Here is a 144,179-nt window from a genome sequence, read left to right as displayed (position 1 = left end):
CGTATAGTGGGCATGCGGGAGGCCGGGTGGACGTACCGCCGAATTGCTCAACACGTGGGGTGTGAGGTCTCCACAGTACATCGATGTTGTCGCCAGTGGTCGGCGGAAGGTGCACGTGCCCATCGACCTGGGACCGGACCGCAGCGACGCACGGATGCACGCCAAGACCGTAGGATCCTACGCAGTGCCGTAGGGGACCGCACCGCCACTTCCCAGCAAATTAGGGACACTGTTGCTCCTGGGGTATCGGCGAGGACCATTCGCAACCGTCTCCATGAAGCTGGGCTACGGTCCCGCACACCGTTAGGCCGTCTTCCGCCCACACCCCAACATCGTGCAGCCCGCCTCCAGTGGTGTCGCGACAGGCGTGAGTGGAGGGACGAATGCAGACGTGTCGTCTTCAGCGATGAGAGTCGCTTCTGCCTTGGTGCCAATGATGGTCGTATGCGTGTTTGGCGCCGTGCAGGTAAGCGCCACAATCAGGACTGCATACGACCGAGGCACACAGGGCCAACACCCGGCATCATGGTGTGGGAAGCGATCTCCTACACTGGCCGTACACCTCTGGTAATCGTCGAGGGGACACTGAATAGTGCACGGTACATCCAAACCGTCATCGAACCCATTGTTCTACCATTCCTAGACCGGCAAGGGAACTTGCTGTTCTAACAGGACAATGCACGTCCGCATGTATCCCGTGCCACCCAACGTGCTCTAGAAGGTGTAAGTCAACTACCCTGGCCAGCAAGATCTCCGGATCTGTCCCCCATTGAGCATGTTTGGGACTAGATGAAGCGTCGTCTCACGCGGTCTGCACGTCCAGCACGAACGCTGGTCCAACTGAGGCGCCAGGTGGAAATGGCATGGCAAGCCGTTCCACAGGACTACATCCAGCATCTCTACGATCGTCTCCATGGGAGAATAGCAGCCTGCATTGCTGCGAAAGGTGGATATACACTGTACTAGTGCCGACATTGTGCATGCTCTGTTGCCTTTATCTATGTGCGTGTGGTTCTGTCAGTGTGATCATGTGATGTATCTGACCCCAGGAATGTGTCAATAAAGTTTCCCCTTCCTGGGACAATGAATTCACGGTGTTCTTATTTCAATTTCCAGGAGTGTATATACAAATGACTAAAAGAGTTAAGGAGGTGCTTTAATTTTGATCAAACCAATCTTCAAATTTGCTTACTCAGTTGATTAATACACAATACTCGTAGAACGATTACAACTAGAACTTGACCATATGACAATACACCTAAAATGAGGTTGCTTCGATACTGCGGGTGAATTAGCGACAGAGGCGAGCAGACCAAGGATTCAAATCAATACGAGAGATCCACGAGACAGGAAAAGATATAGAATGTACTCAACTTGCACTGCAATTGAACTTCAGATGCTATAATTCTCCACCGGAAAGATGGAATCAAGCAACAGTGACAATATAACCCAAGACGTAAAGTAGAGGACAGAGCCCTAAATATCTCTCTGCCCCCATGATGCTCTGCTCCCAGTATGCTCACGTCGACCGCTGCCAAATATCTGTAACACAACACACATCAACGGCAGACAATAATCTTACCTAGAGAACAAGTGATCAATACAAGTGAATAGAAACAAGTTAGCCTCCGTGAGTTACTTGGCCAGTGCCAGCCCTTATACTTTGATTAATAAGTTCGCTAAAAATCATGCCCTAAAGTTGATATGACAAGAATTATCTCGGCGCACATTTACACGCCAAACTACCAAATGAACTACACGGTAGAATAGGCCAAAGCTACTCGTAGAGCCAGACGTATTCACTATTCGCTGCCCTTCTAGCTAGGTCCTTAACCACGCTTCATGTCGGTTGGTTGAGAGTAGCCACACTTCCTCAATTGCCGTCAAGATAGTTAGTCACGACACCGAGTTAAGTGATAAACAACTAAAACAATTCCAAAGGATTTTTAGTACACTGGCATATTCAGTTAAGCCGCACTCAACCCACCGACGCAACTCGGCGACTCCAGTTCAATCGGTCGGCGTAGCTTATAACGGACTGGAAGGAGCTTGTACTTCCGACCTCTAGGAAAACTAAATCACCATGGGCGGTGGATCTGCCCTCACGACTCACTCCGTAGCCGCTGGCCCCGCTCCTTCGTTGTCCGATTCGTCCTCTTGCCGTCCTGCCTACGTACACAGTCCCACGTGACTCTCGCTGCGCCGGTCCCGACACACCTCCCCAGCAGAGCGCACGCGCTGCCGTTAAACCCGCTCCGCCAAAGATGAGCAGAAGACAAATAAGCATTGAAGTCGACTCAAAGATCAAAATGACGATCGATGGAAACTGGCACCAGAAACGCACCAGCTCAGTTCACTTGCTCCGTTTGTAAAGCAGGATAGACGGCGATCTGTGTCAGGTCTAACGATGTTGGCGCAGGCAAAATTGTTTAGGTGCACTCTGTCCAGCGCACATTATTGAACATGCGACTGTGTAGTCCTCTACGTGTTCCTATGTTGACCTTACGACGTCTTTAGTTGCGATGACTGTGGGAACTGGATCATAGCGATCGGTCCGTGATCAATGGTCGGATGAATGACATGTCGTGTTACATCAGGTCAGTGGTCGCGTCCCGATATGCTGTCATATAGGCGAACAGCTATATATGCACCATGCCACAGACGCAGCCATGACACTTGTGGAATATGCGAATTGAGACGCCCCGCTAAACACGCAAGAGAGGACAGATACTTGGAATTGTGGAAAGGGCCCAAAATCAGCGGCTGTCAGTTACACTCGAACACATATATCTTTATTATTTGACGAAACATTACAGCAAAAATTTTTGAACTTACTTATCAGCTAAATAGGCCACACTATCTTGTGCCTTAAGGACATAACCACTTAAATTTAAAAACGGCCAAAAGCCATTAACTTAAGATTCAGACCCAAAACAGAATATTTAGAAGCCAGAAGGCTTCGCGTAAGTAAGTTCTATAACTTGGTTGAAGATCCAGCAAATCAAACACTTTAAAAGCAAACACGTCTAATTTAAAGACGACTGTAGGGCCATGATTTAAGACTGAAAGTAAAATTAAATTAAAAAAAAACAAAGCAGAAAGCCTTAATTTCAATTAAGCTGAAGGCCCAAACAGTCTGATGCTCGAAAGACAAGAACTTTAATTTAAAAACGGCTGAAAGCCCCATGACTTGAAACTCAAAGTAAAATAAATTTAAACAACAAAGCCTTATCTTAAATTATTCTGAAGGCCCCAAACAGTCTAACACTTGACAAGCAAGAAGCTTTAATTTCAAAACGGCTCAAGGCCCATGACTTAAAACACAACTAAAATAATTTTTTTAGTAGGCAGAAAGCTGAAGGCTTTATCTTTAAACAATATTTTAATCAGGATGAAGGCCCAAACAGTCTAGCGCTTGACAAGTAACGAAATATAATTTTAAAGCGGCTCAAGCCTTATGACTCAAAACACAACTAAAAACAATTTAAATTTAATTCAAACATCGCCTATGAACCATACAAATACACACAACAGAAAATAAGAAAGGGCAGTGCAGCTAACGGCGCTCTGAAGTTTCGGGGGGTCGGCCAACTCTTGAAATACTAACGATCACTTAGGTGAGACAGGCAGTCGGCCCAAGCGTGCTCAATCCGACGTCAACCCAACTAACAGATCGTCAACACACCAATGCTGCACACATGCACCAATGTTCCGCTCCGCACTCTCACCAAAATTCCAACGATGCTGACAGCAGAGACTGTGGAACCAAACAAGAACGGATCCCAGACACTCTATAAGGGGTGGACGACCCGAAAATCCACGTCGTTTAATCAAACGACCAACTAACTCAGAAGCAGTACGCCGGCAACACTTAAATAAACTAGTCAGTGAAAATCACATAAGCTACACACAGCCCCACAAACATCTGCACGAAGACTAGACGATGCTCACGGCAGTGACTGTGCAATAACGAGGACGAACCGCAAGTCGGCGCACACAGCCAACCCATAAGCAATAGCCGGCGAAATACACGTCGTCTACCAAGACGACCGGCCGACGGTCAACCAAAGTCATCCCCAAGCGAAACATGTGTGTCGGCAATCGTTGGGCAAGTGATGGCTGTCACATCTTCCTGACGCTGCATGCCCCACTGGTGCTACGTCACGATTGCGCCAACCGACCAACTGCTACACATCAGCACGGAAACAGCACTAAAATAACTGGGCAGTCGACATCACAAGCTACACATAATATCATAAAAACATGGACAAAGAACGCGACCAATGGTGAAAGCAGTGACTATACAGTGACGAGTTGAGACACAAACATCGCCCACCCATAAACGATCGGCGAGCAATCACGTCGTCCGGTAAGACAACCAACCGACGATCAATCGAGACCGTCCCTATTGAAACCATGTGTGCAGGTAACGGTCGGGCGAGTCATGGCTATCCGAAATTCACTGCAGCTCCAACCCGACCGACTCCTGCCGGGTCCCAACTGTCCAACTGCCAGGTCGGAACTCCACTCCTTGCGCGTTGCAACTCACTGCCAGATACGAACTCCCTTCCCAACATACCACAACCAGGAAGTAATACGGCGGGGCATATATCGATAAGCACTGCTGCTGCCGCTCACGGGCAGGCAAGGCAGCAACTCAGTAACACCAGTAACTGAATTAACAAAACGAGGTGGTAGTACAGTGAAACAGAATGTAAAGAGAGAGAGATGGTCCGAACACGAGCCAAGCATGGCTCACGCATGTTACTGTGGACCATCTGTATCCTTTCATGGTTGATGCCATCTCCCGACGGCTATGGCATCTTCCAGAAGCACACCAGTAGTTTTCACAAGGGTAAGATCGTACTACAGTGAACATGTTCAACATCATTCTCCTCCGAATTTGGAAAGTTTTGTTGACTCCTCCGTACATAGGGAGAAACGACGATCTCAATAAAGAGAAATCAGGGCACGCACGGAACGATTTAGGTGTTCATGCGCTGTTTGAGAGTCGAACGGTACGGAAATACTCTGAAAGTGGTTCTGAGAGCCGCTACCAAACACTTGGGTGTGAACTGCAGAGAGTGATGTAGATCTAGAAACAAGAGCGACAAAGGGCGCGCTGCCTTAAGGCATTGTAGCTCTTATTTCATGTTTTGTTCTTCCAGAAACCAAATAGCAAAATAATAAAAAAAGAAAAAATAGACGTTGCAACTTTTATCAGGACTATATATTTCTTAGTAGCAGTAAGGAAATTACAGACTTTGACATCAGTTTAGTGCCTCCTATGCGTCATATCTATAGGGTGAATCATCTAGAACTGGCGCCGAAAGTATTTCGATAACGGAAGACGCTATTGATAGGCGGATTTCCCAGCTCACGTTGGTAGGCTGGGGGCCTGCATTTGCACCCCATGCACAGAGTGTTATGAGTTGCAAATGTTTTTTATTTATAAGAGGTACAAACATTTCATGGAACAATGCCTATTGACAGGACAACAATCAAAGCAGACTAAATTAGAACGACAGTGGTGTTTGTTGTAAGAATCTAGTGCAAGTACTTAATGAGATGTCATGGTTTGAACATTGTAGCACCCTCAGTTGTTTGTTCGATGTCATGGTACAAACGAATGCGAATTTCACATGCCTGCATATGTACAGCCCTGCGCAGATGTTAATACGCCTCCGGAGGCCTTGTGTTATTAAACGGGACGCTGCCTAGGAGAAAGAGAGACAAAGTAAGGTTAATATTATACGTCTGTGGGGTGTGACACGTAAAGAACCAGTCTACTCTGAAAGTCTGTGCTAGAAACGACCACCAACAGCGTCAGTTTCAGCTTGCAGTATGCCAAGAAACGATTGCTGCTTACGTTCTAGCATTTAAGCTGAAATTGCAGCGTAGGCAGCTGTAAAACTCCATTTCATATAATCTGTAATTGTTTGACGAGGTTGAAGAGGCTGACGTCTACTGTGATATCTCTCAGCGAACATCGTACATCGTACATTCGCCATAAACCATGAACATGTCCACCTCTTTTGCATTGGGAAATGCCATCTTTCAAGCACGTTCGTCCTACTGAGAAGGGAGCGCTTGACTGTGACGTTGTAAGTTCAGTTCTTATTAAGATTCATTAGAAGTGTAATGTCAAAAATTATGACAGAAAAAATATTAGTTGCTAATGACTCAGCATGTGCATCCAGAGGGCGACAGGAAATGAGTATCCGGGAGGTCTCATATGCGACATCTGTTTCCATCTACGAGATGCCTGTATTACACTTTACAAAATGGACATCGTTGAAATTCAAGAGATGTTCAAGACAAACCATCATTTTGCGCCATGAACACCGAATGAAAAATGGCGCGCCACAATAACCACGTTGACGCTGACGCTATACATACGGGCCTAGTCCTTGGCCCGAGGTTTTGGAGTCTAAGCTGTGGGTAGCTGTTCCTCGGGTTGGATTAGTTGTGCCTCTCGTTGTGCACTGTCCTCGCGTGGTATAGGTGATAAATCCTGGTTGCCAGCATGCAGGCATGCTGGCGGTGGAGTTGGCTGTTGACGTTGTATTAGTACTTCTTCCCCTCGCGCGCGATGTCATTTAGTGCAGACTCCAGCTCGGGTGAGAGCTTTCTCTCTCCACCTCGGTCCTCTTTCCTCAGCAGCGCGACCGCATCCTCCAAGATGAAGCCCAGTCACGCGGCGTGAACACTAGGTTCGAGTTGATAGCGTGAAGGTCCTTCTTCGCGAGGAATACTTGCATAATTGCCCTATATCCGCCACGAAGCTCGAACGGTCGGTGTGGAAGTGGTGGATTCCGTTTCCCTTCCGCTTGCGCTAAAAGGCAAGGGTTTCTGTGGACGTCGTAGCGCCCATCTCGCACCATGGTTGCGATGTTATTGAGTATCGCTGGTAGGTTCGTGATGTCCGGGAAAGGAATGACTTCAGAGTGCATCCCTCCTCCTTCTTGATCTCGTTTATCCTGCTGCGTCTTCTTCTCCCCGTCTAGAGGTGGCGGCGGTATAGGCTGCACCACGTCCATGGGCGTCTCCCCGGTTTCCTGTATTGCTACAGGTTCCGGGGGGACGTCCGTTTGCGTCGACACGTCCACCCCAGCTTCTCGTACCACTGTGGGGGTGGCATCGGGGGCGGGTGTCTTCTTTTGCAGCGTCCTGAGTTCTTCCCGCAACCCTAGCAGCTGCCGGTGGAGACCGACGATTTCCGTCTGCGTTGCTGCCCTCTCTGCCTCCATCGCGGCCTTCAGAGGGGCCACAGCGTCGTCGGTGGTGGCGCTGGGCGAGGTAGCGGCCTCCCGGTTTCCCCCTTTGCCTCTTCTCCAAGTACCGCTTTCTTGGCGGTTGATGTCCGTTGCTTCAAGTATGTGCAACTGCGAGCGTTTGCAGCTTGCGCGCCGCCGCAGTTAACGCACGTTGGCGCGACATGTGGTGGTTTGTCGCAATCGCGTGTGTGATGTGCCTTGGCACATTTCAGACAAGCGACTGCGTCCCTACACGTCCTGGCGACGGGTCCTGTCTTCTGGCAGCGGTAGCACTGCCTCTTGTGCTGCGGTTGGCTGAGCTTCTTCTGGTTGTTGCCACGAGCATCTCCTGCCAGCGTGAGCAGAAGCTTGGCCACAGCAGCAAGTTTGCCTCCCTTTCCGCGTCCCGACATGGCGTTGGGCTAGTGGCGTTGGCGTGCGCCAGCGACGGTAACGCGTCGTGTGGTGACAATAACCACGAACGTTCGCATCATCGAATTCGAATGCAAATTCCTTTGGAGTTAAAACCTTTCAGGACGTTCAGCTAGGTATCCACCCTTAAAGAATGCATATGGAATCGTACTGGTGCAACGGCTGATGAGAACTGATGGAATGCTATCCAATACGAAACAGTGCCGTGGAGCTTATCGTGAAACTGGTTCTCCTTTAAGGCGTAACTACAGATACTGCGATAATACGTTTTATAGGCACGGAAAAAAGGAACATCTTGAGGCTGAATTTGTTCATTGCTTCGAGAAGGTATGAATTGCAACGTCTCGCACTTTTCGGGATAGATAATGTACTCTAAAGGAGTGTGATTTTTATATGCAGACTAAGGATCTAGAGAAAGCCAGTTATTTTGACCAACTGTTGGCCAGAAGCAGTGCTCATACCTTGTGTTGTAGTTCTTTTGCGCCCATTTTCCCACTCTTGCCTGCTCTGACGTAAATATTCTCTACTGCCCTAGCAAGAGCATGCACACGAGTATCAATCGTAGGGTGCAACAAAGTAAATAACTTTCCAGCCAATTTTCCATCCAGATTAACAGTCGGCATAATTTGATTGATGTTAGTTAATACTGACAGACCTCTCTTGGGTATTCAAATTTTCATGATTCCTTTCATATGCATTTCCTCTTCAAATCCCAACTGGTCGAAGCTCAAAACAAATTCCTCACAGAACGATGAAATAATTTTGTTCATCTCGTCTGCAAATCTTCGGGATGATTCCGGAGTATTCTGTGGATCGTCAAGATGAGGCTTTGTTTAAAACTTCGTTATCTTACGTCTTCCGATTCTGTGGCACTGTTTAAAGTTATGCAACCATCCACTGCTTCCCTTGAAATCACTGTAATCTGTCTCACGCGCAGTTCGATGTGCTTAATTAAGTAGGTCACTATCATGCACATTCTGTTAATTGTATCAGACATTCTTGGAACGCGCAAACACCAGTTTTTGTAACAAGCGCGATTTGTCCTCCCTTGAATATCTGTAGTTCTTCTTATGGACAACTCGCGATCATATGCTGCAGGACTTATTCGAAATCTGTACACGATTTTTTTTATCATGCTGCAGATGATCTCCCAGGTACATAATTATGTTTAGTACACGCTCCTTGGACAAAGACTGTCATTTACTAGGTTTCACTGGTGACGGGATTTGTGGCGCCTTTCCGACACGAATGACGAACTACATGATTCGACACCTGTGCAATATCTCTTTCGCTTGTTGAGCACTTATCTTCGTCATTGTTCTCCTCATACACATTGTCCACACAGTCGAGAGTATAAGCCCGCACCTCGTGGTCGTGCGGTAGCGTTCTCGCTTCCCACGCCCGGGTTCCCGGGTTCGATTCCCGGCGGGTCAGGGATTTTCTCTGCCTCATGATGGCTGGGTGTTGTGTGATGTCCTTAGGTTAGCTAGGTTTAAGTAGTTCTAAGTTCTAGGGGACTGATGACCATAGATGTTAAGTCCCATAGTGCTCAGAGCCATTTGAACCATCGAGAGTATAGGATGCCACACATTCCACTGACTTATGTTGCAGAAAGCCTAATACTTTATCTGCCACTTCTTTCTCACTCGCCGTCTGGTGTGACCGAGCGGTTCTAGGCGCTTCAGTCCGGGACCGCGCTGCTGCTACGGTCGCAGGTTCGAATCCTGCCTCGATCATGGATATGTGTGATGCCCTTAGGTTAGTTAGGTTTCAGTAGTTTCCAAGTCTAGGGGACTGATGACCTCAGATGCTAAGTCCCATAGTGCTCAGGGCCTTTTGAACGATTTCTTTCTCACTCTGCGAAGTTCCTTGGGTTCCTTTTGACGAAACGTCAACTTCGGCAACAGTTGTAGATATCATGCAATGTTCGCTTTGTTTATCGTTGCCATTTCTCTACTTTGGATCAACACCACTAGGTCTGTAGCACTGTTGTGAGTTACTGGTCGACTAAGCAATTCAACTACTCTTCGTAGCCGCATTCTGCTCTCACCATTGGATACCTCCAGCCCTCTTGCCATTAGCAGGCAATATTGTGGTTGCATGGTACACAACGTGCACGGCGTCGAATACTTAAACATCACTAGCCCTTTGCGGCCCCGAACTGAAGATGATCCTCGTAAGTGCACTATCACACTGTAAGGGACAGGACCGTTGCAATGGAATTGTACTGTACACACAACACAATTGAAAGAAACGTAACGTTGTCTCCTAGCATCTAAACAACAGGATGGGGCAAACAGCTTTCGGTTTTTCCAGTGTTCGCAACACGATAACTGATAGACCACGTCCACTACCCTCGTGTAACGAACACCGTCGACATTCTGATTTTACTGTCAGTAGGCATTATCACGTTTAAAAATTTGTAACTGTTGTAAAAATACAGTCTCAAAATCTTTGTTTTATCTGTAAATACACGTCCTTGCCTAAAGTTCAAGTCTGTGAAAACCGCACGTTGACAATGCGTTCAAGTGAAAAGAGTGAAGCCGTTTCTCACAGCAGGCGTTATATTTTGTGTTTTACAAGCGCTCATGCGTTTTTACATGACCTTTGGAGATAAGAGAACCACTAGTATGAACATCAAGAGCTCAGATGGAAACCCAGTTCTACGCAAAGAGGGGAAAGCAGAAAGGTAGAAGGAGTATGTAGAGGGTCTATACAAGGGCGATGTACTTGAGGACAATATTAGGGAAATGGAAGAGGATGTAGATGAGGATGAAATGGGAGATGCGATATTGCGTGAAGAGTTTGACAGAGCACTGAAGGACCTGAATCGAAACAAGGCCCTCGGAGTAGACAACATTCCAATGGAACTACTGACGGCCTTGCGAGAGCCATTCCTGACAAAACTCTACCATCTGGTGAGCAAGATGTATGAGACAGGAGAAATACCCTCATACTTCACGAAGAACATAATAATTCCAATCCCAAAGAAAGCAGGTGTTGACAGATATGAAAATTACAGAACAATCAGTTGAATAAGCCATAGCTGCAAAATACTAACACGAATTCTTTACAGACGAATGGAAAAACTAGTAGAAGCCGACCTTGGGGAAGATAAGTTTGGATTCTGTAGAAATACTAGAAGACGACTGAGGGAATTAGATTAAGAAATGAGACACTTAAAGTAGTAAAGGAGTTTTGCTATTTGGGGAGCAAAATAACTGATGATGGTCGAAGTAGAGAGGATATAAAATGTAGACTGGCAATGTCAAGGAAAGCGTTTCTGAGGAAGAGAAATTTGTTAACATCGAGTATAGATTTAAGTGTCAGGAAGTCTTTTCTGAAAGTATTTGTATGGAGTGTAGCCATGTATAGAAGTGAAACATGGACGATAAATAGTTTAGACAAGAAGAGAATAGAAGCTTTCGAAATGTGGTGCTACAGAAGAATGCTGAAGATTAGGTGGGTAGATCACATAACTAATGAGGGAGTATTGAATAGGATTAGGGAGAAGAGACGTTTGTGGCACAACTTGACCAGAAGAAGGGATCGGTTGGTAGGAGATGTTCTGAGGCATCAAGGGATCACCAATTTAGTATTGGAGGGCAGCGTGGAGGGTAAAAATCGTAGAGGGAGACTAAGAGATGAATACACTAAGCAGATTCAGAAGGATGTAGGCCGCAGTAGGTACTGGGAGATGAAGAAGCTGGCACAGGATAGAGTAGCATGGAGAGCTGCATCAAACCAGTCTCGGGACTGAAGACCACAACAACAACAACATCTGTCAGTACTGCTATTTCACCAGCTCAAGACGGCATCATGTGAATGGTGTTGAGCCTAAGGCTTGGGCTTCGCTCCGAAATATCCATAGAAAAGAAAAATCTAAAAAGTTTTCGGTGATGCTGAGCCACAGTCATAGTCTGTTTTGAACGAATACACCGCCATTTGACTACATATTTCCTTCGTACCGCATATATTTCGTCTTTCATGTCATTCATTCAAATGGCTCTGAGCTCTATACGACTTGACTTATGAGGTCATCAGTCGCCTAGAACTTAGAACTAATTAAACTTAACTAACCTAAGGACATGACACACATCCATGCCCGAAGAAGGATTTGAACCTGCGACAGTAGCGGTCGCTGGGTTTCATGTCACTATCGGGTAAAATGATAATAGACCATCTCCGTAGTGCGGTGTACTGACGCAGGATGACATGTACGCAGTTCAACACATTTCCTTAACATGATGTTAAAATTAACGTTAATTTTGTTCAATTTATATCACGTTAAGCAAAACACTACTGACCATTGCTACACCACAAAGATGACGCGCTACAGACGCGAAATTCAAACGACAGGAAGAAGATGCTGTGATATGCAAATGATTAGCTTTTCACAGCATTCACACAGGATTGGCGCCGGTGGCGACACCTACAACGTGCTGACATGAGGAACGTCTCCAACCGTTTTCTCATACACAAACAGCAGTTGACCGGCATTGCCTGGTGAAACGTTGTTGTGATGCCTCGTGTAAGGAGGAGAAATGCGTACCATCACGTTTCCGACTTTGGTAAAGGTCGGATTGTAGCCTATCGCGATTGCCGTTTATCGGATCGCGACATTGCTGCTCGCGTTGGACGAGATCCAATGACTGTTAGCAGAATAGGGAATCTGTGGGTTCAGGAGGGTAATACGGAACGCCGTGCTGGATCCCAACGGCCTCGTATCACTAACAGACGAGATGACAGGCATGTTATCCGCATGGCTGAAACGGATCGTGCAGCCACGTCTCGATCCCTGAGTTAACAGATGGGGAAGTTTGCAAGATAACAACCATCTGCAGGAACAGTTCGACGACGTTTGCAGCAGCGTGGACTATCAGCTCGGAGCCCATGGCTGCGGTTACCCTTGACGCTGCATCACAGACAGGAGCGCCTGCGATGGTGTACTTAACGACGAACCTGGGTGCACAAATGGGAAAACGACTTTTTTCCGATGCATCTTGGTTCTGTTTACAGAATCATGATGGTCGCATCCGTGTTTGGTTACATGGCGGTGAACGCATATTGGAAGCGTGTGTTCGTCACCGCCATACTTGCGTATCACCCGTCGTTATGGTATGGGGTGCCATTGGTTACACGTCTCGGTCACCTGTTGTTCGCATTGACGGCACTTTCAACAGTGGACGTTACATTTCAGATGTGTTGCGACCCGTGGCTCTACCCTTCGTTCGATCCGTGCGAAACCATACATTTCAGCAGGATAATGCACGACCCCATGTTGCAGGTCCTGTACGGGCCTTTCTGGATACAGAAAATTTTCGATTGCTGCCCTGGCCAGCACATTCTCCAGACCTCTCACCAATTGAAAACATCTGGTCAATGGTGGCCGAGCAGCTAGCTCTTCACAATACGCCAGTCACTACTCTTGATGAACTGTGGTATCGTGTTACAGCTGCATGGGCAGCTGTACCTGTACACGCCATCCAAGCTCTGTTAGTCTCAATGCCCAGGCATGTAAAGTCAGTTATTATGGCCAGAGGTAGTTGTTCTGGGTACTGATTTATCAGAATCTATGCACCCAAATTGCGTGAAAATGTAATCACATGGCAGTTCTAGTATAATATAATTGTCCAATGAATACCCGTTTATCATCTGCATTTCTTCTTGGTGTAGCCTTTTTAATGGCCAGTAGTGTGTATTGTACTATGTAACAGGGTGAACATTGATAAACCTGTAGAACTATAGGGACGGATTCCTGACTGGAAATGGGGGAAAATGTCCTTGGCCATGTGTCGGGTAATAGACGGTGTGGGTGTTACGACAACATATCATACCGGATACACAGTACAGTGCTGCATCGCATCCGCGTCACAACAGATGCTGCTAGTGAGAAGGATAATAGCGTTTGTCATGCATGATGCACATATTGGCGGGCCATTTGCCTGGTGCTTGTAGAAGGGTTCGTCTAAATATTCTGTAGAATTCGGTCCTCCAAATCTAGTGTACTCTTAGTCCGCCTCTTCCTTTCACGTTCGTCTGTCTTGGAGAACCCATGACCTCAATACGCCCTAAAAGGGCTTGAAATGTTGTGTGATGTGTTTGCTATCTGTGAGTGTAATTGTTTTGGTATAACCGTGCTGCCTCTCGACCATTTCCGTCTATTTGTCAGTACACAAATACCATCTCGGTCTGTTCCCGAGATGAAGATCGGACGATTCTGTTGCTTCCAGCAAATTGCGTCCGTGACACAACGTGTTACACCAAAGTAACATATGGCACATGGTTAGAGGAACTTTCGTTCGTCGGCGCCATCTACCGCGGCTACGATGTATTTCTTGACGTATGTTCATACGATCTTTTTGCCTCCTTTTGCAACCATGAACCCGTCCCTGCAGTTTGTCAGATTTATTAATGTTCCCCCAGTATGTCATACTATACAGTAAGCATCAAAATATGTTAATGATCTAAGATCATTGTGCTCGATAATAGCGTGAAAGCGGAAATCTACGTTGTACACAGGAAATATACAGGGAGTTTCCATAAGAGTATGCAAAAATTCAAGAGAGCGTAGAGAATGATCCACTGGACAATTTGAGGTATGGAACCGGGGTCGGGAAGCCAGCTTAACGAGATAATAGGAATAAAATCACATTACTGTGTGCTTTTTTTATTTACATTAGTTAACTGGAAATACCATCACTGTCGGAATGAACGTACCACTTATACCGCATCTTACAAATGTGCTGAAACTGATGACCATTAACCTCAATGCAAGCATGACATCGGCGAACAAGATTTTGATGTTCTTGTGGTCTTCAGTCCAGAGATGGTTTGATTCAGCTCTCCATGCTACTCTGTCCAAGTAATTACTGCAACCTACATTCTTCTGAGTCTGCTTAGTGTATTCATATATTGGTCTCCCTCTACGATTTTTACCCTCCAATACTAAATTGGTGATCCCTTGATGCCTCAGAATGTTTCCTACCAACCTATCCCTTCTTCTAGTCAAGTTGTGCTACAAATTCCTCTTCCATCCAATTCTATTCAGTACCCGCTCATTGGTTACGTGATCTATGCATTTAATCTTCAGCGTTGTTCTGTAGCACCACATTTCGAAAGCTTCTATTCTGTTCCTGTCTAAACTATTTATCGTCCATGTTTCACTTCCATACATGGCTACACTCCATACAAATACTTTCACAAAAGACTTCCTGACACTTCAATTTATACTTGATGTTAAAAAAATTCTCTTCTTAAGAAACGCCTTCTTTCTCATTGCCAGTCTACTTTTTACATCTTCTCTACTTGGGCCATCATCGGTTATTTTGCTCCTCAATAGCAAAACTCATCTACTACTGTAAGTGTCTGATTTACTGATCTAACTTCCTCAGTATCACATGATTTAATTAGACTAAATAACGTTAGCCTTGTTTTGCTTTAGTTGATGTTCATCTTATATCCTCCTTTCAAGACATTTTCCATCCCGTTCAACTGCTCTTCCAGGTCCTTTCCTCTCTCTGACAGCAACACAATGTCGTCGGAAAACGTCAAAGTTTTAATTCCTTCCCCATGGATTTTAATTCCTGCTCTAAATTTTTCTTTTGTTTCCTTTACTGCTTGCTCAATATGCAGATTGAATAACATCGGGGATAGGCTGCAAAACCCTCTCACTCCCTTCTCAAGCACTGCTTCCCTTTCATGCCCCTCGACTGTTATAACTGCCATCTGGTTTCTGTACAAATTGTAAATAGCCTTTCGCTCCCTGTAATTTACCCCTGCCACCTTCACAATTTGAAGGAGAGTATTCCAGTCAACACCGTCAAAAGCTTTCTCTATGTCTACAAATGATAGAAACGTAGGTTTGCCTTTCTTTACTCTAAGATAAGTCGCAAGGTCAGTATTGCCTCACGTGTTGCAACATTTCTACGGAATCCAAACTGATCTTCTCCGAGTTCGGCTACTACCATTTTTTCCATTCCTCTGTACAGAATTCGTATTAGTATTTTTCAGCCGTGACTTACTAAAGTGATAGTTCGATCTTAAGATATCCGCACAGGAAATAATCAAGGGGATTCAGGTCAGTTGACGTCGCAAGCCATGCAATAGGACGTCTCCTGCCAATCCAGCGACCAGGAAATACTATAGCGGTAATGGTCCATCGTATTGTACTGTACGTCTCTGAATAGCACTAGTGAATGGGTCTGTTGTTGATTCATAGCAGTTCTTTCAGGGGGCAATGTAAACAGAGCCACCTTATGTATAAGTAAACAAAACCTGCATCATGACTTCTTGGAGATCAGGCTCGTCCTCTTTATTTCCTTGCAGGAAGTAAAGAATGTACATCAAATAAACACAGTACGTGTAAACTTTTACGCATGCTATTTGTAAACAAGTTGTAAAACAGTAATGCTGGAGAAAGTGGTAGACAAGTGTAATTCCGTTTGTCTCCGATCACAGGTTCCCCATCTCAAATTGTTCAGTGGGGCGTTTTCTATGTTATGTTACATTTTTGCACGCTCTTACGGAAACACTCTGTACAGAAATGTATTCCTGCAAAAATCTACAACTTTTATTCATAAAATATGCGGTTATTCTCTCTGTGTGTCGATTAATTTAATATACAGCCTGAATAAATCGCCTGTTCGCGCTCGCCCGCAGTACCACGCACTGTTTCCCACGACATCCCTCTGGTGCCGCATTCACGGAGCTAGGTGTCCAGGCGCAGCGTTTCATGTGCAGCCGCCGGATTCCTGGAGCTTTTATCTGCCGCTCGCTCGCGAAGCTCCAGGAAGTGCGTAAATCGGCGAGCGGACCGCCTTACGCCTCCCCCGTGTGAGTCGGCGCTATTGGCGGGCGCAGAGGCTACCAGCAGGGTTCCCAACGTCGCCATTGCTGACGAGAAGCGGGCGTGACAACGTGCTTCTGCTTGCAGTGTCCTTCGCGCTCTCCACGAGGCAGCACCTCTGGCGCCTGAGTGTACACCGTCGACGTAACGAGACTCAACAGCAGAGGTAGGTGGCGTTCACGTATTTCAGCATTACTATCCTACTGTAGTCTTCGCCGTCTATTTATACTGCTCAAGGTTGCGCATCACGATCACTGCGTTTGCACGGATACTCAGTTCCGATTTTTCGTAAGCTGATTTTCCAGTACCGATTCTGGTTTGTTACGTAGACTTTGCAATACTGATCCAGGAATTCCGGGTTTGGCTGTCCTATTTCAGCTACCAGAATTGGTTGTTGCCCCACGTAATTTCACTCGAGGTTCGGTTTTCAGGTTGCTAACTACTTTTTAAAGCGTTGGCTAATGTGGATACACTGACTTTGTGTGGAATGAATTTCATACTGGTCTGGCCAAGAAGTTATTAACTTCTTTTACGTAACTGAAGGGAAGCACATTTTATCTTTATAATAAGGGAAGAGGTAAACTTATGACAGAATTTAAAAAATGCAGTTACTGAGAAAAATCAACTTCAGGAATTCTATAAGACTTTTATTGAAAGGTATAAGCTTCCTTAAATTTCAAATAACCATTTTTGGCAGTAAATTCCATTATATTCTATACAACAGTAACATTAACTATTGTCTATTTAGCGAGAGGAGTGAGTAAATATAGGTTTGGTATACAATATCATACATACAGCATAAACATTAGAAATTACTTAAATTCCAGGTAAGTGGATTCACACACTAAACACGGTCCATAGATAATATCTTCTTATGCTGCAACCTTTGTGTCTGACTTGTAACTATATATCCGCTTCGCGCAAAAACCGGGCAATACTGACGTAGTCCATTGTGGTAAGCTGTCGAAACAGGTCCGTCACAGATGTAGGTTGGGGAATTCCTGCCCTGATCGAGGCTTTAAGAAACTTGGATCGTTGTCTGTCATAGTGTGAATACCCTAGTATCACATGGTTGAGGTCTACAATCTCAGTTGGATGGACTTCGCAGGTGGCTGAAGTTTTATACTATGAAGGTGTGAAGGGTAACAGCCATGACCCACCCGGATGCATGTTATAGTAGTGGTATGACGTCTATGTAGCTTTATTTGGGATAATCAGGTTTCTCTCGGAATACTAGGCTATATTTTGGCATAATTTCTTCCTTCGGACTATTTCGAGATCTCCCACGTCTGTGACCACTCCTGATGGACCTTTCTCTTTACACCAACAAAAAATCTTTATGTAGAAGGCAAGTGTAGTAAGACTGGTCAGAAAATGTAGTTCTGTTCTCGTCCAGCGGGAGGCTTTGTGAGGTAATTATTAATTACTTCTTTGAGTTGCATCAGGTCACTTGCTTTCCTAAGACATTTTTGTTTTTGTTATGGCTTCTCATGTTATACTTTTGTCATTTTTCCATCCCAAATAACATATCTTTTTTTACTTACTGTAATATAATACGACATTCGGAACACCCTCATGCAAATGAAAAACAAGTTGATATTGTTTTATTAGAAAAATGCAATATGCAACATTATAACCTACGAAAATAAATCAGTAACATCAATTAGACACAATTTAAAGAATAACATTTACTAAAACATAGAACCATGAATGAGCTTACATATTGTAACAGCACTTTTCGTCGGAAAAGAAATACAGTATTTGTAGTAGAAATTTCCATTTTTTTTGTACGCTGCAGCTCACAAAATTTCGTAATACGTAATCGTTAAAACAGTGTCTAGTCCTTCAGCCAAGCGAGAAAATTTGAAGGATTTTGTAATGTAAGACGTAGACACAGTAGGACACAGACACGTAAAAATCAATTACATTAAAAATTCCATTCAACTTACACATGAAGAGTGTCACAACTCAGGATGCGTCGCTCTTCTTGAATGATCCATGCACACCTGCCATCAGCAACGATGAAGCGACCCTGCTCTTCCCGTGACGAATCATGAGAGTAGCCTACAAGGAAACTAAGATAACCACCATGTCGTGGACAAATTGGGAGATAGAAATGTGACGATTTTCGTGCACGCTGGGGCACTTCACAGGTATTTTTCAGTGATAAACTCAAAACTTCCATTTTTTGACTTCTGTCACTTTTCTTGCCAGGTTGCAGTAAGCTGCTACTTCTAAATGACGAAATTTTCATTATTTGTCTGCAATTATGTGCGCTATTACAATTTCAGCTCTATCACAGTTTTGAAATGCAGTACATTATCTCTCAGTACGTATTCTGTTGCCATTAGTACGGAATATGACAGGAAGATATCAACCCGCTAGCATAGCCGTGAGCGCTAACGTGCTGCTTCCTGGAACCGAGTACGTGAGCCGGCCGCGGATCGAACCCGCCCGGCGGATTAACGACGACGGCCGGTGTGTCGGTCAGCCTGGATGTGGTTTTTAGGCGGTTTTCCACATCCTACTAGGTGAATACCGGGCTGGTCCCCACGTCCCGCCGCAGTTACACGACTCACAGACATTTGCAACACATTCACACCATTTCACGATTTACACTAGACGCAGACAGTTGATGTTCCATAATTTCGCCCTGAGGGGTACAGGGTGGCGGCAGGAAGGGCATCCTCCCACCCCTCCAAATTAATATGCCAAATCCAGTTAACCATGTCCGACCCTGCGTAACAGCGGGACAAGGCGCAAGCGATATATACACTAATGGCCATTAAAATTAGCACACCAAGAAGAAATGCAGATGATAAATGGGTATTCATTGGACAAATATATTATACTAGAACTGAGATGTCATTACATTTTCACGCAATTTGGATGCACAGATCCTGACAAATCAGTGCCCAGAACAACCACCTCTGGCCGTAATAACGGCCTTCATACGCCTGGGCATTGAGTCAAGCAGAGCTTGGATGACGTGTACAGGTACAGCTGCCCATGCAGTTTTTTTCAACATCATACTACAGTTCATCAAGAGTAGTGACTGGCGTATTGTGACCAGCCAGTTGCTCGGCCACCATTGACCAGACCTTTTCAATTGGTGAGAGATCTGGAGAACGTGCTGGTCAGGGCAGCAGGGGAACATTTTCTGTATCCAGAAAGGCCCGTGTAGGACCTGCAACATGCGTTCGTGCAATATCCTGCTGAAATGTATGTTTTCGCAGGGATCGAATGAAGGGTAGAGACACGGGTCGTAACACATCTGAAATATGACGTCCATTGTTCAAAGTGCCGTCAGTGTGAACAAGAAATGGCCGAGACGTGTAACCAATGGCACCCCTACCATCACGCCGGGTGATACGCCAGTATGGCGATGACGAATACACGCTTCCAGTGTGCGTTCGCCGCGGTGTCACCAAACACAGAAGCGACCATCACGATGCTGTAAACAGACCTGAATTCATCCGAAAAAATGACGTTTTCGCCATTCGTGCACGCAGGTTCGTCGTTGAGTACACCGTCGCAGGCGCTCCTGTCTGTGATGCAGCGTCAAGGGTAACCGCAGCCTGGTCTCCGAGCTTATAGTCCATGCTGCTGCAAACGTCGTCGAACTGTTCGTGCAGATGGTTGTTGTCTTGCAAACGTCCTCATCTGTTGACTCAGAGATTGAGACGTGGCTGCACGATCCGTTACAGCCATGCGGAAAAGATGCCTGTCATGTCGACTGCTAGTTATACGAGGCAGTTGACGCATTTCTCCTTCTTACACGAGGCATCACAACATTGTTTCACCAGGCAACGCCGGTCAACTGTTGTTTGCGTATGAGAAACCGGTTGGAAACTTTCCTCATGTCAGCACGTTGTAGCTGTCGCCACCGGCGCCAACCTTGTGTGAATGCTCTGAAAAGCTAATCATTTGCATATCACAGTATCTTCTTCCTGTCAGTTAAATTTCGCGACTGTAGCACCTTATTTTCGTGGTGTAGCAATTTTAATGGCCAGTAGTGTATAACCAGATCGTCGAATATGCAGCGAAATGGGGAAAATGCCGCCAACACCAGCATCAATACACTACAACGACTAAAGCACAGGGCCCTGTTGCAAACGTCGTCGAACTGTTCGTGCAGATGGTTGTTGTCTTGCAAATGTCCCCATCTGTTGACTCAGGCATCGAGACCTGGCTGCACGATCCGTTACAGCCATGTGGATAAGATGCCTTTCATCTCGACTGCTAGTGATACGAGGCCGTTGGGATCCAGCACGGCTTTCCGTATTAGCCTCCTGAAGTCACCGATTCCATATTGTGCTAACAGTCATTGGACCTCAACCAACGCGGGCAGCAATGTCGCGATACTATAAACCGCAATCACAATAGGCTACAGTCCGACCTTTGTCAAAGTCGGAAACGTGATGGTACGCATTTATCCTCCTTATACGAGACATAATAACAACGTGTCACCAGGCAACGCCGGTCAACTGCTGTTTTTGTAGGAGAAATCGGTTGGAAACTTTCCTTATGTCAGCACGTTGCAGATGTTGCCACCGGCGCCAACCTTGTGTGAATGCTCTGAAAAGCTAATGATTAGCTTATCACAGCATCTTCTTCCTGTCAGTTAAATTTCACGTCTGTAGCACGTCATCTTCGTGGTGTAGCAATTTTAATGACCAGTAGTGTATTTTCCCTAAGTGGCTCTATTTCTTCGGCAGGTTTTCAGTGTCGTAGACGGCTTCTGCTCGATGCACCAAGATATTCAGAACAGAAGGTTTCTGCGACTGGTAATGGTAGCTGGTAGCGTGCAGATATCTGTCCGTGTGTGCAGGCTTCCAGTAAACAAAATGGAGTATGTTTTGCCGGCCGTGGCTGTCTCGCGGTTCTAGGCGCGTAGTCCGGAACCGTGCGACTGCTACGGTCGCAGGTTCGAATCCTGCCTCGGGCGTGGATGTGTGTGATGTCCTTAGGTTAGTTAGGTTTAAGTAGTTCTAAGTTCTAGGGGACTGATGACCACAGCAGTTGAGTCCCATAGCGCTCAGAGGCATTTGGAGTATGTTTGACGACAACATGTGGGTGTTATTTCTTCGTGGCATATCCTGAGAGATGACGTACTGCTCTTGAAGATGTCTTCAAAGCCTAATTTGCAGCAGTTTACGCGATAAACATCATTACAGTCAAACGGCGAAAGTGTTATTGAGACTCTACTCGGAGACCGTGGTCCCCAGTAAAGAAAAGACAAAATGCCGGTATATTTGCTACATCAGCAAAATTAAAACGCTTTTTAATAATCACATATTTTATTAATTTATAAACTAGTGTATCTACCTTCTTTTGGAAGCAGAAACACAGGTACACAATCAATGGCGCTTGAAATAATATTCGATAATTATGTGCACACGAATAGGAGTAATTCTGTGTTTACTTCTTCAAACGTTTTCTAGTCATTTCGAATCTCCTAAAGCTTTGAGTACCATAATTAGCTACTGGTGTGAATCCACACTTTTGTCACACCATGCGTGAATTAGATGGGTGTAATGAAGCAGCTCTTCAATCGTTAATTGGCGTGTACGAGATTTTGTAAACATTAACATTAATGAAGCAGTGTTTTTCGAGTCATCAGTCTTGTGACTCGTTTGATGCGGTCTGACACCAATTCCTCTCCTGTGCCAACATCTCAGAGAACCACTTGCAACCTACGTCCTCTATAATCTGCTGGATGTATCCCAATCTCTGTCTTCCTCTACAGTTTTTGCCCTCTGCAGCTCCCTATTGTGCCATGGATGTCATTCCATGATCTCTTAACAGATGTCCTATCACCCTGTCCCATCTCCTTGTCAGTGTTTTCCACATATTCCTTTCCTCTCCGATTGTGCGTAGAACTTCCACATTCCTTACCTTATCACGCCCACCTAATTTTCAACATTCGTCTGTAGCACCACATTGCAAATACTTCGATTCTCTTCTGATCCGGTTTTCCACAGTCGATGTTTCACTACCATACGGTGCTGTACTCCAATCATACATTCTCAGAAATTTCTTCCTCAAATTAAGCCCTGTGTTTGATACTAGCAGACTTCTCTTGGTCAGGAATGCTTTTTTGCCAGTGCTAGTCTACTTTTGATGTCCTCCTTTTCCGTCCGTCGTTGGTTATTTTGCTGCCTAGGCCGCAGAATTCCTTAACTTCATCTACTTCATAACTATCAATCCTGATGTTAAGTTTTTCGCTTTCTCATTTCTGGTACTTCTGATTACTTTCGTCTTTCTTCGGGTTATTCTCAATCCCTATTCTGTACTCATTAGACTATTCATTTCATTCAGGAGATCATGTAATTCTTCTACACTTTCACTCAGGATAGCAATGTCATCAGCGTATCGTATCATTGATATCCTTTCACCTTGAAATTTAATTCCTCTCTGGTACCTTCCTATTATTTCCTTCATTGGTTCTTCGATGTACAGATTGAACAATAGGACGAAAGACTATATACCTGTCTCACAACGTTTTTTATTCCGAGCACTTCGTTCTTGGTCGTCCATTCTTATTATTCCCTCTTGGTTCTTGTACATGTCGTATAATACCCTTCTCTCCCTATAGCTTACTCCTATTTTTCTCAGAATTTCGAACGTCTTGCACCATTTTACGTTGTTGAACGCTTTTACCACCTCGACAAATCCTACGAACGTGTCTTTATTTTTCTTTAGCTGCGCTTCTATTATCAACCGCAACGTCAGAATTGCGTCTTTGGTGGGTTTACCTTTCCTAAAGCCAAACTGATAGTCATCTAAAAAATCCTCAATTTACTTTACGATTCTTCTGTATATTATTCTTGTAAGTAACTTTAATGCATGAGCTGTTAAGCTGATTGTGCGATAATTCTCGCTCAAGTCAGCTCTTGCAGTCTTCGGAACTGTGTGGATGATATTTTTCCGAAGTCAGATGGTATGTCTCCAGACTCATACATTCTGCACACCAACGTGAATAGTCGCTTCGTTGCCATTTTCCCCAATGATTTTAAAAATTCTGGTGGAATGTTATCTATCCCTTCTATCTTATTTGATGTCAAGTTCTTCAAAGCTCTCTTAAATTCTGACGCTAATACCGGATCCCCATCTCTTCCAAATCGATACCTGTTTCTTCTTCTATCACATCAGCCATATTTTCCGTCTCATAGAGGCCTTCAGTGTACTCCTTCCACCTACCTGCTCTTTCGTCTGCATTTGAGAGTGGATTCAAATTGTACTCTTGAGGTTCCCGCCCTAGATTTTAATTTCATTGAAGGTTGTTTTGACTTTCTTATATGCTGAGTCAGTCTACCGACAATCACTTCTTTTTCGATTTCTTCACATTTTGCATGCAGCCATTTCGTCCTGCCTTCCCTGCCCTAACTATTTATTTCATTCCTCAATGACTATTCTTTTCCTATTTCTGATCTTTATCCGACTACTATTTGTACTTCCTTCTTTCATCGATCAACTGAAGAATTTCTTCTGTTACCCACAGTAGGTATTAAAATCCATGGAGAAGAAATAAAAACTTTGAGGTTCGCCGATGACATAGTAATTCTGTCAGAGACAGCAAGGGACTTGGAAGAGCAGTTGAATGGAACGGACAGTGTCTTGAGAGGAGTATATAAGATGAACATCAGCAAAAGCAAAACGTGGATAACGGAATGTAGTCGAATTAAGTCGGGTGATGCTGAGGGAATTAGATTAGGAAATGAGACACTTAAAGTAGTAAAGGAGTTTTGCTATTTGGGGAGCAAAATAACTGATGATGGTCGAAGTAGAGAGGATATAAAATGTATACTGGCAATGGCAAGGAAAGCGTTTCTGAGGAAGAGAAATTTGTTAACATCGAGTATAGATTTAAGGGTCAGGAAGTCTTTTCTGAAAGTATTTGTATGGAGTGTAGCCATGTATAGAAGTGAAACATGGACGATAAATAGTTTAGACAAGAAGAGAATAGAAGCTTTCGAAATGTGGTGCTACAGAAGAATGCTGAAGATTAGATGGGTAGATCACATAACTAATGAGGAAGTATTGAATAGAATTGGGGGAGAAGAGAAGTTTGTGGCACAACTTGACCAGAAGAAGGGATCGGTTGGTTGCAGATGTTCTGAGGCATCAAGGGATCACCAATTTAGTATTGGAGGGCAGCGTGGAGGGTAAAAATCGTAGAGGGAGACCAAGAGACGAATACACTCAGGAGGATGTAGGTTGCAGTACGTACTCGGAGATGAAGAAGCTTGCACAGGATAGAGTAGCATGGAGTGCTGCATCAAACCAGTCTTAGGACTGAAGACCACAAAAACAGTAGGCAAAGTTTCTTCGCAGTTACCTTCTTTGTACCTACATCTTTCTGCCAAGCTTCTGCAGCTGGCGTTTCAGAGCTGTCGATTCCACTTGAAGTGAACTGCCTGCTGAGTTATTCCTTATTGCTGTATCTGTAGCCTCAGAGAACTTCCAGTGTCTTCCATCGTATCTTGTCGTTCCTTATTACTTCCGATCCCACTCGTTTGCTTATTGGTTCTTCCTGACTAATTTCTTAAACTTCAGGCTACTCGTCATCACTACGACGTTGTTATATGAGTCTGTATCTGCTCCTGGGTACGCCTTACCATCCAGTATCTGATTTGGGACTCTCTTCCTGACCATGAGGTAATCTAACTGAAATCTTCCCTTATCACCCGGCCTTTTCCAAGTATACCTACTTCTCTTGTGATCCTTGAACACAGTATTCACTATTTGTAGCTGAAATTTATTACAGAACTCAATTAGTCTTTCTCCTCTTTCATTCCTTGTCCCAAGCCCATATTCTCCTGTAACCTTTTCTTCTCTTCTTTCCCCTACAAGTGCATTCCTGTCACCCATGCCTGTTGCATTTTCATACGCATTTACGTACTTTATTACCCTTTCAATATCCTCGTATACTTTCTCTATGTCTTCATCTTCAGCTTGCGACCTCGGCATGTGTACATGAACTAGCGTTGTCGGTGTTGGTTTACTGCCGCTTCTGATAAGAAGAACCCTAACACTGAACTGTTCACAGTAACACCAGTCTCTGCCCCACTTTCCTACTCATAACGAATCCTACTCCCGAATACTACTTTCCGCTGCTGTTGATATCGTCCTATAGTCACCTGACCAGAAATACTTGCCTTCTTTCTATTTTACCTCAGTGACGCCCACTGTATCTAGATTGAGCCTTTGCATTTAAATTTTCAGATTTTGAAGGAATTGTCTCTGTTTATTAAAGCCCGCATCTCGTGGTCGTGCGGTAGCGTTCTCGCTTCCCACGCCCGGATTCCCGGGTTGGATTCCCGGCGGGGTCAGGGATTTTCTCTGCCTCGTGATGGCTGGCTATTGTGTGATGTCCTTAGGTTAGTTAGGTTTAAGTAGTTCTAAGTTCTAGGGGACTGATGACCATAGATGTTAAGTCCCATAGTGCTCAGAGCCATTTTGTTTATTAAAATACATTATGTTATAAAAGTGCTAAAAGTCTCACTTAAGTCTCACTTCACCTCCACCCCCCCCCCACCCCCTCAGTGATGGCAAAATCGATTCAGATTCATCATATAGAAGCGTTAGGGATATTCAATTTCAAATATTCGATTTTCGTCTTCCCGATGATGCATTAAAAATGTAAACGTGATACGTTAACTCCGCTTCTCCGCACTTTGCCTGTGAAATTTCACGTTATTCACTTGTTGCGCGTGGTTGACTTTCGTTTTCTTCCCGCTTTGTAGTTCTAGTTCAGTGCTAGTGACACTGAATAGCAACGGCCTATGCAATGCATAGAAGTATTCGTGAAGTCGCACTAGAATTACGTTTGTTCTTCACGTTTATTTTTCATCCTTCTGTAATTCTAAGATTTATCTGCATATTTTATTTCGGTGAATGGGGTGACTGGTACAAAGATGCGGTGTTCTTAAGAGCTGCAACTACAATATTTCTGGAGTTACGCGATATTCCCTCTCCTCTTTGAGACGAACAATCGAAAAAAGTTAGGTGTGCCGTGCGTGGAACACATCTCGAGAAAATCGTGTTTGCAGGTCGCACAAGAGGCTAACATTTATTTTATGTTACCAAAACAAATTTCATTATTTTATTTTCTCGACGGAAGGTCGGTGGTCCAATAGGACACAAATTTATGACCCAAATGTTCCTTCGTGACACAGCCAAAATAATTTTATGTGCCTTACAGTATTTTATTTCAGATCTTTAAAAATCTACATGCTTTTTGTAAACTTCAAGAATGTTCCTACATTTTTTTCATATTTCATAGCAAGAAAACATTTATAATCGAGTTTCAATAATTATGATTTTTAGGATTCAGTACGTCAATCGTTAAAAACGGAACCCTTATAGGACGACTGTGTTGTCCGTTTATCTGTCTGTCCAGCCGGCCGGAGTGGCCGAGCGGTTCTACGCGCTACAGTCTGGAAGCGTGCGACTGCTACGGTCGCAGGTTCGAATCCTGCCTCGGGCGTGGATGTGTGTGAAGTCCTTAGGTTAGTTAGGTTTAAGTAGTTCTAAGTTCTAGGGGACTTATGACCTCAGAAGTTAAGTCCCATAGTGCTCAGAGCCATTTTTTTCTGTCTGTCCGACTTTTAACAACACTTTTTCTCAGGTATGGGTAGACGTATCAAGTTGATATTTATGTGGTATACTAACGTAAATGCTCCCATGGGGGTGTAAAAAATGTGTTTCTATGTGAATGTGATCAAAAGACACCGCCATTTATACCACGTATTTTGACACCCACAAACTCATTCATCAAAACGAATGCTTTCCGTTGAACTACATTCGGAAAATTTGGCAAGAAGCAAGGTTTCACTGTACAAGTAAAGGGAAAAAATACGAAAAATTTTAGCCTGTAATTACATCATTCGAAAGAAACATTTTTTGTCATTTATTATCCGTGTGTCTGTCTGTCCATCTGTTAAGACACCTTTTTCTCAGGAACTACAATAGAAAGTACGAAAATACAAAAAAATTGAAATTAAAATTTGAAATTAATGCATTCTCGAAAGTGTTGGAATTCTAGAGATCGATATCTTGCCAGTATCGATATCGACAGCGATGTGAAACTGACTTCACTCTTTCCGTGATGTGCCGTACAGCTTGCCACTAATAACTGAACGACAAATATGCTACCCGTACGTGACTCTGGCATGTACCGATCGTACAGAAAGGCTTCCGGTGTCAACAGGGTTGGCGACAAGAAAGGCATCAGGCCGACCTCCACCACTAACGTTGCCAAATCCGAAAATTAACATGTCGACCCCTTGAAGACAAGGGTGAAGACGAGGAGAAAGAAGAAGAAGAAAGAAGAATTATTCTTTATATTATGCTCATGTTTTAGGTATACTAAGCAAGATGTAATTAAAATACTCCAACAAATGTGGCGGTTTTGTGGTCAGTGCCTTCACAAACAAACTGAGGACACATATCCACGTCCAGAAATTTCACCAATGACGTTACGAAGCGTCAAAAGTTATTTGCTTAGCGCCTGCCCTGTTCGGCAGCAAACGTGAGTCTGTACTAGGATATAATGTCTCGTCGACATCGACGTCTGTAGAGCAGAGCACAAGCTTGGAACGAAATCGGACGTGATCTTTGAAAGGGATCGTCCCGGCACTTGTCTGGAGCTATTTAAAGAAATCACGGGAAACCTAAATCTGGATGGAGGGAGCAGGATTTGAACCGTCGCCACCCAGAATGCGAGTCCAGTGTGCTGACAGCGGCGCCTCTCTCTCGGTAGTTTGTACGGTAGAGGCGCTCAAGTGGAGCTCCATCGCATGGGCTGGATGCCATTCACGACATGAGATGGCGTCGAACACGTCCATACCTGCCTAAAAACACTATAGACTCCACAATGTAGACTGTAGACGTTTAAACACGAATTTGTTATCGGAGGGGTGCCCTCTGGCATGTTTCCTACATAACTTTGACGCTCTGTAGTGTCATTGGTAATGTTTCTGGACATTCGTTCCCGTCCTGTTTGTTCCTCAAGGCACTGTATACAAATCCTCGACGTTTTTCGGTATATTTTTGTTACACTTTGTTTATTTCCATCAAAGGAAACGCTGGCTTTGTTTACAAAAAATGAACTTCAAAAAATGGTTCAAATGGCTCTGAGCACTATGGGACTCAACTGCTGTGGTCATCAGTCCCCTAGAACTTCTTAAACCTAACTAACCTAAGGACATCACACACATCCATGCCCGAGGCAGGATTAGAACCTGCGACCGTAGCAGTCGCACGGTTCCGGACTGCGCGTCTAGAACCGCGAGACCACCGCGGCCGGCTAATGAACTTCGGTGAGTAGGGTAACTGGCTTGCATCTCCTGCTAACAGCTGTTTCGTATCCGGTTTGAAGTTGCCAAAGCACGACACTTGTACAACGACTACATGTTCCACACGTTTTAATATAGTACGGTATTGGTGATACGTTAGTTTCATTTTTGCTTCTTGTCAGCGTTAAACTAATCGAACTCCGCTTCACACTAACTTTTCTCATAGTTAATTCTCCATATAAAATGAGCATCTATTTACCTTCAACTAAGTTTTACTGAAGGACGCGGCGCAGTGTTCAATCATAAGACAATGCTGGGACTTCCCTCATATGGCGAGAGGTGGAAACGCGTTATGCGCCCAAGAACATAGTCGAACAGGATCGTTTTGGTCGTCCATGTGTTATGGTGGGGAAGCCATACTGTTGCAAGGGCGTACTGAACTCTTTGAACACTGTACACTCTTTTAGGTCCGTGTTACTGTGACACTGTACTTCTTCCTCACGTGTGTCTTTTCAGGGTTCCATCTGACTCAGAGTTCATTTGAAGGGTTCCGTGCCTCATTCTGTAAAACCAGCTGTCTGTCTGTCCGAATGTTACGAACTCTTTCTCTCAGGAACGGGCAGACGTATCACGTTCACATTTACGTCACATATTAAGGTGCATGCGTACTTAGCAGTTGAGACATTTTAAGCTTCTAAGTCAGTGATATCAAAAGATACGGCCATTTATATCATATATTTTGATACTCGCAAACTCACTCACCAAAACCTATAGGGTACTTTCTTTTGGCCTAGAATTATGAAATTTGACAAGAAGTAAAGATTCAGAGTACAAATAAAAGAAAAAATTCTAAAACTGTAAATTCGTGATTATATGAAACGAAATTTTTTTTGTCACTTCTTGTCTGACTCTCTGTCTATTCGTCCACCCGTTAAGACACTTTTTTCTTAGGAACGGTAGGCGTATCAGGTTGAAATTTACGTCACGTACTAAGGTCTACGGTCCCATGGCGGTGTGAAAAGTTGAAGCTTCCAAGTCATTGCAGCCAAAAGGATTGGCCACTTACGTCACACATTCTGATACTCGAAAACTCACTTAACAAAATCTATAGTGTACTTCCCGTTGGTCTAGAATAATGAAATTTGGCAAAAAGGGAGGTTTCGTAGTTCAACGAAAGGGAAGAAACCAAAAATTGTAAATTTGTAATTATATGAGACGACAAATTTTTTTGCGATTTCTTATCTGACTCCCTTTTTTATTCGTCGTCTGTTAGGGCCCCATTTTTCTCAGGAACAGTAAAGTATTAGTTTGCAATTTATGTCACATACTATGGTATATGGTCCCTTGGCAGTACAATAAACGTTAGCTTCTAAATCAATGCAATTAAGAGGTACAGCCTTTTACGTCACATATTTTAATACTCGCAAATTTACTCATTAAAACCTATGAGGTACTTCCTGTTGATCTAAACTCTTGAAATTTGGGGAGAAGCAAGGTTTCACAGCACAAGTAATCTAAAAGAATCTGAAAGTTGTTAAATGGTCACTATATCACATAAAAATATGTTTTCGTATTTGAATATATATTACATACGTCATCTGTTAAAAGCATGGCAGCCGAACGATACTGTGTGAAAAAATAAAATGGAAGTTGTAGTCATGTTTTAGTAAGTAACTAAACTATTTCATTAAATCTTCTATATCTACATATATAAACTGAAGTTCCCTTCTCGCGTCTTTTTGTATGTCCGAGTTAGTCTGAGGAACTACTAAAGAGATATTGATATGGTCCTGTAAACGGTATGTCACTTGAGTGAAAACTTGTTGTCACATCGACGCTGCATAGGCGAGTGTTCGTATTTTCGTACTCGGAAGTTGCTGTTAGACGGGCATTTCCTACTACGTGCGAGGTTTTTAAGCTTCGGAATTGTGGCCTCGCCTGCAGAGATGTGGGCCAGCAGTGTAACACAATCTGCCAGTTGGTACCTGCGGCAATGGCCGCTTGCGAGCCATAACTTATGCACAGCAAGAAGTTTTTCGCAACGAGGGAATATTACGACCGTAGACCAGTGGAATGCGTACGGCGGGTAGTCTCCCCACTCGTTTTACGGGCGCGGTGGCGCCATTCCGCGAACTGCTCAAGGTCGCGAGCTAGCGCGACGGAAAACAGCCCGTACGTCGCTCATGAGGCACCGCGGCATTTGTTTCGCCGCAAATCTGCGGAACTTTACTGTAGAGCAGAAAATTAGTGCTACGCTATCGTTGTTCAGCCGAATCATTGATTTCGCTTTTCTGCACAGTGCAAGTATTTCGACGGCCTAGTAGATTTGCCAGGTCCAAAAATAGAACAGTTAGTCCCGGGATTGTATGAAACTGGACATTTTGCCGTAAAGGATGCCCTACCTGCTTTAAGTAGAAATAGTCAGTTTATTAACAGTCAGTTTTTTGTTTTTCGAGATCCAACTTACAAGTACACCGACCCAAGGGATACACTTCAATTTTCATCGGATTTGACTATGTTTTAGTGTAGTGCAAAATGAGTCACATAGATTTTTATTCGTGCCCATACATTCGTTAATGGGGTGAAACACTCCCTTGAAAAAGCCAAGTTTAATATATCTGAATGAATATCGTTAAAGCGGCAATACAAACAAACAAACAAAAAAAAGTTTCAATTCAACTTGAAGATCTATGGTTTTCAATGTACGTTACAACGACGCACCTAGATTTGTCGAAAAAGAAATTCTTTTCCATATCTCCTCGCACCCGCTGTTTTCTTATTTATTTTGACATTTGAATAGTGGCAAAAAGTATAGCATAATTAATATAAAATTCAAACATACCTCATGAAGTGATATTCCAAAAACGCATATTCCATAAATAAGCTAAAAATATCTCTGCATCACCGTACATGCGCACGATATCTGTACACTTCAGTCCTATTTCACATATTCGATACTTTAATTAGTCTTCCCTGATAATGTAGTCTAGACGTTTATTCTACATATATTGTTAATATATACATTTTCTTTTAATTTTATGAAATATAAGTTATCTTGTGTTCTATTTGTCTTTTCTTTTTCATTTTTTCTTATGTTACATTTGAAATTGTTCGTACATTATGGTTTAACATTTTTGTAAATCTGCACAATAATGAGGAAGCGCAGAACTGTTTGTGTCGGAAAATTGCTAAATGCACTTTGATTCTGCGCGCAGAACACACCGGACAGTTACAGTTTCATGATAGTAAATGGAAGGAAGAGACCAGTCCCCCTGTCTTTCCCTCGGGCAACGTTACTGATGTGCATGGGCAGCGTAGCATGGACAGCGGGTGTCAGGGAGACTCTAAATGCTGGGACGCCCAGTTCGCCGGCCGCTGTGGCCGAGCGGTTCCAAGCGCTTCAGTCTGGAACCGCGCGGCCGCTATGGTCGCAGGTTCGAATCCTGTCTCGGGCATGGATGTGTGTGATGTCCTTAGGTTAGTTAGGTTTAAGTAGTTCTAAGTTCTAGGGGACAATGACCTCAGTTGTTGAGTCCCATAGTGCTCAGAGACATTTGAACCATTTTTCCCTCCAGCACTAAATCACCCGTGTGTCGAGTCTATATGACATCATGTTGCGGCATTTCTGCGTGCTTGTGGGGTCTTGTACGATATTAGGCAAGTGTACCAATTTCAGTGTATTTCAAACTGTTTGTACCTCATTGTACATCTGTCGAATAACATGGAAGCGCAGAATTGTTGGTGTCGAAAAAAAAAAAACAAAAAGAAAAAAAAAACAACGCTGAATGCACTTTGATTTTGCCCACCAAGCACATCAGACAATTGTAATTTCATGACAGGAGTTACAAACAGGATCACAGTTTTTAAAGCAAAAGTGCACAAATCTCCCACATTTAGGTGGTTTATGTTCAATGTAAATACTCTCGTACCATCTATACTTAAAACGACTGACCAGACTGGGAGAAGAAATCTGATTCTGAATGAGGGAATGAATTTTTAGAATAGTATTTCTTAAATTCAATCTGATTGAATCATCCCGGTGGATTAACGTCGAAGGCCAGTGTGCCAGCCACCCTCGATGTGGTTTTTAGGCGGTTTTCCACATCCCGAAAGGTGAATACCGGGCTGCTCCCCACGTCCCGTCTCAGTTACACGACTCGCAGACATCTGAAAACGTTCGCACTATTTCATGGCTTACACTACACAGCTGGCATACACTAATTCCGCCCTGGGGGCTTCGGGGTGGCAACAGGAAGGGCACCCCGCCACCCTCTGACACTAACATCGCCAATCCCGCAGTAACAAGCCCTACCCCGCTTTGAAGTGGGACAAAGGCCCAAAGATAATGATGATGACTTTTTTAAATTCAAATTAACATAGTAAGTATACGACATAATTGCGTGTGAAAAATGTCGATTTGAGCCGAGAGAAACAATAGACTGCGCGACCAACACTCGGCGTATCGGCACCACAATCGGTGATGCGAATTAGTGTATTCTTACACACATTGTTTGTGTACAAATGAGCAATGAAGGAGCAGTGTAGCTGCAATCGCAAACGGATATTCTTTTGCATGGAATTGCATTAAAACGTTGTATCTACTTCGTCATCATTAGTTTCATTAGTAATTACAACAAAAACAATTTTCTAGACGTTTATTAGGCCTACTGAAAAGTTATTATATTGAAGATCCGTTTCTTTTTCTATGTAATTTTGATCAGCCCATCTGTTTAGTAACTGTTACATAGCTTTCTTTCAGTCAGTTCACATATTGCAACACCTTCTAAGCTTTTCACAACGATTAAGGCTATACTAGCACTGTCTTTCCCGAAAGTACGTCTGAGCAAATAGCGATTCTGACTCATCTGCAGTAACAATTTAGTACGTACCGTACTACTGCTTCAGGTGCGCTAGCGGATATCACATCAATACAGCAAAAAAAAAAAAAAAAAAAAAAAAAAAAAAAAAAAAAAAAAAAAAAAAAGAGGGCAGCATGGAATGGGAATTTAGGCACACTAATTCACCGCTAGCAGCATATACACTATGTGATCAAAAGTATCCGGACACATGGCTAGAATGACTTACAAGTTCGTGGCGCTCTCCTTCGGTAATGCTGGAATTCAATATGGTGGTGGATCACCCTTAGCCTTGATGACAGCTTCTACTCTCGCAGACATACGATCAAGCAAGTGCTGGAAGGGTTATGGGGAATGGCAGTCCGTTCTTCACGAAATGCTGCACTGAGGAGAGGTATCGATGTCGCTCGGTGAGGGCTGGCACGAAGTCGGCGTTCCAAAACATTCCAAAGGTGTTCTATAGGATTCATGTCAGGACTCTGTGCAGGCCAGTCCATTACAGGGATGTTATTGTCGTGTAACCACTCCGACACAGGCCGTGCGTTATGAACAGGTGCTCGAACGTGTTGAAACATGCAATCGCTATCGCCGAACAGTGGGAAGCAAGAAAGTACTTACAACACCATTGTAGGGCTGTGGTGTGATAGTGCTACGCAAAACAAGGGATGCAAGCCTACTCCATGAAAAACACGACCACATCACAGCACCACCACCTCCGAATTTTACTGTTGGCACTACACACGCTGGCAGCTGACGTTCACCGGCCATTCACCATACCCATACCCTCCCATCGGATCGCCACATAGTGTACTGTGATTCATCACTCCACGCAACATTTTTCCACTGTTCAATCGTCGAATGTTTACGCTCCTTACACCAAGCGAGGCGTCGTTTAGCATTTACTGGCATTACGTGTGGATTATGAGCAGCTGCTCGACCATGAAATCCAAGCTGTCTCACCTCCCACCTAACTGTCATATACTTGGAGTGGATCCAGATGCAGTCTGGAATTCTTGTGTGATGGTCGGGATAGATATCCGCCTATTACACATTATGACCCTCTTCAACTGACGGCGGTCAACAGACGAGGTCAGCTTGTACGCTTTTGTGCTGCAAGTGTCCCTTTTCATTTCCATGTCACTATCACGTCGGAAACAATGGATCCAGGGATGTTTATGAGTGTGCAAATCTCGCGTACAGACGTATGACACAAGTGACACCCAATCACCTGACTACTTTCAAAGTCCGTGAGTTCCTCGGAGCGCCCCATTCTGCTCTTTCGCGATGTCTGGTGACTACTGAGGTCGCTGATATGGAATAACTGACAGTAAGTGGCAGCGCAATGCACCTAATGTGAAAAACGTATGTTTTGGGGGGTGTCCGGATGCTTTTGATCACACAGTGTATATAAGGATTTCGTAGTCCACAACCTCTGCATTTCATTGGAAGTAAATTGTAGCCCAGCATCAATGTTCATGAACTAGACAAGACGATATAGAAATAAAAATATTCTAAGTCAATAAGTGATATAAAACTACACATTAAGAAGGAAAGAAAGGGCAGGCAACAGGTACATAAAAGAAAACAACATACTTCGTACAATGAGTATATACATCAAAAAGCCATCCAGTAGAAAAAAAAATGTTTTAATATAATACACTAGCAAACCTGGCAACGCTTTGCAACTGCTAAATGCGTATGGCAACTGCATACACGTCCTAATCTCCATTTACCCCCCCCCCCCCCTCTCTCTGTCCATCTCCGCCATCCTCTATCTTTCTCTACCCCTTCGTTCCCCTCTTACTGCCCATCTCCCCCTTATCCCCTTTTTACGTCCATTTTATCTCCCCCCCCCCCCCCTCTCTGTTCATCTCTCCATCTCCTCACCCCCCTCTCTCTGCCCTTGAGCCTTGTTTACTGTTACTGCCAATGAAAGCTTCTTTGAGAATTAAAGCAGGCTGCGGTGGCCGAGCGGTTCTAGGCGCTACAGTCCGGAACCGCGCGACTGCTCCGGTCGCAGGTTCGAATCCTGCCTCGGGGATGTATATGTGTGATGTCCTTAGGTTAGTTAGGTTTAAGTAGTCCTAAGTTCTAGGGGACTGATGACCTCAGATGTTAAGTCCCATAGTGCTCAGAGCCATTTGAACCATTTTTTGAGAAATAAAATGGATAGGTAAATCAGTTGGGATCATTGGTATGCACGATATAACAGAACTCACGGTTCAGGTTCCAGAGTAGTCCTCTATACAACGTTTCTTCTTTCTGTGAAAACAGACTGCGAAGAAGAAAACAAGGTAGTATATAGTTGTGTGCAATATTTTTGTTTAACATTGTATGGAAGGAGAAGGAATATGTATTGAAGAAACAATTTGTCCTATGTTTAAATGTGCTGTTACTGAAGTGAAGACTGAGTGCGAGAAAGAGAACGAAACAACATTATGTAAATATTTTAAGTAAATCGGTCAAGAGTTTGAAACAAATTGGTCAAGAACTTTTCAAGATTTATACTAACAACTGTAGTATGTATATATTTAAATACCTCACACATTAAAAAAATAAGTAGCATATGTCTGTCCGAACGCTTATTAGAATAACGTTTAAACATATGAAGTACGAGTAAATCACACAAGAATTTTTAAGAAGTTTGTTGACAACGTTTCTCCTTTCGCAAAATTTATTAGAGAATCTTGTAAACATCTGAAGTAAGTTGGTTGAGAACTTTTCGAGATAATTAGTAAGAACGTTAAACAACGACTTATCTTTACATAGTAGTATAGATCAACCATAGAAAACGTCGACAAGGACGCAAGAAGTGCAACATAATATTAAAAAATCTAAGGGTGACGTAGTTCAAAGTCTAAATATGTGGGGTGATTTTTTTCCACAATGTACAAACTCTAGGGTTTGATCGATGAGAGGATACGGAACAAAAAAGGTATAATGAACTTATGTCCGGAAATGCATGGTTTCCATGCTACAGACCATTTATTCAATCATACTTTGTTACAAGAGTGCGGTCAAATAAAGCGCTGTGCCATGCAGACACAGCTACAGTTTGCACGGTTCCCTCGCAGAGGGTGGTGCTGTTCCTCATTGTCATGCCCTAGCGCCCTCTCTTGCCATAGTAATTGGTAATGTTGGGTCTGAGTCACTTCTCTTGCTGACTCATCTTGTAGCGGTTGTGATACAGCGTTGTACACAAGGGTTCAGTATTCTAATCGAGAACTTGCCACCATGGTGTTTATTTATGGAAAGGCAAATGGCAACGGGTAACGGGCAGCAAGGTTGTATGAGGAGTACTGTCACAGCCGACAACAACCACAGCATTTAATGTTTGCAGCAGTGTTTCCCCGTTATTCTGAGCCAAGGCCGTTTCAGGAAGCAGACAATCTTGAAGGACGTACCCGGAATGTTCGGATACCAGACTTGGAGGAAAATGTGATTAACAGTGTGGAAGGTGACCACCGTGTCAGTACCAGGCACCCTGGCCTGCTAGTACAGGCTGAGCCAGACGACCATGTGGAGCATTCTCTATGAGAACTGCTACTACGCTTATCACTTTCATCACTTACAGCGTGTGCAGGGCTTACTAGCGACAGACTTTTCACATCGAGAGCAGTTTGGTCTCTGGTTTCTTCATCAGGCGATCACGATTCCAGGATTTGGTCGTCCATTTTATTCAAAGATGAGACCAACGTTACGCGAAGTGGTATCTTCAGCTTTCATAACAGTCACCAGTGGGATGGTATGCATAACCCCCATAATATGGTGACTGCGAATCATCAAATGGCTCTGAGCACTATGAGACTTAACATCTGAGGTCATCAGTCCCCTAGAACTTAGAACTACTTATACCTAACTAACCTAAGGACATCACACACATCCATGCCCGAGGCAGGATTCGAACCTGCGATCGTATCGGTCGTGCGGTTCCAGACTGAAGCGCCTTAGAACCGCTCGGCGACACCGGCAGGCACTGCGAATCATCAGCATCGGTGCAGCCAGAATGTGTGGGCCAGGATAATTGGCGATCGTATTTTGGGACCAAACGTCCTTAAACGTCGCCTGACAGTCCGACACTATCGCAGTTTCTTGCGGGTGACTTTGCCTCCCCTGCTGGAAGAAGTGCCATTGATGATTAGAAGGGTTATGTGGTTGCTACATAATTGTGCTCCAGACCACTTCGCCGTTAACGTCCGGACGCATCTCAATCCTGTCTTCCCTGGTCGATGGATCGGACGAGGGGGTCCAGTTGCATGGTTTGCTCGTTCACCGGATGTCAACCCTTGCGATTTCTGGTTATGGGGCCATCTCATAAGTATATGTTGTAAATTAAGTACAAAGACTGTATTCCAACAAACGGAGTTTCGTGTCCACGTAGAAGATGTTTAGAGCTTACTGGTGTAATGAGACTGTCTAGAGAGTATTATGTAGTAATGTGTTTTTGTAAAAAAGGTTTATTCCTCATGTACTTACCCTAGACTATTGGCATTTTCTGTTAGTTTCGAATTCTTTGACTGCTTATTAATTTATTTAAGGTTTACTTACATAATGTTTCATTGTAATGTTACATGCCAGTTATACACTACTGGCCATTAAAATTGCTACACCACGAAGATGACGTGCTACAGGCGCGACATTTAACCGAAAGGAAGAAGATGCTGTGATATGCAAATGATTAGCTTTTCAGAGCAATCACACAAGGTTGGCGCCAGTGGCGACACCTACAACGTGCTGACATGAGGAAAGTTTCCAACCGATTTCTCATACACAAACAGCAGTTGGCGGGCGTTACCTGGTGAAACGTTGATGTGATGCCTCGTGTAAGGAGGAGAAATGCGTACCATCACGTTTCCGGCTTCGATAAAGGTTGGATTGTAGCTTATCGCGATTGCGGTTTATCGTATCGGGGCATTGCTGCTCGCGTTGGTCGAGATCCAATGATTGTTAGCAGTATACGGAATCTGTGGGTTCAGGAGCGTAATACGGAAAGCCGTGCTGGATCCAAACAGCCTTGTATCACTAGCAGCCGAGATGACAGACATCTTATTCGCATGGCTGTAACGGATCGTGCAGCCACGTCTCGATCCCTGAGTCAACTGATGGGGACGTGTGTAAGACAACAACCATCTGCAGGAACAGTTCGACGACGTTTGCAGCAGCATGGACTATCAGCTCAGAGACCATGGCTGCGGTTACCCTTGACGCTACATCACAAACAGTAGCGCCTGCGATGGTGTACTCAACGACGAACCTGGGTGCACGAATGGCAAAACGTCATTTTTTCGGATGAATTCAGGATCTGTTTACAGCATCATGATGGTCGCTTCCGTGTTTGGCGACATGGCGGTGAACGCACATTGGAGGCGTGTATTCGTCATTGCCATACTGGCGTATCACCCGGCGTGATGGTATGGGGTGCCATTGGTTACAGGTCTCGGTCACCTCCTGTTCGCATTGACGGACACTTTGAACAGTGGACGTTACATTTCAGAGGTGTTACGACCTGTGGATCTCCCTGGGAAACCCTACATTTCAGCAGGATAATGCACGACCGCATGTAGTATGTCCTGTACGGGCCTTTCTGGATACAGAAAATGTTCGACTGCTGACCTGGCCTGTACATTCTCCAGATCTCTCCCCAACTGAAAACGTCTGGTCAATGGTGGCCGAGCAACTTGCTCGTCACAATACGCCAGTCACTACTCTTGATGAACTGTGGTATCGTGTAGAAGCTGCATGGGCAGTTGTACCTGTACACACCATCCAAGCTCTGTTTGACTCAATGCCCAGGCGTATCAATACCGTTATTACGGCCAGAGGTGGTTGTTCTGGGTACTAATTTCTCAGGATCTATGAGTGAAAATGTAATCACATGTCAGTTCTAGTATAATATATTTGTCCAATGAATACCCGTTTATCATCTGTATTTATTCTTGGTGTAGCAATTTTAATGGCCAGTAGTGTATATTGTGTTCAGTCTTACATACTAGCTGTTGCTATGTTGTCAACAATTTGTCTTTTTCTAGGTGATGAGTCACTGCGCTGGAGTTGATAACTGGCGTGTACTGGACTCATTTATATATTTTTTTGCGTTTTTAATTAATTCTCCACCGTTCTTCCTCCATAAGTGTGATTTTTTGCTCACATTTCAGATCTGAAGAAAGCTGAATACTCAGCAAAAATTAATAATCGCTGCATGGCATACAACTGCGACCTGGCAATTGAAAAAGTGTAACTTCATTAAAGTTCTTATATCGCCTGTCTCCTCGCTACTTATGTCAGGAAATAACACAGTCAAAGCTATTTCTGGATATGAATTTATTATGATGGTTCCAATGCAGAGTGTGGTGCTGTTGTGGTAAGGCTGGCGCTGACACTCAAGCACTGCTTGGTTCAGCCGATGTTGACACTAGCAGCGCAGATACTGAGAGTGGTGCTGATGCTGCTGATCCTGGTGTCTCTGAGGTTGGTGCTGTCAGTGGGGTGTAGGGACTCTGTGTGCATGTTGATGTCGATGATGGTAGCGGCGCTCCTGGTGATGGTGGCACTGAAGGAGCTGTTCATCAGGCTAGTGCTGGTGCTGAGGTTGATTATGCTGTTGCAGATGCCAGGTCCGGTGGTGATCGCAATGGAGCAGAGGGTGGTGCAGCGAATAGAGTGAAGAGTCTCTGTGTGCCTGAGGCTGTTGGTGCTGCAGGCGTCGATCTTGGTGGTGGTGGTGATGAAGACGCTGTTCATCAAACTAGCGCTGGTGTTAAGGCTGGTCATGCTGATTCAACTGCAGGGCCTGGTGCGGACTTTGGTGACGCTGAAATCAGTGCTGCCAGCGGAGTGGAGAGAGTGTGTGTTCATGAGGGATTGGGTGATTCTTTTGTTGCTCCTGGTGGCTGTGGTGAAGCCAAAGCTGCTCCTTCCACTCTTCACGCTTTTGATAATGCTACAAATGCTGGAGTTTGTTGAGACTCCAGGGCACATGGTGTTCTCAGAACTGTTTTTTACACTGCGGCCACAGTGGTTCTTGTTGATTCTGCTGCTGTTGGTAGTACTTTTGATGCCTTTGGTGCGACGCTAAAATGTTCAGCTTCTGATAATGGATGTCTTAAAATTGCCTAGTGTGCATTGCAGTCAGAAGAGGAACAAATGCGCTGCTGTGGTCTGCATTATGCCACAACATAGATCCTTGCTGTTAAACTCACTATGTTTTTCTGAGTAATAAACTCCGTTTGATTAATGTAGAGCTCTCTCTCTGTCTCTTCACCTTTTTTTTACCTGTTATATGGCCTATATGACATTCTGCAGTACAGCACAAATTTTTTCTCTTCTTCTGCATCTTTCATTGATCTACTAACTATTCCTGGATGCTCAGTATGAAGTGTGCTATGTATGTGGAGTGGTGTCCGAGCAGGGTCTGTGCAGACATGGGGCTCAGTTTTACAGCATTTGAACATTAAAAATCTTTAAGTAACAAAACAAAAACCATTTCCAGTAGAATTATATGCAGTCTAAATGACTTAAGAAGGACTAGGATACTCAAACAAAAAATTTCTTTATCAAAAACAGAACAAGGTAAAGTGTAGAACAATTCACTCAACCCTACCATGGGTGGATAGGTGGCTAGGTAACAATGTACCAATTTAAAACATTGGGCACGCTGTCTCCATTAAACAAGATAACCAAAAAGGTATGAAGACAGACGATATTGTACTTACTTATGATTAAAGGTATAACTTCTAACTATATCTTGACCTAGTGTAACTACCAATGCCAACAGCTATGATACCATCTACCAACAACACTAACAAGTTTCCCATTCTTACATATACATAGTTATGCAATGGCATACATGACAGTTCGTTTGTATATCGCAATACAAAAGACGTGTTAGTGCCAATGAGTGACATGCTGGTTTACTCACAAGAAATTAATGCAAAATTAATTCCGAAAACTACTGACACTATCTGATTCATTGTCACAGCGAGAAGCAATAAACCTTCGATTAGCCAATGCAGAATCAATTCTTAAAATAATTGAAAGTAACAGACTGACAGTTGTCCAAAAAAAAATGCATCTTTATATATTTTGGTTAATCACACGCAGTATGTACTGACCAACCAGGCCTTCTCTCTCACACATAACACTAATAGTCACACTCCCGTGTGCCATAAACACAGACAAGCCGTTTCCGAGCGCTCGCAAGGTTCCGTTCAGGTGCCATTAACTCATTCCTTCTACTGGATACAGATTTGAATAACTTCTCTCTTGTCTAATCTTTTTAGGATATTTTGATTGTCCAATAAGGGCTTCTGTAGAATAGCATTTCAGTCGCTGCCGTTTCTCACTCGCTTACTCTTCTGTCTACATTTAACGCCCTACTAACGCTCACTTTTTTTCCTACTCTGGTTGAAGTTAATCTTTGTTGTCAGTACATGGGAAAAGATTACTCTCCATGATCAATCGGCTTGTGGTGTTGCCCTCGTTTCGATAACTTACTATAACTTTGTTTCTTAGATGTCTGAATTCTTACACTAAGTTCCTTCCAATTCGGATGAGAAGGAAATATCTAGTCTCCTTTTACCTGTCGATCACAGTTTTCGTATTCGCTATTTTTTACACTTGAACAAATAGTGTGCATAGTGGCACTAAACATGCTTCACTGCTTTCAGCCAGAAAAAGCTCCATAACACTTGTACATCTTCTATTTTCGGGAACTATGAAGGCAGATAGCAGGAAAGTGAAAAGTATAATCACTGCAAAATTATCTGATGCGACCATTTCAGATGATTAGTACGCCATTTAAGAAAGGCCCGGAAGCTGCTATGCCTCTAACGAATAAAACATATGAGACACTACCATAATGTGGCCGAAAGCGTTAGAGAAGAGAGGAAAGGAAGCAAATGTTGGCATTTATTAGCAGCAAAGAAGATATAACTAATAGTACACGTATATTACCATCCAGTTAACATTTGTTGTTAATCGGAAAGTTTTTTGAGCACCCATGATAGCATTATAACTAGAGCCCAGATTTGAAGGTTTTTACCCAATAGAGCCAAAAACAGATAAATCGTAAATTGGCGAAATATGACGTGGATAGAAAATAGTAAGGTCTAAACCAGATTTATGCTAAAGAACACGCTTATTAAACATATTTTCTGGATAAATAGCAAGGAGAATAAATAATTTGAATTTGCGTCTTTTAAGAAAAGACATAATAAATAAATTGATACACTGCACTTGTGATGTTCCCCTGTTTTATTTCTTCGTTGATAGGCCTGAGTGTCGACGTACTGTATAGTTCCACTGGCTGAAAAATGGGCGTGGAAGTTCAACACTGACTACCGTAAATTATGTAGCCGACAGTTACAAAGTTGCGTTTCACAATTCTTTACTTTCACTGTTCATAACCCACAACCCCCTCCCCCCTCCCCCTCCTCCCTCACCCAATGTTACACAATTATATGGTCAGTTCACTATTGGTAGATGATAAGCCTCATTAATAGCTTGCAGGCAAACATCAGCATACTACTTCAATAATTTGCTGTTGAACAACTATGAGCAGTAAATATCTAACCACACAGTTCACAGTTCTTGCAGAATAATAAGGTACGTGTGGCACTATTTCTCAAATAAATTGAACACACACTGTCATTGTTTTAACACACGGCCCATTTGTCACGAATTCCACTGTTAAGCTAATGCATCATTGTTATTCTAACTGATAAAGACTTCCCGTCTGAAAATCGGCCGTGGACTGACTGTGTCAGGATCAAAAATGCGTCCTTTATATATCCTCACAATAATAGGCACTGATATTTAAGTTACAGAAATTACAATTAAAACATAACTCATTCAGTTAACTTAATACATCGAAAGCATTCCTCCTTTTCAGCAGTTTCTTCTACCACAAAGGTTAGACCGAATTATTTGTTTAAATAATGAAATTCACAGTTACAGTTATGCAAACAATGCTCTTGACAAACCTGGTAATTATCTTGGAATTAATTAAGGGCTGGCTTTGCTAATATGTTTCTGAATGGAGCCAAATAAATACCTTAAGAATCCTAGTAGTTCTTCTTCCAAATGTTTGCAATTAGTACAGAATTTATATTTGTTTATAAGTCAACAACAGAATCTAAGACACGAAACAATTACTGATTTCACCCTAAAGCAAAGGTATTACCTAGGAATGGTCAAAATAAATTATGAAACTGATTAAATACACAAAACTAAACACAAAATTAGATCTGGTGCTATATTTCTTAAGACTGAGGGCTAACCTTCCTCTTTTATGAGAAGGCAGATTATACTCATGTATGTTAATGGTAATTAATAGTGAAAAATAAAATGAATTTTAAGGAGGCAGATGGCAAAACGAGAGAGGAAGTAAGAAGATTCCAGCCTGCTTCGTCACACACTGAAATAAAAAAGACGCATGCTGCAATATCCGTTTTATAGCTTGGTAACATGCCAGAATGTTGCTGCATTGATTGGCTTGAGTCTTATTTTTGTAGTTCTGAAGGTATAAGAAATGTAGGTCACACTGACTTCAACACTGTGTATGGCTCATTGTCGTTGCATTGTTGCTTTGAGAGTACGTACACAGGCCGATGTTTCAGGACAGATGCAGCCAGTCTTGACTTAAATACTATCGGTAAGAAACAGGTATATTAATGGAACAAATAGTTGACACTTGACTGTATTTCTTTTTCTAGTTACGAAATAGAGTAGCGTACTTTTACGTGTAATCCTATCGTGTATAAACAGAAATCGCCGAAAACTGTTTTTTTTTTCGGCGTTGTGTTCGCGAAGACTCCAATTTTTGCGACTGATGGCGGAGTAAATTTTCGTCAACACCGTCAAAAGCAGATAAGTAATCACAGGTACTTTTTATCATTCATTTTATCTTCTAGTTTTCTTGCTATCTTCTTCCCTCGGGTTTCCAAATCGAAATTTAAGATTACTTAACTGACATGCCTGTGCGACTCAAATTGACGTGATATATGATCTCGTTTTTATTCTTTTAGTTATTACCATCTTAGGAGTGTTCATTTGTTTTAATTTTGGATATGCGATGCTAAAACGTCACAACAGGAATATTCTGTAGCTCACATTTAGAGCGTCACTAGGAAGAAAAACAAACAACAAAATCAACCATTTATTTCCTGTTAAATAACCGTACTAAAGACAGTTATTTTTAAGGGCTTAGTGGGGAGTATTGGCAGCCGCAGTATACGAGTGGACAATGCATCAAAATTATTTGAAACAGGTATATGAAAAGTCTATTGATGATGTTAAAACAGACGTTGGGGACCACTATATTTGGCTTTCAGTCGACGAGACCACCGACAGTTTTGACAGATTTGTAGCTAACGTAGTGGTGAAGAAATTAAATTCTGTGGCTCCAGGAAAACCCCATATAAAATTTATTCAAGTAGTTGTGGCACGGTGGTACATCAGCCTTCCATTGCCTAGGGGCTTATCTTTTTTTTAACTCTTTCGGTTGTTTCCCTACGCTAGTAACGTTTATTATTATGTAGTCCATACTGGAGTCTATTAGATGTTCAAACGACGATAATTTTGTACGATTCTCCAGCGTGAACGATTTTTTAAACGAAAAATTTAAAACTGCGACTTTCGTTTTGCTGTCTTCAGAATGATTCACGAATAACTGGATGGTAGCCTTAGATCCTTTTAGCGACTTTACATAGAAGTAGTGTATTCTCCGATTATCTGCCAAAGCTTTTGATAAGGTATGACGTTGGTAGTTGTGTGCTTTACGCAAAGATTTTTTGACAGAATTACGAATCTCTAATAACATCTGTTCTTCGTCATTTGCGCGTTCTCTTTTGAACAGAGAGTGCAACAACCTCTCCTTCCTCAGTATATTTCCGAATTTCCTTGTTAAACATTGGTGAGTCTTTTCCATCCTTAATCCAAGTACCAGGCACATAATTCTTCAGACCATGGTTTATGATCTGCTTAAAATTTACCCGTGATTCTTCTACGTCCATCTTACTGGAACTAAGTGATGTCAGTTCATCGTCTGAGATGCTAACAACTGCTTGTCTTCTCTATCTAGCAGAAACACTCTCCAACCCCTCTTGACTGATTTTTTAATTCTTCGTAACCATCGTTGCTATAATGACATCATGATCACTAATCCTCGTCTCTATAGTGACGCTCTCGATAAAGTCCAGCCTCTTTGTAGCTACAAGATCTAAGATATTTTCATTGCGTCAGAGCTGCCTAAATACGTAGCTGCTCAAGACAGGTTTCAAGAAACGTGCTGAAAAGTACCTTGCACGACTGTCTGTCTGTGGTTCACGCTGTGAATCCATATATATCCCAATCTATACTCGGTAGATTAATCGCCTCCAGCTAGTTTGAATGATCTGGGGTTATCTACTCTCCGTAGACTTTCTTTGAATGACGAAGCGGAAACGGACTGCTGGTGAAAACATCCAAAAATCAATTTTGTTTCACCTAGACCTGTTGTACGCGAACAGATATGTTAACTACCATACTCAGCTTCTACCTCAATAGAGACAATATTTTTGTCAACTGCAATGAATACTCGCCCTCCTATGGCGTCTAATCTGTCTATGCGACATACGTTCCATGGATTGCTAAATAGCTCAGAGCTCTCCACTTCGGCTTTCTGCCAGCTCTCAGTTCCAATAATAATTTGAGCGCGAAAACATTCCTAGAGGGCAGTAAATTCGAGAACTTTGTTACGAATACTTTGTCAATTTACTGCTAAAATTATGTATTTACTCTGAACGAGATCTGACTTCCCGATCTGCGTATTGACTCGTGAGTGTTCATCACAGTACTTCAAACTACCTCCTAGCTTAAAGTGTTCTCAACTGCATTTCACAAGTACTTTGCTACCGGAGTAGCTACTTCCTTTACATAGCGCGCACCTGATCTATCAAGGGTAGTCCCACAAACCTCTACCCGATAATATAGGTCTAGAAATCTGCAGCCAAGACTGTCACTTAGTGTACGAAGACTTTGGGTGGGACCCTCCATTCGTCTCCAAAGGACCTCCAACAACTCTGGGACCAGTGGTGGAGATTTAGAGATCTGCGTGCACCCTGTACTTGAGGTCAGTAGCATTCACCATCTCCGCCAGCCGCCTGTATGTTCTGAGGAAAGCCTCAGAACCCATGCGACAGGCATCGTTGGTGCAGACGTGAGCCACAATGTACGACTGTATCCTGCATGATCGGTAGCCGCAGGCAAGGCTGTCTCTACATCTCGGGAGAGGCCCCCCAACAGACACATCGGGCACACACTGGCTTTCTTTCCAGCCCTGAACGCTATCGTCCTAAGGTGCTCCATAACACGCCTAACGTTGGAACTCCCGATAATCAGCAAACGCCTACCAACATATGCTTGTTCCGACCCTGCTGAAGGAATGGCCACCTTTTCACTCATAGGGCGAACAGGCGAAGCCAGGCAGGCAACCTCCAGTTTGGCCATTTGCCACGAACGACGTGAAAGCGTTTCTACCCGTCATTCACCTTCCTGTGAGGTCGGATCCACCGCGTCGAGTACACTAGGAGCTACCTCGGCAGCAGAGGCCGTGGGTGAAACAAGCGACACCTGAGGTGTCTCATGCAACACGCCAGATTCTCGACCACATGTACACCCCGAAGCAGCAACCTGAAGATGACGGTTCATAGTCAAAAGAGCATTCAGCTGTTTGCGAACTCCAGCCTACTCCCCCTGTGTCCACACACAGCTTCCTGGCAAGGCTAAGTGAAGAAGTAAACAATAAAAGCAGACAGAAACATAGATATACAGCTTGCTATTTTCCTGATGTGCCTCCAGTGGATGCTGATATCTAAATGAGCTATGTAGCTGGCTTTTCAGAAGAAATGACCATTTTGCTACAGATTGCCTGAATTTAAACTTTCAAAACGTGAGCTTAAACCTCATTGTTCTGATGAAAAAGTGCATCATCCTCCTGCCGAACAAATGGCAACAAGTTGCGGATAATAGACTGTGCAGTGTAGTGGGCACTGTTTATCTTACCTTGTAAGAAATGTACCCGCGAGTAGTAACTCATGGTCCCACCACGCCATGAAGCATGGAATAAGAGCTGTGAGTCATGGACGAAAGCACTATAAAACAGGCAGCTCACCGGGTGTGCACCATACACGTATACGTCAATCATTCATTGCCTTTCCGCCATATCAGCAGTATTGTAGATGTCCTTGTAAAAATTTTACTATCTCTTGCGAAAACAAGCTATGGTGTCAGAACGACGCACTGTTTTCCCGCTGAGGTCCGGTTGCTGAGTTTACAATTCAGGCATTTCGGTCTTCTAGGTGGGGCCATATCTTCCAGGTTTGCACCGCTTTTTGCAATGTCGGCTTTCTTCCCGCTCGTCATTCTTACTGTGAGGTGAAACACTGGCCTGGCTTCTCTTGGCTTGGTGCTGCCTGGAGAGGACTTTGAGAAAATCTGTCCATAATACATTTCCGGCGTGTAAATTCTGTTCTCTATTTTTTTTAAAATCGTCCAGAATTTTTCTTAGCTTGCCGTTGAAACTATCTCATGACATGGATGTTGCATAGGTAATTACACAGTGTGCAATTTTCTATTATTGAAATTTTAGAAAATCTTATCCACAAGGCTTTTTTAAAATCTTTTCTTAATCCAATATTGTCTCTGCTGAGTCCTTATTCTCTACAATCTTACTTTACGGTACACCCTTTTACTGCTATTTAGTCTCTTGACAAATGATTATAGTCGTGATGCTAGACTGTTGTTTATCTCTATAGTTCTGAATACACTGGAACATTTGTTCTGCTGAAATTCTTCTTTCATGTGGCGCTATCGATTCGTCAAGTGATTGTAGCAGGTCGGGGGTGTTGTTGAGGAATGTTAATTTTTGTGCGGGTAACAATTATAACCGTTTTCCCTACCAATGCAACGTCCGCTGTGAGAACTGGATCGCGGTCGTTCTCATGATAGGAGCTGGAACATGAAAGTCAGCTCCTGCTATATCACAAGTTGTACCATTCATTAATATGCCACTGTTTCTTAGTGATGGTTTCCCTCGGTTAGAGTTATTACACGTTCTATGGGTAAATCTTTTGTGCCTGGCGTAATCCTGTTAAGAACTGTGTTGGAGGGAGCAATGCATAATTCACGCATCCGTAAATTGCGTAGTAGACTGCTTCTTGCAGTATTGCTGCTTCTAGACTTACGTCATTCAAGTCATCTGCTAATGCTTGCAACAGACTGGCTACTATCATTCTACCATCTAATTTAACGGAGTCTGAATTCTTTACAAGTTGTTTTTCTTCGTCCACACCGTACTTTTTCTATCCTTCACCAATTCCATAGTCAATTCTCTTGTTATTATGCACATTCTGTAGCTGAACGAAGCGAAAATGAGCGTAAGGAGAACAATGAGAGAAGCGTTTAATGATTTTGAATGTAAGAAATTGTCAACCGACCTAAGGAAAACTCTAAGAGATTTTGGTCGTATGTAAAATCAGTAAGTGGCTCAAAATGATCTATTCTGTCAGCGACCACACCGGCACCGAAATGGAAGATAACAGAGAGAAGGCCGAAATACTGAATGAAGTTTTCCGAAGTTGTTTAACAGCGGAAGATAGTAACACTGTCCCTTCTTTCAATCGTCGTACGAACGTCGAAATGGCAGATGTTGAGATAACCGATCGCGGAACTGAAAAGCAGTTACAATCGCTTAGTAGTGGAAAGGCGTCAGGACCACATGAGATACCTATAAGATTCTCTAGAGATTATGCCAAAGAACTTGCTCCCCTTCTAGCAGCAATTTATCGAGGACCGCTTGAGCAACGAAAAGTATCTAAAGACAAGAAAAAGCAGAGGTCATTCCCGCTTTTAAAAAAGACCGTAAGACAGATCCACACAATTATATACCTATATCGTTGACGTCAGTCTGCTGGAGAATTATGGAACATGCATTATGCTCAAGAATTAGTCTCGGTAAATGAACATCTTCTCTATAAAAATCAACGTGGATTTCGCAAACAGGGATCCTGCGAAACTCAGCTCGCTCTGTTCCTCCACTGGATCCACGGTTCAGTAGACAACGGCGCTCAGGTTGATGCAGTGTTCCTTGATTTCAGAACGGCATTTTACGCCGTCCCGCATTGCCTTTTAATAATAACAAAATACGAGCTTACGGAGTATCGGAGCAGACTTGCGAATGAATTCAAGACTTTCTTGCAGACATAACTCTTAACGGAACGAAATAAACAGATGTAAAGGTAATATCCGGAGTACCACAAGGAAGTGTGGTAGGACCTTGCTGTTTACAATGTACATAAATGATGTAGTAGAGAGCGTCGGAACTCTTTAAGGCTATTCGCAGATGATGCAGTTGTCTACACCAAAGTGGCAATGTCCGAAGGTAGTAAGAATTTGCGGAACGACCTGCATAGAACTGATGATTGGTGCAGGCCCTGGCAGTTGACCATATACGTAAGTCAATGTAACATATTGCGCATACTTAGGAAACTAAATCCACTACTGCACAGCTACACTGTTGATGACAAACAGCTGGAGACAGCGTCTGCCGTAAAAAATCTAGGAGTGACTATCCAGAGCTACCTTAAGTGGAATGAAACGTAGCCGAAGCACGCAAGCGTTTCCCGCAGACGGTGCCCGCTGCGGCACTGCATTGTACGCACCCTAGGAAGAAGGTCTCGCATGTTTGCATTGTGCTAGTGACAGCGGGTTCTCGCACGGTTCTACGCAGCATGCTGCAGGAAATTGCGGCAGCTAGGAAAACGTAGCTTCACTTTAAATGCTTTATTACAACACCCCGCAGTAGCTCCGTGCAGGAAGTGGTAGCTTGGCAGCGGCAGCGAGCGGCCCCTGCGTGTTGTCAACCCGCAATACAGATAATGTGCAGCGTCGGCAGGGGAGTGCCTCGCAACGCAAACTTGTTAACAACGACTCCAGCGGTGGGTGGCCACGGCTAGCCATGGTCAGTGTGCTTTGTTACGGCTCAAGCACACGCCTGTCCAGAAGGTGGCAGCCTGGTGACGTAATGGCGGTGACCTACTACACCCGAGTTGATGGCCGGCGTTCTGTTTCTCAGGGCCGATGGCGGTTCATTGTGGCAGCGGTTCCACATCACAAGATATCAGGACAGATTGTCTTGATGCAGGGTTGAACTTTAGTCCCCGAACAGCACTCTAGATGGCGGCCAAGCGACACAGTCCAATGGTGTTAGAGCTGCGATACTACCAGAACTTACTTCACTATAAAATGGCTAGGTATTTATACTCTAACATTCTGCGTGGTGTCTCTTTGTTCTATATCGTGTCTCCCTACCACTTTCGCGCAACGACGCTCTGGGATCTGTTGCTGGTAAGGAGACGCCAGACCACACATGACATGTAGAGTTCAGAAGAGTTCAGTGAGACTAGCGATGATGTAACCAAATACTTAATGATTTCAGCGTTAGCTCCACTGCACTCCCTGTAAAAGAATCTTAATACTAACTAAATTTAGTGGAAGGGATTCAAGGCTTTCCTATTTTTAGTTAGCTTGTAAAATAACGTCGAAAAAGCAGTTATGTTTACCATTGGAAATTTTATTCTACTCACAAAACATTGTTTATAAATTGCACTATTGATAAAAGGGAATGTTTTAATACAGGATGATAAAAACCAACTGCGTTCAACAAAAATGTGAACGAATATTCCCTGAGTGGGTTTTCAAGTTCTACAATGGATCGAAGGATGACCTATGCCATATCACATCTATAATCTAGGTTTAAATTAAGTTTCACAAGAGAGAAAACTATCGAAATGGTCTACAGTGACCCTCAGTTATCTTTAATTACTTATCTAACTTGCCGTAAATTACAGTGGATGAAGTGGCTCCTCAATAACTATATAACAGAAAAATCATCGCGTTTCAGATTTTTACTTCAAGTGGCAAATGTGAACACCATGAGCTTTAATTGACGATCGACACTAGTATTACGTAAAAAGGGGGTGTAACAGATGAGACTTCTGCAGTTCTGAGTGAAGCTTTATGCGCTGCTATGCGGCATCACGTGCGTTCATTACCTTGTCGGTGTTCATCAGCTGGCGGCGGGCAGCACAGCTCCGCTCACCTCGCCGTTTCGCAAGCAACTCTCCCCTAACTTCTCCTTACTACGATTTACCGAAGTTGGTTTAAAAACTATCTGGCTGTGTTTTCATCTGACCAATCAGGGTCTCAATGTTAACCTTAAGCTCCGCCTACAAAAATTCTGTCTATCCAATGAGAAACGTTATAGTTTTCGTGGTGGGGAAATGTTTTTAAAGTTTACAAAGTAAAAGAGGCTCGAAAAAGTCTCACGCTAAAACTTGCAGCTGGTGTGGTCCTTTTAGTGTTATCGTAAGATCTATACTGTTCTTCTGGAGGGCTCTATCTTTTAACATGGGCTGGGGGGTGGTCCTGATGTAACAGAGACGCTAAAAAGTCTCACGCTAAAACTTGCGGCTGGGGTGGCCCTTTTAGTGTTATCGTAAGATCTATACTGTTCTTCTGGAGGGATCTAGCTTTTAGCGTTGGTCTCCGTCCCTTATCGTAGGGCCTTCTAGCTTAACACGGTTCTGCTCTCGGCTTCTGTTCTCGTTTCTCCCCTCGGAACTGCGTCTGTCTCATGGTGGGAAGGTATGACATGCAATAAGGCATTCTTTTGTTAGTCTGTGGTATTCCATTTGCTCACTCGTTACTCGTATTACTTTGGTTAATTTAATGTCACAATTTATTCGGAGCTATGTGACATACTACTGGATTTGCTTATCATGTCAGGGTTTTCATGGAAGGTGTTGGATTTGCCTGACATCTTACAATACACTTTCGAGCAATGGTTATTTCGGTTTTGCGTTGTCTTGCAGCATTCATACAAACCATTTCCGGAGCTACCGGTGTGGGAAGGCTCTGGGCGCCCACCACTTGTGTACTGCTTTCCACACTCTTCCAGCCCAAATCGCCGCAAACATTGCGAAGGCTGTGTTATATTTTGTAAAGCATAGCACTAGCTCTTACGTGCCGCTGGCACTGCTGCAATTCATTTTGAAACGTCACCTTAGAAAAATTATAAATGACTGTGCTTAAATTGACACACAATATTTTTAGAGCAACGCAATCTGACTTTCGAAAATCCCTACAAAAGCATGGCCCTGACTAACAATAACCTGTACCTTTGATAAATCACTTACCTTACAAAACAAAAATCTTCTTTACTCGAACTACTGCAATACAGCGTGCGCCAATAGTGCCAGCTGGATAAAAGATTCTAACTACTGAAGTCACTAACTACTGATAGGCATAGTTAGCAACTGAAAGATTTTGACAAAGAACAAACAATGTATTGCCCTTAATAATGTTCAAAAGTGATCATATATATGTATCAGTTCATGATATCCAATAATACAAATTTATCCTTCCTGGCGGACACACGTCCAGATCATCCGCTCTCAAAACTCCGCCATCTCACCCCCACATCCACCACTGCTGGCGGCTCACCTCCAACTGGACAACGCTACGCGCTGTTAACAGCCAACTGCCCAACACTGCAATAGCAAATTCCAGCAATGCAAACCAGCCCCAGACTGCACACAGCGCAGTCAGTGTTTTTCATATAGAGCTCTACATGGCGTTACCAACATAAAAACCTAAACAGCCTACTTACATAGCCCCCATGCTCCCCACAAAAAATTTTACAAATTGTTTTGGGCAGTGCCCAATACAGATTTGAAATTTTTTTCATAATTACAATAACAAAGAAATCAAATGCACACACTTATTGATATAATGTTGGTCAAAAGCTAAAATTTTCTCACAGTCCATAAAGACAGTTCTGATCATTCATCACAGTAAAATTGCAGTGTTTTTTTCTCAAAGTCTGAGCAGTAAACGAAAATGCACACGGAAGTAGTGAAATTCCATGCAGTCTTGAAGAAGTTGTGTTGTCCTTCCTATAGAAAGACAGTGCCGACTCTTGACATCCAAACAGGTAACGGGCCACAACAGAGCAAACCCACAGCAGAGTCAGTCGAAGTTTTGAAGAATATTGATAGGTAGGTCATCACAGAGCAGACCACTGTAGTCCTGTTAGAGATTACGGTATTGGTGGGCCGCCATAGGTGCAGACCCACTGCTGGCGGCTCACCTCCAACTGCGCAACGCTACACGCTGTTAACAGCCAACTGCCCTACACTACAATAGCAAATTCCAGCAATGCAAACCAGCCACAGACTGCACACAGCACAGTCAGTGATTTTCATATAGAGCGCTACATGGCGCTACCAACATAAAAACCTGAACAGCCTACTTACAATTTCCAACTTGGCACATTAGTGACCAAATATGGTACGTGCGCTAAATGAAGGTTCAGTTTCAGAGTGTGTTGTTGTTATTGAGGATAGGGCAGTTGCTGATCCTGAAGCACTCATTATCTTAGCTGAAGCTAAATCTAGCAGTGCAGGCGCTGGCAGTTGTGTGGATAGTGTTGGTGCTGAGGTTGGTTATGCTGTTGCAGATGCCGGGACTGATGCTGATCCTGATGGTGCTGAGGTTCATGCTGCCGCAGGAGTGGGGAGAATTTAAGTACATGAGGCGTTTGTTGGCGCTGATGATACTTATGGTGATAGTGGTGAAGCCCAGACTGGTCCTGCCGCTCTTGAAGTATTTCCTCGTAGTACGTTTGCTGGAGTTGCTTGAGGTGTTATTCTGTATGGTGATCCCGAAACTGCTTCCTACATTATGGCCGCAGTTGTTGATATCGAGTCTGCTGCTGGTGATCATACTTGTGATGCCTCTGGTGCGGCGCTAGGATCATCTGCTTCTGACAGCGGAGGTCTTGGAAGGGCCTAGCAGTGAAGGCAGGACACATGATGAGACTTGAAATGCCTGAAAGAGAAGTGATGCGGTAGTGTGAATTGCTTTTAATGTATCATACATTCTTGCTGTTAGCCTCAGAATGTTTGTTAAAGTAATAAATTTCTTTTGTTCGATATACAACTTTGCTCTCCATCTCTTCACCTCTGCTTACCTGTTCCAAGCAATATTTTCCATGATCTGTTTCACATATTCTACAGTCTATCACAAAAATTTCTTTTCAGGAACGTCTGTCGTCCTGCTGCCAACTATTCCAGGCACTTAACATGTGGTGTGGGATTTCAACAGAATTGAGTATGAGCTCAATCTTGTGAAGATGTGGGACAATAACAAAACCAAAACCATTTACAATAAGTCAATGTATTTCCATGCTGCCCAAAAGACTTATTAGGGCTAGGTCTAGAATATTCAAACAAAAAAATCCTTAAAAAAAGAAAAAGAAAAGAAAAGGTAAAATATTCAACGGGTGACTTGGTAAGAACATAATAATTTAAACCATTGGGGACGCTGCCGCATTATACAAAATAACTGAAAACTTATGCAACTAGACAATACATAACTTATTATTAGGATCAAAGCTACACTTAAAAGCCAAACGAACTGGTACACCTGCCTAATATTGTGTAGGTTCCCCGCGAGCTCGCAGACGTGTCGCAACACGACGTGGCAGTGAGTCGACTAACGTCTGAAGTAGTGCTGGAGGGAACTGACACCATGAATCCTGCTGGGCTGTCCATAAATTGTAAGCGTACGTGGGGGTGGAGATCTCTTCTGAACACCACGTTTCAAGGCATCCCAGATATGCTCAATAACGTTCATGTCTTGGGAGTTTGGTGGCCAGCGGAAGTGTTTAAACTCAGAAGAGTGTTCCTGGAGCCACTGTGTAGCAATTCTCGACACGTGAGACGTCGCATTGTCCGGCCGGAATCGCCCAAGTCCGTCGGAATGCACAATGGACACGAATGGATGCAAGTGATCAGACAGGATGCTTATGTATGAAGAGCCTTTTGCTGATGCTAAAACAGACATTGGCTTTCAGTCGACGAGATCACTGACGGTCGTGGCAGATTAATAGCTAATGTCGTAGTAGGGAAATTAGAATACACGGCCCAGGAAAATCCCGTCTACTACAGGTAAAAAACTGGAGAACACGAATTAAAGTAATATCGTCTCCAATTTCAGCGGTGCCGTACGCATGCTATGGTCAGCAGAAGTTAGAGGTGAGAAGCTTTTGCTGTTGGTGGCAGACTGTGCTGCATATATGTAAAAGGGGGGTAAGTGCTGAAACAGTTCTATCTCACTATGTTCCATTGTACTTGCATTGTCCAGGGCCTATACTGTCAAACAGAAGAAGCTGGAAATAAGTTTCCTAAGGATGACGGCTACATTTACAGTGTTAAGAAAGTATATCTCAATTCTCCTACCCGCAGTCGTCTTTTAAGGAAATAGCTCCAAACATTCCCCTCTCGCCAGAACCCTTACTTTCACATTGGTGCACATAGCTTGTAGCAATCACCAAAAACTCAAAGTGGTAGTAAATACATTTGACTCTAGTGGATAAGCCTTTATTTAAAAAACCTGAACAATAACAAGAATGTTACACCCTTGATATTTTTAAGAGCTAACTTCCAGCATCTACCAGTTGCAGTTCGTCTAGTGCTCGCATCTCTACCACGAAAGATGCTGTAAACATGGTCTCCGAGGTGCAGGTGTATCTGGAAGAAAACCTTGATTCAGTGGATACAGCGTGGCTCACTAAACAAAGGTTTGTTCCTCTGAGCATCTTGGATATGAAGATAAGAAGAAAGTGATCGCCATTATTCGCCATTATTCAGGGGGAAAAATTCGAAGGTGCACTGTATTGGCCCCCACGATGATCTGGGTACCAAGACTGTCATGCAACTGTGGAAACGATTGCTTCAGGAGGATCATACTCAAAACCATGTACGTTCTCAGTGACTCCAAGCAACTAGCGCCCAAGACAACACACGCAGAAAATCGTAATGTTTGTATAAGAAGTGTCTTACTGCAGCATGTTCTCCAGTTGTCTCGTCCACAAGAAACATCTGTTGGTGGGATGCTATACACGAGCAATGCGTAAAATCTTTTTGTTTTCTATCCTTCCTGATTCTGATTGTTGACTTGACTTCTTAGGCTTAAAATTGCATGTGGTCCAAGAACTTTGTTTCCGGAGCAAGACATCTGGAGGGGAAAGTATTGTTAAATAGTGTCAAGTGCCTAATATCGCTAGCTGTAGGCTTCTGCAGATCTAGGATAGGTAGTAAGTGAGAAAAGCAGAAATAAATCTCAGGGAAAATTATTCACACCTGGACTCCTGTTTTGCTTTCGCTATGTTTAGTAATATTTTAAGAACATGACTGACATGTAAGATGAACTCCCTAAGTACAGCATAGAAAATACACTTGGAGAATGAGAGATGGTTCAAATGGTTAAAATGGCTCTGAGCACTATGCGACGTAATTTCTGAGGTCAACAGTCGCCTAGAACTTAGAACTAATTAAACCTAACTAACCTAAGGACATCACACACATCCATGCCCGAGGCAGGATTCGAGCCTGCAACCGTAGTGGTCGCGCGGCTCTAGACTGCAGCGCCTAGAACCGCTTGGCCACACTGGCCGGCAATTTGTAAATGTGGGAGGTGTGAGGTAGCATTTCTTGTGTGCAGCTTTCGACTGTGTCAACTTAATATCTAACTGATCTCAATAACGGCTGCAGGTACACTCCAAAAATTGTTTCTATCTCTTCCTAGCTGATGTGAGGTGGGGAACTGTTATGCAATATTAAGGGAATAGCTCAGAAGACGCTAGTATGATAAGTTCTAGGCTCTGATTTTTAAAATTTCACTCACGAGTGCTATGCATTGAATTTAACACACCGCCTTTATCTCAATAGGTTCTGTAAAGTTTAGCATTAATGTGTCGCGAAGTAACTGCCCACACGCCTCTGAACTGAGCCACGATGAGTATAGTCTAGGGGAACTTCTTTTACAGTACATGCAGTGTGATTCTAAACAGAGCAACGAACACACTTATACTAAAATTTTTGTCCTCTTCCACAGGTACATCTTAACGTGATAATACGACAGATATTAACTGATTTCAACATAAAATTATTTCGAAACGTTTTTCGTTGATTTCACGGTGAAACTTACGCGAAAATGCAGTGTTGTCGAAATTTCCATCACATCAAGGCATACCTACAGCTAATATCGTAGCAGTCATAGCTGCGCCGGCGCTTGGACCTAGACCGCTGTCGTGTACCGCATCTGCGCTGGCCAGTGTAAGCGTTTAGGTAGAGTAATGTAGAAGCGTGTCACGTAGCGAGAATTATACGACCGCGATTCATTTATACAATGAGTTGACAAAAGTCATGGGATACCTCCCCACATCGTGTCAGATCTCCTTTTGCCCAGTGTAGTGCAGGAACTCAACGTAGCGTGGCTCAACAAGTCGTTGGAAGTCCCCTGCCGAAATATTGAGCCATATCTATAGCCGTCCATAAGTGCTATCGATGCACTATTTTGTGCACGAACTGGCCTCTCCTCTATGTCCCATGAATATTTGTTGGGATTCATGTGCGACGATCTGCGTGGCTACACCATTCGCTCGAAATGTCCAGAATGTTCTTCAAACCAATCACGACGACATGACTCATTCTCATCCTCAAAACTTCCTTCGTCGTTTGGGAACATCATGAATGGCTGAAAATGGTATCGAAGTGGACGAACATAACCATTTCCAGTCAATGATCCATGTAAACACAACCCACACCATTATCGAGCTACCACCAGCATGTACAGTGCCTTGTTGACAACTTGGGCCCATGGCTTCGTAGGGTGTGTACGACACTGGAAACCTACCATCAGATCTTACCGACTGAAATTAGGACTCATCTGACGAGGCCACGGCTTTTCATGGTTCAAATGGCTCTAAGCACTATGGGACTTAAACATCTGAAGTCATCAGTCCCCTAGAACTGAGAACTACGTAAACCTAACTAACCTAAGGACATGACACACATCCATGCCCGAGGCGGATTCGAACTTGCAACCGTAGCAGCAGCGCGGTTCCGGACTGAAGCGCCTAGAACCGCTCGTCCACAGCGGCCGGCTCGTGGTTTTTCAGTCGTCTAGGGTCCAACTGGTGTTGTGACGAGACCAGGACAGGCGCTACAGGCGATGTGGTGCTATCAGCAAAGCTACTCGCGCCGGTCGTCCGGCTCATTCACTCCACATTTCGACGCGTACGTCCCACATTGATTTCTACGGTTATTTCACATACTATTGTTTCTATGTTAGCAATCAAAACTTTGCTCAAACGCCCCCGTTCTCGGTCGTTAATTAAAGACGTCTGTGGTGAGAAACAACACTCTTGTCACTGTGGATCTCTAATATTGGATTCCCTAATTGGGAATTCTGTCAGACTTTACAACTGGCTTAGGCCTCCTAACTGCTGAGGACTGCTGCACGTTCTCCACACCTGCAGCTACAAGAGGCTCCTCTCCACTCGGCTCTGACAGTTGGTCAAATCTATTGCATACATGCAAAGTAAAACTTTCTGAATACCTCCTCCTCCTACCTGCCCTCTTGCCACCTGCCAATTCCCATTCCCCACCCTCATCAACCTATCTAATTCCTCGTTTTCGTTTTGTAACTGCAACTGAAGGACATAGATATTATGCTCCTACTCCTCTATCATTTTATTTCTGCTAAAAATTCTGCATTTCCAGTAGAGGACTCGCTAGAATGCCTACTGGCTTCCCCATTGCATTCTCCCCAATGCAAATACTTTGAATAAATCCCACAACGCAACCTACTACTCACAACCCTGCGACAAAGCCCACACTTCTCACTCGTGGTAAAATTTTACAGTTACTGAAAAAACTGAGCGTCTACGTTAAGCTAATTAAACCAGTAGAACTATTTATAGACCTAACAATTGTTGTCTCGAAATTCTCTCTCTAGTAAGAAAGTAGCAAAACTTCACACAGTTTATTAGCTAAAACCAAAAATTCAAGCGGTCACAGGAACACTCAACGAAGTTAAAACAGTGAATGAAAATTTTTCTGAAATATTTCACTAGAAACAATAAGAAACTTCAACTGAAAACTACTGCACGAAATTTAATAAACGACTTCAACGCATAGAAAACTCTAAAAAAATGCAGTGAGCGAACGTTTCCAAAACTTTATTAAACCGTTGTTACGCCACAAACAGTCCGAGACACCACTGAAAACTATTAAAATTAATAACTGTATAACAGTGAACAAACAACTTTGTCGGAAATTAAGAACCGCTACAGCTGCAACTGCACGCCGCGAAAAGTAAATACACTGCTAATATTTGCATGAACTATTGGAAACTACCAAATTTAATGTTCGAATACAGTGCACAAACAATTTTGGCGGTACTTAGCTTTATAACTGCTACAGCTGGAACTGCAACCCGCGAAATGTGAACACACTGCTGAGGCATGAGACATGGATGAACGGCGTAAGCACACTCACGAATAAAATAGAAAGAAAGACTGCGATGAATGAAAATCTACTAATAAGTTACTTTTAGAGGAAATATTAACACAAATAATCTCTGAAATAAGTAACTGAAGAATAAAAATTTATAAAATATTGACGAGCAATTTTAACAGCACTCCAGCACACGTGACGTCACACCAAAATCACTCATTACTTCTTGGACTGTTCTTCTTTTTAAATCGGCGACTTCAATTTCATCAATTTTCCTCTTTTTTAAGACTTCTACGCATTTTGATGAAGGATCTTCACAGCTAGTGACAATGATTGTGTAATGTCTGCATTAAGCTGTTTCTCACTGTTAAGCTAATCACCTATTGTATTGCAATGCAGAAAGTTCTTTCTGCAATACTTGCTTCGAACTAAAATTTCTTTGTTAATATAAAAGCCTCTTTCAATGCAATGTTTCAACGAAAAAGGCAAAACAGCTCCTGAACGGACTTGAGATCATGCTTCGCACTTTGCGATGAATTCATCAGAACGTAATTATGTTGTCCCACTTATTACTGAATTGTTTTAGTTGTTAGAATACTCACAAAATTTAAAGCAATCTCTCTTCATTGCGCCAGCTGGTAATGGCGTCATATGTTGAAACTCGATAGCGGATTAAAACTGTGTGCGGGACCGAGACTCCAACTCGGGACCTTTGCCTTTCGCAGGCAAGTGCTCTATCAAATGAGCTACCCAAGCATGACTCACGACCCTTCCTCACAGCTTTACTTCCTCCAGTATCTGTGGGGACGGGTCGTGAGTCGTTCTTGGGTAGCTCAGTTGGTAGAGCACTTGCCCGCGAAAGGCAATGGTCCCGAGTTCGAGTCTCTGTCCAGCATACAGTTTTAATCTGCCAGGAAGTTTCATATCAGCGCACACTCCGCTGCAGAGTGAAAATTTCATTCTGTGTCATATGTTATTTGACACAAATTCGTCCAGTGCAATTGTCACTCTAAATAGTCTGCTGGATAGATTTTACGGATAGCACTGATTTCTGCTCTCTTCTCGAACCACAACTGACTGACACACAAAATAAAATTCATTTAGTTACTTTCATGATCATTTGTCAATTTTAATTCTTTTTCATGACTGTTATGCCCTTTATACATCCTGAAGATGTTCCGTGTATGAAGTTCTCGCAAGCAGACAGCACATGTGCCTTTACCAAGACACGCGACGCCTCGCCAACCTGTGTCAACGGCGTCAGTGTACGCGCTGCGAATTTTCGCACTGCACCACGTCACGAGTTGCAACCGCGGAAAGAAGACAAGACGAAGAAGAAGAGCCTCCCGCAAGTCCGTCAGTCAAGACTAGGTGGCTATCAGCGGCACCGAGCAGGGAGAGACGGCGCTCCCCTCGCCCCTCCCCCTCCACTCAAGAGGGTGAAGCAGGAAGTGCCACCCGGTAGATGTGGCCGCCGACACCGTTGGCATACGCGGCATGTTGCGTACTACCACCGAAGATGCAGTGGCCGTCCTGAAAGCCACCATTGCCGGAGGAAGGCTGAAGTCGAAGTTCACCCCTAGCTGCAGCAGCTGCTGGAAGACTGGAGGGCAGCCAAAGAAGGGGTGCCCGTTCCGCCACCTCCCTCCCAGCCCCCACAGGGCTGAGGGATGAGGTGGACGCCGCCACGCAGACGCCTCCATGGCCACTGCAGAGATGCAGGAAGCCGAGGGAGTGATGCCAAAACAGGAAGAAGAAGGAACTCTAGCTCTATCCGTCCCACCCCCGCAGGGGCCACGATCGTGCAGGAAGATCCTGCCAACGCCGTCCGGTCCCAGGGGTCAGCGGCGCCACTCAAGCCACTCCAAGTCCTGGTCCCTGGTAACAAATAGCGAGATACCTAGGCGACACACTTGACACACGTTTGACGTGACCGCAACACATTGCAGAAATTCGAACCAAAGGAATGGACCTCTGAGAGAACTACACTACTGGCCACTACACAAAGAAGAAATGCAGATGATAAACGGGTATTCATTGGACAAATATATTATACTAGAACTGACATGTGATTCCATTTTCACGCAATTTGGGTGCATAGCTCCTGTGAAATCAGTACCAAGAACAACCACCTCTGGCCGTAATAACGACCTTGATACGCCTGGGCATTGAGACAAACAGAGCTTGGATAACGTGTACAGGTACAGCTGCCCATGCAGTTTTTTTCAACACCATACCACAGTTCATCAAGAGTAGTGACTGGTGTATTGTGACCAGCCAGTTGCTCGGCCACCATTGACCAGACCTTTTCAATTGGTGAGAGATCTGGAGAACGTGCTGGTCAGGGCAGCAGTCGAACATTTTGTGTATCCAGAAAGGCCCGTACAGGACCTGCAACATGCGTTCGTGCAATATTCTGCTGAAATGTAGGTTTTCGCAGGGATCGAATGAAGGGTAGAGACACGGGTCGTAACATATCTGAAATGTAACGTCTACTGTTCAAAGTGCCGTCAGAGCGAACAAGAGGTGACCGAGACGTGTAACTAATGGCACCCCATACCATCACGCCGGGTGATACGTTAGTATGGCGATGACAGATACACGCTTCCAATGTGTGTTCACCGCGATATCGCCAAACACGGATGCGACCATCATGATGCTGTAAACAGAACCTGGATTCATCCGAAAAAATGACGTTTTGTCATTCGTACACCCAGGTTCGTCGTTGAGTACACCATCGCAGGCGTCTGTGATGCAGCGTCAAGGGTAACCGGAGCCATGGTCTCCGAGCTGATAGTCCATGCTGCTGCAAACGTCATCGAACTGTTCGTGCAGATGGTTGTTGTCTTGCAAACGTCCCCATCTGTTAACTCAGAGATTGAGACGTGGCTGCACGATCCGTTACAGCCATGCGGAAAAGATGCCTGTCATGTCGACTGCTAGTTATACGAGGCAGTTGACGCATTTCTCCTCCTTACACGAAGCATCACAACACTGTTTCACCAGGCAACGCCGGTCAACTGTTGTTTGTGTATGAGAAACCGGTTGGAAACTTTCCTCATGCCAGCACGTTGTAGGTGTCGCCACCGGCGCCAACCTTGTGTGAATGCTCTGAAAAGCCAATCATTTGCATATCACAGCATCTTCTTCCTGTCAGTTAAATTTCGCGACTGTAGCACCTCATTTTCGCGGTGTGGCAATTTTAATGGCCAGTAGTGTATAAGCAGATCGTCGAATATGCAGCGAAATGGGGAAAATGCCGCCAACACCAGCATCAATACACTACAACGATTAAAGAACAGGGCCGTGAAAGAGACTTCTATGAGAAACGTACATGGTCCCAAAACGAAACCATTCGCACCTTGGGGTAAAGAATTCACTGGCGGCAAGGAATAGGACAGCCAACTTACTCAGACAGCAATAACGACTGTCGTGATCTGAAGGTATACAACAACTCTACCGTAAATAGCAAGCTATTATGGACTCTTCCGGAAAAATGGTTCAAATGGCTCTGAGCACTATGCGACTTAACTTCTGAGGTCATCAGTCGCCTAGAACATAGAACTAATTAAACCTAACTAACCTAAGGACATCACATACATCCATGCCCGAGGCAGGATTCGAACCTGCGACCGTAGCGGTTGCTCGGTTCCAGACTGTAGCGCCTAGAACCGCACGGCCACTCGGGCCGGCCTCTTCCGGAATAGCTGAACAAAATCTCTAAAAAGAAATGACAACCATAACTAGTACCAATGCCACTAATCAAGAAGAAAGAGGGCCAAGCGAAGGAGAGCATAGAGAGAGAGAGAGAATGTTTCAACGCGCGCATCGGCACCGACGCTGGACTGTCTCCCTCTTACCAGATGCGGACAGCGTGATGCCGGTGCCGCAGGAGATCTGTCCAGATGTTTATCCACGACAACGTCTATCCTCCCCTCCATAATCCCAACCCCTGCACTTTACTTGACAATCCTAAACCTCCCGTCCGTCATAGACACCCAGGACAAACTAGGGGTGTTGCGTGACTTCCTCGCACGGAATGGCCTGAGGGTCATCAACGCCATTGTAGTGTCCACTACCGCATACTGGGACCACATTCCCCGCTCTACGGGGCAATGAATGCTCTGCCTCGGTCGGAAAAAGAAGAACAACGAACGGAGGATCCACTAAGCGTACAATAGTTCCTTGATAGGTCTTCCACCTGTATGTATTGCGAATACATAGAAAGAAGGATCCTTTGTTGTATGATTATATGATAGCGGAACAAACACTGGTAGCAGTTTCTTCTGTAAAATATCTGGGAGTATGCGTACGGAACAATTTGAAGTGGAATGATCATATAAAATTAAATGTTGTTAAGGCGGGTGCCAGGTTGAGATTCATTGGGAGAGTCTTTAGTGAATGTAGTCCATCAACAAAGGAGGTGGCTTACAAAACACTCATTCGACCTATACTTGAGTATTGATTATCAGTGTGGGATCCGTACCAGGTCGGGTTGACGGAGGAGATAGAGAAGATCCAAAGAAGAGCGGCGCGTTTCGTCACAGAGTTATTTGGTATGCGTGATAGCATTACGGAGATGATTAGCAAACTCAAGTGGCAGACTCTGCAAGAGAGGTGCTCTGCATCGCGGTGTAGCTTGCTGTCCAGGTTTCGAGAGGGTGCGTTTCTGGATGAGGTATCGAATATATTGCTTCCCCCTACTTATACCTCCCGAGGAGATCACGAATGTAAAATTGGAGATATTCGAGCGCGCACGGAGGCTTTCCGGCAGTCGTTCTTCCCGTGAACCATACGCGACTGGAACAGGAAAGGGAGGTAATAACTGCGGCACGTAAAGTGCCCTCCGCCACACAACGTTGGGCGGCTTGCGGAATATAAATGTAGATGTAGATGTAAAATCCCATCCCCTGCACTTTACTTGACAAGCCTAAACCTCCCGTCCGTCATAGACACCATATCTTCACCGAGGACTAACTAGTGGTGTTGCGTGACTTCCTCCTACGGAATGGCCTGAGGGTCGTCAAAGCCATTGCAGAGTCCACTACCGCATACTGAGACCACATTCCCCGCTCTACGGGGCAATGAATGCTTTGCCTCGGTCGGAAGAAGGAGAACAACGAACGGAGGATCCACTAAGCGTACAATAACTCCTTGACAGGTCCCCCACCTCAGAATTACTAATGGCTAGCTTGCTAGCAAATACGCGTCATATTTTCTTGATTACAGAATCAGCTGCAGCCAATCCATCAAGAGAGGGAAGAAGAAAATCTGCCAGCCAGGATTATGCAGGAATAGCACTCCAGTGCTTAGCCTGCACCATCTCAGGCCTAGGTATGGCCTGTCTTTCCAGTGACCAGTGATCACTGAGAGATCATTCGAACACCGCCAGTCATACGTTATGTGTCGCACCACGCTACAGAGAGTGTCGTGATTCTTTTCGCGATCGTGCCTGTTAAACCTCGGATTTCGGTAAAGAAGACTGGCGTAATTGTTTTTCGATCGAATTAGTTATCGCGCTTATCTATTGTAGGTGTTTAAGTGGTGTTGCATGAGTTAATAACTTACTGGAAAGCCTATGTTTCGTTTTCGATGTTTTGTTTTGTGGGGTCCTTCGCTAAATTGTAGCAAATGACATTAATTGTTCTCTATTTCTAAGGCGCGCTGTTAACTGTACGAGAAACGCTGCGAAATAAGAACAGAAATCACCTCTGAACTGTGTCGAGTGCTTAGTATAATAGGAAAATATTTAATGATTTGCAAAATTAAAACTTGTGCATTTAAAAATAACGTGTCAGATTGTGTTGCAGCGGGTGACATTTCTTCAGACCGGGGACATTTCTTATGTGTGAGTTATGTGTAATACGAAGGCGTATTGTACAGATCAGAAGAGCAGAGAGAAGTTTACCTGTGTTCTGTTGCTCTTTCTGTATACCTAATACACTTGACACGGGATCTCTGGTAAACTTCAGATGTATCTAGAGGTATTTTTTTCAAAAAATCTCAGAGACCTTAAGTATGATTTGTTTCCTGCTGCTGTTTAGTGGTTTTCTGGACTTATGTTTCTCTACATAACATGAAGCAACCCGGCAAATTGTCACAGCAAGTACGAACGACAAGAGCACACGAACATGACTGGCTGCTCAGAGAAAGCGACTCTCCAATGAGGTCTGAATTAAGAACCACCCAAACTTGAGAAAGGACGAGTCACTCCCTCTCTTCATTCTTCACATTCAAGGCTACTCTCTAATGTTGGTTTTACATCCAAGACGTCATTGTTGTGAGACGACAGGAAATTATCAACATAAGCAGGCATTGATGGGAGCATGTACATTGTTAATGCATGCGAGATCTTTATGGTGGCTGTCCTTCGAATAGTATTTTATGGAGCTGAAAACAAGCAGACAGTTTGATTGTTAAACATTAACCTTAGAATGGTTGTTTGGAACTTGGGACCCTTATACAGTTATTAGGGAAAGGAACATCTCGAAGCAGTTAATGGGGACAGTCTGGTCGGTAGAATTTCTCGCTCCAGTGTACGGGTAATGCTTTTGGCTGAAGAGACGAAAAAAGCTGCCTTCATTCCTCACATTCAAGGCTACTCTCTAATGTTGATTTTAGATAGAAGACGTCATTTTCGTGAGACGACAGGAAATTATCAACATAAACAGGCATTGATGGGAGCATGTACATTGTCAATGCATGCGGGATCTTTATGGTGTCTGTCCCTCGAATAGCATTTTCTGGCGTTGAAAAAAGCAGGCAGTTTAGTTATCAAACAGTAACCTTAGAGTGGATGTTTGGGGCTTGAGAGCCACATACAGTTATCAGGAAAAGGAACATCTCGATGCACTTACTGGGGATAGAAGTCTGGTCGGAAGAATTTCTCGCACCAGTGTACGGGTAATACTTTTGGCTGAAGAGACGAAAAAAGCTGCCTTCCTAGATCTACATGTTAGGCACCACTAGTCATGGCAGGGACAGGGACCCAAGAGGAACGCAGATCGCCCGACGCAGACGTTCTGACAGTGTCGTAAACGCCCTCTGTGGCTATAAAAATTCATGAGTTTCCGTGTTCACCATAGAGTGGGCGCTATAGAAGGAGGTGATGGTTGGTGTCGCCCCTTGGCCTGCCAAATTTTTGGGCTTTTGTTGAAGTTTCGAGAACATACCTTCACCGAAGAGTCAAGCAGTATAGTGCTCCCTCCTACGTATATCTCGCGAAGAGACCATAAGGATAAAATCAGAGAGATTAGAGGCCACACAGAGGCATACCGACAATCCTTCTTTCCACGAACAATACGAGACTGGAATAGAAGGGAGAACAGATAGAGGTACTCAAGGTACCCTCCGCCATACACCGTCAGGTGACTTGCGGAGTATGGATGTAGATGCATGTAGATGTAGATGGCTATTGATAAGCTCAGAGGACTGCAAGTGAGGGGAACACTATCTGCTAGTACATTCTAGGACAAAAAAGTTACATAAGCCGTTCAAAGCTATACTTTAATGAACAGTGATTGTAAAAAGATTTCACTTCAATGCACACCAGGCTGCAAATCACAAAGTTACGAACTGCTGTAACTCAGGTACTGTATATCGTAAGTAAGCCAATACAAGTGTTGCAGATCTTGAGTCCGTGGCTGTCTTTCAGTTGATTATTGAATACAGTTCAGTCTTGTTTCATTATTTCAATCAAGCTGGCCTCGCCCATTAGTCTCAACAGAATGCAATGAAATGATCAACGTAAAACTCAAAGTGCAGTAGTGTCTATTTCAAAGTCTTCATTCTTCGGCCATGGATTGTCGAAGCTCTTTGGTGACCGCAGCCGCACATCCTTTTACCGGGTACGTCTATCTCCCTCGGTACCAAAGGGTGGCGCGTGCTCGCTCTAGTACACGACGTGTGTAACATTTTACGCAAATACAGCACATGGCACTACCCTTACTTGTGGTCCAACTGGCCTCTCAGCAGCAAAAGTAATTAAAAACTCCTAATCTAATTTGACGATATATTCGACGATCAAAACGAATATTGTCTGTTGCATTAGGCAGACCGTCACAATGCACGCCAAAGAAGAACAGGTACAAATGTAACACCCCACCCGTCACTTATCTGGTTTTGGCGTGTGTTCTTCCAGCTAATTGACAAACAGATCAACATAGAGTGCAAAACTGCCGCAATATCGGATAACGCAAAGAAACTAATAAGGCCCTGTGACTCCTGATTGAACTGCGGTGGCAGTGTTGACATTAATTGATTCAGAATTGATGTTGTATTCAGGTATTAAACACCCTATGCAAATGTTCAACATAAAACTAATTAAGAAACTGACTTGGGATTTCAACTACCTGATTGAGAACAGATGCAGTCGATTAGCACAAGTTTATTTTAACTCACGACCTTCAATCATCACATTACATGACTCTCCTAACAGGCAGTGGGAATAAATTGCGTTTAAGTGGAGTAAAGCGCGATAAATCAAAATTAATTCCTATCGAGTGACCCATGCGTAATGGGAAGCGCGAGAAGAATTCTACAATACACGGCCCATGAAACCCTCGTGGAAACTTTGCCGACGTGATCCAACAAATTAATCAGTGGCCTAACTCAAGCCGGAGCGAACGCAATATCACCGAATTCAGCGTGGCGGAGCGTCGTCGTTATGCGGACGTCGGCCGGCCTCGCGGTGCTGCAAGGCTGCGCTCGTCTGTTCTCTCCTAGCTATCTTGCTCAGTACATAGCTGAATGAAAACTTTCTCTCCAAGCTCAATTGTTCCGTTTGCTATGTCCTAAACTGCAGAGATGCTCACTCTCTCTCAGGCAAGCTGAGTAAAGAGCGCCACATCTGCACTCTAGGCAAGCTGGGAATGGAAAACTTCTACGGAGACTTCTCAAAGTCCGCTCTCCGCCTCAGTTTCCTCTCCAGCAGAATCACTTACGCCAATTGCAGTACAAGTCGCGTTAATTGTGTGTCGCTTCCCTTCGCCGACCAATGCCTGCACTGGGAAGTGAACAAATTCCCACAAAATTTCCCTTCCTCTCAACTTCCGCTATTTAGCTCCTCCCAGGCCACCCATCAATGTTAGCATCTGCATAAAACACAGATTTTTCCGAAATACTGACTCCCAGGAGAGTACTTCAAATACCTTGGTCCTACATTCCCCTCAGAAGCCCGCATGTTTCATTCTGTCGCTGTTCACGAACACGCATATTTCGGCCTCTGTTGACTGCTCCACCATAGCTTTGCGCAGCTTTCTCGCATATTTCACTGAAAACGGGATGACGGACATTTATCAACAGGCCTACAAGTTCCCCGTCTGCTTCCCAGTACACCAGCATGGGGTCAACCACCCTCTCGCTGTCACTCATCTTAAGGCAGCTGGAGGCTGCGCTCCGTTGCCGCTTTCTCAGAGTTTAAGCCACCCTAAGTTGCTTATTGTCGCTTCCCTTCGCCGCTCCCCAGCCACGCACCGCCACCTGGCCGTGGTCAACTCTGAATACTTCTCTGGGATAAACTAGCCTCCTGTAAATCGACACGTTTCCACAAAGTTTTCATGTGAATCACTTCAAAACCATCACCCAACATTAATTATTTAACACGTCCAAACTATACTCTCTACAAGACGCATTGTGCCTTGTCAGTCATTTCTGTTCAGCCCTACTGTTCGCTCAACGTGAGGGGGTTATGTTTAATGACTTCATTTGAAGGGCATAGTTTTTAATGACGTCATATTTATATGATGGTACAATGTTATACGTTTTTGAGTAGGTCTTGAGGAGAGGAAGTGGAATACCGAACAAAAAAATATGAGGTGATGATTGTAAAAGAAACCTACTGCTGTTCGTATCTCTGTAACGAACAAAGTTACAAGAAAGGCAATGATGCTGGTTAAAGTTCCCGTGATAGCAAAAAAACATTTGCTTAATACGTATTTTTTATGTTTCTGGACATAAAATCATTTGGGGTGGTCAAGAGAAATAAGGCACCCTATGTATCACGTCTGCAACTTCCCCTTCCGCCGCTTTTTGTCGAAGTTCCAGGTTGTATTGTGAAAAACGTACGAAAAATTTACAATTCAAAGTATTGACCATTGCTGGCCACTACTTTCTCCCATCTTTCGGGTAGCATGTGAATCCCGCGGCGGGCGATCTTGTTCACATAACTGGGAAATGCTGGTCAGTCAGGCCGCGTGCCATTTATCGAAAAGGGTGGTTGTCAGAGAGAAAAATGTCTGGAGAAAGCGGTGGGCGACGTAGGGCTTCTGATTTCAAATTTTCCAAGCATGTTTTGACGGTTTTACGACATGGGGTCTAGCATACACTATGTTTACTTGGGGCTCCCAAAACCGAATTTCGTATACCGATTTCAAAACACCATTTCTGGTTGGTAATGTAAACTCTTCAAAATCGATTCTAGTAATCCGATATTAGTGGCTAGTTTTCCACAATCGATTTTCGCTCCCATGTAAAAGCACAACCGTTTTTGATGCGTGCTTGGATGGTCGGGTTACGTCTTGTTTTCAAAATGTTGGACTAATATGGAAGGGGTGAGTCATTGTGCACTGAAGGAGAAGCAGAAATATTAGACTGAATATGAAACAGTCTACCTCCAACATTGAAATGGAAGAAACCAAATTAGAAACTGGAACAGCCGCCATATTTAACTGTGCTACCAAGTCCGCTTCAGACCTTAACATGTAAACAAGACAGCGAAAACCCGTATCCGAAAAGCGGTTTTTATCTGTCGGTAGCTGTATCGGGTGTAAACATTGCACTTGGCATGCTGCAACATCACTTTTCCATGTTTATCACTGAATTGTGGTCGTTCATCTATCAGTGCTCTGTCAAACGCATCAACTGTTTTCGATACATCGGTTTCAGTACCTTCGAAAACTTGTTCTCTTTCACCACCATGCCTGTCTTCAGCGTCAAGATCGCCGTTCTTGAAGCTGTGAAACCATACGCTACATGTTATCTCACTAATAGCCACCTCGTCGTAGGTCTTGTCCAGGGTTTTATGAGCCTCAGCCACAGATTCCTCGTATGAAAGCAGAAAATTAAAATTTCCCGCAAATGACGAGAACTGGGCTCGTGAGTGGCCGTATTCAATCGAGATTTACTTTATAATGCAATCACAAATCGACTAATACTCTGACGGTGTTATGTTTACGAATGCGTCAGCTTATTGTATGACCTATCACCTGCAACGCCAACACTACTGCCATCTATTCCAAACGCCGGAAGCAAATTTGTTAACATAATAGTGAAACACAATGCATCGTCAATATTTAAAGTGGAGGCGCTATAGACTACGTCTATACTCTCCTGACGGAAACGACTCAGTGTAATAGTTACGAAAAATATCGCTCAGCTGAAGTATGCGGCCATCTTCACTTTTCAGTACGGGAAGGGAGACAGCAGGCAGGCCAGAGGGCTCCACGGACTTCAGCGCAGGTAGATCAGGGGACGGGCGTGGCCTTGTACGTAACCGCCCGCTAGCCACAGTAGTGCCAATGCCGACCGCGAGGAGCGCTGCACGTCGACCGGCTCCGCTGCGAATGCGCACACACTCGGAACCACGCCTCCCAGCACGGCGACACAGCGCACGTGCCTGGCAGATGTGCAAGTGCTGTGTTTGTCAAAGACGGGACCAGTGGGCTGCTGAGCTCCTCGCCTCAGCCTCGTAAGCGCACCGTGTTTTTCTTCTGCAGTACTAGCGTTGCGCACTAACTTGTTTGTTGATGTGCGTGACTAACCATCAACAGGAATACTATCGACCCTGCTTTTAGCCATGTTTGTGGAATTACGCTTTTGTGGGCCGTTTTTTGCAGAACACACTCTCCTCTCCCATATCCGAAATATAATTTGCTATCACCCCCCCCCTTTTTAACGTGCCACAGATGCTCAAGATTTCAATAAATCATTACGTAGAATATATATTTAAACGTAACTTCAAAGCAGTTCTGATTAATATATAGTTTTAGGATAAACTGAAGGACCTTACAATTTAGAAAATAACATAATTTGGAAACTATTCGCAACAAACGTTAAGCGGTTATGTATAACTCAATTGATTTAAGAACTATGACAATACACATCAAAAAAATTACGTCGTAATTTACGCGATATATAGGGCTACTGGAAATTTGATCTCCCCGTTGTCTCGTTTCAGCCTGAGAGTGTGAACACAAGTCTGCAAATTTCGGTTTTGTGAGCGTCTAAATAAGTGGGGAATGAGGAACACTCTTTATCATTTACTTGCGTCATTGTTAGTGTTTTAAGAATCCAGCCTGCATGCAATACTTCTGCTATGAAGAAAGACTGTAGGGCTTTCTTGTTTTACGGATCTAACAGTTGCTAAGTGCTCCATTTGTTATATAGATTGCACTTACTAGATGAACTCTACAATCATTTGTAGTCTTTCTTCTAATTTGAAAAGAATTTGTTAATCTTACAGAATACATATTCTATTCTAAATATTTGAACAAGTAACACGTTCATGAACCTCTTTTCTTTAGCTTTACCATGATGTATTTCTTCATGCAACTATGAATCACGTTGCAGGTTTCAGGTACCTTTTAGATAATTGTGGGGCTAGAACAGCACTGAATTTCAGCTGCTTATAAGTTTTGCAAGTGGCTAGAAACCGTAACGTAGCTAACGGCTTATCCTCGCAGCTTACAGCCTCCATCATGACTGTATTCTTCTTAATTAACGGTTTGACGATGGTCAACCAATCAGAATGTTTTATCCACTCTTACTGTTACGAAAATCATCGGCTCCCATCTCTGTCTCCATACGCAGCTTTCGTTCGGCTTTTATGCTGTGTTACGTCTGAAACAGCCAAGACAAATTCCAGTTTTTGTTGGTGTAAAACCAAGCGGAATCTCGTCGAATATAACCTCATACTTACTATAAATTCGCTATCGGCTATATAGCGCGGTAATTGCAGAGTGCAGTCGGTCGGGACGTGTGCCACGAAACTGGTCGGTCGGTCGGTCGATAAATTGTTGCGTGCAGGGCCCGTAACCTCTGAAGGTATGCCGGTCCTGTGTACATTTGGACTCCCAAAAGTTGAGGATTTGTCGTCAGCTTCAGATATGGTCATTCTCTGATTGGCTGCTTTTTCCTGCAACGTCACCGTTCAAGCCGCAAGGACATCCACCCTCGCAAGCCTGAAAGCCCCCCTTACGCCGAAGCGAATGCAACGGAACGTGAAATAGGGAACGAGAATTTTCTGGAGTAAAACACTAGACGCGGATGAGCAAACGGGATTCGAAAGTGTCCGGTTCGTATTTGCTTGTTAGCTCATATTAAGTTTAGTTGTTTGTCGGTCTTTCAGCGAACTGTGTGTGAAAGGGGGGGGGGGGGGGGGTGAGTGAGTGAGTTAGAGAGAGAGAGAGAGAGAGAGAGAGAGAGAGAGAGAGAGAGAGAGAGAGAGAGAGAGAGAGAGAGAGACTCGTTAGATGCGTACAACATCTAATATGCTGATTCACGCACGTGATAGTTGAAATTACATACCCGATTGCTATTTAATAGTTTTGGTGTAATAACCGAAAAAAGAAATAGTTTTCATTATATCAAGTTATCTACACTCTAACAGATTACATGGCAGATTTCATCATGTTGCCTGACAAATTACATGTATACTTGGCATTTCATTAATCGCACTTTATTTCCTTACACGCACTTCAGTGAAATCCATGAAGTACTTCGCATGTCACTGCAGATAACAAACTGATATACAGCAGGTACTGAAATGCGAAACAGTCACGGATTTGTTTCCGGTTGCTGATAGAGTAAAAGCCAGCCTTTCCTCAGCATATGTTGGTAGCCTGCCCGGAATTAGCTTTCTAATTTGTAATAAGCCAGAGAATATCGTCAGCCGACTTATTTGTCAAGTTTTGGACTGAATAAGATAGAAAAAATCACAGCGGTCCAGGACAGCACTCGTGGCTACCGCATCGCGGTCGCGAAGTGGGGCCGAGACAGTGCCAGGTAAGTTTTACATTCTGACGATAATTAGTAGTTTTAGCTTGACGATGTCCACTATGGACAAACGATAGATACTGTTATTCTGAAGAAGGTTGGGTTATCCCGATGAAACCTAGGTAAATTTCTAAGTAAACGGTGCAACTGAGGCTATTCATTATTAAAATTAATATTTATACAGTTGCTGACATGGCCGCGAATTGTTGAAGATACAGCGGTCATAGGCTATGTTCGTGCCTCTCTTTCGTTCCCTCTCGAGTAACGCTTGTTCAGATACAAGCGAATGGTAGCAAAGGCTGACGAAATGCCTGCGAATGCTTGTTTGCATTGTAATCGCTTCCATTCGCTCCGGTGTAAAGGGAGCTTAATGCGAGCAAATAGAAGAGAATCTTTAATTAAACATAGCTCGCTATTTTCTAGAAAATTTGACAGTTCCGAGGCTCTTAGTTTCCATGCTACATAGTTTCCCGAAAGTTATGAGAAACTTCTAAATTTATATGCAAAAATAGAAAAACGTTTATTAAAATTCCTATGGGGATAGTTCATCACACCCTTTCCATCACCCCATCTCTCTCCCCCCCCCCCCCCTTTTTTTCCCCCATTTTGATCCGGAGTTGCAGATCTGCAAATACTGTTGCGGTACAGAGTGGCTCTACAGTAGCAACTAGCCACGATTTGGTCTTGGTTTATTTTATTGGAAAAAAAAAGCATTTTAAGATTTGCATTCACTGTCAGATGGCTTACACGCTTTCTATCAACACTGTGGTATGCAGAATTATAGTTGGGTTGCTGTGCAATACACGCCTGGAACAGAACATGTTTCACAGTACTGATAAAAGTATACATGCCTTCTGATGGTTGTGTAAATTCGAAACCAAAAACCATATGTGGCCTGTTGCCACGTAACTATGGATCTCGAATAATGTCATCTGACACAATAGCACTCTTGTGGTCGCTCCGAAATTTCTTGGCATTGGTGGTGGTGTCTTCTGTTGGTATCTACCAATGTTTACATGAGGCTCCCAAAACCGGATTTCGTAAACTGTTACCCAGTTGTTGGTCATCGAAATAAACATCCGTCCAATCGAGTTTTACTATTATGTAAACACTCAACCGTTTCTGATTACTCTTCGGGTTGTCAGATTACGTTTTTTTATATTTCATTTAATCCGATCGGAGTGACGTTGTGCAGTGAAGTAGACAAAGGATGCAGTTGTCTAGCACGGATATTTAACTGAAGAGAAACAACCTTGATGCTGACTAAATCAAGAACCGCAACATCTGATTTCCAAAAGCTGTTTGCGTAAAGCAACTGACCATCGGAAAACCAATATTTGAGCCGTATATAAAAACTGCCTCTGTCCTTAACAAGTAAACACGACACGGAAAACAGTTTCCAAATTTCAAGTTTTGTATTCCATAAGTTCTCATGTAAACGCAGCATACTTGTGAATATACACCTAGTCTCTCTCATACATTAATGGTTACACCGATTTCGATTGAGGGGGCAATAGGCTGCAGATATTTCTTGACCAATGGATGCAGCAAAGCGTAAACGGGACTTCACATGCTGAATGTTATGTCCACAGTATGGTCAATCTATTGCGCGAAAGTGCGGGATCAAAAAGGGCAGAGTATTGTTGCGCAATATTTATGCCGGGGACGCGCAAGAACTCTGCCTTCGCAGCTATGATGTAGAACTCGCATGACCTGCAGTTTCAGTCGATAGCAACTAAGAGAAAGCAAAGAGTAAATGGTGATGGAAGATTTCGAGTCTTGCAAGTAGTTTTACATATAGCGATACTGACATTCTAAAGAGAACTTGCAGCAGACACAGATGACTGTCGTAATGTTTTGTGGATGAAATTGGAATCTTTCAACGCACTAGTGAACTTTGTTACATCTTATGTACACAGATATTTTTCAAATACTCGTGGGATTTAACTTTCCACAAGGTTGGAAGCGATATAGAAACCTCAAGAGTAGAATACAATATTGTAGAGAATTGGTGGGTACTGGTGCAATAAATAATTCTAGATTCTGAAATGAACAAATAAGCAGTTGTAGTGTTGCCTCGCTACATTTCCACGCTTTCCTCTAAAGCTTTTACGACTGATTACTGCCAGTCACTTTATTGTGAATAGCAGAATAATCACTTAGATGAAGTTTGTAATCAAACTATTCCACTGAACGCACTTCAGCATACGATTCCTTTCATCTGTCGGTCTCGATGTACTCAAATTCGTATGGTGTCGCCGAGTTGTTTGCATGTCCACCAATTAGTCTCGATTGCGCTATACATTGAGCGAGTGTCAATATTTATGAAGCTCTGATGTCTCCAATATACTGAGTAAATTGCCAATATAGCTCCCAAACGGTCAATGTCTACTGAAAAATAAATGTTGAGCATGTGACGACCTCTTAAGCCAACATTTCTTTGCGTCTCCTACTACGACATTGTTGCGGACTTTCCTTTACCAATAGCCATGGTTCTCGAGGAAATGTTGACTCCTTGTGAGCTTCAACGTTGCAACGGCAAAGAAATTCTAAGTCTGTTGATAACGACCATCCAGTAGCATGCAATGTAGCGACGAAGGGGCCGCCTTAAATTGATTCTCTAACGCTTTAGCCAAGAAGAGATGTGGAGATGGTTTGCAAACTTCGCACCTCTCCCCCATAGACTGACTTGCTTGCTATGCACAACCGATCTTCTCTAGATAGCCAGCCACGTCGATCTCCAAAAACTTCTCCGAAGAATGGTGGCTAAGGGAATTTATCAGACTCTCTCTACTCTTGAAATAATTTGGTACTCGACGAATACTTTGTCCCGCCATACTATATTTAAACTTCCACAAAAAACGAATTCACGATATCTCATATTAATATTCGAACTGGTGCGAGTCATCTAAGTCGTCAAACATTAGACTCTATTAAGATATATTTACAACAGGGTTGGTGTAATAACTACCAGCAAATATCAACATGTCTTGCTTCTAGCAAGTCCAACAAATGAATTACTTGAAAGTGTAATCTCATTTCTTCATTTGTCCTTAACAATCATTAGTCACTAAACCAGCAAAGAATAGCTCAGGTTCTTCTCTACACATACACGCAGTGATCAGTAGCTCGGATTCGTCTCTCTTACACTTCTATTTACAATATCGTGGGCTCGAGACGGAGGAAGGCAAAGTGGTTCTAGAATATACGAAGAAATTCTTGAATCACTACATATTGCCCCCCCCCCCAGGTCTAACACGCAATATTTTATATACCATCGATATGTACATTTATATCCCATGTAATTCAAATTTCAACAGTATACCTTGTCCTTTTAATAACCGTGAATACCCTTTAATATTTAGCTATTCCATTTTTTTCATTTTACTTTAATTATAAACGTGAATTTTTCAATCAATGTTAGTTAGGTCTTTCAATATCCTAAAAATCGTGAGGACCAATTTTTTATTTTTCTGCTCTTTATCCAATCGTAAATTCCAGGTGTTCATGACACTTGAGCACTTTATTCTTTTTTCCTTAGTACGTACTAGTATCATTATTTATAATAGTTTGTAGTCTGGAGGAACTCTGGGCAAATGAGTGTTCTTTTCGGCCCTTTTAAACTCATATAAAACATAATAAAACTAGTGGTATATAGAATTCAAACTTACCAGAATAATTCCTATTAAACGTGTGACATCTGTCACGATACTGTCCCTTTTCCCTAGGATCAGGACCTATACCTTATATGTGGGTTGACCCTATGAGTGCACTTTCTCCTTCAGTTGAGGTAGTTACGCCCCTTTATAAAAAATACCTATTCATCAGGCCACAGGTCGTCCTATTTCTATGTAGGTACGCCTGCTTTATATCCTTAGCAAAAGCCGGCTACGTCCCCCTTATCCTTTGAGTAGGCCTCATGGTTCATTGCCCTAGTATAAATCTTTATGTACACTATAATTAAATATTTCCTGGTAAGAAAAACCTATTTTATACTTCACTCTCACTTCTTAGTACCTCCTCTAAAACCTTAGACTACTCTCCTTGTATAATCTTAGTAGATACTAGTCTACACATAATGATGAAGTCCCACTACTCCGACTCATCGCTTCATGAGTGTGTTTGCTACCTTTTCTTAAATGATTATCGCGATTAACTCCAACCTTGCTAATTATTCCACAAGCTCTCCTGCTCCTATCTCTCTCGGTGCATGAGATGATTGCTACCGTTCATTCTTCACACACACACACACACACACACACACACACACACACACACACACACACACACACACACACACACACACCTCTATATACATGTATGTATATACAAGAAAAGACAAAAAGGAACGATGTGGAACCGTCACTGAAACAATGTGTGCATCTTTCCAGATGTACACATCTTTTTCCCCTACAACCCTTGGCGGTTCTTATATCCTTTTAATCTGTAAATTCATAGTTTGTGTATTTGTATTTCTTTGTGTGTATGTGGATGTCTTCGTGTAGTCTGATTTTTTCGGCCTTCTTATCTGAAGATAAATTGTAGGTTACTGGAAATCACGGAAACTAGGAAGGACTTCTGCGATAAAAGTAGAATAATATGGAAAGAGGGAAATATAAATAGGTCCTCAAACGAGAGGTAAGAAAGAAAAATTTCTCGTCGTATCTCTTCTTAGTCTAATACGTCATGGTTTTCTTTCCATTCTTTTAATGTTATTACTTTCTTACTACATTCCCTTTGCTGCATTCACAAATTTTCTTTTTCCTTTGATTTCGGGACTAAACCAAGATTCTAGAAACGGTTTTCTCGTCTTGCTATAGTCTGTTGCTACTGCAACATAAAATTTTCTCGTTTTCGCCTCTAATTCCCCGTTCTTCGGATCGTTCTTTACCGGTCGCCACGTTCTGATGCTTCAGATGACAAGAAGCGATGTGGAGCTGGTTTGCAAACTTCCCACTTCTCTCCCATAGGTTGACGTACTTGGTATGCATAGCCGATCTTCTTCTGGATAGCCGGCCACGTCGATCTCCAAAAACTTCTTCGAAGAATAATGGTGGCTAAGGGAATTTGTCAGACTCTACTCTTGAAATAATTTGGCACTCGAAGAATACTTTTAGTTCTGTCATGGTATATTTCAACTTCCACAAAAATAAACTCACCATTTCTCTCACAAATATTCGAACTTGTGCGAGTCAACCAAGTCGTCAAACTCTATTAAGATACGAAACTTCCTGGCAGATTAAAACTGTGTGCCCGACCGAGACTCGAACTCGGGACCTTTGCCTTTCGCGGGCATACATTTACAACAGGGTTGGTTCATTAACCACCACAAAATATGTGCATGTGTTGCTTCTAGCAAGTCCAACAGATGAATTACTTGAAACTCACTCATTTCTTTATTTGTTCTTAACAATCATCACAGTCACCAAACCAGAGAAGAATAGCACAGGCTCTTCTCTACACATACACTGAAACTCTATGGATCGTACAGTAGGTACTTGTCGGCCGCCGTCTCCACATTTTGCTCGTGACTGTTTCTAGACCAGCACACACAAACGTACAATGCGCAGTAGGTCGGATTCGTCTCGCACTCTAAGATATAGTTCGTTCGAGACGGAGGAAGGACAAGTGGTTCTAGAATTTACGCGGAAATTATCGAAGTACTGAATTCCTATATCTGACGTAGAGCGTCTGTGACAAACGTGCTTGTACTGCAGCATGCGAAACAGCGATTCCTGTTGCATAATCAGACACTGAAGCAAAGGACAACAGCACCAAAGTAACGTAAGACTTCATAGCAAAGTAGGTTATCTTCATATAAACCGGGAAAGCTATAGGATAAGCTACGGATCTCATAATTGAAGCAGTCTGCTTTCAATATAATTTTTATTTACATTAAAGTTGAACAAAGATGAATAAAGTTACACAAACGTGTAGTATCTGTTCATTCGGACGTCTCCGAAGAACACATACCAAGCGAAGTCCGCAGCTGTCATATGTATTATGTAACTTCAAGGTGGAGGTGGGACAAAGGCTAACAGAGGGAAGGAACTGTTGTGCATCGGGACCTAATGCGGAATCAGCGGCGAGTTAATAAGGGTATTCGACCGGGACTCGAACCCAGGATCTCCTGGTTACTAGGCAGTTGTAACGTGGATGCACATTTCGTTCCATCTCCTTCTGGAATTTGAAATTAGCGTGCACGGAGGGTCTGGGGGGACTGCGGAGGTGTTCCATGCATTTGCGGTAACACTGTGTTCGGATGACACAGTGGTTACCGCAACTGCCTAGTAAGCAAGAGATACCGGTTCGAGCCCTATCGTAGAAGATATTTTCACTCATCGCTGCTGATTCCGCATGAAGTCCCGACGCAGCTGCTACCAGTAATTAGTTTCCTTTTTCCCCCTCCACTTTCATATTCTGTAATAGTTATTTACCCTTAACAAAATGTCATTTTCCTACATCTACATCGATACTCTGCAAATCACATTTAAGTGCCTGGCAGAGCTTTCATAGAATCACCGTCACAATTCTCTATTATTCCAATCTCGTATAGCGCGCGGTAAGAATGAGCACCTCTATCTTTTCGTACCAGCACTGATTTCCCTTGTTTTATCTTGGTGATCGTTCCTCCCTATGTAGGTCGGTGTCGACAAAATATTTTCGCATTCGGAGGAGACGGTTGGTGATTGTAATTTCGTGAGAAGATTCCGTTGCAACGAAAAACGCCTTTTAATGATTTCCAGCCCAAATCCTGTATCATTTGTGACACTCTACCCCATATTTCGCGATAATACAAAACGTGCTGCCTTTCTTTGAACTTTTTCGATGTACCCCGTCAGTCCTTTCTGGTAAGAATCCCACACCGTGCAGCAGTATTCTAAAAGAGGACGGACGAGCGTACTATAGGCAGTCTCCTTAGTAGGTCTGTTACATTTTCTAAGAGTCCTGCCAATATAACGCAGTCTTTGGTTAGCCTTCCCCACAAAATTTTCTACGTGTTCCTTCCAAATTAAGTTGTTCGTCATTGTAATACCTAGGTATTTAGTTGAATTTTAGTCTTTTAGATTAGACTGATTTATCGTGTAACCGAAGTTTGAGTTCCGTTTAGCACTCATGTGGATGACCTCACACTTTTCGTTATTTAGTATCAACTGCCATTTTTCTCCCCATTCAGATATCCTTTCTAAATCGTTTTTCAGTTTGTTTTGGTCTTCTGATGACTTTATTAGTCGATAAACGCCAGCGTCATCTGCAAACAACCGAAGATGGCTGATAATATTGTCTCCCAAATCGTTTATATACATAAGGAACTCAAAAGGGCCTATAGCACAACCTTGGGGAACGCCATAAATCCCTTCTGTTTTACTCGATGGCTTTCCGTCAATTACTACGAACTGTGTCCTCAGCTTCGTCGTTTTTTAATTTATTTGGTATAAACCTCTATTTCTTTGAATTTAAGCCACATCTCGTCTACACTTACATTATTAATTTGGAATTAGTGGAGATCGTCTCTCAGGAAGGCGTCAAGTGAACTTTTATCTGATTTTTTGAATAGGTATATTTTTTGCTTATTTTTCGAGGATTTGAGGCGTACAGTATTCAGTCTCGCTACGACAACCCTGTGTTCACTAATCCCTGAATCGGTTTTGATGCTCGTTATTAACTCAGGATTATTTGTTGCTGAGAGGTAAAGTGTGTTGTCACAACAGTGAGCTAACGCCCCCTGGTATCAAATTAAGATGTATGTAAACGTGTATACAGATTTTTTGTACTTCCAAAATGCACCGTCCCAAAATCAAGTGACTTGAGCTGCAGGAGATTGTACTATTTGTACTATCAAGCCATGCGGCCGTTTTCTGTGACGACTGCAGGCGACAAAGTAGCAGACTGTGTATCAGCCCCCTCGGCGGAAGGAGAGCGTCCGTGTCGAGGACACGAGAAGGAAAATATGCCCTGAGTCCTGAACTAGTCTTTCGTGTCTTTGGTTGTGAGAGGTCCGGCCGGAGCTGCCCTTGGATCGAAAGGCAGGTAGAAGGTTCTGGAGGCAATGACGTTCTTGATTCGTTGTGAAAGGTGCCGCTTCCTGGAACACGTTCGCAGACTTGACTCTTTTGATGGAGACGGTCGACTCCTTGCCGTTCCATAAAATGTCCTTGGTCTGTGTACCTCGTCATAACACGCTGTACGGGTCTGTGCACGGTAGCTGTAAAGGGGGTTTCACTTCATCGGGACGGAGGATGACATGAGCAAGTTTCTAAATCTTGGTACACACAATATTGGAGCGTACTGTGACGAGAAACTTCTGAATGGCTGATCTGTGCAGCGTGTTCACGTAGCTCATGGATCGTTTTTCCAGAGGTAGACGTTTTTCCAGAGGTAGCCGTCACTGTCAGGTGTGTGAAAGACAAATCAAATCCTATATATGGAGATACAGATTTCTTTCGAGTTATCGATACTTTTCGAGATTTTTTCCGGGTGCCGGTATTTTGCTCCGTGGTGCCGGTATTTTTCTTTCCGGGACGTCTATTTTTTTCGCATTGTCCAAAATGCCGTCAGGGTCAGTCTTAATAAAAACAAGTCATGGGCCTTACTCGCTTGTGACAAGCTAGGAGGTGGTTCCGTTACCATCACACCCCGTAAGAGCTTAAATATAGTCTAGGGTATTATATTCCACAGGGTCTTTCTTTTGTAATCTGACGACGAGGTGCGTGCAAATTTAGAGCAGTAAGGTGTTCATTTCGTGTGGCGTGTCTATAGGGGTCTGAAGGTTAATGAGGTTGCCGCCGGTGCCTTCATGTTGGCCTTCACGGGTGGCACATTGCCCGAGAAGGTCAAAGTGATGGTCTACCGCTGTGACATCGCGCCATATATCCAACCCCCAATGCAGTGTTGTAAATGCTGGAAGTTTGGCCATATGTCTTTCAACAGTACTTCCAGTGTCACATGTAGAGATTGTGGACATCCATCACATCCCAATACTCCATGTGCCCCCTCCCCATCTATGTCAACTGCATAGAGTATCATTCACCTTGCTCGCCAGACTACATGTACCGACTGCAAGAACAGATGTCGCCCCATCAGTTCCTCGCATTCTTGTCGCCTCTCAGAACCTTAAGACTACACCAGCCCCGGTGGTGGTGGTGGTGGTGGTGGTGGTGGTGGTGGTGGTGGTGGTGGAGATTTCCCACCTTGTTGCTCCCACACCACCTACTTCGTGAGCAACCCCCCCCCCCCAACCACCAGGGACGACTGTCCCCACTTCTAATCTGGAGAAGCATAAGCCATCTTCGGCCTTTCTCCAGGAAGGGGACCCCTGGGTTTCTGCTTGTGTGAAAGATGACACCTGCCAGTGGCTGAAGAGCACAAAAGCAGCTGGTTGTAGGGCTTCATGCTCATTCTCAGTCCCATTGACTGTCAGTGAAGTCCTCCCAGCCAGGGAAACCCAAGGAGCAGCGAAAGAAATTCAGATATAATACCCTTAAGACCAAGGAAATTGAGGTGGCTCTCACATCACCACCACGTACAAGCTCTACGTCTAAGGATCACGTGGAGATTTTAGCATCTACTGAGGACCTAGATCTCGCCAGACCCTCAGACTCCATGGATATAGACTGCTCAGGCAGGAAGTCGGTAGCAGCATGCGACTCTAAGGCCTTACTGAATCTGCCATCCCTTCCCAGTCTCACGATGTCATCCTTCACTGGAATGGTGGCGATTTTTTCCACCGCCTGGCTGAGCTACAGCAACTGTTGAGCTCTACACCTGCTACTTCTTTACCCTCCACGAAACCTGGAGTTTGCGTTTATGTCGCAATCTGTCTGTAGTGACACTGTGTCCCTTCAAACCCCTCTTGAAGCTGTGGCTGTCAGAATGACTACTCCAGATGGTCAGTACCTCTGGACGTTTTAGCTGCACTGATTGATGAAATCTCCAAACCTTTTCCACTTCAGGGATATTTTAACCCCCTTGACACTGTGCTTACTGGACGAGGCAGAGATGTCGAAACTTTAATGTCGCAGTTCGACGTCTGCCTCTTAAATACTGGAGCTGGCACACATGTCAGTGTGACTTATGGCAGTTACTTCGCCATTGATTTATCAATTTGCAGCCCAGGACTTCTCCCATCTATCCACTGGAGAGCACATGACCGGTGTGGTAGCACCAGGGCCACAGACACCTGCCCAGCTGGGCTTTAAACAACTCAGACTGGGACGCTTTAACCTCTGGTGTCACCGTTGATTCTCCCCCACACCATAACATCGACATGATGGTTGAGCAGGTGACAACAATTGTTTCTGCGGCAGAAAACGCGATCCCTCGCTCTTTAGGGTGTCCCTGGCGTAACGCAGTCCCTTGGTAGTCGCCGGAAATCGCTGAAGTAATTAAGGAGCGTCGGTGTGCTCTACAGCGGCATAGGTGGCAACCTTCCCAGGAGCATCTCATAGCCTTTAAACGGCTACGTGCTCGCGTTCGCCAATTTATCAAACGATGCAAGCAGGAGTGTTGGGAGAAATACGTCTCGACCATTTGGTACCATACGCCACCTTCCCAAGTCTGGGCAAAGTCAAACGTGTTTTCGGGTACGAGACCCCAACAGGTGGTCCTGGTGTTACCATAAATGGCGTGTTATCTACCGACGCAAATGCGATTGCCGAGCATTTTGCTCGAGCCTCTGCATCGGAGAATTAACCCGCAACCTTTCGCATTTTCAAACGGCTGTTGGAAGGGAAAGTCCTTTCATTCACTACACATCACAGTGAATCCTATCCCCATTTACAGAGTGGGAGCTCCTCACTGCCCTTGCAAATTACCCCCGACACCTATCCTGGGCCTGATCAGGTCCACAGCCAGAAGATTAAACATCTCTCATCTGAATACAAGCGACATCTCCTCGTCATCTTTACCCTCGTAATCTTCAACTGAATCTGGTGCGATGGCGCCTTTCCATCATACTGGCAGGAGAGCACCATCATACCAGTCCTCAAACCCGGAAAAACCCGCTTGATATGGATAGCTATCGGCCCATCAACCTCACCAACGTTCTTTGTGAGGTGCCGGAAGGTATGGCGTGTCAGCGGTTCGGTTGGGTGCTGAAGTCACGTGGCCTACTGGCTCCATGTCAGGGCGGCTTCCGCAAGTATCGCTCTACCACTGATAATCTCGTGTCCATCAAGTCTGCCATCCGAAGAGCCTTTTTGACGCAGACACCTGGTTTCCCTAATTATCTGACTTCCGTAACGCATATCCTAGCCACATTACATGAGTGCGGTCTCTGGGGGCCCGCTCCCGATTTTTATCCAAAATTTCCTGTTGCTCCGTACTTTCCGTGTCCAGGTTGATGCGTCCCACAGTTACATCCATATCCAGGAGAATGGAGTATAGCAGTGCTCTATATCGAGTGTCTCACGTTTTAGTGGCCATTAAAGTTCTAGCAGCAGCTGTCGGGGACCTCCGTCTCACCTTCTCTTAATGCAGACGACTTCTGCATTTCGTACTGCTGCTCCAGTACTGGTGTTGCTGAGCGTCGCCTACAGGGAGCAATCCACAAGGCGCAGTGATGGGCTCCAGCTCATGGCTTCCAGTTTTCCGCCATGAATACGTGTGTCGTGCAATTATTCCGGCGTCGTACCGTTCATCCGGAAGCAGCACTTTACCTTCATAACGATCCACTCACTGTAGTGGAGACATATCGATTCTTAGCTCTGGTTGTTGGGCTTGGCTTCCTGATCTTCGTCAGCTTAAACGGAACTTTTAGCAGCACCCCAGTGCACTCCGCTGCCTGAGCAAAAACAACTGGGGTGGAGATGGCTCCACACTGCCGCAGCTCTACAGAGCCCTTGTTCAATCCCGTTATAACTATGGGAGTGTGATTTATGGTTCGGCGGCGCCTTCGGCATTGCGTTTGCTTGACCCATTGCACTATCGCGGAGTTAGACTAGCGACAGAAGCTTTTAGAACGAGTCCAGTGACAAGTGTACTGGTGGAGGCTGGAGTCCCTCCATTCAAGATCAGACGTGCACAACTGCTCGCCAGTTACGTTACACACATTCATAGCTCTCCTGGCCATCCTAATTACAGTCTTCTTTTCCCAACCACGGTAGTTCACCTCCCGCATAAGCGGTCCAGGTCAGGGCTAATGATTGCGGTTCGCTTGGAGTCCTTTAATTTACCACCTCTACTTGCGGTCAGTTTGCGTACGCCTCCACGGTGTACGCCTCGGCCGCAGCTTCGTCTTCATCTTTTGCTTGGCTCTAAGGACTCCGTTAACCCAACCGCTCTCCGCTGTCACTTCCATCTCGTGTTCTAGAGCACGTACGCTCATGCCCTGGTGCGTCGTTTCTCGTGTGTACTGATTCATTAAGCAGCCTACAAGCTATTGACCAGTGCCACCCTCAGTTTTGTCTGAAACATTTTAAACCATTGACATATGGAGCTGAAATCGAGAAAAATTAAAATTTGGGAAGAACTTCGATTTATTCAGAATGATCCGAGGAGGACGCAAAAAATAGATACAAAATGTGCACCAATTCTTTAATTACGCCAAATTAAGCTATTTTTCTACAAAATGTATCCTACCCGCCTGAGTTTTTGATGGATGGAGGCGGAATGGCATTAAAATCTCGTTGGAGAACTATGCACAATTGCAGTACTCGCCTAGTGTGGTGCTACCGTGGCCAAACTGAAAACCATGGCTCAGTGTAAAGGTCGGTGCAATGCGATCTACGTCACTTCTTTCGGATTGTGAACCGTAACCATCAACTGACGAAAGTAAATTATTCTTTAGGGAAACATGGTTGATATAATGTTAATTTTAGGTGAATGCCATAACAATTACGCTGCAGTTGCGCAATTGTTAGCGGATTGTTTCCCAAACAGACGACATCCAAGCTAAAACGTTATTTGAAATTGCACTCAACGAGCTCGAAATGGATACATGCACTGCCGACCGCGTCATCGCGAATACAATGAAAATGATGCTCGTACCCTTACCGTTCTTGCCTGTGTTCAACTGGATCCCGAAATTAGTAGTCGTACGATTCAGGGACAAACTGGAATACCGAAATCAACTTTCTTGACGATTTTGAAAGCGAATTAAATCGTCATGATTGTCATTATTGGTCCCATGTCAATCAACACTTGCACAGACCTGTTGACAATCAACACATATGATCGTTAATGGTCTAGTGCGGAATTTTAAACGGTTACTTGATAGGACCTTTTTTTTTTTTTGACCAAATTGTTACTGTGTTATCATATTTACGACTTCCCCGGAATGATTTGTTGGAGTTAATGGAAGACGTTGATCTAGAAACTAGGCAACGAATTTTGTTCCAAGAGAATGGAGCAGCTCCCCATTATGCTAAAAATGTGTGGAACATTTTAAATTTACGGTACCCTACTCGGTGGATAGGACGCGGCGGACAAATTCAGTGGCCTCCACGTTCACCAGACCTAACATTTCCTATTTTTTCTGGTGGGGTTATTTAAAAAATATTGTTTCTGAAAGACAGACCACAACCCGAAACGATATGGAGCAACGCATTCAAAGAGCATGTGCAACCATACCACAGGATGGTTCAAATGGCTCTAAGCACTATGGGACTTCACAATTGAGGTCATCAGTCCCCTAGACCTAGAACTGCTGAAACCTAACTAACATAAGGCCATCACACACAGCCATGCCCGAGGCAGGATTCTAACCAGCGACCGTAGCAGCAGCACGGTTCCAGACAGTGGCCAGCACTACTGGCTGTGCTGCTCAAAACTGTGGACAACTTTCGCAGACGATTAGCTTTGTCCATTGAAGCAAATTGGGATAATTTTGAACAATTTCTTTGTGGCTAATTTCATTAAGCACCTCAAATTGTGAGAGGCAAGGGGACTCACACTAACGAAGCACCCCAACATGAGAGAGGCAACACTAATGATGCATCTCATGGGAACATCATTCTACTACGTCCATGTCGTTGTTTCTAGGTAACATTAAAAGTAGGATACAGTACATTTTGTACAAAAATACTTTAATTTGGCATAACAACAGAATTGGTGTACATTTCTTATCGATTTGATCTTTCCTTCTCAAATAATTCTAAATAAATCGGAGTTCTTCCCCAATTTTACTTTTTTCTCGATTTCAGCTCCATCTGTCAATGGTTTAAAAAATTTAAGACAAAACTTGATTACTTTTTATGGTGAATCCATATCTGCAATAAAAATGGTGTTTCCATTTAAGATTTAAAAGTTACCCCCCCCCCCCCCTCCCCACCCAAGCGGGCAGGGGCTGGAGGTCACGTGTTAGTACACTACATTAAAATTGCTATACCAAGAAGAAATGCAGATGATAAATGGGTACGCATTGGACAAATATACAAGAGTAGTAACTGGCGTATTGTGACGAGAGAGTTGCTCGCCACCATTGACCAGACGTTTTCAGTTGGTGAGAGATCTGGAGAATGTGCTGGCCACGGTAGCAGTCGAACATTTTCTGTATCCAGAAAGGCCCATACAGGACCAGCAACATGCGCTCGTGCATTATCCTGCTGAAATGTAGGGTTTCGCAGGGATCGAATGAAGGCTAGAGCCACGGGTCGTAACACATCTGACATGTAACGTTCACTGTTCAAAGTACCGTCAATGCGAACAAGAGGTGACCGAGACTTTTAACCAATGGCACTCCGTACCATCAAGCCGGCTGATACGCCAGTATGGCGATGACGAATACACGTTTCCAATGTGCGTCCACCGCGATACCGTCAAACACGGAAGCGACCATCATGATGCTGTAAACAGAAACTGGATTCATCTCGAAAATATGACGTTTTGCCATTCGTGCATCCAGGTTCGTCGTTGAGTATACCATCGCAGGCGCTTCTGTCTGTGATGCAACGTCAAGGGTAACCGCAGCTAAGGCTTCAGAGCTGATAGTCCATGCTGCTGCAAACGTCGTCGAACTGTTCGTGCAGATGGTTGTCGTCTTGCAAAAGTCCCCATCTGTTGACTCAGGGATCGAGACGTGGCTGCACGATCCGTTACAGCAATGCGGATACGATGCCGGTCGTCTCGACTGCTAGTGATACGAGGCCGTTGGGACCCAGCACGGTGTTCCGTATTACGCTCCTAAACCCACCGATTCCATATTCTGCGAACAGTCATCCGATCTCGATCAACGCGAGCAGCAATGTCCCGATACGATAAACCGCAATCGCGACAGGCTACAATCCGACCTTTATCAAAGTTGGAAATGTGATGGTACGCATTTCTCTTCCTTACTCGAGGCATCACAACAATGCGTCACCAGGCATCGCCGGTCAGCTGCTGTTTGTGTACGAGAAATGGGTTGGAAACATTCCTCTTGTCAGCACGTTGTAGGTGTCGCCAACCTTGTGTGAATGCTCTGAAAATCTAATCATTTGCATATCACAGCATGTTCTTATTGTCGGTTAAATTTCGAGTCTGTAGCACGTCATCTTCGTGGTGTAACAACTTTAATGGCCAGTAGAGTATCATTTGATGTCCCCCTTTGATGTTCAGAACTTGTCTTAGCCACTATTTTTACCCTATGCATCGTTTTCGAGATAATCTCATCTGAAACTTCGGATAGACCACCCTGTACATGCTGTCGATGACCTCGTGAATGGCTATCTTCAGCTTTGCAATGGTATTGGGGTATTGCTATACACCCTGTCTTTAATATAGCCGCCGGCAGCGGTGGTCTAGTGGTCCTAGGCGCCCAGTCAGGAACCGTGCGACTGCTACGGTCGCAGGTTCGAATCCTGCCTCGTGAATGGATGTGTGTGATGTTCTTAGATTAGTTAGGTTTAAGTAGTTCTAAGTTCTAGGGGACTGATGACCACAGATGTTAAGTCCCATAGTGCTCACAGCCATTTTTAATAAAGCCCCACAAAAACGAGTCAGATGGCTTCAGATCCAGAGAATATGGCTGCCAACCGAGGCCCATGCGAGTGGCCTCTGGGTATCATAGAGCAAGAATGTGCACCCCAAACTACTCCTCCATGATATTGATCTCCTGCTTCGATGAGATCGAGCTGTGTTGCAGGAACCACATCTTGCCGAAATCAGGGTCACTTTGGTTAATAGGGATGGAATCGTTTCTCCAAAACCTTCACGTACACTTTGGTAGTCACTGTGCCATCAAGGATACAATTCCCCACAATCGTTTAATGGACAAAGTAAGAGGATATGAACTATCAGACCAATTGTGTGATTGGATTGAAGAATTCATAAGTAACAGAACGCAGCATGTCATTGTCAGTGGAGAGAAGTCTTCCGCAGCACATGTGATTTCAGGTGTGCCACAGGGGACTGTCGTAGGACCGTTGCTATTCACAATATCCATAAATGACGTTGTGGACAACATTGGAAGTTCACTCAAGCTTTTTGCGGATGATGCTTTAGTATATCGAGAGGTTGTGACAATGGAAAATAGTACTGAAATGCGGGAGGATCTGCAACGAATTGACACATGGTTCAGGGAATGGCAACTGAATCTCAATGTAGACGAGTGTAATGTGCTGCAAATACATAGGAAGAAAGATCCTTTATCATTTAGCTACAATATAGGTCAGCAACTGGAAGCAGTTAATTCCATAAATTATCTGGGAGTAGGCATTAGGAGTGATTTATAATGGAATGGTCATATTAAGTTGATCGTCGGTAAAGCGGATGCCAGAATGAGATTCATTGGAAGAATCCTAAGGAAATGCAATCCGAACACAAAGGAAGTAGGTTACAGCACACTTGTTTGCTCAGTGCTTGAATATTGCTCACCAGTGTGGGATCTGTACCAGATAGGGTTGACAGGAGGGAGGGGGAGGGAGAGAGAGAGAGAGAGAGAGAGAGAGAGAGAGAGAGAGAGAGAGAGAGAGAGAGAGAGAGAGAGGAGATCCAATGGAGGGCAGCCCGCTTCGTTACAGGATCATTTAGTAATCGCGAAAGTGTTACGGAGATGATAGATAAACTGCAGTGGAAGACTTTGCAAGAGAGATTAGAGCCCACACAGACGCATACCGACAATATTCCTTTCCTCTACCATACGAGACTGGAATAGAAGGGAGAACCGATAGACGTATCAAGGTACCCTCCGCCACACACCGTCATGTGGCTTGCGGAGTGTGGATGTAGATGAATATCGCATTGATTATTCCTTGACTGGACATTGCACACCACACAGTCACCTGTTGAAGGTGAAGACTTTTCGGTCGCGAAATGCGAATTCCCAGTCCCCCAAATGCGTCAATTTTGCTTATTGACGAACCCATCCAAATCAAAGTGGGCTTAGTCGGTCACAAATGCACATACTAATTCTCATCATGTCCGCGGCCAACACTGCTGTTTGAAAATCCTAAAACAAACTGTTACCGACGACTGTGCCGCCAAAGAGGAGTTACTGAACGCAGTTTTCCGAATTCCAGAATTTGAAACACGAACAGCTGCTAGCATGTGTTTTTTAGAAGTAGATACCTTAGGGGTTGCGAAGCATCTAAAATTGCCTGATCCCCCCCAGGGGGTTCACAACTCTTGTGTGGACACGTGCGTGGCAAGCACGGGGCCCCGAGCTATTGCAGCCTTCTTTCTCTGCAGGGCTGCATTTCCTTCCCCTTTTGCTCCTTTCCCCTCCCCCTCTCCTTTCCCTCTCTTGGTGTCCTTGCTTATGTTGGCCTCGCTATCTTCCTGGTTCTGTTGGTTTTACAATTCGGCTTTGTTGCATAATCATCTCCTTTCGGCATTCCATGATCCCCCTCTGGGGTTTGACATCCATTACAAAATGTCTCTTCCGTAGTGTGAGCCATTTGGGGAAGAGCACCTTACCTAGTGTCTCTGACGTGCGCCCTCCTAGTACATTCCACCTTTTCTTTCACGTTGTTTAATGCTAGGGTGCATAGCCAGCACGTTAGCCAGCCCGTGTGGTGGGGTCGCTATGTACCCTTTTGGTGGAGCCCCCTGAACACACAGGAATCACTCTTCTGATACCTGAGCTGTGATCACCTCATGCATGCCTCATACTGGAGCATCGGAACTCCAGGCAATGGCCGCTGTGCCAGACGGCCCTTGATGTGGCTGGGTGGCACCCGTGAGGAGAGCCCCTGATCGGAGTGGGTGGCATCAGGGCCTACGCTATACAAATGAAACGCATACTAGTCCAGAACTCTGGCCGTTCTTCTGCGACCGCCTCTCTGTGTGGAACTGTTTCCTCAAGTGCTGCTTCTTTTGCCCCTTCGGCTTTCCCTTCCATGGCTACCGCCTGGGAAGAGGGTCAGGCCCGTCGGCTAGGGGCGAAATCTTTCCCCCGTTATCTAGTTTGCACTAGGACTGATGGAGATACTTTCACCAATACCAAACCTTTATTCTTTGTGGAACACATTGAAGACAAGTTTGGCGAGGTGGACTCCCTGAGCAAGATGCAGTCGGGTTTGTTGCTCATCAAAACTGCTTCAGCTGCCCAATCTGCGGCCCTTCGTGCCTGTACCCATCTTGGCACAATTCCTGTGTCCATTACCCCCCACCAGTCTCTAAATAAGGTACAAGGTGTGATTTTCACAGGGACCTCATCCTTCAAACTGATGAGGAACTTCGGGACAATCTCGGATGGCGGGGTGTTCATTTTGTTCAGCGTGTTCAGAAGACAATTGCATTGATACTGGTGCCTTTATCCTGGCCTTTGAAGGGGATACCCTCCCTGAGAAAATTAAGATTATGGTTTATCGATGTTATGTGGAGCCGTACATCCCACCTACTATGAGGTGTTCTAAGTGCTTGCGTTTTGGACACGTCTTCCCGCTGTTCACAGGCCCCTCTCTGTGGTGACTGTGGGCGTCCTCTCCATGAGGGGAGTCCCAGTGTTCGCCCTCCTGTGTGTGTAAAATGTCATGGTAGTCATTCTCCACGTTCACCCGATTGCCCAGTATATAAGAAGGAAAAGAAGATACAGGAGTATAAGTCTCTCGATTGTTTAACTTACACAGAGGCCTGTAAGAAATATACACATCTTCACCCTGTGTCCATGACATCTAGTTACGCCTTGGTTACATCTTCACCCCTTCCTCCCCTTCTTTACCCCCATGCTGGACCCCTCTCCTCCCCCCCTCCCCTGCAGCTCCCACACCTTCTCCTCTGGGTACTGCTACCCCTCCCCAGCCGGAGAAGTGTCCCACACCTTCGGCGTCTGCTGGTCAAGGGCGCCTCTCCTGGGATGCCCCTTCCGGGCACCTTAGAGGTCAAAGGTCTGCTGCCACGCGACGACCACGGGAGCCACGGTCTTCGGCCCCCCAGGTCGCCCGGTCTCTTTCTCTTCCTGATCTTGCTGCATCTGGCTCCTTTATGCCACACAGCCCTCCTCGATCTCAGCCTGAAAAGAAGAAAAAACATAAGTCCCAGGAACAAATAGCCCCTGGTGTCACCAGAGGTCTCTTTTCCGACTTCACAACCGGATTCTGACTTGTCGTTCATGGATGTCGCCCCCTCCTTGTCGGTGACGGGTGGGGACCCGGCGGTATGACTAGCTTTAGCGTGTTCAGCCCCCATTTAAATCATCGTTCTGTAGTTCTCCAATGGAATTGTAATGGATACTATCGTAACCTTCCAGAATTGAAAGCTCTTCTTTCTTCTTACTCTGCAGCTTGTGTGGTTCTACAGGAATCTAATTTCACTGATGCTCACTCACCGACCCTCCATGGGTTCCGTGTTTTCTGTCGAAATTGGGCCGGAGCCCTGCGGGCTTCTGGTGGCGTTTGAACGTTGGTCCGTACACCCATTGCTAGCACGTGGATTCCTCTACATTGGAAGCAGTTGCTGTTAGGGTGCACCTTGACTCTGCGGTCACAGTTTTCAATCTTTATCTCCTTCCTGACTGGACTCTTCCACCTGCTGCCTTAACTGCCCTTCTTCATCAACTTCCTCCTGCCTTCCTCCTCCTTGGGATTTTAATGCTCATCATCCCTTGTGGGGCAGTGCCTTTCCATCTAGATGAGGTCTTCTTATAGACCAGTTTATTGCAGACCACGACTTTTGCCTTCTTAATGATGGCTCCCCCTACTCATTTCTGTGCCAGTCATGGTACCTTTTCTGCCATTGATCTTTCTCTTTCTTCTCCCTCTCTCCTCCCTTCATTACACTGGTCACCACACGACGACCTTTGTGATGGTGACCATTTCCCATTGATTATCACGCTCCCTTCCCGCTCCCCGATGGACAGGTTACCTCATTGGTCTTTCCAACGTGCCGATTGGCCTCTGTACACTGCACAGGTCGTTTTTTCTCCCTCTTTGTCGGGTTGTAGTGATGACGTCCTACTTCACGTGTTTGACGCGATTGTTCGCGCTGCTAACCTTGTTGTCCCGCGCTCATCTGGACCATTTCGTCGCCGGCAAGTCCCATGGTGGAGTACAGCCATTGACACTGCCATCTGTGATCGCCGTCGAGCTTTGCAACACTTTAAGAGGCACCCATCTGTAGCCAGCCTTACTACCTTTAAACGCCTCTGCGCTAAAGCCCGTTATTTAATCAAACACAGCAAGAGGATATGTTGGAACGATTCGTTTCTTCCCTTGGTTCTACTGTCCCTCTGTCATGGGTATCGGCTACACTTCGCTCTCTCCAAGGAGCCCATCCTACCTCCCAGATGGACTTTGTACGAGCCCATTAGTTCTTGCAGAGCATCTTGCGACCTATTTTGCAGTGGCATCAGCATCAGTCTCCTATCCGGCTACTTTCCTTCGCCAGAAACAGTGGGCTGAAGCTTCCACCTTACGTTTCACCCCTTGTGAGTCATTCTTACAAAGAACTTTTTACTGAATGGGAATTTCTTTCTGCTCTATCTTCCTCTCATGATATGGCCCCTGGCCCAGAATCCATTTATAACCAACTGCTTAAACATCTCAGTGCTCCACAACGGCAACATCATCTTCAGGTGTTTAACTGTATCTGGCTGCAAGGTGACTCCCCTTCTCAGTAGAGAGATAGCATCGTGGTTCCTGTCCTTAAGCCTGATAAGAACCCCCTATCTGTTGACAGCTATCAGCCAATTAGTTTGACCAATGATTTGCAAGTTGATTAAAAGGATGTTAGCCCGTCGGCTCAATTGGCTCCTCAAATCTCGGGATCTATTGTCCCCTTACCAGTGTGGCTTTCGAGAGGGACGGTCTCCAATCGATCATTTGCTTCGCTTGGAATCCGCAGTTCGGCAGGCTTTTTCCCAGCGCCGCCGTTTGGTTGCAGTGTTTTTTACCTTCGCAAGACCTATGACATGGCCTGGCGCCATCACATCTTAACATCTTACTCACCCTTCATCAGTGGGGTCTTCGGGGCCCACTCACAATTTTTATCCGCCAGTTCTTGTTCCATCGCTCATTCAGAGTTCGAGTTGGTACTGTTTTTAGTTCTCCACGGACCCAGGAGACGAGCATCCCACATGGTTCTGTCTCGAGTTGCCTTCTTTTCCTCATTGCTATCGATGGACGTGTGGCCTCTGTCCGTCGTTTGGTCTCCCCTGCCCTGTATGTAGATGATTTCTGCATTTGGGTTAGCTCCTCTTCGGTGGCCTCTGCAGAGCGGCAGCTCCAGGGAGCTATAAGGCGTGCCTCTGCATGGACCCTCTCCCACAGGTTTGAATTCTCTCCTCCAAAATCGCGGGTGGTCCACTTCTGTCGCCATACTACGATCCACCCTGATCCAGAGCTCTATCTCGATGCACAACGATTGCCTGTGGTCTCACATTTTCGTTTCCTGGGTCTTCTTTCCTACAACAAGCTCACTTGGGTGCCCCATATCAGACTTCTGAAGGTATGATGTTACCGTAAACTCAATGTCCTTCGCTTCCTTGCCCACTCCTCTTGGGGTGCGGACCGTTCCCTCCTCCTCCTCCGTCTTTATCATGCTCTAGTTCTGTCTCGCTTTGACTATGGTTGTCAAGTTTATGGTTCAGCTGCTGCTTCCTCACTGCACGTGCTGGATCCAGTCCACCGTTGAGGTATCTGTTTGGCCACCCTGTTGATAGTATCCTGGTTGAAGCAGGGATCCCCCCCCCCCCTTTCTGTTCGGCGGTCCCAGCTTCTGCTGTCTTATGCACTCGCTATCCGTTCCTCTCCCACTCATCCTTCCTAGTCTACCCTGTTCCCAGACCTTGTATGTCGCTCACCCGACTCCCGCCCTCAGGCGAGTTTACCAGTTGGGCTCTGCCTTGCGTATATTTGCATGATTTTCAGCTTCCTCCTTTGTCCTGTCTTCCTCACTCCCTCCCCTCCACCCACCTCCCTTGGTTAGTTCCTCGGCCTCGAATTCGGATGGATCTCCGCCGAGGTCCGAAAGATTCCATCCCCCCCAATGGTGTTTTTTTTTCCTTTTCCCGCCAAATTTTATGGGAGTTTCGGGATGCTGCTGTTTTGTACACTGACAGCTCTAAATCTGATGATCATGTGGGTTATGCCTTCACGTCCTCTGTTGGAACGGAAAATCATCTGCTGCCACCTACATGTGGGGTGTTTACTGCAGAATTGATGGCAACTTCCTAGGCCCTTACCTCTATTAAACAGTCCCAACACAACCGCGTTTTGTTATGTATGGACTCAATGAGTGGCCTTCTTGCTATTGACCAGTGTTTTTTGCGCCATCCCTTGGTATCTGCCATCCATGACCATCTCGCTGATATTCACCGTGGTGCTTGTTCCATTGACTTCCTTTGGGTCCCTGGCCATGTGGGTATCCCGGGTAATGAGCTCACTGATCGTTTGGCTGGGGGAGCAGTCACTTACCCCCCGTTTTCTATAATTTCTCCTGCAGCGGGTTTACGGCTTCACATCAAATCCCACTTCGCAGAGTCATGGGCCAATTCTTGGGAGGCTACTCCCATGTCTAATAAACTTCGTGCGATTAAGGTGACACCAGGCCCATGGCGTTCTTCCTTTCGCCTCTCCCGAATCGACTCAACCAGACTGTGTCGTCTCCGCATTGGCCAAACCAGGCTGAACCATGGTTTTCTTTGTGTGATGCGCCAACGCCACTTTGTGGTTGTGGAGCCTTCCAGTCAGTAGCCCACATTTTGGTTGAATGCCTCCCTTCTTTTCGCTCTGCATGCTAAGTACAGACTCCTCCACATTTAACCTCTGATGTTGGCTGACTATTCCTGGAGGGTCTCTCTGGTTCTTGGCTTCCTCCGGGAAACTGGTTCTTATTCTCAGTTTTTAGGTTTTTAACCTCTCTGGTGTTGGGGCAGGTTGGTGAGTGAGTGTCGGGGTATCTCCCACTGTAAGTCGTGTTTGGAGATTCCCGACTCACCTCCCTGACAGAGATGCTCTTTTCTTCCCATTTTATGTTTTTACCCTTTTTTAAAGGATTGTCTAGTCTCCTTTTTCCCCATACGTACTTCTACATTCTAGCGGTTGCACCTTTTAAGTCACAGGTGGTCTTGCCTATGCTGCTTCAGTGCAGCGTTGGGTTCGTTCTCTTGCTGACTTCCCTCATTTTGTTTTTACCAATGACAACATGACTTTTACGTTTTTAGCCTTTTCCCTTTTATTGTTCTGACTTTCCTGAGATGTCACATTTGCGGAATGGACGATATTTGAAACAAGTCACTGATGACCTTGTTGTTCGGTCCCTTAACGCTCAAACAATCAACCAACGTAATCGCCTGATACGGGCAGGTCTTCAGGTACAGGTTCTTTTCAGATTACGCTGATACAATAGCTCCCTACTTAGCAATCATACACAACCGCATGCTCACCAATAGATCTGTACCTACAAATTGGAAAATTTGTGTTTAAGAAGGGTAGTAGGAGTAATCCATCGAACTACAGACTTATATCATTGACGTCAGTTTGCAGTAGGGTTTTGGAGTATATACTGTATTCAAACATTATGAATCACCTCGAAGGGAACGATCTATTTATATGTAATCAGCATGGTTTCAGAAAACATCATTCTTGTGCAACGCAGCTAGCTCTTTATTCGCACGAAGTAAAGGCCGCTATCGACAAGGGATCTCAGGTTGATTCCGTATTTCTGGATTTCCGGAAAGCTTTCGACATCGTTCCTCACAAGCGACTTCTAATCAAACTGCAGGCCTATGGGGTATCGTCTCAGTTGTGCGACTGGATTCGTGATTTCCTGTCAGGAAGGTCGCAGTTAATAGTAATAGACGGCAAATCATCGAGTAAAACTGAAGTGATATCAGGTGTTCCCCAGGGAAGCGTCCTGGGACCTCTGCTGTTCCTGATCTATATAAATGATCTGGCTGACAATCTGAGCCGTTCTCTTAGGTTGTTCGCAGATGATGCTGTAATTTACCGTCTAGTAAGGTCATCCAAAGGCCAGTATCAGTTGCAAAGCGATTTAGAAAAGATTGCTGTATGGTGTGACAGGTGGCAGTTGACGCTAAACAACGAAAAGTGTGAGGTGATCCACATGAGTTTCAGAAGAAATCCGTTGAAATTCAATTACTCGATAAATACTACAATTCTCAAGGGTGTCAATTCAACAAAGTACCTGGGTGTTAAAATTACGAACAACTTCAGTTGGAAAGACCATATAGATAATACTGTGGGGAAGGCGAGCCAAAGGTTGCGTTTCATTGGCAGGACACTTATGAAGATGCAACAAGTCCACTAAAGAGACAGCTTACACTACACTCGTTCATATTTTGTTAGAATATTGCTGCGCGGTGCGGGATCCTTACTAGGTGGGATTGACGGGGAACATCGAAAGGGTGCAAAACAGGGCAGCTCGTTTTGTATTATCACCTAATAGGGGCAGATACGATACGCTAGTCGGGATGGAAGTCATTAAAGGAAAGACGTTTTTCGACGTGACGAGATTTATCTACGAAATTTCAGTCACCAACTTTCTCTTCCGAATGCGAAAATATTTTGTTGAGCCCAACCTACATAGGTAGGAATGATCATAAAACTGAAACAAGAGAAATTAGAGCTCGAACAGTTCGTGAACCCTCTGTCAAGCACTTAAATGTGAATTGGAGAGTAATCATGTAGATGCAGATGTAGACCGATAGACATACTCAAGGTACCCTTCGCCAACACCGTCATGTGGCTTTGCGGAGTATGAATGTAGATGTAGATCGCGTGGATTATTCCGTGACTGGACACTGCACACCACACAGTCACCTGTTGAAGGTGAAGACTTGTCGGTCGCGAAATGCGAATTCTCAGTCCCCCAAATGCGTCAGTTTTGCTTATTGACGAACCCATCCAAATCAAAGTGGACTTAGTCGGTAAACCAAATCACAAATGTGCATACTAATTCTCATCATGTCCGCGGCCAACAGTGCTGTTTGAAAATCCTAAAGCAAACTGTTCAAAAGTTATGATGATTTTTTCATATAGTTCAATAATTGTCATCCTGCACGTTGATGCATGCATTTCTCACGTTTCTACACCTACATCTACATCCATACTCCGCACGCCACCTGACTGTGTGTGATGGAGGGTACCCTGAGTACCTCTATCGGTTCTCCCTTCTATTCCAGTCTCGTATTGTTCGTGGAAAGGATTGTCGGTATGCTTCTGTGTGGGCTCTAATCTCTCTGATTTTATCCTCATGCTCTCTTCGCGAGATATACGTAGGAGGGGGCAATATACTGCTTGACTCTTCGGTGAACGTATGTTCTCGAAACTTCAACAAAAGCCCGTACCTCGAGCTACTGAGCGTCTCTCCTGCAGAGTCTTCCACTGGAGTTTATCTGTCATCTCCGTAACGCTTTCGCTATTACTAAATGATCCTGTAACGAAGCGCGCTGCTCTCCGTTGGATCTTCTCTCTCTCTCTTCTATCAACCCTATCTGGTACAGATCCCACACTGTTGAGCAGTATTCAAGCAGTGGGCGAACAAGCGTACTGTAACTGACTTCGTTTGTTTCCGGATCGCATTTCTTTAGGATTCTTCCAATGAATCTGTCTGGCATTTGCTTTACCGACGATCAACTTTATGTGATCATTCCATTTTAAATCACTCCTAATGCGTACTCCCAGATAATTTATAGAATTAACTGCTTCCAGTTGCTGACCTGCTATTTTGTAGCTAAATGATAAGGGATCTATCTTCTTATGTATTCGCGGCACATTACACTTGTCTACATTGAGATTCAATTGCCATTCCCTGCACCATGCGTTAATTCGTTGCAGATCCTCCTGCAATTCAGTACTATTTTCCATTGTTACAACCTCTCGATATACCACAGCATCACCCGCAAATAGCCTCAGTGAACTTCCGATGTCATCCACAAGGTCATTTATGTATATTGTGAAGAGCAACGGTCCTACGACACTCCCCTGCGGCACACCTGAAATAACTCTTACTTCGGAAGAGTTCTCTCTATTGAGAATGACATGCTGCGTTCTGCTATTTAGGAACTCTTCAATCCAATCACACAATTGGTCTGATAGTCCATATGCTCTTACTTTGTTCATTAAACGACTGTGGGGAACTGTATCGAACACTTTGCGGAAGTCAAGAAACTCTGCATCTTCCTGTGAACCCGTGTCTATGGCCCTCTGAGTCTCGTGGACGAATAGCGCGAGCTGCGTTTCACACGACCGTCTTTTTCGGAACCCATGCTGATTCCTACGAAGTACATTTCTAGTCTCCAGAAAAGTGATAATGCTCGAACATAATACGTGTTCCAAAATTCTACAACTGATCGACGTTAGAGATATAGGTCTGTAGTTCTGCACATCTGTTCAACGTCCGTTCTTGAAAACGGGGATGACCTGTTCCCTTTTCCAATCCTTTGGAACGCTACGCTCTTCTAGAGACCTACGGTACACCGCTGCAAGAAGGGGGGCAAGTTCCTTCGCGTACTCTGTGTAAAATCGATCTGGTATCCCATCAGGTCCAGCGGCCTTTCCTCTTTTGAGGTATTTTAATTGTTTCTCTATCCCTCTGTCGTCTATTTCGATATCTGCCATTTTGTCGTCTGTGCGACAATCTAGAGAAGGAACTACAGTGCAATCTCCCTCTGTGGAACAGCTTTGGAAGAAGACATTTAGTATTTCGGCCTTTAGTCTGTCATCCTCTGTTTCAGTACCATTTTGGTCAGAGTTTCCACGGTTTTGTCAAGCTCTTGTAGAAAAGCTCCGCATGCATCGCACTCGGTGACGGACTGGTCAGTAGTTCCAGCAAGACGCCTAGAGGGCAGCTCTCATTCCCAGTCCCGCTTTGAGGCTAGCCTTAATGACACCATAACAGTACACAGATGGTAACCGACAATTGTGTTCACGAATATTGAGTGGGTGCTCCACTTTGTTTTCAGACTGGCGGACTGGCCGGACCAGATGAGGTACCAGCGCAAGGCGACTCAGAAGACGGCGGCTGCCGAGCCGCTGGGCGAGTGCCCCAACTGCGGAGGGTGCAGCCGGCTGCGGCTGGACCCGACGAGCGACAAGTATGTGGTGGTGGTGCTGACGGTGCAGGGCCAGCCCGCCGAGCACCGCGTGCCGCCGCTGCCAGAGGCCTGCATCTGCTGCCTCTGCGGCAGCGCGCCGCCCAACGGCTACTGCTCGCGCTGCATGTGAGTACTCCAACTCCACTCCCTCACCAGTCCCCTTCTTTGATAAAGAAATATGATCAAATATTCGCCAGATTTCTTTGACAAAGCCTGCCGCTGTGGCTGAGCGGTTCTAGGCGCTTCACTGCTACGGTTTGTAATGTTCCCTCTTTCTGTTTATTTAGGTTTGATTTGTTTGATTGTTATTCTTTATTTCTATTATTCGGAATCTTTTTTTTTATTAAATTGAGCCTGAAACTTACGTAATAAATACTTCGCGTGAAGTACGATTTGCAGCATAAACAAAAATTAATTTCGGAAATGTAATCCACTGAATATTAAAAGTAAAGCTTTTGAACAACGCGCGTGACTGACTAGATACATTCAGAGGGTACGTACATTCGCGTGCGAGTGGTTGCGGTCTGATGAGAAATTTTCATTGTGAAATAATTTCGTCGTAACACACTCGGAGATTGCGAACGTACATTCAGAGTAGAGGCACGTACGTTCTATCATTCCCCGTGGCCTGGGTAAAAGAATGGCAATTATTTAAATCTAAGAGTATTTCTTTTGCATCGGACTAGTATTTTTATAAGAAAAAGAAGATTGCAGGTTCTGAATGTCTCGGCAAAACGAATCGGAAGTAATTTTAGCGGCCACGAAAGGAAAGTAGAGAGCACAATCACGTACCTCTATTGTTGAGCAGCGCCGTTTTGAAGATCTTCGGTTCCATCTAAAACTCGCCTTCTCTGCTTAACATAAATACTCCATAGGCATGGTAATAAGGCTTGTTGTGCGATGAAAATAATATAAAACACATCTTGCGTCTTTTAACTCATTCATTTACCACACACACTAGTAATTAGACAGTACGACATCCCACCAGCCCATCAGAACAAAAAGTAGTCGTTCATACAAGAAATAAAAAAACGAAGGGCGAAATTGTTCCTATGTCTCTCAAAGATAAAAAGTTTACCAGATATTTCTCTGGTGTGTCACTGGAACAATTTTTCAGCACCTCTGCGATTAAATCACAATATTTCAGTTCCTTTACAGGTTGCAGGTTCGAATCCTGCCTCGGGCATGGATGTGGGCGATGTCCTTAGGTTAGTTAGGTTAAATTAGTTCTAAGTTCTAGAGGACTTATCACCTCAGGGGAACTCGGGGTGGAACGGGATACTTAATGTTTAAACCTCTGATAAACTTCTTACGTTATTAGATTTTCAAACAGCTGAGTAGAACTGAAGGTTGTATTATAAGTTTTGTAAAAATAATTTTCTTTTGAAATATGACCATGTGCAGACTTCGTCACAAAGGTCAGTTACAAAACACTTCAAAATTATTTAAACTCTTTTTAAAGTTGTCTCTGAATGGCTCTTGAACGAAATTGTAATTAAATCATCATCATTTGAGTCGTATGCGCAGAATTACGTTCCTCCGTCCAATTGGTTTGCGCAAGCTTTTTTTAAATTTAGATGTCGTTTGTTTCTTCTCAGAAATTATATTAATGCAAGTTCTCTGCTTTAATAAATATTAAAACCACATTGAATAAACTTTCCAGACTCAAACTCGCGATGAACGTTGTCAAAAATTAATAATCTTTTCAAATAAATCACGAATACTTCTTCCGTAAGATAATTCTTCATAAATAAACTTTTGTAGTATACACTAGTTTATTATCTTCATATATACTACATATAGACGTGAACATTAGCCTTGACAAGATAGGACTGAACATTTACAACATGATTAAACTTTCTATGGCGTCATTGTTGTAGAAACATTACAAATTCTTATTTTTTCAGTTTTTAGAAGCACGGCGCAACAACTCGTTTCCAGGATCTTCTGTTTCTCTTTGGCTGTCGACCCGCGACGCATAGTGGCCAGCAATTTTCTCTCTGGTCCCAGCAGTGGAGATGCTCTCTCCGTTCGTTGCGCCGCCCTCTCCGTACATGAAACATAAAAATAAATACAAAACTTTATATAATTCACAAACATTACAAATATTACAAAATACATAAACAAAACACTAAATTAAACTTACATTCACCTGCAAACTGGGCTGATACTCGTGGATTTGTGACGCTTCAATTTCGCGTCCCACTACAACGTACTCACATTTCTCACTTTACTTGTTCTGATCATCACTAAATTGACACACCATATTTTTAGCGCAGCGCAATCTCACTTTCAATAATCCCTACAAAAGAATGGTCCTGACTAACAATAACCTATACCTTTCATGAATCACTTACCTCACAAAAATCTTACTCAAACTACTGCAATACAGCGATCGCCAATACTGCCAGCTAAATAAAAAATTCAAACTACTGAAGTCACTAACTACTGATAGGCATAGTTACCAAATGAAACATTTTGATAAAGAAGAAACAAGGTATTTACCTTAATAGTGTTCAAAAGTCATAATATATATATCAGTTCATGACATCCAGTGTTACAAATTTACTGTCTCTGATGGACACACGTCCAGATCATCCGCTCTCAAAACTCTCCCCACATCCACCACTACTGGCGGCTCACTTCCAACTGCGCAGCGCTACGCGCTGTTAACAGCCAACTGCCCAACACTACAATAGCAAATTCCAACAATGCAAACCAGCCACAGACTTCACACAGCACAGCCAGTAATTTTCATTTAGAGCGCTACATGGCATTACCAACATAAATACCTAAACAGCCTATTTACATAGGAAATACTTCTTAAAGTGATAAAAAACCTTGTAGTGTAACCTAATATACCTAATTTTAAAATCACTTAAAACAATACATTTTGCATTTTTTAAAGTTTTTCAAAGAAAGTCTTGCATATTTCACGTTCCGCCCCAACCGCGGAGCAGAATGGTATAAGATAATTTTTTTGTTAAATTATTGCATAACCGTTGAATTTGAATTACGAATATCGTATTAAACTATGACAAAATGTTGTATAACAATCAATTCAGACTAAGGAATGTGTAATTTAAACAATTGGTCATTTTTCAAAAAACAAAGTATTTTAATGTAATTCTGAAAAATGTACAATGCTTAATAACCACCAAACCACTAACTAATAGCCCTTTCGACAATAGTGACAAATCAGTATTTCCTCTTCATCTTCAGTATCTATGCCAGCACATGAATTGTGTGCCCACTCTAGCATGCGACCCAGCCCTCATTAGAAACGAAGTAGAAGTCCCCACAGTAGAGACACTCAGCATCCTCTCTGATTCCCTCTTCTCCATCAATTTCTTCCTTTTATTTTTCTTAAGGTCTTTGATGTCCTCTGTTTTGGTTTTTTTGGGTGTGCAGTTTGACATTTTTGCCTTAAGTTGCATTGCACCTGACGTCTCTGTCCTGACACTGTTTATATTTGTGCACCCTCCTCCTTTCTGTAGGCCTACTTTACGTGTGTCAGCATTCTGCAGTTCTTTATTTGGAGGAGGATCTGTTAATACGACGGTTTTTCCTTTTCGTCTTGTAGTCCGCCGAGTATTTTGACAGACTAGTGGGATTGGAATGACAGCCTCGGGCGATATCTGGAAAGCTGAGTTGTTCGGCGAACGTAGCTAGTTGGGAGAGTCTGGCATCCATGAACATCCAAGCTAGGTTTGCTTTCTACTTGCATCAAAATATGACGGGGCAGAACGGGACACTATCCCATTCTGCCCCGTCCCGTTGCGCCCCAAGAGCACTTTTGAGGTTAACAACTTTTATGGAGTGTAATAACTGACGTATTTAAACGCATTAAATAAAGTATAACAAACACCATGCACTTTAAGGGAATGTAATTTTAGGGTATACAATTAACAGCTTACCTGGCGTTGAAATTCACCAAACGTTAGAACAACGCAAGCGGTAACGTGACGAACAATTCACTTAGATCTCGCACTTCAAACTAAATCAGAATGGCTGCCCTCACTTCCCTTCCGTTCGGAGGTATAGTTCATGCCCATACAAATGGTTGCAACACTGTCCAGTCTAGGAAAGAGCAATTTCCCATTGTACCCCGCAATCCAGTTCTGCTCAGAGTTCTCCTATTGCTCAGAGCCACTGGAACCATTTTATCTTTGAAAAAATTTTTGACTTGTCACTAAACAGGGGAATTACACTGTCACATTTTTCATCAAATTTCGTGATGGCGGACGACATCTTGTTATGTGCTGCAGTTGCCACTACCACAATTGCACTGTTTGTATTTGGCAGAAAAGCGGCGGATAAAAAAGAAACATACTTTGATGAAGCCCTAGGTATTATCTCTAGATAATAAAATCATTCAGCAAAATACGTTAAAAGAGGTGCAAGTGAAAGAAGTCAGATCTTAATATATAAATTACTTACACATGGATGAGTATGTATTTCAGTATTTGCTCAGCAAAGTGGCTTCTCATATTACAAAACAGAATACTCTCTTCAGAAATGCTATATATGCAGGAGACAAAGAAAATGTCACACAGCGATTTTTTGATACATGAAAGAGGTACTCTAGTTTACAACACAGCACTCGAATATCACATTCCATATTGTTGTTGTGGTTTTCAGTCCTGAGACTGGTTTGATGCAGCTCTCCATGTTACTCTATGCTGTGCAAGCTTCTTCATCTCCCAGTACCTACTGCCACCTACATCATTCTGAATCTGCTTAGTGTATTCATTTCTTGGTCTCCCTCTACGATTTTTACCCTCCACGCTGCCCTCCAATACTAAATTGGTGGTCCTTTGATATCTCAGAACATGTCCTACCAACCGATCCCTTCTTCTAGTCAAGTTGTGCCACAAATTTCTCTTCTCCCCAATCCTATTCAACACTTCCTCATTAGTTATGTGATCTGCCCATCTAATCTTCAGCATTCTTCTGTAGCACCTCATTTCGAAAGCTTCTATTCTCTTTTTGTTCAAACTATTTATTGACCACGTTTCACTTCCATATATGGCTACACTCCATACAAATACTTTCAGAGAATACTTCCTGACACTTAAATCTACACTTGATGTTAACAAATTTGTCCTCTTCAGAAACGCCACATTAACCAAAACAATTCCAGAAACAGGTGAGGCGCTTTATAAAGCCCTGAAGGCGAAATATGTGTAGGTGAAGAAGTGTTTAGTACACCGTATGGGTAATAAGAACGATTTTTAATTTCGAATAATTTGATTAATGGAATTAGTGTTTCAACAACCAAATCAATAAAAAATACGAAACAGATGAAGCGCTTCTTAACTTGTAGCATCCAGAGTTCAAAAATAGGCAAAGTGGAATGGAAAGCGAAGAAAGAATTTATTTTAGAATGTGACCACATTCTCTATTCCGGCTTGCTGAAACGTTGCCTGTATGTTGCCAGACGTAGAGATGGATGGCTGTAGCTGCTATTGTGGACAAGAAGTCTCCTGCAGCAGATTCCACCTGCCCATCAACACACAATTCATAGCATGCACTGTGGCCTTGGTCGCCCATCACCCTAGTTGAAGAAAGTTTGTTACAAAAATGGGTCGAAGGAACAAGGTTATTTTGAAGCCATGTTTACAAAACCGCTCCAGAAACGTCAAATAGCTGTAGCAACGCCAGCGCTCGAAGTGGTTACATTTCACATTGTAGTGAACATAAGACGAACGACTCTTATGGTCAAATCCACGCCAAGGCCCTAGACCTCCTCATATTTATTTGACGACTGGCGAGATTTGACAAAGGTCCCTATAGCCATGAAATTTCTTTGACATAAGTATTTGACATATCAACATTGACAAAGACATATGATAGTGTAATACCGGCCTTACTGGTTTAAGGTGCCCGCTGTGTTTCTGTGTGTGGCAGCAGAGAGTGATCTGTTGGTAAATCAGTGATCTTGATCCGTGTTTCTGGTCAAAAATAGGCAAAAATGAGACAGGAATATTACTAATTCCTATTGTTTTTATCACACCCACTGATGGTGTCGTACCTCACAAGTGCACCCACTGTGTTTAATTAAAGCAGGTAGTAGTGAGCACACCGGACTCGTATTCGAGCGGCGACGATTCAAACTCGCGTCCGACCAGCCTAATTTAGGTTCTACTTGATTTTCCTACATATGTTCAGGAAAATGCCGGCACGGTTCCTTTAAGGGGAGACGAAAGGCAATTTTTATCCCTATTCGGCCAATGCTATTTCACCCTGTGAATAGGTACAATTTTCAAAAGAACTGTAAGTGATAAGACAATGAAATGTTTGCTGTATATGTACAACCTGTGTGCCTCAATTTACAAGTAAAATGAACATAATACCTCTTACGTGTTTTGAAGGAAAAAATTTCTTCTTTCACTAGTAAAATTTAACGTTTTTGTACATAAATTATTGTAAAACAGCTCTCAATTTACTTGTAATAACTTATCATCATCTGCAGTGAAAATTGACCAAATTTCGTGTTTCTAACACCATTGGTTTATCAAATAATGCTACCTGAAAGTACAAAAACGTAGTTTTGAGAAAAATCCATGTTAAGTTGAGTGTTGCAATTCTAGTATAGTTATTGATGAGAATTACTTACAGGGTGTTCGGAAAAGGGCTCCCTGATTTAAAAATTAAATATATCGAAAACAAAGATCGATAGAGGAATGCAGTAAACGGTATGTTTATTGTGAAAGCTGTAAGAAGTTTATACAGCAGTTTGAAATAAGTTACAAAAGCTGCTAACAGATGGCGCTGTACGCTGTACAGCTCGTATCATACATAAGTGAAATAATCGTATGAAAACAATCTTTGCAAACAATCACATCACAATGTTTTGAAAATGTTCACCATTTGCACTACAGAGGTGGCGCAAACGAAGGAATGAAATTCGCCATCACATTTCGTAGTGTCTCGACCGAAATGGATTCACATGCCACAGAGATCGCAGATTAAAGCTCGTCCAGCGTGGCGGGATGCTTCGGGTAGAAGATGTCTTTCACTGTGCCCCACAAAAACGTCACAGGGAGTCAAATCCGGCGAATATGGAGGTCAATCCATGCCTGCACCAGTAAATTTGGGGTATTCCAAAGCAATGACTCGATTCCCGAAGTATTCCTCAAGAAAGCAAACACTTGTTCGGTCCGATGTGGTCCGGCTCCATCTTGCATAAACCATTCAGTACCTGGTCGATCCTCTAACGCTTGCTGTGTGGAGACAAATTGTTCCAAAATTGCAACGTAACGTGCACGAGTGACCGTTTCTCGAATGAAAAAAGGGCCAATAATGCATCTGCTGCATACTGCACCCCACACAGTAACTTCAGGAGAATACAGGGGTTTCGCTTCACATCAATATGGCTTTTCGGAACCCCAAAATTGCCAGTTTTGCTTATTCACGTATCCATTCAAGTGGAAGTGTGCTTCATCTGTAAGCCAGATGCAGCCAACATCAAATCCTTCACTATCAATCATTGTGAGCATCTGATTAGCAAAGGCAACCTTTTGTTGCACACCTCGTACAGGTATGGCCTGGTGCGTTTGAATTTTGAATGGAAACGTGTAGACTCTTTATCAGTATTTTGTGCGTGCTGGAACGCTTCAAACCAGTCTCAGATGCAATTCTATGGACGGATGACATTGGATTTCGCTGAATAATTCTAGAAACTGTGGCGATATTTTCAGACATAACTGCGTTTTGCTTGCGGCCAATATGCCCCACTAGATCATCAGTTACGCAGCCTGTTCGTTGAAATTTTGCGAAAAGCGTACGAATGGATTTCGCATCATTTTCTTTTTTTCTTTATTGTGATTTTAAAACCTGTACAACAGGCAGGCCGGCAGTAGCATTCTACGCTGCTCTTCAGCCGTAGAATAGACAATGAGAAAAAACATAAGTTACATAATGGCGGGTAATAAAACCGTAGACACACAAACACAAAACCACGTAGCCATTCACACTCGACGATAATCGACACTAAAACTGTTGAGACAACGCACAAACACTGAAGATGTCGATGGCACATGTGAATGATGGAGTGTGACGGTGAACACAAAATACAAAACACGACGGCACACATGAGAAATGGATGGCGATGATCTCCGGCGCGTGAAAGTTCACGTAACATGTGCGAGTCCGGGGACCTGCCAAGAGGGGGAGAAGGGTGAGGGGGAGGGAGATGGGAGAGCAAAGATGCTAATGGCAGAGGAGATGGAAGGAGGAGTAGAGGGACAGGGGTTGGGGAAGTCTGGGGGAGGAGTGGGAAGAAAGGGAGAAGGGAGGGAAGGAGGAGAGAAGGAGGGAGGGTGCCCAAAGGAAAAAACACAGGAAGTGGGAGGGGAGGATCAAAGTTGATAGGAGGGGTAGATGGAGGGGAGGAGGGAGTAATCAGGGAGGGGGAGCTGGCGGAAGCCACCTTGGGAGAGGGTAAGGAGGGTAAAGATGGAGATCGGGTGGGACGTGAGAATACAGGTGTGGCATTGGGTGGGGGTGGGAGAGGATGGGTGAGACAAGTGGGTGAGGAGTATCGAGTTTACAGGAGGTGTAGAGAATCTGTATCTGTTCAAGGAAAAGGTAGTGGGGGAACGGAATTAGGTCATACAGGATCCGCGTGGGGTCACATCAAGTCCTTTTGGAACATTAAATCGTGCTTGGCCACTTCGCCTTGTTGCTGTAGGACTCTCTTCTAACCTATGGTACTCTAGCACCACAAAACGCGTTGTTCAATGGAGTATATGATTTTAAGCTCTTCCTTCAGTACGCTAACATCCTTTCACATTTCAATAGTGGAACTGATCACTTTGGGCGTTGGATCACTATTTATACTAGGCATTACATATGGCGATTACAGTGCCATCTGTTAGCAGCTTTTGTAACTATTATTTCAAACTGCTGCATAAACTACTTACAGCTTTCAAAATAAACATACCGTTTACTGCATTCCTCTATCGATCTTTGTTTTCGAGATATTTAATTTTGAAATCAGGGAGTCTTTTTCTGGACACCTGTACAATTATTATCCTGCACCATACAGAGCATCATCTGAACCATACTGATCTTCTTTTCTTCTCTTGGTCCCTCTTCTTTTCTGACTTCTACTGTGCATTTTAAATTAACAATATCTGCTTTGCAGATTCTCTCTTAATCTATTTGCACCAAGGATTTTGCAGTATTTCCACTAGATTTTATGCCCAACAATTCTAAAACATCCAGTTTTCTAATTACACCATCAATGAAGCATAAAAAGCGCTATAAACACCAAATTTGAGGGTTGTAAGCTGAACATACAGTTTTCAGTACCCAGTTCCAAATGACAGAACTCACACATTCATTTAAATTTTGGATTTTCCCATGAACATATTTCAACAAGGTATCATTACAAAAGTCTCTAAATATGGGTTTCATTTCATTCATTTCTGATGTGGGTAAAGAATATTTGTGGTCATATGTGGCACTTCTCTTCTACTTGCACCATGTTTCAGGATCATACAGGCAAAGACCATGCGCAGGATTTTAATTTGTGGAAACATTATGTAAAAAGGTAGCCCATACATTTTTCATGTTTTCTAAATTCCCTACATTTCTTCTTATGGCCAAGCCATAATTATTCTCTAATATATTTATTTCAACATTTGTCAGGTGACCTTTACCATCTATCTTCTTACCATCTTAAGATACTGTTTTTGACTTTTCTTTCAATAATCTTCTCAACCTGGACCCCTTTCCCTTCTGGACATGTCCAATGAAGTCTAATTTAGAAATTGTAACATAAGGACCACTGGGTTTTTCTGTACATACCCATCATAAGCCTTGCTGTCACTGTCCCCTAAATACAGTGTGTATCTGACACCTCTGTTTGCCACTGAACGATACTGGTAACTGTTGCGACTTCCATCCCACCACTTGGACCAGTATAGTTCATCTGACAGTTATGTTCATGCTCTTTCTCAGTTTCATTGCCCCAAGTTTTACAGTACTTGCTTAGAATCTCTACATCAATTACCTTGCTCGTATCAAATGATGTAGCTGTCACGACACCATTAAGTGAAGTGTGTCCACGTTTCTGGTAGCTGCCATCAAAACGTGCACAAATATCACCACTTTCACTCTCAGCATTTTCCTTGAGTGCTTCTTCAGCTGCTTCCTTCATTGAGGTGTTACGAACTTCATCAACAGCAGTACCAGTAACATTATTGTTAAGTCATAAATTTTGCAGGAGGATTTGGAATGTCAAGTATTGCAGATAAGTTTGCCTGCCTCCTAAGTACAACCATTAACACTCGAAAACAATAACAAATACGATAGGAAAAAAGAGTGTCGATAGTAGATACAGGGTAGGAAACAATGAAACGATAAAATAGAAGCATGAAATAATATTCAAGGCGTAAAAGACTGCTGTGCATTATCTTTGCATGGCGCAAAAAGGAAACCGTGGCATTTAACCGCCAACTTTCACAGATCGTCAGGAAAACCATCATATCTCACAAAAAAATTCTTATTTATATAAAACAAACATTGTTCACGCAGAAAAGACCAGGCATTTGAAATATTTTAAAATCTAAAAACCAAATTTTTGAAGCTCACTTGCTCTGTCTCCCCTTGAAGGGGCACAGCCGATTTCCTTCCCTACTCGGATGGGACCGATGATCTCTGTTTGGTCCACTCCCAGAAATGAACCAAACGATCTAAGACAGGAAAGATTTCTGCTGTGGAAACAAGTAAAACAATATCTTTACCCTGATGCAACGGAAACAAGCAGAATGGAGTCGAACCCAATATTTAGCGTGTCTTTTAACCCACTGTCAGTTGCATCCGGAAATGACCTCTGAGACTGACTGAATTCAAAATTTAGCCCAACTTTATTTCCCACTTTACAAAAGACTACGTATTAACAAAACTACGTACCCACAAACTGTTTTTAAAGTCGTATGCTAACCTTTGACTACACAGAACCTAATTTGAATTGTAGTGTATCTGGTCTGAATACAACTTGTCTTTATATTAAACGTGCAACAGACGTAAAAACCCTTAAGAAATTGCCACTTCCCTCCCGTATTATCATTGACAGATTTCCCTAAAGCACAACAGCGAACAGCAAGCAGTCAGCGGCTAAGCCAGATATCTATTTTTAAATAAAGTTTTCAAAAAGTATTCGTAGTGTTGCATACCATATGATGCAATGTGGTAATTTGTTACGATAAACCTTATTTAAACAGTAGGACGGAGAGAGTGGTTATTACTATGATAATGTATTCAAAGACAAAGATTTTAGAATAAAGTATTCATTCGAAAAGCCAGAGTAAATCTTGCGTGATATTCACACACAACATTGGTATGAACAATACTATGCTAAACAAAGCGAAGAATATTTTAAAATGGGTACAACGCTAACAGAGGATTTCTGTAAAAGCCAAACAGCTTGATCAGTTGATTTGTTAATTCATGACTCCAGGAAGTCGGGTGGTCTTACTCTCAGCTCTGAGCAAGAGAACAAAGTTAACTAGCTGGCAACAATCATTCCAACAAACTAGCTGCACAGTTGCCTCAAACTTATCTTGAAAAAACTATTCAAAATTTGTATTCTCTTCGCCTTTCAATATATACATCAATTCATCCTTGCCCTCCTTCGAAATAAATCTTTCTTCATATAACAGATACAATCACAACTCAACATAGCACTAATGAGAGACTCCAACCAACAATGTATCACACCTTGCCACAACAATATTAAAGACTGTTTAACAGTTTAGTATCATAATTTTCTCAAATAGCACAAATATTTACACATTAGTGAGTAAGTGATTTATATGGCTCAAAGACTATTTACGACTGCAAGAGACTGACTGACTCGTGACATAAAAACTATGTGGATACAATGTGGAACATTGCGTGTACAATGTACTGACTATATCTGATATAGAATTGCTGATAGTAGGATTGCCATTTTGAATACCGAGTGTAGTTTTATGAATTACGACAACGTTTAGTCGCATATAAGAGGATGACATGTACTGAAATGTAGCTAGGAAAATCCTTTACGAAAAAAGATATAGCTTCATAAATGGAAAAGGTACGTTCAATTCCTTGGTTATTTTAACTTCTCCCTTGTCTGTGGTTCAGGACATTATTTAGCGTGACGTAACTCGTTGGGACTTTTATATCCTGGGAAATCAATAGAGCCTGCACAACGGTCGTTTATGCTCTATCTTAAGAGATTAAATTCTGAACTTCATTGAAATTGATACACAACTTTGACACTGATTCCCATACTGCAGAGTGAATATGTCATAGCACCCAAGACGGCTTCCCCCAATGCGTACGATTGTGCCTTCGATTATTTTAAGAATTTTCAGAGCTGAAGATCGCCGGAATTCTCCAGAGCCACAGAGATTTTATACCAGATGGTGCAATTAATTTTATATCTGGAACAGTGAGAGGTAATTGTGTAAAAATATTGGGGAAGGGACTTGTCTCGCCCAAAAAGTTCCATTCTAGTAATTACTCAATATTCAGTCATATTAATATTACTTCAACTTTCAAAGGAGAAGTAAATTTTTTCACATTTCTGTTCGGGGCGGTCGTCCCATGACGCTTGTTAAAAGTTCATTGTTGATCCAGTCACTCGATTTTTTTACTACCGAGGGCAGCTGTCCCTCTGCCCAAACACGTTGAGCTAACTTGCGACTGTACACGCAATGTTCCACATTATATTCAGAGTTTTTTTTATATCGGGAGTCACAGACAATCTCTCTCGCAGGTGTAAGGAATCTGAGTTATACGATACTACGACAGAAACCCAGTTTTTGTGGCGCTTTGTCCCTTCCATGCTGCATGCGTATCCTCTTGCTATTCTTTTCCCCTCCCTTAGGCAACATGTCTAAGATGTGATTCAGAAAGGTGTTCATGCAATTGCAGGCCCTGTGCAATCCTGCTCTCGTTAACTGAATGGCACTTTGCTTTTGGAGGCTGCTTCTGATTCTCAATAACAACACCTGCTGGCTGCCTCACTTCTCCACAGCTACTTTGTTCGTGTTGAGGCCCATAGAACTTTGAATTCTTCCCCTGGTGTAATTTACATCAGGCTGCTCGATGGTCTCAGGCCAAAATTCAATCATACTCCTCTGATCAGGGTGTCCTTGCCGTCCATCGGGTAATTAAAAAGATAGATTCCTCCTTGGTGCTCACCCACACTCTTTTCCTCACCTTTGATAGTGGTGCTGGCGTCCAAGATCAAAACAGGCTATGAAATTCACACAGTCTGGCCGTACATTCCGAATCTGATGCGCTGCTACGCGTGTCATCGTTTCAACCACACTAAACTGTCTTGCCGACACCCAGCCAAATGTGTAACCTGTGGTAGGTGCCGCGTCCTCCTCCTCCTCCTCCTCCTCCCCACTGTATTACCTGGCGGCGGGATTGTCCCGTGTATCTTGATGAACAGGCTGTCCAGGAGATTCGGATAAAGGAAAGTGTCTGACCAGTAGCTTACAAGTTATTCACGAGTCACAAACCCTGTGTTCTCCCAACTGGCACCTACAGTTCTGTTCTTGTTACCCCTCGCTCCATGAAGAACATGATCACGCAGACATGTGACCTCAAATTAAACTCTGAGGTTGTGTAATCGCCCATTGTCAAGTTAGCATCGCCATCCCCCTGTCCCACTGTGCAAGAACCCGTCAAACTATCTCCTCAAGGGGCGAAGCCACCAGCTACACAACGAACAGGCAGGAAAGGACAGGAGTACTCTGTAAAGACTTCGTCCATTCCTCGATCCAAACACCACCCAAGTCTTCTTCTAACTGGAAAGGTTCGAAGAAGTCCACCAAAGGCAAACGGTCTTCCCCTTCGTCAACTCGAAGATCGTCTTTGACTGTCACCACATGGTACCTTAGGCCAGTGACCCTCTGTATCGCTGGTGTGCACCACCAAACGCTTTCCAGCGTTGGACTCCACAGACCGACAGCAGAAGCAGGCTGAAATTTCTGTGGACCCCATGGAGCAGGATCCTCCTGCTTCTGTGCCCTGTAGCAGCGACTCTACACCGGCTGTCACTCGGCAGCCGCCGAGTTGATACCCTACATCTCTTGTCTCCTCATGACTGTCCTCCAACGGAACGTTCGCAGTCTTCGGGCCCACAGAAAGGATTTACGGCTGCTTTCAGCATCGCAGCATCTCCTTGTACTCTGCCTTCAGGAAACTAAATTGCGCCCTAACGAATGCTTCGAGCTTTCACATTACTCACTGATTTGTTTTGACCTTCCCCTGAAGTCGACATTCCATCTCTTGGTGGGGGTGTCATGCTGCTAATATGGGATGACGTTCGTAGTCAACCCATCTCCCTGACTACCCTTTTTCAAGCTGTTGCAGTTCTTTCCCTTCGCTGTCTTACTTTTTCCCTCTGTACCATTTATGTATCTCTGTCATTCGATGTCACCTGGGCAGACTTCCTTCAGCTCTCCCGTTTTTGCTACTCGATTACTTTAATGCACATCATCCCCTTTGGGGCTTTCCCAGGATCTGTCAGAGAGGTGCCCTGTTGGCTGACCTTTTTTACGAACTACTTCTTCCTTAACACTGAGACACCCACTTTCCTTTCTGATTCCTCGCACATGTATTACATTTGGATCTATCCTTTTGCACTGTCCAGCTTGCCAATCGCCTTGAGTGGTTCGTTCTTTTCGACATCTACTAGAGCGATCTTTTCCCATGACCTATGCGTTTAACTCCTACCCCATCTGCATCTACGGCCGATGTATGCTTAGTATGGCTGACTGGCAGCTTTACTTCTCTCTGGCGATCTGAGAAGAAGATTTCCCCAGGTGGACTCTCTCACCAACGTTATCCTTCCTGCTGCAGAGCGTTCCATTCCTTGCACTTCCTCCTTACCACGCCGTGTCCCAGCCCCTTGTTGTACTGAGGCATACCACGATGCCATTCACACACGGAGACGTGCTCTCCACGTTTTTAACTGTCATTCTACGATGGCAAAATGCATTCATTGCAAAGTGTCGCCACGTTCTTCGAGAAAGCAAACGAGCTATCTGGATTTCATTCACTAGCTCTTTTAACAGTTCCGCCGGCTCTCTGGGACCAAGATCCATTCCCCCATTTCCTGCCTCACAGGAGCAGACGACGTTATCATGGACCCTTTTGCTATCTCCAACACCTTGGTCCACCATTTTGCGAAAGTATCTAGCTCTTTCCACTATCACCCCGCCTTATCCATCGGAAACGAGCGGAGGAAGGTAGGATGACACCCTTCTCTTCTCCCAATCGTGAGTGCTACAATGCCGCCTTCATTGTGAGGGAGCTCGATCATGGTCTGTTCATCCCGATGCTCCACTCCAGGGCCGGACACCATTCACATTCAGATGTTGCAGCACCTTTCTCTTGGTGGCAAGCACTTTCTGCTTGACACCTACAACCACATCTGGGCACAGAGCACATTTCCGGGACTCTGGCGTGAAGCCACCGTCATACCCATACCTGAGCCCGGTAAGGACAAAAACCTTCCTTCTAGCTCGAGTCTCGCAATTTACTGACGAATATAGAGTGTGGATTTCGAGCACGGCGTTTTGCAGTTCACCATCTCGTTAGTATGTCCACCCATGTCATGGATGATTTTCTGCGGAAATCCCAGGCTGTGGTCGTGTTCTTCGATTTGGAAAAGGTCTAAGACACTTGCTGGAGAACTGGTATCCTCCGTACTCTTTACACGTGAGGCTTCCTTGGCTGCCAGCTCTGTTTCCTTCAAGCATTTTCAAAACATCGAGTTTTAAAAGTGTGTGTGGGTTCTGCCTTGTCGGACACCTTTATCCAGGAAAACGGTGTGCCTCAGGGTTCCGCCCTGAGGGGGTGTCGTCGTCTTTGCTATCGCCATTAAACCTATCATGGCCTGTCTCCAACCAGGCATCTCCAGCTCCCTTTATGTCGACGATTTTGCCATCTATTGCAGTTCTCCATGGACCTGTCTCACTGAGCAGCTTCTTCAGCTGTGTCTTGATAGTCTTTACTCCTGGAGCATCGACAATGGCTCCCGCTTTCCCACTGACAAAATCATCTGTATGAACTTCTGGCGAAGCAAGTGGTTTCTCCCACCATCTTTACATCTTTGGCCTGTTGACCTATCGTTCGTTGAAACTACGAAATTCCTGGGGCTCATGCTCGATAGGAAACACTCTTGGTCCTCCCATTCCTCGTACCTGATAGCCCGCTGTACACGGTTCCTCAATGTCTTTTGTGTCCTCAATGATACCTCCTGGGGTGCTGATCGAACCACCCTCCTCCGTTTGTACCGTCCTATTGTCCGTTAGAAACTCGACTATGGGCGCTTTGTTTATGCGTCTGCACGTATATCTGTGCATCTGACCTTCTGTCCTTCTCCATATCAACACTATCCACCATCATTGCATGTTTGGCCACGGGCGCCTTTTACACTTGCTGAGAGTCTGTATGCTGAAGCTCCTGAGCTAGCACTGTCCTACCGCCGTGACTTCTCAGCCGTTTGTCTGCTATGCGTGGCCAACCATCCTATGCGTCCTTCTTTGATGATTCCTTTGGTCGTCAGTATGGGACTCACCCTCTTCTGTTACCTCCTGGAGTCCGCTTTCGGCACTTGCTACGGCGGCTTAACTTCACACTATCGGTGCCATTCCCGTTGGGTGTGAACCCTTCACTACTTTGGCTTCGTGAAGCGGCCCATGCTAACTTTGGCCTTCATTAGCTTCCTAAGGACACTACTTCAGTTTCACGATCGTCGCATGGAACTTCGCGATCGTACCTTTTTATACACTGATGGCTCTCGGACTGACCGTGGTATCAGGTGTGCCTTCGTCATTGGCACCCGTGTCTTTCGATATCGGCTTCTGGCACACATCTCAGTGTTTACAGCCCAGCTCTTTGCCTTGTATCAGGCCACGGGGTACATCCAGTGACACAGCATTTCCAGTTGTCCTCTGCTCAGACTGACTCAGTGCCCTTCAAAGCCTATGTGCGCTGTACACCCCCCCCCCCCCCCCCCCCCCCCCCGCAAATCCCATATTGCAGTGGGTCCAGGAAAACTCTCACTTGTTCACTCTTGGTGGAACCAGTGTCATGTTTCTGTGGGTTCCTGGTCATGTCAGTCTGCCAGGAAACTAGGCTGCCAGCGTTGCAGTCCTCGTACCTCAGCCTGCGAGTACCTATATTCCCTCCGATGATATGTGAGGAGGTGGTGTCCCTTGGGCATCGCCAATGGTCCTCCCTTAGCAGGAATAAGCTTCGGCTTATTAAGCCTCTCCCAGTGGCTTGGACGACCTTCTCTCGGCCCTCCCGCTGGGAGTAGTTTATTTTAACTCGGTTGCGTATTGGGCGCTGCCTTTTTAGCCCTCGTCTTTTGCTAAGTGGCGCTACCCCACCAGTTGGACACATTGCGACCAAGTTTTAACTGTCCACAACTTGCTGGTGGAATGCCCATGTTTTAATAGTTTACATTCCCGTTTGGGTTTGCTGTCTGAATTATCAGTCGTTTCAGCAAATGACTTGCGGGCTGTTACTTTATATCCGCCAAAGCAATATGGTGAAGGCCATTTAATTTTTCGTTTTGGGCTTCCGTTTCTGTACGGTGCCTTTTTTTTACCCGTTTTTCCAAGTGCCTGTTTTTAGCTGTCGTATGTCAATTGGGTCTGACGTGTAGTCGTTTTTAACTCTTCACTGTCTTCGTGTTCTATAGTTTTCACTTGGGGTGCGTATGACAAAGGTTGTTTTTGCGCCATAAACAAAACCAAACCAAACTACGTCGGAACATAGCTAGCGCTCGCTCTCTCGCTCGCTCTCTCGCTCTCTCTCTCGCTCTCTCTCTCTCTCTCTCTCTCTCTCTCTCTCTCTTTATTTCTCTCTCTCTTTATTTCTCTCTCTCTCTCTCGCTCTCTCTCTCTCTCTCTCTCTCTCTCTCTCTCTCTTTATTTCTCTCTCTCTTTATTTCTCTCTCTCTCTCTCTCTCTCTCTCTCTCTTTATTTCTCTCTCTCTCTCTCTCTCTCTCTTTATTTCTCTCTCTCTCTTTATTTCTCTCTCTCTCTTTATTTCTCTCTCTCTCTCTCTCTCTCTTTATTTCTTTATCTGACATGTGCACATTACTCAGTTCGTTTTTACATGGAGGAAGTTTAGTTGTTTAACAAATAGCTTTTTAAACGCTACCACCCCTTACGAAATGCAGACTTCACAATAACTTAGCAGATGAAGTGATCAGCTTTTGAGTGAATGTATGGGAACAAAGGAAAGGATTTCAAAAGCTTGTGTGGGATCCAACATGCTGCAACAGGCAAAGAACAGGACAGAAAGTCATTGCTGATAACTTAAGACTTCGTTAATAAGTTTTATAAGGATAGTGTTTTAGAGAAATTTTCCAATTCAAAGAATAACACAGCGTTTAACATTTATTACTTGATACTATAATGTTTTACTACACAATTTGAATTAACCTTCTTTCTCTTCATTTTTATAGTAATTACTTTAGCATTTAGGTCGTACCATAACAGACTCTCTGAAAAATTCGGTAAGTTTTACTAAACTAATGGCTCAACTTTACTTTCACATTGCCATTGGTTACAGCCACTGTAAAAGTTACGGATATTTAACTACAATGACAGGTACAGATGTCAATGTTGTATCATAATGTTGTACTAATATAAACAAATATTTGGACTAATTTCCAATGGTGCTAGTACAATTTTACGACTAAAAATATTTCTGTAAAAATATTCGTATTTCAAAAGGCTTTAGTAGTTTGTTTTGGTAACCTGCTCACTGTAGTCACGTCGCTTAGGGGTGGTGTGGCTTTCGAAATGTTGTCCACAGGAGATAAGAACCCATAGTCAAGCAACCCTTGAGAGCGTGGGACACGCCTGGGCCAAGGCAATGCAAAAACTGAACATTTTACACAAGGTAATATGGAAGACGCTCGAAATTTTGTGAAAAATAAGGGTAAGCTATAGGCAACTACGGTTAAAATAAAATGTACAAGAGCCAAGAGGGAACAAGAAGAGTGGAAGACGAAAAACGAAGTGCACGGATTAAAAAGGATATAAAACAGGCATGTAACCTTTTGCTCCTACTATCTAACCTATACATCGAAGAAGCAATGATGAAAATAAAAGAAAAGTCCAAGAGGCAATTAAAATTAAAGGTCTAAGGATATCAGTGATAAGATTAGCACGTGACATTGCTGTCCTCAGTGAAAGTCAAGAGGAACGACGTGACCTGACGAATGGAATGAACTGTCCAATGAGTACAGAATATCGACTGAGCGTAAATCGAAGAAAGCCGAAAGGAATAAGAAGTAGGAGAAATCTGAACAGCGAGAAACTTAACAACAGGATTGGTAACGACGAAGCACATGAAGCTAAGGATTTCTGCCACCTAGGCAGCAAAATAACCCATGACGAACGAAGCAAGGGCGACATCTAAAGCAGACAAGCAATGGCAAAAGGAGCGTTCTCGGCAAAGATAAGTCCACTAGTGTCAATAAGTCTTAATTCGAGGAAGAAATTTCAGAGATTGTGCGTATGGAGCACAGAATTGTATGCTAGTGAAACATGGTCTCTGGAAAATCCTAAAAAGAAGAGAATCGAAGCGTTTGAGGTGTGGTGTTACAGAAGAATGTTGAAAATTAGGTGAACTGGTAACGTGAGGAATGAGGTGGTACACCAGAGCACAGACAAGGAAAGGAATATATGGAAAACACTGGCAAGAAGGGATAGGCTGACGAGAAATCTGTCAAGACATCACAGATTAACTAACTTCTATGGTACTAGAGGAAACAGTAGAGGGTAAAAATAGTAGCGGAAAACTGACACTGGAATTACGGATGTAGGTTGCAAATGCTACTCTAAGATCAAGAGGTTGACATTCAAGAAAAACTTAGAGCGGCTAGCATCAAATCAGTCAGAAGATTGATAAAAAAAGAGCCACCAACACTGCATAACGTCAATAACATAAATAAATCGCGGGTTAGAAAGAGAAACACGACTGTGCTTTCCAGAGCTTACCTCAGTAGCCATATAAAATGACAGGAGTAGTTTTTCAGCAACAAAGAGAAAGTTTTACTGTTTAACTGGCTGTACTCAGTCAGGAACGGAACCAACTTCTTTTAAGGCATCTTTTTACTGGTTGATATTCAGAATATCCATAGCTCAGCCAATCCAAATGTTGTACACAAATAAACGCAAAAACCCGAGTATTATGCTTCATAAGCAGAAGGAACATCATTACTTCTTCGGCGGAGCAGTCCCCTGGCAGCCCTCTGACTGCCGGCCACATTGGCCGAGCGGTTCTAGGCGCTTCAGTTTAGAACCGCGTGACCGCTACGGTCGCAGGTTCGAATCCTGCCTCGGGCATGGATGTGTGTGAACTCCATAGGTCAGTTGGATTTAAGTAGTTCTAAGTTCTAGGGGACTGATGACCTCAGACGTTAAGTCCCATAGTGCTCAGTCATTTGAACCATCCAACAGACTAATATCAGTCAAGAAGCTGAGCGCCTTTTCGAGCAGATGAGCTAGGGGACTCACACACTGAAAAAAAAATAGAGCATAGCCAAAAACATAATTAGTGTAATGAAATTTCAGGAATACATCTGGCTTGGGAACATGAGTGATTAACATTGCAAGATCACAGGTCAACGTGAGCTGGGATAAACCATTGCATTTGTTGAAATCTGGTACAATAATAAGAGGTGTAACCACCAGAAAGATCAATGCAAGTATGAAAACGTGCATCCAATGTGCTGTACTGGTGCCGGATGATAGTTTGTGGGATGAAGTTCCATACCTGTCATACTTTGTCGGTCACTAGGCTTAATGCTGGTTGTGGATGACGCTGGAGTTGTGATCCGATGATGTCCCGTATGTGCTCGATTTGAAACAGATCAGATAATAGAGTATGCTAAGGTAACATGTTGACACTCTGAAGAGCTTGTTGGGTTACGACAGCCTATGTGGGCGAGTGTTTTGCACGTGTAGCTCCAGTGGGTCAAGCACGCACGTAAGTTGGTTGCAAGCTCTCAATTGGTCTCCTCCTAATCAACACACCGTCATCCGTGGCACCGTGGCAGTACCGACTTCCAGCAGAAAACACAATCGACCCAGTGAACCCTCGCTTGACACCACTGTAGTTGCAAATGGCGGTGGTGTGGGTCAGTGGAATACACGCTACAGGGCGTCCGGGTCTGATCTGTCATGGAAGTGAACGATTTTTAACAGTTCTTTGTCACTGTGGTGCTATCTGCTGCTCACATTGCTGCTGCAGATGCAGCGCCAGACCGTACGCCGAACATGATGCTCTTCCCTCTCTGCAGTGCCAGCTAGCCGTCCGGAGCTCGGTCTTCTTCGTACCATACTTTATGGTGATCACCGCTGCCAGGTCCGTAACCCGGTAGCTGAGTGGTCAACACGACAGAATGTCAATCCTAAGGGCCGGGTTCGATTCCCGCCTGGGTCGGAGATTTTCTCCGCTCAGGAACTGGGTGTTGTCCTAATCATCATTATTTCATCCCCATCGACGCGCAAGTCGCCGAAGTGGCGTTAAATCGAAAGAGATGCAGAATAACATCCGATTTCTCGTACCTCTATTAATAGTCCTCGTTCACTCAGTGAGGTGTTGATAACGGCGTTCTTGTCTCCTTAGCTTTATTTTTAACAATACACTCACCACGTCCAATCTCAAAGGCAACTCTCACGTCCGTTGCAGTGGTATTTAAAGCAAACCTGGTTTCGCTCCTCATAGTGCTGTTTCTAAAGCCATTCGTATGCGACTGGCGCGATATTTGAATTTACATCATCTTTCAGATGTAGAAACAAGTCTACCAACTTAGGTTTGTCGCACAACTGCACCTTGGTGTTGAGATTTTCTTCTGTTAGGTTCCGTTCAGGCCGAAATAAACTATCTGCATATAAGTTGTTCGTGAGAAACCAGTGCACAATTCTGCAGCCGCTTCAGCCTCCACCTGCTGAATAACATAGCGAGATCAAGCCGTGACACGAGACGAACTGTAGACACAGTCAAATCTTGTCTACAGGGTTTCTGTAATTTCTGGCTTCATTCTGTAGACTTTCTTTCTGATTTTGCCATCACTGTGCTTCTAACATGTTAGCAGTCACATATGACTTCGCGAATATTATTGTTCTGTGCTGAGACGAAATTATTAGAATCATTCATGCAGATTTGCCAGACAAAAAGTTTGATATTGTCAATGTTTATCAGAGGCTTTAATGCAGACTTGGGTGCTATAAGCTGAATTAATTGTGATTGTTTTATTTAGCAGCTAACGAATTCCGTATTCATCGTTTTGGAAGGGATACAATTTATGTCAGATTAACATGGCCAATTTATAGAATGCAAAGGCTTATACACGGCGTCTAACAGATGTTACCAGGAAGAATGCCCTTGAAATAGATACTGGATCAGAGAGGTGGACGAACTCTTAGCGGCATGGAGCAGTGAATGGAGGGCCACGGTCGAAACTCATCAATTAGAAACTATAAAATGGTCAGTGTGGAGGTCATCCGAGTTTGGCTGTTGACTCAGCTGATAATATCCAGGCGATAAATAAAGTTTTCAGTTTTATCCGTCGGAGTGGGTTGTATATTTACATTTGAAGTCTTCGTTGTTTTGGTTCTGTTAGTTGACATAGGGCGGAAGGGGGGTCGCTTACCGCCGCGTTTGTAGGCCTGCGGGTACCTCGGGCTGCCTCCCCTCTCCCCCACATCTCTCACAACCCGAAAAAGTTATAATTCGTTGGACTGCTCCGGTTGGATTATTAACTTGCCGATTCTGACGTGGTATGTGTACGGTGGAACCTCGTTGGGAGGGGGTGCACCTTCTGCTGCATGACAGGCTGCGGAGGACATTCAGTCGCTCCCAGATGACATGTAGCCCACCCTGTTTTTCTATCTCCTTGAAAGCTCTAACAATTTATTTTTCACATCTTGTCGACGTCCTATACTTCGAGGGGACGTTCAGTCAGTAATGCATCACTTTTCTATCGTCTCTGCCAAGTTGGGTTGAAAGAACATGGAATTTGTCGTGGGATGTTATGGAGTATTCCCGCTGCAACTCCTATAGTTCAATGAAGTACCGATACAAGGCGGCGCTATAAGTAGCCTCAAAGTGGCCTCTGTAGCAGAGGTGCGTTTCAAGCAGAGAGCCGTCACTGAGTTTCCTTTGGCGCAAAACCAGGGCAGTGTAGATATTCATAAGCACTTGCAGAATATCTACCTAGACCTAGCAGTGAACAAAAGCACGATGAGTCATTGGGCAAGGCGTCTGTCATCACTGTGACAAGGTCGCGCAATCCTGTCCGATCTCCCACGTTCCGGCCGTGACTAGGCCAAAGTTGGAACGTGCGGACACTCTCATTCAATATTATCGACGGACCAATCAAACACCTCGCTGCTCAGCTGCACATCTGTTGGTGGTGCTGGCACGCTCGTTCACCGGATGGGGTGCTCAAATGGGCGTGTCCGCTGGTTCCCCCCCCCCCCCTACCTCCCCCCCCCCCCCCCAACATAAGACTACCCTCTGTTTGGCTTAATGAAGGATGTACTCCTCAGGAAACACTGCATGGATCATTGGAAGGTTATGCAAAAAAGGGGACGTTGGCTCCGCCGTCGACCAGCAAAATGTTACTATAAGAGCACACACTCTCCCAGTAACGTGGCATAAGGCCGATGCACTGAATGGAGATAGTTGAAAAACAGGGTTTTCAAGCCAAAAGAGGGGCAACAATAGGTAGTATTGTAATCTTGAATAAAAATCCTGTATAAAACCAATCTGCTTTCAGAAACACTGTTACATTACTTATTGAACGCCCCTCGTATATTTTCTTAGACCCTCCCCCTTTTGCTTACAGTTTAAATTGAAAAGTTTTCTCCCATTGTTCTGACATGAGATGTGAAGGTTCAAATGGCTCTAAGCACTATGTGACTTAACATCTGAGGTCATCAGTCCCCCAGAACTTAGAACTACTTAAACCTAACTAACCTAAGGACATCACACACATCCATGTCCGAGGCAGGATTCGAACCTGCGACTGTAGCAGATACAACATATTGTGCGTCATTTAAAACATGCAGCCAGTGAGTGGCAAATAAACTGCAATGAAAACCATTAAAGTGATTGTACAGTTACTTACAGACTGGTATTATGTGTAACTGTCCAAAAATTACACCATTTACTGATTTTTTCCCCTCATTATGGGTTACTAATGCTAATCTGTAAGTGCTACACAAATAAATAGATTAAAAATTTGAAATTCTAATTTATTCATATTTCTGTAGACTTCATTACGTCTGGAAATAGAACCCATGTGACAAAAGCCCTCCTGTGCTTAAATAAACTCCTAAGTATTTACAAGAATATCACTTCATGTGAAAATTTTCTATGGGGCTCAATTTTCTTCAGTATGGGAACAGGGCCTAAATGCTTTATTTGGATCACCGGAAAACTTCAAAGGACATACCTCTATCCTCTCTCTTCCGTAGGGATTGTGGATTTGCGTCATAAATTCTCCAGTCGCTCGTCTAGAGATGAATGTCAGCTGCTGTATGCTAACAAGTAGTTTATAATCATGTTCTTATAGAAATTGAGCAAATATATATTCATAGCTCTCTAACCCTCCTAGTCAACAATGACTATTCATGACAAATTAGTTTAGTGATTAGTGAAGCATGTTACTGATCTCCAAATGAAAAAGATTTGCCCTCTTCGTTGCCAGTGGATGTAATAAGTTTCCTTAACAAATCGACTGTTTTAACTACTGTAATTCTTCACAGGTGTTTTTGGACAGTACATTACAGTGTTAAAATAACTTCCATCTGTTCGTCCCACTTGAAACATAATCAGCTCCCAGCAATGTTAATGTTCATAAATTTCCCAGTAAAAGCTTCTTCCCGCTTACAAATGTGGATTATTACTCCTTTTTTTTCCTTGACAGATCGAAGATTCATTGCATGATAACAAAACAATACTCTAAATTTTAAACAAATTTCTTTTACTGATTAAACACGTTGGGTACTTCAGAATCATATTATACAAGGAAGACTAGCCACTAACCATAGACCACCTGCATATTTCTCAGCTGGTTTTGAACTTACGGCACTCCTGCAGAGAATATACTAACAAGTAAACCTACTCGCCCCCCCACCCCACCCCTCACCATGAACCATGGACCTTGCCGTTGGTGGGGAGGCTTGCGTGCCTCAGCGAAACAGATAGCCGTACCGTAGGTGCAACCACAACGGAAGGGTATCTGTTTAGAGGCCAGACAAACACGTGGTTCCTGAAGAGGGGCAGCAACCTTTTCAGTAGTTGCAGGGGCAACAGTCTCGATGATTGTCTCATCTGGCCTTGTAACACTAACCAAAACGGCCTTGCTGTGCTGGTACTGCGAACGGTTGAAAGCAAGGGGAAGCTACAGCCGTAATTGTTCCCGAGGGCATGCAGCTTTACTGTGTGGCTAATGATGATGACGTCCTCTTGGATAAAATACTCCGGAGGTAAAATACTTGCCGATTCGGATCTTCGGGCGGGGACTACTCAAGAGGACGTCGTTAACAGGAAAAGAAAACTGGTGTTCTACGGATCGGAGCGTGGGATGTCAGATCCCTTAATCGGGCAGGTAGGTTAGAAAATTTAAAAAGGGAAATGGATAGGTCGAAGTTATAGTGGTAATTAGTGACGTTCGGTGGCAGGAGGAAGCTGACTTTCGGTCAGGCGAATACAGGGTTATAAATGCAAAGTCAAATAGGGGTAATGCAGGAGTTGGTTTAATAATTAATAAAAAATAGGAATGCGGATAAGATACTACAAACAGCATAGTGAACGCATTATTGTGGCCAAGATAGACACGAAGCCCACGCCTACTACAGTAGTACAAGCTTATGTGCCAATTACCTCTGCAGATGACGAAGAAATTGAAGAAATATATAATGAAATAAAAGAAATTATTCAGATAGAGGAGGGAGACGAAAATTTAATAGTCATGGGTGACTGGAATTCGGTAGTGGGAAAAGGGAGAGAAGGAAAGGTAGGTGAATATGGATTGGAGCTAAGAAAAGAAAGAGGAAGCCGGCTGGTAGAATTTTGCACAGAGCACAACTTAATCATAGCTAACACTCGATCTAAGAACCATGAAAGAAGGATGTATACATGGAAGAACCCTAGACATACTAAAAGGTATCAGATAGATTATATAATGGTAAGACAGATTTAGGAACCAGGTTTTAAATTGCAAGCCATTTCCAGGGGCAGATGTGGACTCTGACCACAATCTATTAGTTATGAACTGTAGATTAAAACTGAACAAACTGCAAAAAGGTGGGAATTAAAGGAGATGGTACCTGGATAAACTGAAAGAACCAGAGGTTGTACAGAGTTTCAGGAGGGGATAAGGGAACAATTGACAGGAATGGGGGAAAGAAATACAGTAGAAGAAGAATGGGTAGCCTTGAGGGATGTAGTAGTGAAGGCAGCAGAGGATCAAGTAGGTAAAGCGACGAGGGCTAGTAGAAATCCTTGGGTAACAGAAGAAATATTAAATTTAATTGATGAAAGGAGAAAATATAAACATGCAGTAAATGAAGCAGGCAAAAAATACAGACGTCTCAAAAATGAGATAGACAGGAAGTGCGAAATGGATAAGCAGGGATGGCTAGAAGATAAATGTAAGGATGTAGAGGCTTATCTCACTAGGGGTAAGATATACTGCCTACAGGAAAATTAGAGACCTTTCGAGAAAGGAGAACCACTTGTATGAATGGCAAGAGCTTAGATGGAAACCCAGATCTAAGCAAAGAAGGGAAAGTAGAAAGATAGAAGAAGTATATAGAGGGTCTATACAAGGGCGATGTACTTGAGAACAATGTTATGGAAATAAAAGAGGATGTAGATGAAGATGAAATAGGAGATATGATAGTGCTTGAAGAGTTTGACATAGCACTGAAAGACCGGAGTCGAAACAAGGCCCCAGGAGTAGACAACATTCCATTAAAACTACTGAGAGCCAGTCCTGACAAAACTCTACCATCTGGTGAGCAAGATGTATGGGACAGGCGAAATACCCTCAGACTTCAAGAAGAGTATAATAATTCCGATCCCAAAGAAAGCTTGTGTTGACAGATGTGAAAATTACCGAACTATCAGTTTAATAAGTCACAGCTGCAAAATACTAACGCGAATTCTTTACAGACGAATGGAAAAACTAGTAGAAGCCGACCTTGGGGAAGATCAGTTTGGATTCCGTAGAAATATTGGAACACGTGAGGAAGTACTGACCCTACGATTTATCTTAGAAGCTAGATTAAGGAAAGGCAAACATACGTTATTAGCATTTGTAGACTTAGAGAAAGCTTTTGACAATGTTGACTGGAATACTCGCTTTCAAATTCTGAAGGTGGCAGGGGTAAAATATAGGGAGCGAAAGGCTATTTACAATATTTATAGAACCAAATGGCAGTTACAAGAGTTGAGTGGACATGAAAGGAAATCAGTGGTTGGGAATGGAGTGAGGCAGGATTGTAGCCTCTCCCCGATTCTTATTCAATCTTTATATTGCGCAATCAGTGAAGGAAACAAAAGAAAAGTTCGGAGTAGGTATTAAAATTCATGGAGAAGGAATAAAAAGTCTTAGGTTCGCTGTTGACATTGAAATTCTGTCAGAGACGGCAAAGGATTTGGAAGAGCAGTTGAACGAAATTGACAGTGTCTTGAAAGGAGGATATAAGACGAACATCGACAAAAGCAAACGAGGATAATGGAATGTAGTCGAATTAAGTCCGGTGATGGTGAGGGAATTAGATTAGGAAATGAGACACTTAAACTAGTAAAGGAGTTTTGCTATTTGGGGAGCGAAATAACTGATGATGGTCGAAGTAGAGAGGATATAAAATGTAGACTTGCAATGGCAAGGAAAGCGTTTCTGAAGAAGAGAAATTTGTTAACATCGAGTATATGAGTGTCAGGAAGTAGTTTCTGAAAGTACTTGTATGGAGTGTGTTCATGTATGGAAGTGAAGCGTGGATGATAAATAGTTTGGACAAGAAGAGTAGAAGCTTTCGAAATGTGGTGCTATAGAAGAATGCTGAAGATTAGATGGGTAGATCACATAACTAATGAGGAAGTGTTGAATAGGATTGGGGAGAAGAGAAATTTGTGGCACAACTTGACTAGAAGAAGGGACCGGTTGGTAGGACATGTTCTGAGGCATCCTGGTATCACCAATTTAGTATTGGAGGGCAGCGCGGAGGGCAAAAATCGTAGAGGGAGACCAAGAGATGAATACACCAAGCAGATTCAGAAGGATGTAGGTTGCAGTAGGTACTGGGAGATGAAGAGGCTTGCACAGGATAGAGTAGCATGGAGAGCTGCATCAAACCAGGCTTAGGACTGAAGACCACAACAACAAAAACAACAAACCTACTCGGTGGATATGCGCACATCAAAAAAAGTTTCGAATCTCCTCGGTTTCGAGAGTTCCGGAACCTGTGCAGAAAATCGGAATAGAGATCAACTTAAACATTATTTCCGCCCTTTTTATTGCTCATGAAAACCACACATTGCACGTTATATCACCATACAACGAGAGCTTCAGAGGTGGTGGTCCAATTTGCTGTACACACAGGTATCTCTAATACCCAGTAGCACATCCTCTTGCATTGATGCATTCCTGTGTTCGTCGTGGCATATTATCCACAGATTCATCAGGGCACTGTTGCTCCAGATTGTCAGTTTCCTCAAAGGCGATTCGACGCAGACACCTCAGAGTGGTTGGTGGGTGACGCGCCCAGACAGCCCTTTTCAGTCTCTCCCAGGCATCTTCGACAGGGTTCATGTCTGGAGAACATGCTGGCCACTCTAGTCGAGGAAGTCATTTACAAGACGTGCTCACTAGGGGGGGGGGGGGCGATAACTGTCGTCCATGAAGCTGAATGCCTTGCCAATAAGCTGCTGATATGGCTGCACTATCGGTCGGAGGATGGCATTCACGTATCGTACAGCCGTTACGGCGCCTTCCATTACCACTAGCGTCGTACGTCGGCCTCACATAATACCACCCCAAATCAGCAGCGACCTCCACCTTGTTGCACTCGCTGGACAGTACGTCTAAGGCCTTCAGCCTGGCTGTTCTGCCTCCAAACACGTTTCCGACTATCATCTAGTTGAAGGCACATGCGACACTCTTCATTGAGGAGAACTTGATGCCCTGAATGGTCTATTCGGCATGTTGTTTGGCCCGTCTGTACAGCGCTGCATGGTGTCGTGGTTGCAAAGATGGATCTCGCCATGGACGTCGGGAGTGAAGTTGCGCATGATTCAGCCACTGCGCTCAATTTGAGTCTTAACACGACGTCCTGTGGCCGTACGGAAAGCATTATTGAATATGGTGGCGTTTGTCAGGGTTCCACCGAGCCTTAATCAGTAGCTAGCGGTCATCCACTGTAGTATTAGCCCTTGGGCGGACTGAGCGAGGCACTCTCTGTATTTCCTCCATGGCCGAAAGAACATCGCTTTGGTTCACTCCGAGGCGCCTGGACACTTCTCTTGTTGAGAGCCCTTCCCGGCACAAAGAAACAATGCGGACGCGATCGACCCGCGCAATTGACCGTCTCGGCGTAGTTGAACTACAGACTACACGAGCCGTGTGCCTCCTTCGTGGTGGCACGACTGCAACTGATCGGCTATCTGAGCCCCGCTCCGCCTAATAGGCGCTGTTCATGCATGGTTGTTTACAACCTTGGGCGGGTTTAGTGACATCTGTGAACAGTCAAAAGGACTGTCTGTGATACAATATCACACAGTCAACGTCTACCTTCAGGAGTTCTGGGCGCTGGGGAGATGCAATACTTTTTTGATGTGTGTACTTCGATTTTGATCACCTTTCATTATACTCTAGTATAGGGCAAGCAGGAGACACAGTTTTTTCTATACATGCCCATGTGGCCGTTAAGGGGTCAAACACTACCTTGAAAAAGGTTGATTGTAATATTCCTGAATGATTCAAAAAACTTTCATTAAAATTTCTGTTGTTCCTGATGTACATTACAACGGTGAACCCCGGTTTGTCGTAAGCCTTTTTTCGAAATCCCCTCCCTTCCTCCTACGGTTTTTCATTTCGACATGTGAATAGCGAAACGTACAGCATAGAAACAATAAATAGGTTTGTAAAGAGAGAAAAGAGGTATGTCGTTTGAATGTACTTTGGTGATTTCCGGTGATCCAAATAAAGCATTGTTCTGAGAGGAGGCTATATGATGAACATCAACAACGTTAAAACGAGAGTAGTGGAATGTCGTTTAATTAAATCAGATGATGCTGAGGGAATTAGATTAGGAAATGCTTAGAGTAATACATCAATTTTTCTGTTTGGGGAGCAAAATAACTGATTGTGATCGAAGTAGAGGAGATATAAAATGTAGACTGGCTATAGAAATGAAAGCGTTTCTGAAGAAGAGAAATTTGTTAACATCGAGAATAGGTATAAGTGTCAGGAAGTCCTTTCTGAAAGTGTTTGTAGGAAGCGTAACCATGCATGGATGTGAAACAAGGACGATAAATAGTTTAGGCAAGAAGAGAATAGAAGCTTTCGAAATGTGGTACTACAGAAGAAAACTGAAGATTACACGGGTAGACTACGCAACGAATGAGGTATTGGATAGAATTCTGGAGAAGAGGAATTTGTGGCATAACTTGACTAGAAGAAGGGATCGGCGGTAGGACACGTTCTGAGGCATTAAGGGATCACCAATTTAATAGTGAAGGGAAACACGGAGGGTATGAATTATAGAGGGAGACAGAGATGAATACGCACAGGAGATTCAGAAGGAAGTAGGTTGCAGCATTTATTCGGAGATAGAGGGCTGCAGACGATAGAGTAGCATGGAGACTGCATCAAACAAGTCTCTGGACTGAAGATAACAAACAAAAACAGCGGCATAGCAACGTCAATACCAAATTTAATAATTTATGATGAAGTGATGTTGCAATTGTTTGAAGTGCTTCGTACGTAAAATCAAAGTGCATTCAGAACATTTTGGGCTTGAACAACACTGCACTTCCTCATTGTTGTACAAAATTGCAATAATGTTAAGACAACAATGCACTAACAACTTCAAATATAACAAATGTGAAAATGTTAAAGCTTGACGACAAAAATAAATACATCAAATGTAAAAGCATGTTGTACTTGTGTTACCTTTTTTGCATTTGGTGTATTTACTTTTGAAGTCAAGTTGTAACATTTTCAGATTCGTTACATTTGAAGTTGTGTATGCTTTACTGTTGTAAAATTGTTGTAAATTTGTACGATAATGAAGTGCAGTGTCATTCAGGTAAAAAACTGTTGATTGTACTTCGATTTTGTGTACAAAGCACATCAAACAATTGCAATAGTACTTCCGCATACGCGGGATTGACTTTGGTATTAACAATGCTATATGTTTCGATATTAGTCAGATATCGAAATGAAACACAAAAGGGGGATGGAGGGGTTTCCAAAAAAGACTTCCGAAAAATCTGGGTGCACTGCTGTAATGCACGTTAAAAACCATAGAAAGTTTATTAGAAGTTTATCTGTTACCGTTTCAACGGTGCTCATTCATAAATATAAAAACGCCATTAGTTTTCAAGGCAGTGTTTTACCCCGTTGACGGACTTCAGGAATGTGTAAAAAGTCTTATGTTGCTCTAGACTGAAACATAATCAAAGCCGGCCAAGGTCAAAGTGTATCCACTGATTAAGTGTAATTGGAAAATACCCGTAGTGGGCATCATGATAAAAAAAGTGGACGTGATTACAGACTAATATTGCTAATATTGGTGTAGAGGTAGCATCGTTGGCTACTTGTCTAACAGTTTTTGCTCCTGTGTTCCAACCTCACCACTGCTTAAATTTTGAATGATCGTTATCAGCAGTGGTAGTCGAAGATAACCGGCATAAGAAGTCACCCTCTTTCTGCAACGGCCTTACCAAATACGGCGGAGGAGCGGACAGAGGTTCATTGAACCCTCTTCAACTTTCAGTGTGAAATTACCCCTGAAAGGTGGAAGAACCAGCAATAATAAACGGCACGAGGATCCAGAAGGTAATGGAAACCACTGCAATAGACACATAATGTGAATCTACGGGACATATTGCCTGGCAAGATTGTGCCACTCGGATCACCAGGAGAGAGCTGCCAAGGGGGAGGTAACCATGAGGAAAAGACGGAATAATCAACGAAAGGATAAAGTTCTAAGAGGCTGGGAGTGGAATGTCAGAAGTTTGAACGTGGTAGGGCAGCTAGAAAATCTGAAAAGGGGAAATACTAATGCTAGATAAAATGGGTTCAGTGAAGTGAAATATAAAGAAAACATTCAGACAAGTGTAGGGTAATATCGACAGTAGCTGATAATGGAGTAACGATAGTAAAATTCGTCTATGAATCGGAAGGTAGGGCAGAGTTAAAGTGAACAGTTCACTGACAGGGTTGCTCTAATCAGAATCGACGGCAGACCAACACCTACGACGATAGTTCAGGTATACTTGCCGACGTCGTAATCTGAAGATATGAAGGATGTCGAGGATACTGAAAGGGTACTTCAGAACGTAAAGGGAGATGAAAATCTAATAGTAATGGGGATTGGAATGCGGCTTTAGGGAAGGAGGAAGGAGTAGAAGAAATGGTTTCGGGAGTATGTGGGCTTAGAGAGAGAGAGAGAGAGAGAGAGAGAGAGAGAGAGAGAGAGAGAGAGAGAGAGAGAATTCCTAGATTTCTGGAAGGCATTTGACACCGTGCAGCGCTCTTTCGGTTAATAAAAATAAATACAATAATATATGATATATTGACGAATATGAGCAGTTCAAACATGATTTCCGTATTAGAAATCAGCGTATCTTACTGGATATAAAATTTTCAACAGATTGAAGTATCACATGGTGTACACCAATGAAGTGAAATAGTAATGTTAATATTGGCAATATACGTTAATAGATGCGGTGAGCAGCACTGTCAGAATGTCTGATTGTGCTGTCTACAGGAAAGCTTTATTACAGCAACTGTGTGTGGAAAGACAGAATGGCTTGGAGATTTCTTCTTCTTCGTTCGTTGAACGGTGGTTCTCTCTCTGTTAGGGTGACTCCAAGATAATTCCCGTAACAAAAAAGTGTACGCACTAGTATCCAGTTAAAAGCTACGTTCAAAGGTCTGCATGTCGTTATTTTAATATTTAGGGGTAAGACCTTACACGATACTTCGATATCGGGGGAGGGTTCTTCGAAACTGTAGCGCACGTTCAAGGAAACAGTAAACAAAAAGTTTTGCTGCACAGTTCTGAGTCATTCTAAATGCGTATCAAAAAACATAAAAACAATTAATTTATCGCTTACCTAGTAATAGACTGGTGTAAAGCAGTTGAAGGTCTAATGGAATTTGAACGCAAGAAATTTGATCCTCTGCTCTGAGTACGCTGTATAACAAATTTAGATAATCAGTATGAATAAATTGAATGCAGTACTGCCTCTCTAAATTAATTGCCGTAGGAACCACGAATAAGGGGGCGAGATACTAGAAAATTAGAAAACTTAAGAGGCATACAGCCATTCTTCCCTCACTCATAAAAGAATGTAATAACAGACTTGTTCAAATTCATGCATATTATTATCTGCTAGTGGATTATGTATGGAGTCGTAGCTAGTGCAGACATTAATATGAAGACATGTCAGCTTACGTCTAACGTAAAGTCCACGTGCTCTCATTTGCAAGCAGCAGATCTAAAGCCTCCATCCTAATTCCCATAGTTAAGTTTTCTGTAGTTTTCCTATAGTTGAAGTCGAATGCGATAATGGGTTCCTTGAAATGGTCATAGTTTCATCGCTACCATCCAGTATGATCTAGCACTCTTCTACATTTACTGGATATTAAATCCAGACATTCCTTCTCTACATACTATACCTATTGCATATAAATTAATATAGAATTTTTGTTCTTTCATTTTATGTATTCTGTTCACAGGGTTCCAGATAGGCTGAAAAGATCGGAGATAAGCGGCAGCTTGGTAAAAGTGCGTACCGTTGTTGCAGAGGAATCTTGGGGCGTCTCCACACCAAAGACAGTTCAGTGATTTACGCGATGACAATGATGGTACATCAGTCTGATGAAAGGACAAAACCGGTCAGGCAATGGCAGCAAATCTTAGATAGCAATAATGAGTACTGTTTTTAAGACATGTGAGAAATACCGAAATCTCCATATGTGGTCACATTTTATATTGTTACAAATAGCATTTTTCCAAGACACTCCATCAATTCATATTAAGTATCTTTTTTTTTATGAATGACAAACAGAATGTGAAAAACTTTCATACATTGTGGTGTACTGAAGATGTCAGTATTAGTATAGTCTCCAAAATTGAAGTTATATTTTTCTATTGTCTAAAATGGTACTACATTAATTAAATTGCTCAAAATAGCTTGTGTAGATTATGCTGGTGAAGAATATATTACCCTTACTCACGTTCGTTCGTGTGTGTGTGTGTGTGTGTGTGTGTGTGTGTGTGTGTGTGTGTGTGTGTGTGTGTGTGTGTGTGTGTGTGTGAGAGAGAGAGATTTGCTTCGTGTACTTTCGCGTGTATGTCATTTATTTTGTGTTCTTCCCCTCTCTGTCCATCCTTTTTGTGTACTTTTGCTTCTGTGTCTTCTTTGTATAGCTGTGCGTTCTTACTCTGCTTTATGTCCATATTTCTACATATTGACTTTGTCATTCATTTGGCCCAGCCTGTATTGATAAACTTGAGTAGACCAAAGGTGTTTCAGAATTCAGACTACAGCAGCTTAATCTAATGTGACTGGATTATGAGTTCCATTATTTTTAATAAGACTTTCATTGTAGTATTTGAGAAAACAACTTAAAGTTCACACAGAATATTCAATTGTACTGCATGATGCACCTTTTTAATGAGTTTATGAGTAGTACTGGTGATTTAAATTTTTTGCCTACATACTGATTCGTATAAAATTTTACTCTAGATGCGCGTTTTATGAAGTGTCACGTGTTAAAAAGTTCGGCTAAGTTATCTACAAATAGAAAAGTCAGAAATAAAGTTTTCTTGTTTCTTACTTTGTCAGAATTGACCCTTCACTGTTTCATTTAAACTATCAAGTATCAGTGTTGTTAACTTTTCAGAGTTTGAAATGTTAACATCTTGATGTTAATTGCATTGTTGTAAATATAATACTTTGTTTCAGTATTTTCTCCTTCAGTACCTGATTTTCATATTTGAATTAAAAATTTATTAAAAATTAAACAATTATGGTGGAATATTCTACTTTTATTACCATTGATGTATTTACAGTGTTAAAGTAAAATTGTTTGTAGTAATTGGAAAGGGGATGTGGGTAAGGTAGAGAAAGTACTGACTAATGTGCTTGAGAAGTTAGTATTGCCTGAAATTGTGCTTGTCTCAACTACCAATCACACATAAACATGAGCTGTTCTCCTCTTGCAGTGATCAGCCAGGAACTGCTAATTGCAGAAAAGAGTCTCAATGTTACATAGGAAAGTCTCAATTCCATTCATATTTTAAGCAGTCCTATGGGACTTGTATGAAATCCTGATAATTTCGATTTTCTTGATTTTTGTTACTGAGCTTATTTCCGTATCATCAGCATGAGTTTCTGCCCAAGCAATGTTAAACAATTTCCCCTCAACTGTGAATGCCTTTTTAAACACGGAATATGACTGTCATAACTACAACTGGATAAAACGTTTTGTCTTTGTGACGAAGTGTATCCTACGATCTATAACAGATCAGATGAACGTGAGAAATCTTCCAAAACTACACATGAGTTGGCTGGTAGAACAGACTTTCAATAACCTAGGATTGCACCAGTACGTCCTTCTCTCTACAGTTTGTGATATTACTGTACAGCCATACCAACGGAACGACTGGTTTCGTAGCTATATGACTGCGTTATACCCCATAGAGTTGAATAGTTTGCTTTTTTTTAGAAAGGACATGATTTGACATTGAAACCTAACAATTTCCCTTTAGTCCAGCTTACAAGAAGGGTTTTTCTGCATAGACTGAAGCATTTGGACTCTAGATTATGTACAGATGGCTGTGCTCTTCGGAACCTATTGCAGTAGCCGTGCCACATAAAATAGAATGTAGAATTTCCTAGCTATCACGGATGTAATTTGTCCACAGAGACACGGCTAACTGCTATCAGATTCAAGGGTGCGTTCTTGAGAAAGTTGGGGATAGAAAACAGGCAAGCATACTGCCGTAATGCTCAGTTTGTACTGGAGACTGCGCTACGCGGCTTTAGATCGGACCCTTTCCACAGCTTGAAAAGAACTTTATAGAAAACTGACACAAAGGATTAGTGACACTACTTTAGCAACTTTCTGTAAATATTCACACCCATTTTGACTGGAAGAAATGTTGAAGCTGCCACTGTCAACGAAACAGCATAATTTCTCGTCAAAAGTGCGGAAAAATAGTCCTGGAACAGATAGTCATTATTAAATTCATAGTAACTGGCCTTACATATGGTATTGTTACTCTGCAGTTTAGTAGCGATGGAGACAACCTTAGTTACAAATTACAGAGATTTCTGTAATGAATACAAAGTCTGTACTTAGACTCCAGGAGGGGGAACCTAGTTGTCTAGAGGACAGTTTCTGAAATTTTGAGCTTCGATCACAGTTCAACATCTATTTCATTTAACTAACCCGTAAGTTTCACATTGTAGGTAGAAAGCTATTGGAAGTATAAGGGTTTTAGAATATTCGCCTAGACCTCAAGATAAACAATTAGCCACCATTGCTTTTCCCATTTGTCGGTTGACAGGCACTGTTAATACCATGATATACGGGGTGTTTCACAGTATTTTGACGATTTAAAACTTGACTAACGAGCGGTAAAAGCAAGATTCAGCGATGGTGGCGCCGTATATTAGTAGCGCGGAGTGTAAAGTTACATCCCACATACTGGACAGTACTCGTGTCGTACTGGTCGAAACAACATCGTGAGAACACGGTGGAGTGCTATTTCCCTTACGCCGAATCTGTCGTGCGCCTGCAAGTGCCTTTCGTAGGTATTTCAAGATTCAGCCGCGATATTCGATTCCTGCTCGTGAACTGCGTAAGACTCTTCCACGCTAGTGCCAGTGCATAGTCGAAAGTCAACCGCCCTCGGAAAATCCTCCGAACTTCTGAGAACATAAAGTGTGCGCACCAGCTCACAGGCGAGCCTTCGCCGCTCCTTACGAAAACTTGGTTCCAAGAAGACAGCGCGACATGCCACACATCCAGCAAGACCTTGCCAAGTTCTCCGTGAAGCGTTTCGTAACCCTATAATTTCCGAACGCATTAGTGTCGAGTGGACGCCTCGCTCGATGTAGTGCTGGTCGGAGGCAGTGGGTGCGTCACCCACCGCTTACTTTGCCCCAGGGGCCTCCAGCTGTATTCTGGGCAGAGCGGCTCGCCCACCTTACTCCCTCTCACTCCTCTCCTACCTCTCCTACCTCTCCTACCTCTCCTTGCTTTTATCTCTGTCTTGTATCTTGGTTACAGTCCGACTTCCCAGTATTCGTCTTTTGTATCTTCCTCTGAGGATTATTCCTGATTCGATATGTAGAGGATGAAGGGACTTATGACCTCGCAGTTTGGGCCCTTTAACTCCAAAAAATCGACCACGCAACCGCCTCGCTCGCCCAATTTACATGTACCGGAAATCTACGTACGGGGATATTTCAAGGCCACATCTTACTCCAATTGACCGAGAAGCTTGCAAAAGTTAAAAGATCGAATTCACGATGAAATTTCCAGAATTGCTCCAGCAGTTAAGAAAGATGTATTTAAAAACTACATGAAACGCCTCGAGTATTGTGTAGTTGCGAATGGTCATTCGCCCGATGTAGTATTTCATAAGTAAACTAGAGTAAACGTAGTACCTTGCGTAAAATGTTGAACGTTGTTTCGCAATCTGTTTCTGTATTGTTCAAATTTGAAATCGTCAAAACGTTGGGTATTTGTGTACATGGCATTTAAAATACAGACTATTTCAAAGATATTAGAGAGATTTCAGAATCCTGTATCTTACAGATGAATGGCGGTAGTAACTACAGTAAATTTAAACTTCACAAGAAGTATCCAATTTTGCAAGAGTGTGTTTTAGTTGGATTCACACAAATCCTTGGGAAACCTTTGGTAGTGAAGTATCTGATAGCTTTTAATTTACCTGTCATAAATATTCAATTTGCCCTTCACCAAATTGAGAAACAACAGTATGGTTAAACACGTGCCATACTTTGACAAGCATGTCTGCAGCTACTGAATGCGTTGCTGTTCCATATTGCGTCACTGTTATTTAAAAGTTGTCTGAAGTCGAGGCACGGTGTTCCAGGAAGCATAGAGTTCCAGATATCTTCACAAGTAAAAAGTCATATGTTGCAGGGTAGGGAAACCTTGGAGACCAGTGTGGTGGTAGTGAGAGATGTTGGAGAAGCAGTTTCGCACCCCATAATTATACCGCATAGTTGTAACCAACTGCCCTGTTCAAAAGGATGCAAATAAAAGTTGTCCGTACGAGCTGATAAGATTCGACGTGAATGTATACACACAATCACATCCACACACAATTTCCTGACCAGGACCAAAAATGCCGTGAGATGAATGGCGGTCACTTTCAACATCTGCTGTTGTCAGTTTAGTACTGTATTTCCTTCCTTTGATGCGTTTCTTTGTACTCTGAAATTCTGTTCTCCAAGCCAGTTTTATTTGCTCTGCCTTGTATTACATACAGCAGAGAAATGATCAGATGAAGTATCTCAAGAGGATTCGGGCATTTAATTGAATAGCAATGAACGTAAGGACTCAAATTCTGTCCGATCATTTGTTTCCGAACAATCCAGGGCCAGCCTTGCCTGCTTTTTCCTGGAACATACGTAAATTACATCGTAAATTGCACCAGTGGTAAGGAGACAGGTTAATGGCCTTGATTACTGCCAATGTAGAGATATTAATAAAATTTGTTTCCAGTAAACAGCGACTCCTTTCACACCTTAGGTCTCCACAGTTAAACAGGTACCGAAGATTTTACACGAAGAAGATAAAAGAGCAGCGCTCCTTCATTTGCTCGCAGTGCTTTTCCATTCACCATCTTTGCAACTTCTTAAAGTTTGGCTATGTTAAATGCAAGCTTTGAACATTAAGCAAATACGTCCGTCACAGACTGTCTTTTTGCAAATGAGTCATCCTTTTCTGTTAAATAGCATTATCTTGTCAGTTACGAGAGTAAAAATTAAAGCAATAAAGAAACATTATGAAATAATTCAACATCATTACAAATTTGCCAGAATCAGTTTAAAAAGACAGTGCTGAAATTTAAGAATGAGATCTTTATAATGAATTGACCAGAAACCATATTTTATAAAAGAGGAACATGGTAAGTGATGCACATACAAGTAATAAGACATATTATTAACCCCGTGGCGTACCATTTATAGATGAAATCCGTCTCCAAGCAGTTAGAGACGACACGTCCGCAACTAGCCAGCGCAATGAGAGACACAGTGACAATAGCAGACATGCGGATACCTGTTGTGTAGCTACACCTTTGTTTCTCGTGATATTGCTCTGGTAAACGTTAGCAGTAATTCTTGTTCGTTTCTAATTTATTGTATTAATACTTCAAAATACAAATAAAAGTTTTTACACACAAACAATATTTCAATAGAAATTGATAGTGAATCTAACACGACGCCTAAGCGAAGATACTGTGAACAAACAATGTAAGTACAAGAAGTGGTGATAGCCTTGAACGAATTTCTAATAGGACAATAGATAAAACTCTAAAAATGTGTGGCGTGGCGTTAGATGTAACGTCATTTTACACTGCGTGTTGTTTCGCTTCGTACTTCATGCCAACTTTTCACGTCCTTGTTCGTATGTGTTAGGCATCGGATAAATGTGTTTTGGAAAACGGACCCAATATTGCGCTTGGAGCCAGAGGTGTTTCACCTGGTAGTGGTTTTTCACGCTTTTCGTCGACTGGTAAATGCATATTATTTAACATTACATCTGCTACATTTATTCGGTAAGCAACATAGGTTTCCTTTATCTGACCATGTATTGTTCTTCGTATAATGTGCGAATTGAATAGCGCCATATCGAACACAAACAAAAAGTTTGGTCCGAGTTTCGTCCCCAAGAGTGGGAATTACGTTAACCTCCGATCAGCATTTGTTTGCACGAGTCTAGCTAGTTATTGTACGACAAGGGGTTAACGCTGACCAACGCCTTATCACTCAAGTAGAAGTCACTCCTCAGAGGAATGAAAAGCTCAATGTTTAAAGTAACAATACGCAGAGACGACAAGTCATGGGATAGCAATGTAAACACCTACAGATGGCGATATAAAGCGTACACAATAAAATGTTAAAATATGTGTGAAATCTTACGGGCCTTAACTGCTAAGGTCATCAGTCCCAAAGCTTACACACCACTTAACCTAAATTATCCTAACACACACACACACACACACACACACACACACACACACACACACACACACACACACACACACACACACACCCGAGGGAGGACTCGAACCTCTGCCGGGACCAGCCGCACAGTCCATGATTGCAGCACCCGAGACCGATCGGCTAATCCCGCACGGCACGTACACAATATATAAAAGGGCAGTACATTTGGCGGAGCTGTCAGTTTTACTCAGGCGATTGGTGTGAAAAGGTGTCCGACGCGACTATTGCCGCTCGACGGCAATTCAGACTTTGTACGCTGAATGGTAGTTGGGGTTGGACGCATGGGACATTTCGTTTTGGAAATTATTAGGGAATTCAATATTCCAATGTAGACAGTTTCAAAGAGTGCGACCGTGAACATCGGCGTTTGAGTAGAATCGTCAGCGGTAACAAACAAGCAACATTGCGTGAAGTAAACTCTGAAATCAATGTGGGACGTACGTCGATACTTGGCGTTAATGGACTATGGCAACAGACGACTGACGCGAGTGCCTTTGCTAACATCACAACATTGCCTACAGCACTTCTCCTAGGCTGGTAACCATGTTGGTTGGGCCCTAGGCGACTGGCAAACTGAGCCTGGTCAACTGAGCCCCGATCTCAGTTGGTAAGAGCTGATGGTAGGGTTAGAAAGTGGCGCAGGCCACACAAACCCATGGGCCCAAACTGTCAACAAGGCACTGTGCAAGTTGGTGGTGGCTTCATAATGGTGTGGGAACAGACACTGTCTTCTTGTCCTACTGAAGCAATCATCGAGTCAATGGTTATGTTCGGCTACCTGGAAACCAAATCACGGAGGATTTTTTATAGATGACAATGCACCATGTATCCAGGCCACAATTGTTGGTTTGAAGAACAGTCTGGACAAGTCGAGCGAATAATTTGGCCACCCAGACTGTCCGACATAAATCCCATCAAACATTTGTGGGACATAATAGTGAGGTCAGTTCGAGCATAAAATCCTGCACCGGAAACACTTTTCCAGTTATGGGGCCTATGAAGTCAGCATGGCTCAATATTTCTACAGGGAATTTCGAACGACTTATTGAGTCCACGGCACGTAGAGTGGCTGCACTACACTGGGCAAAAAGGAGGTCCAATACGACTTTAGGAGGCATCCCATGACTTGTCGCCTCAGCGTAAAATACACTCATGCTCATAAATTAAGGATAACTGCAGAACGTGGTGCCACACAACGTGGCACTACACAAAACTGGCGCTAATAGCATAGGTACGTAGGCAGATAGGGAACACACACGACACAAAACTGTAAGTCCACAGTATGATGATAAGTTGAGAAAACCGTCCCGAAACACATGTGCTACAAAACGCAACTGTTTCCTGCGCATGTACCCCGACATCAATATGGGATATGATCACCATGAACATGTACACAGGCCGCACAACGGGTTGGAATACTCTGGATCAGGTGGTAGAGCAGCTGCTGAGCAATAGCCTCCCATTCTTGCACCAGTGTCTGTCTGAACTCTTGAAGTGTCGTAGGGGTTTGAAGAGATGCAGCGGTACGTCGACTGAGAGCATCCCAAACGTGCCCGACGGAGTTTAGGTCTGGAGAACAGGCAGTCCACTCCATTCGCCTGATATCTTCTGTTTCAAGGTACTCCTCCACGACGGCAGCTCGGTGGGGCCGTGCGTTATCATCCATCAGGAGGAAGGTGGGACTCACTGCACCCCTGAAAAGGCGGACATACTGGTGCAAAATGACATCACGAAACAACTGACCTGTTACAGCTCCTCTGTCAAAGACATGCAGGGTTGTACGTACACCAATCATAATCCCACCCCACACCATCAAACCACGACATCCATACAGGTCCCTTTCAAGGACATTAAGGGGTTGATATCTGGTTCCTGGTTGATGCCAGATGAAAATCAGGAGAAAATCACTGTTCAGACTGTACATGGACTCGTCATTTAACATATCCTGGCCCCACTGTTCCAATGACCATGTACTGTGTTCTTCACACCAGGCTTTACGGGCTCTCCTGTGACCAGGGGTCAGTGGAATGCACCTTGCAGGTCTCTAGGCGAATAAATCATGTCTGTTCTGTCGTCTGTAGACTGTGTGTCTGGAGACAACTGTTCCAGTGG

The 144,179-nt window shown here is 43.7% G+C and overlaps 1 protein-coding gene across 1 annotated transcript; it reads left to right on the top strand.

Annotated features, from left to right (window-relative positions):
• Nucleotides 1–71,522: 71,522 nt before the first annotated feature.
• LOC126336108 (uncharacterized) lies at nt 71,523–135,988 on the top strand. The gene is made up of 3 exons (XM_049999587.1): nt 71,523–71,779; nt 101,366–101,623; nt 135,532–135,988. The coding sequence occupies exons 1-3, from the start codon at nt 71,610–71,612 to the stop codon at nt 135,638–135,640; spliced, it is 537 nt and encodes a 178-aa protein (XP_049855544.1). The 5' UTR covers nt 71,523–71,609; the 3' UTR covers nt 135,641–135,988.
• The last annotated feature ends 8,191 nt before the right edge of the window (nt 135,989–144,179 follow it).

Source organism: Schistocerca gregaria, chromosome 2, assembly GCF_023897955.1.
Source record: "Schistocerca gregaria isolate iqSchGreg1 chromosome 2, iqSchGreg1.2, whole genome shotgun sequence".
In the NCBI taxonomy this organism is placed as follows: Eukaryota; Metazoa; Arthropoda; class Insecta; order Orthoptera; family Acrididae; genus Schistocerca; species Schistocerca gregaria.
This window is presented reverse-complemented; position numbering and strand designations above follow the sequence as displayed.

Coding starts and splice junctions, on each gene's coding strand:
- LOC126336108 (XM_049999587.1), top strand. CDS start 71,610: ATGCCGACCGCGAGGAGCGCTGCACGTCGACCGGCTCCGCTGCGAATG. Junction 71,780..101,365: donor GAGCTCCTCGCCTCAGCCTC/GTAAGCGCACCG, acceptor CTTTGTTTTCAG/ACTGGCGGACTGGCCGGACC. Junction 101,624..135,531: donor GGCTACTGCTCGCGCTGCAT/GTGAGTACTCCA, acceptor TTCTGTTCACAG/GGTTCCAGATAGGCTGAAAA.